Genomic DNA, 108,337 nt, shown 5'->3' with positions numbered 1-108,337 from the left:
GAACGCGCATCCACAGTCGGAGTCTGCTGCAGGTCACAGGAAAGCAGAGTAAATTTTGTCATGTTGGAATAAATATTTTGAAACGATAAATGCCTTTCCTTTACCATTTCAGCATAAACAAGCTATTACTTTTCTTACCTCCTTACGTGCTAAATGAATAATGACAATGAATGTGGTATAACACTTTTTGTTTTATTTTTTTTAAAAACGAACAAGAGAGACCTAAGAGAAATACTTTTTTACACAAGTATCTGTACTTTCGCTGCTTTTGATTGTCATAAACAATCTGTATTTACATATAATAAATAAGAAATAAATATATATAAGAAAAGGAGTGTCCAGGGATGGCTGACAGGTCAGGCTTTGCATGAGGCGTCGTCTGCTGTGGTGATCTACTCCTTTGGCAGTGATTTACCTTTAGGAAGAATATCACAATTACACATCTGACAATAATTACTGCATCTCAAAGACACACAAAGAATGACAACAAAACTTTGTTTCCATTTCACACAGTAACAAACATTTCTTCTCGTAGCTAACAAAACACATATGCCACATCACCACAGTTGTCCCGTTTATAAGCAATATTAACGTCATTTTATCACAATTATAATGCAGACACTTGCGACTATGGCTGTGCAATATGTTCAAAATGGCATGTCCTAAAAGTCAGATAAGCAGACCTGTAACGCAACTGGCTTACACCGACAGAGAAGCTAATGTTAGCATTGCTAGTTAGCACTAGCTACAAAAGTAGCTACGTGGCCTAACGTAACATATATCATGGAAATAACAAATCCCCCCGAAGCAAAACAAATTACCTGTTCAGCAGAAAGAACGCAACCTCGGCATCGCTTTTCATCACTTTTGCTCCCTCAGTTGTCTTCACCATTCAAATGCTGCAATGTTGACGCAAGTTTGTTCTCTGGCTTTATCCAGTGCCTGTTTCGTTGCAGCCTTTTCTGCCTCCGATTTTCTTTTTTTAGGCTTTTTATCAGGTCTAGCAGTTACCAGCAAAGCTGGCATTGGTAGATTTTGCTGCATTTTCTCTTCCATTGTGCCGCAAACTCCTGCTTACTCGGTGTAGTGAGCTGAATGTTTCCGAGAACGGTGACATGTGATGAGTGCACGCAGGGCAGCGCACGCAGTGGGGCTCGGGCACGAGACATGAAGGCATCTGATTGGTTCTTTACACTCGGACCGAGTGGCAGTGATTGGTCAGAGTTTTTACTGTCCTGCAGCTGCTACAGAGGTCTGTTTTTTTTTCATTCCTTTTTCTGAACACATAATGTATTGACTACTCTCAGGATGGAAGGACCATTTCACCCAGTATAAAAAAAAGTGTTTCTGAACAGGATTACCTACCCTAGTGAGTGAACTTCCATTTTTGGCCATGCAATATAGCCAGTGTTTACTTGGCTGCGTGTTAAACGGCCACTTGTGACATCACAATCGAGTAGCTGCCACTTTCTGTACAGTAGAAAACACATTTTCTTGTGTGTTCCAATGGTGCGATTGTTGATGTAAAATGTGTAATGGATTTGTGTTTATTGTACATTGTGCCTATCTTTAACATTGTATAAACTTAAATTAAAAATCCTTAAATCACAATTACAAAAGTAGCCATTTGTACACTGCATACTCAAATCTATTTTAAGTAGATCAACAAAAGTATGTTTTCTTTAAATACACAAAAACTTAAAAGGACTTGTAGTGTACTTTTTAGAAATATGTTAAAAGTGTGCTTGTTTTTAGCATATTTCTTAAAAGTGTAATTAAGCATATATTTATTACCAATGTACTTATAGTGCACTTGTTAGAAATATATTGAAAGTATGCTTGATTTTAGCATATTTCTTAAAAATGTAATTAAGCATATATTTATTACCAATGTACTTATAGTGCACTTGTTAGAAATATATTAAAAGTATGCTTGTTTTTAGCATATTTCTTAAAAGTGTAATTAAGCATATATTTATTACCAATGTACTTATAGTGCACTTGTTAGAAATATGTTAAAAGTATGCTTGTTTTTAGCATATTTCTTAAAAGTGTAATTAAGCATATATTTATTACCAATGTACTTATAGTGCACTTGTTAGAAATATATTGAAAGTATGCTTGATTTTAGCATATTTCTTAAAAATGTAATTAAGCATATATTTATTACCAATGTACTTATAGTGCACTTGTTAGAAATATATTAAAAGTATGCTTGTTTTTAGCATATTTCTTAAAAGTGTAATTAAGCATATATTTATTACCAATGTACTTATAGTGCACTTGTTAGAAATATGTTAAAAGTATGCTTGTTTTTAGCATATTTCTTAAAAGTGTAATTAAGCATATATTTATTACCAATGTACTTATAGTGCACTTGTTAGAAATATGTTAAAAGTATGCTTGCTTTTAAATATATTTTTAGAAAATATACTAAAGTACTATTATTTTAAAGTGTATTAAAAGTTGTATTATAAAAATAGATAAAAAGCATGATGCTAATATACTTTTAAGATATTTAAAGATAGTATATTTTTTTTAATATATTTGCAATGTACTATTGAAAAAAGGAATATATTTCAAATATAATAAAGTATACTTTTTTTCACCAGGGTAGAAGACATGTTTGTCGTAAGTTTTATTGTAAAAATATAGGATATCAACATAATGATGTAGTTGTTTATATTTTTAACTTCATTGCAAGTGTATGACATTTGGTATAGAAATAAACAATTAAGTGCTTTTCCTAAAAATGAGAAAGAAAATACAGGGTATTAAAACAGTATGAACTACAAATAAAGTCAGTATGTGAGGCTAAATAGATGTGTTTTAGTCTGAATTAGGAAGAAGATGTGTGCTTCCATTTCAGTTTCAGCAATCCCTTCACTCGATTGGGATGTTCTCTTTTGTTCTGGGCGGCAAGTGCCGTAACTGTAACATCGGGCATATTTTGTATTATTAAACACATATTTATACCGACTTCATCAGGCTCCGAAAATTCTTCACAAAGAACACAAAGAATGGCCTTCTCAGCTCCCATAGTTGCAACTCTTGCGTCATCAGAACAGTGTGTTCAACGCATCACCGTTTCTGTTTAAAAAACGCTGTGCAACGTTTTGTCAGGGCTGAACGCACTCAACGCAGCCCTGATGCGATAAAGTCACTCCACCTGTTTCTACTCCAAATTAAAGGTCACTTTTTTATAGACAAAATTGTCTGGCTTTTAGTAGCCTGATGCTTATATAACTTTTAGAATAATAATTTTGTATGATATAGATATTATTTATGTAATTATTATACCCTTAATCGATCACACATGTACAATTTTAGTTTATCAATTATTATTACGCACAGTTTAAATAAATACATATAAAGGTAATATAAATACACTTTAGAAACAATAGATAAAGCTATAAAATGACTACATGTGAACTTAAAAGTTAAATTATCTCAATACCTTTCTCAACTGTATAAATTAACTTTTACTTGCACTGATATAGCAAAACTTTTTCTTTTAGTTGTCCTCTTTCATAGACAGCTATTTTCTGCTTGCTGTGTAAATTTGATTGATTAAATTCTTAATATTTTTCAATCTCGTAATATTCTGCAGAAGCGAGAAGTGAATCGCGCTGCTTCTCTCTCGAGAAATAAATCGCAGTTTCACTTTTTCTCAGCATGTCATTGGCTGTTCGCTACTGATGTCACACCTAAACTCAGGATCAAAGCCTGAGTAGACAGAGAAAGTTGATGATCAGCATCACGGCACCAACAAAGCCTGGTTGGATTGGTTTGATTTGTTAACTCGAAACTAATCCTGTAACTCTGAGTTTATTCAACTACAATCATGGTACAGGCTAGCCTGGCAAGCCAGACCTACATTAAGATGTTAGGTCTAGCAACTCACCATTGGCACGGCTCAATCCGAGGGGCGGGATAAACGGTTGTCATTCAAATTCCCTTTGCACGCAATAGGACAGCGCTTCAACCAACCAGAGAGCGTTTTCCCACCAGCGGAGCTAGTAGATTAATCTTTTGCCGTATCTGGTCTGCAAAACTACGAACACATCTTTTTAAGAATGACTTAAGTGCCGTTCTTTGTTCTTTTCTCAAAGAAAGCTTAACTCCAAGTCCTCCAGAGTCGCGGCCAAAGCCGATTCGAAAGACCGCTGTTTGCCAGCAGCAGCCATTCTTTGTTTTCAAGTAGCAGGGAGCCGTCGCAACTCTGTCATCATTATGTTAAGCCCGCCCACCGACTCTGTACACGATTTGATTGGCCTGACTAGAGTTTGGTTTTTCCAGCTCGAAAGTCAATGGAGAGTTGCCAGACTACACTGGCTGCAAAATAAATTTTGCTGCCGCTAGGGTGTGTCTAGGCTAGGCCCCAGGTCCCCTCTTTCAGCAGCCCTTTTCGTCCCATTAGTTTGGGATCTTTTGTTTGGTTCATTTTCATCTGTATTTTCTACAAGCATAATTAAGTAGCCTATAATGGAAATTCTTGGACTCAAAATGGCGTTTTAAAATGCGACACTCAAGTTAAAATAAGTTCAACTTTTAAAAAACGCGTCTCGAGACCATGAGTTTTATTTCCATTCCACTGCCCGCGTCTCATGTTTTACAAAGCAAAAACGCTTTCTGTGTGAACCAGCCTGTAGAACATAGTGCTCTGTAGCTTTAAATCCAAGCAGACTCAAGTTGTTAAAGCTTGCTTCTACGCATGTGCAAGTAAATGTCTGGTCTGAATAGAAAACATGAATATGAGTACAGTATATGACATTAAAATATACAAGACAAAGAATAAATGGATCAATACAATAATAATATTAAAAGGATTTATCATAGAAATAATCATAAAATACACATTTTTTCTTCTTATACAGCACGTTGAACAAGGTTTCATCTTAAACATGAATGAATAATTACTACTTTTATACATTAGGTTGCATTTGTTTGGTTCTTTGTCCAATCTCAAACAATTTATTTTTATTTTTAAATATATAAAAACTAAATATAAATGTGTTACAAAATGAAAACTAATTTAAGAATGCAAAACAATAATAACCTTGGCTGGTACTCCACTAGCAATAATATAGCCATCATTTGACTGTCTCGGTTAACCATAGACCCGATACATGCGTAACCCACTTCTAGCCAAAATAACCTTGAATTTGGTTACATGTTGTTTTTGCCACTGTATGATATTCCATCATGTAAGCTGTAATGAAAGATCCACTGAAGGCAAGTTTGGATAACCCAAATGCAGTTTATTCAAATAATCAGCAGGCATGTCATTCTAAATTTCAACATAAGCAGTAAACTCACCAAACAGTGCTTTACAGGTAACAATACTTGACCAAGACACATGGCAAACATGAGGGCTTGAGACTTGACAAGACAAGGGACACCTGTGCACAATCAAGACAATAATGATAACGAGGGGAGCACATGGCAGGATCACATGACTTACAAAGGAAATGAAACATGAACATTGCACAAAACAAAAACTATACCCGTGACATAAGCAAAGTCAACAGGGATTACAAGGTGTTTGGTTTCATTTCTTTGACATGTTCTATGTGTAGCCTGTGTCTATTCTTGGGCAATGGTTAGACGTCTATTAAATTTTCACTGACAGCACAAATTTGACCTTGTTTTAGCCTATAGACATCAGGGCTGTGTTTGGACGGCTTTTTGAAGTCTTTTAAACGCAAAATTGCTTGCTGGGAAACTTTAGTATTCATAATTAAAATCTGCTCCACACACAAAGCTACTGAATGGCTAGAAGATTTGGATTATTATGCTACACAATAAGTAGCACAATTAATGTTCACTGAAATTAAAAGTTATGTAATGTAATGTCTAATAAATAAGTCATATGAACCACATTTAAAGAATTTTGATGGTGCTTTTGTGTCCTTTTTGAAGCTTTAAAACTTCATCCATTCATTCACTTATTCAACTTTAGTGTTTCTTGAAAGAATGTGGATGAGAAAATTATGACAGAATTTTGAGTTTTGAGTTCCTTTCTTTTTAGAGGACAAGCAGACCATCTGCATGTGGTGAAAACTGTGAGAAAGGACCACATAGATTCCCGAACTCCGTGAACTTCACATCCCCCACATATTCATCACAGTTCACACACAGACCTGTTGTTTGGATCACGTGTCTCAGAAATGCTGATGAGAAACAACCAGGCCACTGAGAGGTGTTTTAACACCTCACACTTATCTCAGGGTCGTCGCCCTCACAGAAGTGGGCCGTGTCTTAACTTGTACAGCAGTTCTAGTCACATCTCCAGAACCATGTGATCTTTTTGAATTCCCAACTCGAGAGATGTGCATTAGCGATGCAAGTGATGGTAGTTTTAAAATACATTCTCATTCTCCATGATGCTTATTCATCAGAGGACCTTGAATAGAGTCTTTAGACATTATCTGTCATCATGTTTAAAATAGTAATAACAAGCTGGGCTCTTTGAAATGTATCAGCGGTGAATCCAATTTTGTGTTCTATAGTTCTTTTGAAACAGTCACCCTCGGGCCAAACCTCCAGCGTTGACTCATCGTCTGAGAGGAAGCTGCTGTTTTATCATTGGTAACAGCCCTGTTAGCTCAGGTCTAGGCACAGGATGACTATAATGCTGGTGACGTGTGGGTTTTCACATTTCGGAGCTGTTTTTAGAGGTCTAGGTAATTGGTGACGCACAGCAGGAGATTAATCCCTCTCTGCCCACCTTCGCACCAAAACATCAGTGCATATAAATAGCAAGCTTGTGCTATTATTACCTGCGACCTCTTCCCAGAGCTGGAAATGTGGGTTGATCCAGCTGTCTCCCCCTGAGAAGCAATAGGAGGGCTGCAAGAGGTCAGACGACTCTTTTTAATTGCATACTGCTCAGGTTAGATACTGATGTAAGTGATCAGTTTAAACGGAATGTAGATCTTATTTGTTGTCATAGAAGTTTTACATTTCTGCATTATTGTACATATATTTGCCTAGTTATCAAGAAATATTTAGCAAGAATGGATTTTTTGATGTCATTTAAAGAAGTCTCATATGCACACCAAGGCTGCATTTATTTGATCAAAAATGTAATTTAAAATGTAAAATAACTTTTCAATGAAAATGTAATGTATTCCTGTGATGGCAAAGCTGAATTTTCAGCATCATTACTCCAGTCTTCAGTCACATGATCCTTCAGAAATCATTCTAATAAACTGATTTGCTGCTCAAGAAACATTTCTTTTTATCAATGCTGAAAACAATATTGTGCTGCTTAATATTTTGGTGGAAACTATGAAACGTTTTGCTTTTACATTTTTGGTGAATGGAAAGTTCAAAAGAGCAGTATTTATTTGAAATAGAAACCTTGTTTTGTGACTTTACTGTCACTTTTGATCAGTTTAATGTATCCTTCCTGTAAAACGTATTAATTTTAAAACAAGAAAGAAAGAAGTGAACCTTCTTATTATCTTGTGTTTAATTTGGATAATTTGTGTCATAAGCTAATCATATATTTTGAGAGATATAGATAAATAGAAGATTAACATAATTAACAGAACTTTCTAACAGTACTCATGCAAAAATGACAATGGTAGAACATCAATTACAAAGAGCTATTTATCTTTACAGTACACTGTAAAAATAAAAGGTGCCTGGAGGAACCTTTTGGGGTTCTTCACTTCGCCACACCGGCGGAACCGTCTGTAGATCCTCTAGGCACCCTTTAAAAAGGGGCAGTTCTCTGAGGAACCACACAGGTTTCCTGAGGAACTCTTATATTAGGCACTGTGTGGAACCACTTTGGGTGCCTCCAGGAACCAAATTTCATTTTTTTTTTTAAATATTTAATTTCATGTTGTTACTATGGTTACCTTTGACTTCTATTATAATAAACAAATTGAACCAAATACAAAATAATAATTGTTTATTACATATTTGATATTCATTTTTATACATACACTTCCATGCACATGGGGAAAAAAGCTAACTACAGATTAATATCAATGACTACACAAAAAAATAGTATAATAAGCAACATGAATAATCAACCATGTATATACAATAGATAAACAAGAAAAGACATCTCAACAAAATGCATGGAAACACATATGTTCCACTAAATAAATCAATGTAAAAAAATTACATTTGAACTAATTAAAAATGTCCACATACTTAACTTTAAAACATTTGTGTTTCAGTCCGATGGTTAGTCTGACATCACTGTTTCCAAGTCCAAAAGCTCTATCAGATGCCAAAAACAAACAACAGTGCTTATATACACTAATTGTGCTGTAACCTTTATCTCTATACTGAAATCTCTGATGGTTAGTTATTCAGCTATTTTGAATCATAAAATGTTTAAGTCTGGGATGCCGTTAGACTGGAGACTGTAATGTACACTATGGCTTTTGAAAAGCTTAAATGTGTGACTTGAATAAACAGTGTTCATAAATGGTTGTTGAGTATTCTCATGAAACAAGATAGAGGAAGTAGAAGTAGAGGCTTCGACCCGAAACAGAGTTAAGGTGCAGTAAAATTATCTGTTGTTCTGTGAATGTTCACTGGTGAATTCAGTCATTTCAATATGAATTCACATGATCAGCAATTTCGTTTGTGGTCAAAAATGTCACTATGGGACCAAGTTGGTGTGAGGTACTTAAAGAGTTAGAAAAGTGAAAAGGTACAGCATCGTTTTACGTTTGTTTTTCCTCTTTTCTGGTGGATGGTCCAGGCACTTCGATGATTTTCAGGTCTACAGGAGGATTTTTATTCTTGATCAAACTTGTATTTCAGCTTACCGAGATCCCTGCAAAGTACAAAATTTACTGTTAGTAAGGTTATTAAACTGATAGTTGTGAAATTTAAATAATTTCCTCAGCCTTGTGACGTTCCAAACCTGTTTGACTGTCTATCTGTGGAACCCAAAAGCAGATCTCAGGCATAATGCAACCCCAGTCACCATTCACTTTCACTGCATGAAACACAAGCAGAAAACAATTGTGTAAATCATTCATGAAACCATTCTTATGCACACTTGTCTAGTTCAATTCAATGCAACAATTTATGTAAAAATGGTTAAGCTCCAAAAATTTCCCAGAAAAGATCCTAAAAATAATCAATGAGTTCACAACTCATGTGTTATGGGTTGTGTTGCAAGTCTTCTGAAGCCTAATTGCTTTTTCCTATTTATTTATTTTTTTTGTCGAAAAAGACTAAACTTGAAGTTATAATTCAGTTAAAATGTCTATAGCATTTTTTGTGAATCAAACCTGTGATATTATTTTTCTGAGTAACATGAATGAGATTTGAGATCATGAGAAAAGATTTTCAGAGAGTATCTGATTAAAAAACACAAGTACACAGTCAAACAATACAATTTCACACAGAGAAAGTTCATAGTAATAAAGTACTTGCATGTGGTGCAGGTAACTTACTGTAATTCAATGTTGCCACTGAAATGTTCAGATTATTTTAGAAATGTAATGGTTGTTCTGGGGAAACAAAAGAACAAAGCTGATTATTCACAACATAATATTTATTGACCAGTAAATGGCTTTAAAATGGTATTTGAGAGAATGAGGGCACCTGTAGTAAAGTTAGGCTAAACAAAAACAGACCAAACTATAACCTGTTTTTGTTATTCATAACAAACGCCAAGAATCAGAGAATTTTCTAAATTAGTTAGGCAATATCAGCAATTTGAATACACAGTTGTACAAAATATGTTGAATTGAATGACTAAATCAATCTAAGACAATAAGTCAATCATTTCCATTTGTTCATTAGATCAACGTAGTTAGCATCGCGGCTAAAACCTTCATACCAGATACTGTGCAATAAACGAGTGGTAAACACTGTAAAAACGTAGTAATGTATAATAAATTTAGTTTATATATATGTGTGTTTAAATATATAGTGAGTAGACTCTGTATTTATATTTATTTGGCGAGTTTACAAACCTTGTAATGGAGAGCCGAATAAACGGCGGAAGCTTTGATGAGAGGAGCCGTTACTTTCCTGATGACGATCAGCTGAGCTTTGTTGCGCGCGAGCAGCGCGAGGATCACTGAAGCGACGACAGCGGAGGAATAGCAGCAGTTTCGTGACAGAATAAACTCTTTATCCTCCTGGTTCTTCTTCTTCATATAATATTATTATTATTTAGTGTTGTTGTTTAAGGTTTAAATGACTTAATAAAATAGGCCTATACTAAATATATGTAAGCTACCCAAGTGAAAAAGACTATAGTTACTGTTAAATGTATTAAAAATGCATTAAAGTATATTTGTATTGTAGGTCTACTAAAAACACACTCAAGTACATTTTTAATACATTTAATAGTACGTCTTTTTCACCTGGGTATGTATACTGAATCAAAATTAAGTAGCCTATAATAATAATAATAATAATAGGATAATAATAATAATAGAATAATAATCTAATTCGGGCCTCACTGAACCATTGGGTTCCTCCAGATGCTGGCTTTAACATAAGAGATCTTCCAGGAACCACTTAAATGTTAAAAGATCTTCCAATAACCCTTTTATCGCATTTAAGTTCCTCTATTTTCCCCCAAAGCACTTCGAGGTCTCATGGTAATGAAAAGGTGACTCCAGAACATCTGAAGTAAATACAAAGTGCTTAAAGGATCCCATAAGTTCCAGCAAGAACCTCAAAGATTGTCAATGCTCCTCCAGTAACCCTACTATAGGAAAAAGAGCTTTGAGGCACCAAAATTACATTTTGAAGTTCCTTGAGTATCCAACAGGATACTTGAGGCTCCTTTAGTTTTTACAGTGTATATGAACTGCAGTACATTATGATGCTCTGAACCTTTCTAAACAAGTGTAATCATAATATCATACAGTATCATATCTGAAAGTTATTACTCAGAATTTAAATTATTGATCTGTGATTAATACACTGTGATTCGCTCTCTGCTTCCTTCGAGGCTTCACCCACAATAACCTTGGTTGGTTTATGTACACAATTCCACAGTTCCAATTTCTCACATCAAATCCACATTTCATACCAAACCCAAGTGGCTGCTGTGTTTCAAAGTCAGATGTTCTGTGCTGAATTTATTTCACCAAATGTAATCAGTTAAATTCTAAATATAATTATTCAATTTATCTTTTTCATTACTGGCATCTATCCATACACCCAATAAACAATTTTCTTAAACACACACACATATATATATACACTCACCTAAAGGATTATTAGGAACACCATACTAATACTGTGTTTGACCCCCTCTCGCCTTCAGAACTGCCTTAATTCTACGTGGCATTGATTCAACAAGGTGCTGAAAGCATTCTTTCGAAATGTTGGCCCATATTGATAGGATAGCATCTTGCAGTTGATGGAGATTTGTGGGATGCACATCCAGGGCACGAAGCTCCTGTTCCACCACATCCCAAAGATGCTCTATTGGGTTGAGATCTGGTGACTGTGGGGGCCATTTTAGTACAGTGAACTCATTGTCATGTTCAAGAAACCAATTTGAAATGATTCGATCTTTGTGACATGGTGCATTATCCTGCTGGAAGTAGCCATCAGAGGATGGGTACATGGTGGTCATAAAGGGATGGACATGGTCAGAAACAATGCTCAGGTAGGCCGTGGCATTTAAACGATGCCCAGTTGGCACTAAGGGGCCTAAAGTGTGCCAAGAAAACATCCCCCACACCATTACACCACCACCACCAGCCTGCACAGTGGTAACAAGGCATGATGGATCCATGTTCTCATTCTGTTTATGCCAAATTCTGACTCTACCATCTGAATGTCTCAACAGAAATTGAGACTCATCAGACCAGGCAACATTTTTCCAGTCTTCAACTGTCCAATTTTGGTGAGCTTGTGCAAATTGTAGCCTCTTTTTCCTATTTGTAGTGGAGATGAGTGGTACCCGGTGGGGTCTTCTGCAGTTGTAGCCCATCCGCCTCATGGTTGTGCGTGTTGTGGCTTCACAAATGCTTTGCTGCATACCTCGGTTGTAACGAGTGGTTATTTCAGTCAAAGTTGCTCTTCTATCAGCTTGAAACAGTCGGCCCATTCTCCTCTGACCTCTAGCATCAACAAGGCATTTTCACCCACAGGACTGCCGCATACTGGATGTTTTTCCCTTTTCACACCATTTCATCGCTCTCTTCATCTAGATTCTGAGACTTTATGTAACTTCAATTCTAGACACAACCAATCAGGTCAGAATTGTTTGGCAGAATTGTTACTGTCAGAGCCAGTTCCCTTGGAGGAAAAGGGGAGGATGGGGAAAGATCCATAAGGAAAACTCAATTTAGCTCCTCATTTTTACTTTTCTCCACCCTCTGTGCCACCTGTACGTCAGAAGGGGGCCCAGTGCTGTCATTTACCCAAGCCTGTCTGCTGTGATCCCTCCATGGGCCACTTTAATTACTCGTCACCTCCTCCTCTGTCCCTGTGCTGCCTTTTCCTCGTGATATGGGTCACACAGCAGGTGCAGGTGCTGGTAATTACTCATCCAGAATCCTTCAGTGTGTCCAACAGCATGTCTTGGCCCTTTTTTCATCTAGAGCAGGGCCTGTCAGGACCCAGATCACCTGCTTGTTTAACAAGGCTGAAATATCCTTCACATTATAAGCTAGAACTTTTATTGGATTTATGTAAATTATGAAGCACAAACCAAGAACATAAGAGTGAGACATTTACATCCACATTTGAATAAATAGCATTTCCCTTGAATAAATTGCACTTCCTTAGAATGGCTAGAGATTTTCAAATAGGAGATTTAAAAACAAGGAGTACAGTAAGATATACATCATTTCTGGGGGATAATTTTAGCAGATGGATAATGAATTTACAGCAACAAAAAAAAAAAAAAAAAACCTTTGTTCGGGTCTATATTTATATTTGAACATAATTGACCATTGAACTGTAAACAAAACTTTAATTCAGTTTCTAAAACAGTTACACCCACAATGTAAAAGAAGTTGCTCCTGGTATAAATTAAGAATAACAAAAATTGTGTTCTCGCTGGTAAAAAAAAAGAGAGAGAAAAAAAGAATTTACCTGGTTGATCTTGACATCCCCTGTCAAAATGGTGCTGGGATAAAGATGTTTGGACACTGAAAAGAAAAATAGTACAATGCTAAAAAAAATACAATGCTAAACTCAATAGATTGCATATTTCCCAGATGTTATTTTACTCATATTTATACTGTATGAGTAAAATTTATAGCTACTCATTTTTCACAATATAAGTAGGACTTTACATGAAAATATATATCTGCCTTGAAAGGGGTCCTTCGCAAGGGGATCATCATATTTGGGGGTCCTAAGCATCATAAATGATCTGTTCTAAACAAATCTGGTTGAAAATGTTTTACATAGAGGCAGCATATTAATGCAAACTAGTTGATCACACTGTTTTGTGTTTCCTAAATACATATTCAAGGCAACCGAGGAGCCTGGAAAAAGTAATCTTAGTAATTACACCCTGTGATTTCTGCTACTAAATAAAATGTATTGCTCATGATAGTGAAATATAAAAATGTTGCATAAAGTTAATTTATGGACTTGTTGAAAGGAAGAACACCCTTATTTAATGATAAAGATGTAATACACAACAAATCAAAAGGAAAGCATAATTGCATAAGACAGTCTCTCTCTCTTTTTTAAAAAAAAAAAGACATCATGATACTACTCTAGTTTACAATGCCAGAAAATGAACTTTGTAATGAATTTACCTTTTTCACTATGATCATGTCAAAAATCAATAAATTTCAATTTCCTTTTTTTCTGAATCACTTGATCCATTGATCCTGCATGGGCAATGCATGCCGTCTTTATGCGAGGAACTCAGGAGACCAATTGACCCTGATGCAGGCGTATGGCATTCAGCAGAGGCTGGAGATGATCCAATTTTATCTGGGCACTGACCGAATTACCTGCTCATGCTTGTATAATTTAAAAAAAAAGTATAGGATGCGGAAGGAAGCTTATGTGACTGATCAGATACTGAAGAGGCACCATGAAATGCCCTTGGCTGTATGCAATTAACTAAGTTAATATTTTTGTGTCCCGTTTATTCTTTTTATACAAGTGCAGTTCAGTTCGTATTGGTCTGAGAGCCAAAATGTCATGCCTCTTTTTCCACATTCCCAAGCATTTAAGCATTTCCTCCTCATTTGGGTAAATCGTCACATCTGTTGTTGATCTGGTTCATGTCACGCTTGTGGAATATATTTGATCTGTATCATGACCTGGTTTTCTCTAAGTGTACCTACTTGAGGGTGAACTATATCACCACCCTAAAGGATTTCAGTCATGTTGCATGCACTCAATTCACAGCCAAAGACTGTGTTCAGTTGACTAGACCCATCTTTTGCTGGAATTGTGCCAAATTGAAACCCCTTCACAATTCTATTTAATCAGTATAAATTAAGCAAACTTAAAAATTTCAAACTGTTTTTTCTTTTTCTTTTTACTAATCTGGAAATAACCCCCAGTTTCTTTCTTTTCCCGCTCTGGTGTTTTTTCTCTAATCATTTTTATGTCATTGTCTTTTTCTTGGATTGGTGGACATCAACTATCCATTGAGTCCACGGGAGAGGATTTATGAATGGCAGTGAAGTGACGCAACTGACGCTGGTAGGTCACGTGACAGTAACAACATGGCGGATGTGATGATGATTGATAATTGGCATGCATCTGTCATGAATGACAATGCTTGGGTAGTTCACATTAATCCATGTTGATTGACTTCAACCGTCTTTCCCTCAACTTTTGAAGGTTGTTGGCGTGGTCTAGTTGTCTTCCTTTGTGAAATTGAGCCCTCCATTGATCCCGATTCCTTGATGCTATGGTCCAGGATTCAGGTTGTATGCCAAAGTCTACAAGATCTTGTTTGAGTACATCTGATCTACCAGTGTGATGAATTCCCTCTTCCAGAACGCCATGGAGGATAGAGTGAGGGATGCGGGATGGTGGCATTCTGTTTACATGTCCTGCCCATCTGAGACGAATTAGTTATCTTAAAGAGTTCCTTGTTTGTCATCTTGTCTTCCCAGGTTTTTCCTATGATGAACCATAGTTTTCGTAGGAGTCTACTTTCTTGTAGACTGTAGGTTGGCCAGCTTTCTGCTCCGTAGAGGAAAATGCTCAGAAATACGTCCGAATTTCATAGTCATACTACCCATATTCATACTCAATAGAGTGTACTTTTTCAACGGTTGTGAAGTAAATTCATATTCAAATGTAGGTGTGTAACAGAATTGAAGAGAACTTATACCTCTCAGCTTTTTTAAATGTTCAAACTTAACATGTTAACTTAAAAACAGCATGGAACTGAAGTTGTAATCGTCTTTTCTTCTCTATTGTGAAGTATATTTGAGTAAAATGGCTTCTCAAACCAAAACAAATAGGGGGGGGGGACTTGATTTTGACAGTGGAATTGATTGAAACGTTGGATGGTTTGGTTTGCTATTGCTGTGATCTCATGTGAGTGACAGGTTGTAAACACATCAGAGAAGAGAAGAGATGTCGCTGCAAGATGGGGGATGGGGGGGGGGGGGTATTTTGATTAAAGATAATGAGGGCACATGAATTTAAAAAAGAATGAAATGCACAGATAAGACATTTATAATAAATACTGCAGTATAGAAAAATTGTCCATTGTAACTTTTAAATCACTGTGATCGGTGCGAGATGCTGAAAAGAGAACGTTCAGTTCCACGTCTTATTTATGGGATTTCATGTTCTCTACAGCTCTTCAAAAATAGTACTTGGTTTGAGGATGTAAGCCACAAATCTTTTCTACTAACAAACAGGGAATGTGTGCAACAGATTTATTTGCCTTTCAACGCCCCACACTTTTGTTGCCAGACAGCTCGCAGTAAAGATTCTTCTCTCGTCTCATTGGCTGCAGTTCGGCTGTTCTTGTGCCAACTCCAACTCTTCTTTCTAAAGCTTCAGCCCTTCAGTCCACACACATATCTCTGAGACCTCATACAGCCTTCCTGCACTGTTTAATAATCCTCTTAAAAGGGATATAAACCATCGCCCTGAACCATACCAAAACGATGTCTTTAGAGGCATTATTTAAAATGTCCCATTATAACTAAGCCCATGACTTCTCACTTCAGCATAACTGCTGAACCGTTATTCTCCCTTTTAAAAGGCTTTTGTGGTCTGGCCAGGGTCTCGTATCTGATTAGATGATGACTTTAAGTGGAGCTCTGGGCTGTGACTTTGAATATGTTGCCAGCAGGTTGTTAATCTTGAAGATAGCTGGAGGTGAAAGGGACAAAGGAAGGAGAGGCGCTTCAATACTAATCAGCTCAAAAGTCAATCAAACCTGAAGACTCAGCCACGGGGCAAATTTCACAGTGATGTGAGGCAGATTTTAGAGGATGTGTCCTCGGGCCAATAAAGAACCAGCCTCTCATGCCAAACAGAAACATTAAAGAACCACTGCATCTACATCAATGGGGACCCTTACAAAAAAGTTGATTCAAGTGTGCTATTAGTATATTTCTTGTAAACTAAAAATAAGAAAATACACTTTCAGTCTGCATTTTATGTACTTCTCAGAAATATACTTAAAATTACACTTACTTGACTTAAACTGACAGATAAATGTAATAATTTTTAATTCAGGAATGAACCATCACTACTTTGTGTTGGTCATTTGTTTGGAACTATTTTTGTTTGTAAGCAAAAATAGACAAAAAATTATTCAGCCCCCATTGCAAATCATGTTTACTTTCAGCTGTTTGCAATGAACAAATCAAACAAAAGTAATTGAAATAGCTCAACGCAACAAATGTTTCAAGTGGTTTCCCCAAATTCAACTGAAAATGCAAGAAAGAAAGAAAGAAAGAAAGAAACAGCTGAATCATTGGATATGAGTCATTAGAAAAAGTCAAACGTGGTGTGGTCAAGAGAGAGGCTTCTAGTTTAATTTAAGTGCAGATGATCTCACACTCTGAGGTAAGTATTTAGGATTTTCTCTGCCTTTGTGATCTTGATATCCATACTTTTCTGCTTGTTGGAGTTCTTGTCCAATGTCCTGAAAATCAACTCATCCTGACTGGACTGTCTGTGGTGCTGAATTTTGTTTGTGGTGCTGAATTTTGAATAAATAAAAAAAAGGCCTGCAATTATTTTGTTTTGATATTCTTTATCTGATTCTTATGCTTTTCATTGTCATCATGACATTTTAGCTTTTTCAGGTTCTTCAGTCCCACTGCTTTACAAAAACACTTTGAAATGATTTTCATTCCACACATTCCTCACAAAAAAAGAGACTGATTGAGCTAGAGCACATTTTCTTAATGGTGTTATGCAACGATCTCTTGTATAAGCATTTAGATTTTTGTACTGTAATTCTATGAACAAATTATACAAGTAAAATGAACAAGAACACTGAGGATTTAAAAAACTGTGCATCTAATTTTCACAAAGTTTTCCCTATTAAAAAGGTCATACACGGTCAAGATGTCATAATCATTTATTATTTTGACCTTTTAGTATTTGATTACATACTGTTTTAATAGGTATAAAATTAGTCACATGTTTGTGTGACTATTTGTCATATTGGATAATTGTTACACAGTACATAATAATAAGAAATAATTTATATTAATATAAATTAGCTGCATTATAAAAATTTGAATGCAACCAATTACTTATTCATATTAATTACATATGTATTCATACATTTTTATAAATTATTGTATCTATACTGACTTGACCAAAACCATTAATTTTGATATTACCACGTGAAGCACATTTGTAGGTTACCAAATTAAATTGTTCTTACAGTGTGGATAAAATTTCAGCTGTTTCTTAGATATCTAAACTCCTAGCCTACTGCAGGTTTCACAATTTGTCCTTGTACAGTGTACTAGTACTTTGGACAGTTTTCTTGGCATTAGGTTTGAAACACTCCATTTTTTTGCTGATGTAACTGTACAGTATAGTCAGCTGCATATTTTTGCATGTGCAAGAAAAACAACATCATCAGCATACATTTGACAGACATCAGAGATGTCATTAACATACAGTATATGCTGAACAGCAATATAGAGACCCAAGATTGACTCTTTGTGGGACATCATAATCTAAATATCATGTAAAGTTCTCACACTGTACTTGCTTCTTAAATAGAATTTTATGGTGACATCCGATGAAAAGTTAGTGTGTTTGTTTACTCTACAACAAGTAAATCCACTTCACCAGCTGATTACTCTTCGACAGGGATGCCATAAAAACCGAAGTTCAAACAAAATTCTAAAGATGGCTGCGCGCTTGTTTCTCTGGCGCGTAAGGTAGGCTATATAATGCAATTATGGAACATGTGTAATATCGAAACAATGGCAACAAACATCCGTGCGTCTATCGAATTGTCCTTGGAGGCTGCACGAAAATCTAACACACAATGCTGTGTATGTCAGGGTCCCGCCGTGACAGTCTTGTCTGTTTTGTCACTGTTTAATGTTCCCTGGTTTGTCTTGTGCTTGAGCACATGGCGCTGTCTTTGTTTGTGTTGGCCATGTGCTCCTCTTGTCCCGCCTCCTTGTTTCCCATTACCACGCCCTTTTTTAGTCCACGTCTAATCCTCCTTTCACTAATTGTGCTCACCTGATCCTCATGTGCTCTGGTCCCTTTATATTGTGCCTCTTTCCCTCATGTCTTTGCTGGTTCGTTTTGTGTTGTGTTGATGATTGCTTACCTGTGTCTGCAGTTTATCTTTTGGTCAAGTGTTTGATTAGTTTTAGTGTATCCTTGTTGCTATTTTGTTTTGTTTTTGTCTTTTGACAGTATCTAGTTGCCTGCAAGTTTGTTCTTTTTGTTAAATTTTTTTGTTTGTAAGTTCCAGTTGTTTCTAGGTTTCTTTTTTTTTATCTAGCCATAGTTACTTATATCAGGTTTTAGCTTGCCTCTTGTTTCATTTATTATCTTCTCTCTTGTCTTGCTCTGCTATCTTGTTGTCTTGTCTTGTTCATTGTGAGTCTTTGTGTTTGTCTCTGCCCTGCATCCTGAGATTTCCTGACCACTGACATTCACTGCCTGGCAGCTAGACCGGTGCTACAGCTAAGAGATTATCAAGCCTCTGGTTCCTTGTGTTCCTGCCTGGTCATCCTCACCATCATTCCACCTGGTGCTGCCTCTTCTTCTGCAGTCCTCAAGCCCGTTGTCACCCAGGACTGGTTTCAGTGGTCATCCTCTTTGCTTGTCAACAGTAGTCAGCCCTACTGTTCGAACTGTTTCACACCTCACTCTCCTTGTGCCCTGTCTAGTCTTGTTAATAAATACCCCCTTCACAGCTATTCTGCGCCTGGGTCCTCTTTCAGATCCTTGACAGTTTATGACAGTGTTGTCCAATTCACAAACAAATTACTCTTGAGTCGGTTCTTTAGTGAGCAGTATACACTAATCCTGAAACGAATGTCTCATCAGTCGATTCTTTTAATGAAGAGTTTAAAAAAAAGTCTGAAACACCACCAGCATTTTCGTTCATTTGTGAGAAAAAAATGGAAATAACTGAAATATACTAAGGCCTAAGTGAATTGCAATCAAATCTGCATTGATATCTACACCAAGGAAAATGGCTCATTTTTGTTTTCTGAGAGGTGTTGCTGCTTTCTTCACATTGGATTTCCTGATGTTGTACTGTAGTATACCACACATCAAACACAGTCTTTCTATACAGGTTACCAGCCATGCACAGAAAGGCCATTTATGTGGCTGAAAGCCAAGAAAACTAGAAGCAATGATGTGAAGATGAAAGGATACTCAAAGCAATCTAATCAAATTTGCCAATCTCCAGTGGGCCAATTGTGATCTCCAATACATACAGTAGTGGCTGTCTTTTAAGATGCATAAATCACACAGATCTCAATCTTCAGACCTAGAGGATTGCGAGTCAGAAAAAGAGCAGATATCCACCTGTCTTATAATATATATTTATTATCCAAAGCAAAACCTTAATCATTTTATTGCTGCAGGGGAGTGAGTCTGAGTGGTGATTATCCAGAGACAAAAATCATTTGCTTAGAGGCAGGATTTATAATGCTTGTTTGAAGCCAGGCCTTGGGTTGCAATGATCATTAATCAATATACACTCACCTAAAGGATTATTAGGAACACCATACTAATACTGTGTTTGACCCCCTTTCGCCTTCAGAACTGCCTTAATTCTACATGGCATTGATTCAACAAGGTGCTGAAAGAATTCTTTAGAAATGTTGGCCCATATTGATAGGATAGCATTCTATATAGCATACTATAGCAAATAGATTTGTGGGATGCACATCCAGGGCACGAAGCTCCCGTTCCACCACATCCCAAAGATGCTCTATTGGGTTGAGATCTGGTGACTGTGGGGGCCATTTTAGTACAGTGAACTCATTGTCATGTTCAAGAAACCAATTTGAAATGATTCGAGCTTTGTGACATGGTGCATTATCCTGCTGGAAGTAGGCATCAGAGGATGGGTACATGGTGGTCATAAAGGGATGGACATGGTCAGAAACAATGCTCAGGTAGGCCGTGGCATTTAAACAATGCCCAGTTGGCACTAAGGGGCCTAAAGTGTGCCAAGAAAACATCCCCCACACCATTACACCACCACCACCAGCCTGCACAGTGGTAACAAGGCATGATGGATCCATGTTCTCATTCTGTTTACGCCAAATTCTGACTCTACCATCTGAATGTCTCAACAGAAATCGAGACTCATCAGACCAGGCAACATTTTTCCAGTCTTCAACTGTCCAATTTTGGTAAGCTCGTGCAAATTGTAGCCTCTTTTTCCTATTTGTAGTGGAGATGAGTGGTACCCGGTGGGGTCTTCTGCTGTTGTAGCCCATCCGCCTCAAGGTTGTGCGTGTTGTGGCTTCACAAATGCTTTGCTGCATACCACGGTTGTAACAAGTGGTTATTTCAGTCAAAGTTGCTCTTCTATCAGCTTGAAGCAGTCGGCCCATTCTCCTCTGACCTCTAGCATCAACAAGGCATTTTCGCCCACAGGACTGCCGCATACTGGATGTTTTTCCCTTTTCACACCATTCTTTGTAAACCCTAGAAATGGTTGTGCGTGAAAATCCCAGTAACTGAGCAGATTGTGAAATACTCAGACCGGCCCGTCTGGCACCAACAACCATGCCACGCTCAAAATTGCTTAAATCACCTTTCTTTCCCATTCTGACATTCAGTTTGGAGTTCAGGAGATTGTCTTGACCAGGACCACACCCCTAAATGCATTGAAGCAACTGCCATGTGATTGGTTGATTAGATAATTGCATTAATGAGAAATTGAACAGGTGTTCCTAATAATCCTTTAGGTGAGTGTATATGTTACCAGCAAAGTGTGTAATCCGGCATTCTATAGAATGCCTGGGTAATGTATAGAATTAGGTAATGTATTTTTGCCAAAAACCATCAGGCATTCTATACATTGCCTAGGCATTCTATACAATACCGGGATTTCACACTTTGCCGGTAACATATATACTATTTGTTTTACCTACACCTTCATCCATATAATCAGCATAGATGTAAATGTCACAGGTCAATATGAGTTATGCAACTAACAGCCTGCATAACCCTGTATTATTAATTTCATATTCAGTCATCAGTATTTCCCAACTTTCACTCTCTCTGCCAGTGTTTCCATAGCAGCCACCCAGACAAAAGAGTTTCCATAGAAGGTGAGATCTACGTCATTCTGGCTTCTCAGAGTCAACATAATCACCCCCCATTGAGAGAGCCACAGCCGCTGGAAGGCCTTAAGACGGCATTTATATTCCAGACTGAATTTAGTCTGCATAATTGCGTAGCATAATTAAGAAATTATGCAAATTTTGGGGTCCACTTGACTTTTTAAAAGAAAGAAATTAACATGTTTATTTGGCATGGATACACTAGATTGCGCCCCCCCCCCCCAAATAAATAAAAAAAGACGTGTTAGAGAATATTCTAAATGCTGTCTCCACAAAATGTCCAACATTGATAATAGTAAGGAAAGTTTATTGAGCAGCATATTAGCATAGAATGATTTCTGAAGGATCATGTGATACTGAAGACTGGAGTAATGATGCAGAAAATTCAGCTTTGCCATTATAGAAATAAATAACATTTTAAAATATATGAACAAAGAAAAGGGTATTTTTTAAACTGTAATAATATTTCACAATATTGCTGTTTTACTAGCCTGGGAAAACCCAGACAACTTCCGGCAAATTTAGATTTGCTCTGAAAGTAAGTCTGGCAAAGAGCTCATTCAAGTCCATTTCCCCATGCCGAGAAATCAAGGCACCAATCAGAAACGTTGAGGCGGGCTTTACACATGACGATCGCTCTGATTGGTTTTAGGTCTAGCCTATCCAGAGGCATTTGAGCGATGTCCACTCCGACGTCCGTTGGTGAGGCACACCAACTTTTAAATGCATTATTATATTCAAATTCCAAACACATGAGGACAGTCTCCATGAAAGACCCAATGGCAGATGAACGTGCTACTACATTTCTCTCTGAAACGGTAGGAAATTAAATTCGATTTAAAGTCCCCATGAAATCAAAATTGACCCTATTTACTTTGCTAGCGCATATTACTAGTCTTGTGGTGAACAATTAATCCGTGCAAGAAAATATTTAAAAAAAAAATTTTTTACCATGGTAATCTTTAATCAAAATCTGAAAATGCCCCTCCCCTCTGCATTGGAGGACCTTCTCTGATGACGTAGGTTTGAGGAATTGGTTTGGGCAACGCGTAACCACTCCCCTCAAACCGTTAGTCTGCTATGAGCAGAGATGGAGAGGAGGAGCGCTAGAGTAAAACCCTGCCCTCTGTTCAATATTCCTTTTCACTGGGAAATACGTCATAACACTGGAGAAAAGTCGTTTGCAACTTCCGGTTCACGGGGACTTTAATAGAGGATTTTAACTGTGACAAGATGATTGACAGGGCAGTTAACATGACGGGATGTACGCGACAGATCCGTCTGATAAAGATGACGAAGTAGTATGTCCCAAAGTTGCCTACTTTTTTGCTACACATTCAAAAGTAAATACATTTTCTTCACAAAAAGAGTACATATGGCGTAGTGTAACCATAGACTGTAAAAAATAGAGTGTAACAGGAGAATTGGGACGCAGCATATGGCTTTACACATGACTATCTCTGATTGGTTTTAGGAGTTTTAGGTCTATCCAATTGTGCCCAGAGGCATTTGAGCGACGTCCGTTGGTGACGCCCCTTTGGAAATGAGTTATTAAAGGAGCTTTATGGGGCGCCGTTTGTAAAGCGGCTCACGCTGAAAATAACAGCAACATTTTGTCACATTTAGCTTCAAACAATGTTTAAAAAACTGGTATGAATTTTTGACGTCACTTTTTACCACATTTACAACAATATTTGTCAACTTAGAGATATTTTAAATAGTTAAATCTAAATATTAAATGTTACACCTAAATGTTAAATATTAAATCTAAATGCTAAATCTAAATCTAAATGTTAAATCTAAATCTAAATGTTAAATCTAAATGTTAAATCTAAATATAAATCTAAATGTTAAATCTAAATATTAAATCTAAATCTAAATGTTAAATCTAAATGTTAAATGTTAAATATAAATATAAATCTAAATCTAAATGTTAAATCTAAATCTAAATGTTAAATCTAAATCTAAATCTAAATGTTGAATCTAAATGTTTCGGGTGAAACTAAATATTTAACTAATATGCAAATTCAAAATGCCGGTAAGCGGAAGTGCCAAAATAAAAGCTCGAGGTGGTCAGTGTGTGTTTATAGCATGGTTTATAGTGTCAAATAACGAATAAAAACCATCTCATAATAACTATAATATAACGATAATAACTACCTAAAATAATAAACACGTTTGGAGAAACTGTAGAGTTTCGTGATGAGAGTAATGACATGACATTCAGTCAAAGTGAGACCCCTAGTGGCTGGCTATTATGGCTACAGGTCATAAGTCCCGCACTTTTCATAAAAGTGACACTAGCCTACTCTTCAAATAAAGTTTCTCCAAACGTGTTTATTATTTTAGGTAGTTATTATCACGATAATCCATGTCCAAGAGTCCATTTCCTCGGATGAGATGTTTTTTATTCGTTATTTGACACTATAAACCATGCTATAAACACACACTGACCACCTCGAGCTTTTATTTTGGCACTTCCTGTTACCGGCATTTTGAATTTGCATATTAGTTAAATATTTAGTTTCACCCGAAACATTTAGATTCAACATTTAGATTTAGATTTAGATTTAACATTTAGATTTAAATTCAACATTTAGATTTAGATTTAACATTTAGATTTAGATTTAACATTTAGATTTAACATTTAGATTTAACATTTAGATTTAGATTTAACATTTAGATTTAGATTTAATATTTAGATTTAACATTTAGATTTAGATTTATATTTAACATTTAGATTTAACATTTATATTTATATTTAGATTTAACATTTATATTTATATTTAGCATTTAGATTTAACATTTAACATTTAGGTGTAACAGTTAATATTTAGATTTAACTATTTAAAATATCTCTAAGTTGACAAATATTGTTGTAAATGTGGTAAAAAGTGACGTCAAAAATTCATACCAGTTTTTTGAACATTGTTTGAAGCTAAATGTGACAAAATGTTGCTGTTATTTTCAGCGTGAGTCGCTTTACAAACGGCGCCCCATAGAGCTTTGCCAGACCATAACTCAGTTACTACTGAGAATGGTCTGGTTTTAACCAGGCTACTGTTTTACTGTATTTTTGATCAAATAAATCTTGGGGAGCATAACAGACTTCTTTCAAACATATTTAAAAACCTACTGCCCCCAATTTTTTTGAACAGTAATGTAGATAGCTTGCAAAAAAATGCTTTAATAAAAAACTGATTATGCTTGACTATAAATAAAGTGTCTACACCATATGTAGAGAATCCAATAATTAACATTACTAGAGACAAACTGTGAAGATGATCCGTGAACATTCCACTAGCATCAACATACAGTATACATCACAGCATGGCAGCAAGCAACTTATAATGGATGACAGGGAAAGCAGAGCAGTAAATGGCCTCCATCTCCCAGCAATGACGTCACCCATTAGGTCCCAGACCAGCCGCGAGACACGAGTGTGCTGGAACTGGGAAAGGGACTTTGGCTGTTTGGTTTGAAGATTTAGAAACTAGATCAGATTTTCTTAGATGCACATCCAAAAAGCCATAACAGCAGACTCAGATCTTCAAAATCTTAACATTTACAATTTTTCACTGATATCTTAACATGTTCTAATGGATTTGTTTGCAATATCATACTGCCATGCAACATTTGTGGCAGTGTATAGTATGAAATTCTGTAAACATTTGCCAAAATGAGCAGTACATGTTGGGGAATTTCATCTGTCTCATGCTGTCTCTTGCAAAAGTATATGTGCTGTACTGCCAAGCAGAAACTAGGTCACAGTGTTTGTAAGGATGGAAAAGTACCCAAAAGCTCTGTCCATATATCTTACGGGAAGGTGGACATGGTGAAAGTCACAAGAAGGTACTAAAGAACATGTCATATGAGAAGTTTTCAGAAAAGTATATGTAATATGAGATGGGTTTTTTTTTGTTTTTTTTTAAGGCGTATGGTCAGAGATTCTCCGCCAATAGAAAGAAGGCCTCGGGGAAGATGTTTCTAACGGTGGCGATATCTCAAGGAGGAGCAAAAAGAAAAATATAGCTGTACGGATGCTCATTGGATACCTAGCGATAAGAAAAAAGTGTAAGACCTGAAGGCTGACCATTGTCAGTCAAACAACTTTGTTGTTTATTCAATAAAGTTAATTATTCTGAGACCTGGAACTTCAACTCTGAAAAGATTTCTTTGAGACCTGAACCAGAGACTCTAAATCTGCCACAACATACACAACGGAGGTTTTGCTGAAGTACTGTATCACTTAGTGCAATGCACTTGACCTTCCATGTCCAGTGTGAGTGATGAATCATAAGTGAAATCAGCTAAGAGGTTTTTAGCATTTGATTGGACTGCCAAAGGTTAAGACATTCAATTCAAATAACCCTTCTAATTTTAGTTTTATTGTAATCTGATATTTCATAACATGTGCCAACTAATCACATAAACAGAAGAGGGCATTTTAGTTATTTTTCCTAAATGAATCCCTTGAATTGTTGCCATTGCCAATGCAGTTTGATGGAAGCATCATCAGCAAGCATGATTTGCTAATAAAAAAATATATTGAAATTGGTATAGCTCTGCTTATTTAATTTAGTCTAAGTTCAGCTCTGGTTCCATGATGATGTAATTCAGTCCTCCTGTCTGATGCAGTGCTGGGTCCAGGGAGCAAGAGAACAGCCGGAGGATATATCTGATTAATGCCACTGGGAAAAAAAAACTATCTCACCTGTTTAAAGATTTCACACCTGATGCTGTCTGATGTTGTCACTAGATAGAGCAAAGTGTGGCTAAGACAGCTAAGAGGATATATGCTCTCAGTATCAGTTTATTTTTTATTTTATTTAGACCATGAAGTTAAGGTTTGGATGGTCAGCCCCTGCTGGTTGATGCTATAACTACACCTGCCACTAAACCTGTAGTTGAGACGAGCATACGAGTCTATAAATAGATTTTTATATATATATATATATATAATTTCTTTATAACACTAAAAATAAAATTAGGTGTGGAATCTTTATACAGGCGAGATATTTTTTTTTCAATGACATTAATCAGATGTATCCTCCGGCTGTTCTCTTGCTCCCTGGACCCAGCACTGCATCAGACAGGAGGACTGAATTACATCATCAGGTTTTATATATATATATATTAAATTGAACTATTTAATTTATACAGCTTAACCTGGTAAGCAGGTAAATCAGTTCCTTGGCACTAACTTTGATGATAAGTGAATCAGCCTGTATGTGACCAGAGCGCCCCCCAGTGTCTGAGCAGTGGAACAGATGAGATATATGGAAGATATATGCTTTAGAAATAAGTTAATTTCATGTTCCTTGGAATGCTTCCTCATCTGCTTCACTGTTGGAATCTGAATCAGAAATCACACTATGAAATAAATGTTTTTCTCCAAAACACATTGGCCATAATTATTGGCACCCTTTTATTAAATACTTTTTGCAACCTCCTTTTGCCAAGATAACAGCTCAGAGTCTTCTATAATGCCTGATGAGTTTGGAGAACACCTGCCAAGAGATCAGAGACCATTGGCACTTCTTCTCTTCAGTTCACCCCACTTATTTTTAACAGGGTTCAGGTCAGTGGACTGGATGGCAGTGGCAGAAGCTTCATTTTGTGCTCAGTGACACATTTTTGTGTTGATTTTGATGTTTGTTTTGGAACGTTGTCCTGAAGGAAGATCCAACCACGGCCGTCAGGTTTTGATTTTTTATCTGTTGGTATTTGCTAGAATCCATGATGCCATGTGTCTGAACAAGATGTTCAGGACCTCCAGCAAAAAAATAGGCCGACATCATTAAAGATCCAGCGGTATATTTAACTGTGGGCATGTGGTACTTTTTATAAGCTCTTTTTTTAGTATCATCTGACTATAGAATCCCGTCCCTTTTGAAATTCCAGTCGTGTCTGACAATTGAATATACTGGAGTTTGTTTTTGGATGAGCGAGGAGGATTTTTATTGAAACCCTCCCAAACAACATGTGGTGATGTAGGGGTTGTTTGAATTTTTTTCGGCTTTTGTTTGTTTGAGGCTTTCCAACCCCTAGACTAAACTAATCTCTGCAATTCTCCATCTGTGATCCTTGGAGAGTTTTGGGCCACTCGAATCTCCTCCTCGCCGTGCATTAGGACGATATAAACACGTGTCCTCTTCCAGGCAAATTCATAACATCTTTAGTTTAATGGAACTCCTTAATTGTTGCCCTGAAGGTGGAAATGGGAATTTTCAATGCTTTAGCTATTTATCTAATATTTAGCTATATCTAATAATATTTTATTTCAACTTTATATCAAAACAATTTCTGATAGATTTAGTTAACAATGACAGAACTGGTTCAGAGCATCTACATGCAGAGTTATTCATGGAAAACAGATTGTGCTGTCAATAATGTATTTTTTGTGGCAGGTTTTATAACAATAGATTGTTTTTTATTTTGTATTTTTTTCTAGTTGCTTTGAACAGATTAATTTAAATGTATAAGTTCTTCTGCTTGTTAAGAGTGCATTTAAGCAAGCAGAAAATGATTCTTATTTAACTTTTTTTGTGAAATCAACTAGACAAAGCTTGAGATCTTTTCTCAAAGACTGAACACAACAGGTTCCAGCAGCAATAATTGGTTTGCTGCCACCCAGTGGTGAAACACAAAACACTTTGACAGGGTTAGAGGTGTTTTGAAATTGTAATAAAATCATTGGTCACAAACAAAACATTCTACTATTATATCAAGTTCTTAATATATATTATGTTCCTCTTATAAATAAATCAATTTCATAACAGTTAGAGTCTCAGTCAGCATTGAGGCACAGACACACTCCCTGTAGTACCCAGTGAGAAATGTGCTTGGTGGTGAAAAGATCCGCCTCAAACACCAGTCCAACACCCATAGCATTCCTCCTCATTGAGGTGGTGTAGACTGGAGTCTTCAGGGTGTTCTACAAAATAAGCCAAAGATACACTTTACTTACAGATTACACAGATTTCCAGACAGATATTCTGAGATGTCATGAACTGAACACCTGATAAAAAAAAAAAAAAAAGAGTCGGTCTTACCTGGAGTTTAAGGCGGTGTGCTTCAATGGGAATGATTTTGAGAATGGGAAGTTGAGACACTAGAACTCTGGGTTTGCTGCGCACCAGACAGCTCTGTTCAATGTCCCAGTCTGCCCCCTCCAGATACAGTCCTGATACATAACATCCTGACAGAAAACAAAGAAGAACATTTGTTTGAGTGTCAATGTCCTCATGTTCATTTTTTTTATGTGCAGGATGTTGTGTGCTCTCACCCTGTCCTGGCCTCTCTTTGACCTCGTCCTCAGTCCTGTAGTGTGTAACCTGTGTGTAGAGAGTGGAGTGATCCAGAGGCCAGCCGTTCTTCCTGCAGGTGGCCTGGACCAGTGCTGTCAGGTACGATTCTGGGATATGCAAGCCTGACAACCACATCACGTAGGGCTCTCCCTCATCCACCTACATAAATGAAAAACAATATGAGATCAAATGTATTTATTTTTTAATTTAGTAGCACATTTGATAAATTCAATTAGAAGTTGATTTACAGGAGCTGAGATAGTAGACATAATGAACATACAGCGGGGTTCAAACAAGTCCACACTGAAAATTTGGCATTTAAAAATGTATTTAAACCAGGGCACAGGAAGTTTGAAAAAACATGACATTAAATGAATAAGAAATACTTAAAGTTCTGAAAATATATTTAAAATGTACAAAAATGGTTTTAGAGGTAACACCTCTGCTATTCATCCATTGCAAATTAATATTTTTTCCAGCAAGGATGCATTAAATTCATCGAAAGTGACTATATAGACTTTTACATTGTTACCAAAAAAATTATATTTCAAATAAATGCTGTTCTTTAGAACTTTCTATTCATCAAAGAACCCTGAAAAAAAATTATCACGGTATTAATATAAATATATATATATACATATATATATATATATATAAAAAAATATTTAAATTTTTTTACTGTTTATATTGTATTTTTGATCAAATAAAGGTAGCCTTGGTGAGCATGAGACTTATGTTTGTATATAGTGTGATATTTGATTCTCACCCATGAGCTGTACTGTTCATGTCGTCTCTTGAAGTGGATCATCCAGTTCCCTAGAGATTTTAGAGTATCTGGTGCCAGTTTCCTCCAGATAACAGGAATATGCCCATTAAAAAGAGCTCTCGCCACCTCATCTAACTCGCTGCTCATTCCCACCTCACCAGCCAGGGCCTTTAGACAGAAAGCACATATGTTCTACTGAGAAACCTATCTTTTTTTTCTTTTTTCTTCTTCTTTTTTTATGAACAACTAAAGTATATCATAAACAGTTGTATTAATTGTTAGCTGTAATAGTTTTTGATTCTTTTCTTTCTCCCTGTCTTCATGTCACTCACTCGCTGTAGTTCAGCCAGAGAACGTCTCATCCTGATCGTAAGTTTGTTGAAGCGCTCCAGCTCTTGTAGTAGTACTACAGTTGTGGGGGAGATCTCCAGCCCCAAATTCTTGCGGATCACGTCCAGGTCAAACGCGTCGGGCAGTTTGCTCTGAATGTCCCGTGCCACCTGGCTGATGTACTCATCTCTACTAATGCCACCGCCAGTCTCACCTTAAAGTGTAAGTTGCAGGTAAAAATTTTCACAAAGAAAATGCAATAAACATAAAGATAAGAACCGCCCACCACTGTTTTGTATGTTTTTCATACCAAAATGCTGAATATAATATGAAAAGTTGGTACTTTTTAGTGGATTTAAGCACTCCCTCTCCCTTCCACTAGGCTGGGCGTGACGTCATAAGAGGAACTCCAAGCCTAGAGTTACTGTAGTCTAATGGCAAGTAGGCTAGCAGTTATACTGAAATAACTCAATTGTAAACATAATCGTGTGTGCTGGCTTCAAGAGGACCGTGATCCCGCCTGAAATGAGAGTAAGCTATTCGCAAAACAAACAGGTTCAGGCAGCATGCACGCAAAGTTAAACCGAACTTTTATTTTGACGGGTTGCCGTGAAGACCTTTGAGTTTCTGTGTGTGTATGATATGACGATAGTTTTTCTCAAATGAAACGGTAAAATGACTCAGAGTGGCTCTGGAGATGAATTTCATCATGTCATCATATCGTGACTGGCAGCAGCTAGACTGAAAACAGCGCGCGCATCACTCGTGCTTCAGTGTGTGTGTGTGTGTGTGTGTGTGTGTGTGTGTGTGCGTGTGAGGTAAATGACACCGCGCGTCTGCGCCATTCATTCACACAGAGACAAAGAACATGCAATGTTAATATTTAAATAGTATTTCTGCAGTTTAATATACACAGACAGTCGTCGTATATATCGGCTACAGTGCTCACCATAGTAATAAAAGTTAGTCTGGAGCCCCGTGCTTAGATAAACATGGAAGTGACTTAAAGGGACTGTGTGTAGGAATTTCTCCCATCTAGTGGTGAAATTGTATTTTGCATTCAAACTAATAATGCTCTCCAGCGCCTCACTTTTTCAAATGCGCATTGCATCTACGGTAGCCGTTATGTACCAAAAAGCTATGACAGGATGTCTTATAATAGCACTTCGAGTTTTTCTTCGGGTGAACAGGTTTGTTATTTAAAACAAACTGAAACTTGAAACAACGAAAAAAAGAATGTTACAGTTATCAATTACTGACTGAGAAAAACATTAACTATGGTAATTAGTAGTAATGCCTTCTTTACTCATTATTTTTTTTGAAGTATGTGCATTGTTAGATATCATCATCATCATCATCAGAGCCTTCTCTAAAGTTACTTTACTCAATAGCTGCTATTCATCAAAGAGCCTGTTTAACTTTAAACTATAAATGTTCTACTGTCTATATAATAAAATACACAACCAAGCAATGAAAAAAAAGCTTGTAATTAAGACCGTAACATTGACTAACCTGTCGAGAAGAAAGCAGGAAACTTCAGCGTCTCTTATGAAAGCTTTCTCCTGCATTAGCTATCCCGACATTAACCCTTGTTTTTTGTAATCTCCGGTCACGTTTCCTTTTACGATCTATTTTGGACTTTTTCGACGACGAGGACTCCTTATCCTGTGACTCAGCATATGTATGGTCCTCCGTTATAAATAACCGTGCAGTGCATCCTTTTAAACTTGCCGGGGCAGTGACAAGCGCCTCTCACTGCTCTGCGCCTCCGCTTCTGCTGGGTTCAGTCACGTGACGCTGGTTCTGAACGAAAACGCGTTGTGGAAACGCGTTGGCCTAGTGCTTTTTGTCCCTCTCTGCTATTATAGTTTTTCAAGATGGTGGAACTACATGGAAGCCTCCGTGGACCTACCCGTCCCATGTATATAAAGATAATAAATTCTTCGTTTACGAGGATTAGTCTGATCATTGGCATAGGTATTTGTACACCATTGAGGGCATATTTATTAATAAAAATATTGATTTTAGATAATAAAATACCTAAAAAGCTACACATAGTCCCTTTAACGCAGCTGCCTATTACTGGGTACCGAATATACCCGGTACTACAGAAATGCTGGTAACGTCACATTTTCAGTACCGAAGTACCGGTACTTTGACAACGCTAGTTTCCCACCTCCTCAGTCTCCCAGTCGTTCTCCATAATCAAGCCACAAACACTAGGAGTCTAGCGGAGTATGGTTGCAACTTCCTTCTATGACGTCATCACCCAGTTGCTGTAAAAACGCGCTACCTTGAAGAAACCCCAATAAATGTTATTTTAACGCATTTTAAGACAGAAATGTTTACATATATACATATTGAGCACTTAATTTACACATTAATTGGTTGTGGTGGTTAACCTGCAACTTACACTTTAAGATCATACATGAAAGTAATTGTATTTAAAGGCAGCAAGCATTTTAAAATAAAGCAAAACAACAGAGGATTAATATGCTAAATATATATACTGTATATATATATATATATATATATATACACACACACACACAATATATTTTGCATATTATTATTGGTATCTTCTGTAGCTTCTGAAGGGCAGTGCAAAATGAAAAAATGTGATCTATAAAGTGACTCTATTATGTTTTTTTGAATATTCCCTTTCATGCAGTGTGTAATATAGCTGTTTGTGAATGTATACGTTGCAAAGTTGTAAAGTCGAAAGTGCGCGATAAATAGTTATTGTCTCAAAAAAGAAAGAATCGACTCTGAACCGCTTTTACGAGTCGTTTGTATTTCGAATCCGACTGCGTTACGGTTCTACGTCACTAGAAATACATTTGCATAATGCTCGCCTATGCTGTACGTTGTCCGCACGCAAACAACTTGACCAGCCTTCAACACGTACATTTACTGACGACTGCTTCTCAAATCTCTGAGTTCAACACGGGATTCGCAAAACGCTTGCTCTTGAAAGATAGGTCAGTGCACAGTTTATTTGGACCAACTTGCTCCTCCTTGCTAATTACTGATGGATATATTTTCTAGCGGTGTTCAAAATACTTCGTTTTGTGTTTTATATTGTGTAGGTCTCCGGCTAACCAGCAAACTCACGTTATTACTGTCTTAGCTGTCTTTGACCAACAGCTGCTTAGCAGAAATATTTCAGTATTACCTAAAACTGTCTATAAATGCAGATTGTCTGTCGTTCCTACATAGTTTCGAGTGATTTCTTACTGAAGTGCGCATCAAATATGCTAAACACGGAAGCTCGAATATGAGTGTGTCTGTGTGTGACGTGCTAGAATGGTTCTCTCGCATACACATTTGAGCAACTTATTTTCCTTTTAATGCCAGCAAACCCACTTGAAGGTGCATACCGCCACCTACTGCATGACACCTGCATGACAGCTGATGTAAAATAAAGGATCAGGCTGAGGATTGCAGATACCGACCAGTTGAAAAAATGCTTAATCTGCCCCGATATCGATCCTTGAGATCGACTCAGGCCATCCCTATATTTCAGTAATATAAAGTACTATAAATCAGGTACCTGTCTGTGGTTGTAGCTCAATAAGATGAGTCCACATGTCTCGGGCAGCCTGTGTGTAGTATCCGATCTCAGCATTAGGGTGCAAACCAAACACCTCTGCCGTGTTAGCAAGAGGCAGCGACTCTATCTCATCTGCAAAAAAAATGGAGAGTTTGAGTGCCTCATTCAAACCAGAGTATTTCTGATGCTGGATTTTAAGCTGCAACATACCAACATAAACCTGCTTGGGTCCGTGTGGTGGGATCTTGTAGTCCACTTCTTTATTGTGAAAGAAGTGGAAAGGCTGGAAGGTGTCAAAGATGAAATCACCCAGATACTCATCCATGTAAACTGTGAGGATCCTACGATCAAAGCTGTCAATAGCCCTGCCACCATACATCACCTGCAAGATGCATTTAAAATTATATATATACATATACACACTGTATACATATTATGTTTTTTAAAATAAGTCTCTTATGCTCATCCAGTAATATTGTGAAATATTTTTACAATTTAAAATAACTTTTCTATTTTCATATATTTTAAAAAGTGATTTATTCCTGTGATGGCAAAGCTGAATTTCCAGCAGCCATTTCTCCAGTCTTCACTGTCACATGATCCTTCAGAAATCATTGTAATATGCTTATTGGTGCTCAAGAAACTTCTTATTTTTATGGCATTGAAAACAGTTATGTTGCTCTTTTTGTGGAAACTATGTTAATTTTTTTTCAGGAGTCCTTGAATAAAAAGTTCAAAAGAACAGCATATTTTCAATAAAAATCTTGTGTAACTTTATAAATGTCTTCACTGTTACTTTTGATCATTTTCTGCAGTCAGCCTATAAAAAGACAAGATTAACTTAATGTGATATTTACCTCTCCGATTAGGTATTTGAGACTTCCCCATGGTATTGCGGCATCTCCTTGAGTTTGGGCTTTGGTCAGGTAGGTGTCCAAGATTTCCATACAAACCTGAGAGACAATGAAACTACATAACCAAAATGCAATGTAAAGTGTCTCAGACTTGACAATACTATCTGAGCACTACCTTTAAGGACCTTTAGATTAGAGCAGGGGTCGGGAACCTTTTTTGACCAAAGAGCCATTTTTTTCATTTTTGGATAATGCATTTTTCCAAAAGAGCCACAGTAGGAAAAAAAATTGCCTATATATATATATATATTATTAAAGTTAATATTAAAGACGTGCTTTTTTCAATAAAAAATTCAACCGTAGTAATTATTATTAATATTATTTAATTATTAATATTATTAACAAATATTCAGCAAACAATAAATAAGTTGGAATATGGAATTAATTCTGCAGGGATTTCACTGTGAGGTTGAGTACCAAGTGATGAGCATATACCATTTTGTGTGCGTGTGAGAGAGAATGAATGCACACAGTACTATCTGCTGTGTTTACGTGAATACTGGACTTAGCATTTTGATATATTTCTGTGTTTATTTGGCCGTTTAGGCGCGCAACCGAAGACAAAGGCTGCTTGTCCGTGTTGCGCTCGGAGCGCGCGCACAGTATCCTGTCAGTTCTCTTTCGCGACTTATCGCGCTTTTAATATTTCTTTTCAATATAAAGCACATCCTGTTCTTTTCTTTCTCATTCATTCATGTTTTGTTTTTAATAACTTTAAACAGAATCGTCAACTGAAATCTGCGCGGATTATCAAAAATACGACACATTTATAGGACATAAAGGGTCTCTGCGGCAAAAGTGAAAGTAGCCTACCAGCAGGTGAAATGTCTCTATGCGCAGCAAAGCACCCGTTTCAATAAAATGTTATATTAAAGTTTATAAAGTCTACTTTTACATTTTTGCTGCTGTTCTAGAATGGTTTTCGCCAGCTTGAATCCCAGTGCAGGAGCTGTAGGTTACCACAGAAACGTAAGCGGTTAGTTGATTGCTGTGGTGACTCGTGACACTCGCGAACAGCACTGAACACGCACTTTTGCCGGTACAACTTTAATATTATTATTATCATAAACTTTTCATTAACTTCAGTAGGCTGTACTACAACAAGGGAATTGTAATTGGTTGCTTTTTCTGCAGAGAGCCGATCTCTGTTGATGTGTTTTAATTGTTTTTCATCGATGGTTTGTTGGTAAAGGGTTAGAGACCTCGCGAGCCACATGATTTTTGCCAAAGAGCCAGATGTGGCTCGCGAGCCATAGGTTCCCGACCTCTGGATTAGAGCAAACTTACCAGGAAGTCGGACTCATTGAAATCATAAGGGACATTCCAGCCGATCTTGCCATACTTCCGTCTTTCCTGTACCACAGCATGGAAGAAGGCCAGCACATAAACCAGACTGCGAAAGGCAGGGTGAACACAGCCCATGAGCTTATCATGAGGGATCTTAAAATATGTCGCCCTCATGTTCAGCTTCAGCCCATTTGGAGGTTCTGTTACAACCTGCGGGTGAACATGAGAAAAACAATAGTTAACATGGAAATGAATATTCACACATTAAAATATTCACGCATTACATGTGTCCTGACCTTGAGGGATTTCTGCAGGATGCCGATGGGGAAGTCTTTGATGGGATCTGTAGTGAGCCACAAGCGGAAGTCTGGGTGGGGTTTAGTGATTCTTTCCAGTGCTTTCTCTAGATCCTTCAACCATTTCACTAACAGGTGACAGTTTTGTAGCATCAGCCACTGGCCTCGTGCCACTGCGGTTTCCAACAGCTGCAATGCAACCTGAAATAGAAATGTCATATTTGTACCTTTTTACAGACTGTCTTGTAGAGTTCAAGGGTAGATTTCCCAAATATGTCCGTTATGATATTGGTGGTGGTCAAGATGCAATGCACCACCGCAGTGCACTGCAGTGGTGTCAAATATGAGAACTGTAGCATATATACTCTAGACTCTACCTTCTCCTGTCCCTGCCCCATGGCAAGAAATTTGAGTCTGTTGGTCCCAAAGCCAGAGCGTTTGGCTAATTTCATCAGATCATTGGCTGGTTCTGAGCCCGGACTCAGAATAAACACAATGGGAGAGTTTGGGGAGCTCTGGTCAAAGATGGCTTCAAAACTGATCACTGGGGGCTGTACGTATCTGAGTGACAGAGTGAAGAAGTGACAAAGAGAAAGTTAGAACTTCACCCTCTCGACAAATGCCATTGTTTCTGATTGTCTGACATTGAAAAGCTTGGACTTTTATTATATGAACATTCAGGGCGGAATATGCTACACGACATTTGCACACATTTCTGTCCCGTTTTACAGTGTAGAGGAGTCAGTGATAGTTGCTGAAAGTCGGAGCCAGTGTATAGATTTTGGGAAGTTTGAGTTGGATGGACACAGATTATGATTCAATCCAGTCAGAGGATAAAAAAACATCTTTGATATTTTGAATCGTTTTTAGAACACATATGGACAGATTTGCTAAACAGGGCAAATTAGCTTGAGAGCGCAATTCCAAAAAAAGCGCAGATGGGAGTGGAAAGTTCAGCACATGATCTTCTGACGATGCGCAAATAAAAGAACACAGACGCAGCCGGATCATTTCCATAATGACCAACGCAATCTACCATTTAGTGTCTGGTTTAACCCCCTGAGGTCGGCTATCGCGCCGGCGCGATAGGCTCGTTTTTTTCCGTATGAGTGCAAAAAAATAATAAAATAAAAATATTAATTTTTATCTTATATGCTTGTGTTATACATCAATCTATCCTGTTAAGTGTGTATTATTTTTTTGTACACTCACAATAAAAACAAAGTGTTGTGCTTTTTGCCAAATAAAGAAAAATAAACACGAAGCGAGTTCTGCCTTCTCTCTGTCCGTGTAGTCCATTCTGAAACGCGTCCGAAAATGAATCATAACTCAGCGAATACTTCTCACACAGGCACGTGAGATATGTCTTTATGAAGCTTGAAATCTCCTCTTTTAAATGAAGTAATTTATATAAAAAACAAATGTTTTCAACTCATGTAATCCGTTTGAAAGCAAGGAGAGGTACCGTTTTTCCTTTCTGCCTCATTATCTCTATAATCAGCTGCGGCCGCCCCGCCCCCGGCGCGATTCACATGTAAATCGTTAGATGATCTAGTATGCAGCGCACCCGCCCCCTGATCAATGCCATAAAAAGTTTCTTCATCAGACTTACTGATAGTTCATCGTGTTTTGAGTATGACACGCTTCTCCGGTAATAAAGACTCCCTTCAGATGATTCTGGACGGCGAGGAAGAATGCACCTTTTCCTCAGAGGAAGATTGTAACTCAGACGACGAACGGCAGCATATTGAAGAGCGAAGTAAGTTTTACTTAAAAGTCTTTTGTCTTTTATTTTTCGTGTTCGCATTTATGAGGAAAAAACAATATTACGTGACAGTTCTCCATTATGGACGCGAGCGCTCTAAAAAAATCACTAAAAGACTTTCAAACTTTCACAGAGACCTCAAAACAGAAAGTACAAATCCTTTCTTTAAAACGAATTTCGTTTTGTATCAATTGTATCTTACTTTTAATATTTTTTTCATTAACAAATTTCCTGGATTTAAACTGCAAATTAACATTTATATTTCTTATAATAAAAATGAAAGACCTATGTTACAGACATATGAAAGACAACATTTCGTTGATTAGTTTTGGATAAATTATACATTTTTAATGTAAAATATCTGCCACCTCAAATAAGCTTTTGTTTGCCAATATTTGCTTATGTTAAATATAATATGTTTTGTCAAAAATAAAGTTATCAAATAATCAATCAAATCCTTAACTTTGAAATATGTATGATAAAATGTATACTTTAGTTTTTACAAAGAAAGATTACACTTGAATTGTTGTTGTAATTGTAACCTTTTTAATAAAAAAATATATTTACAAGGTAGATGTAAACAAACTATTAAAAGGTAAATATAAGCCTTTTCTTTAAATAACTTTTATTGTGTTTTATTATTGACAAATTTGGGGAGCACATAAATATTCCAAAACTGAAAATACAGTATGAGAATTAACTGCACAATTACTAGACATGTTTTCCTTGGATATTATAGGCCAAATTGCAAGCACAATATGAAGAAAAATAAAAAACAATTGAGATGCTTCCAACTGTTGCGCTTGCATTCTTGTGGCTCAGTGACTCACCTGAATGAATGGCTAATTAAGTATGCAGGCCCCATTGTCTCCTCAGGTGTGAACCACTACATATACATGACCGTTGACGCCCACTCCGCATATGGCCTTTCCAAACAGAAAGTGCTTTGCAAAATTCAAATCAATGTATTGTGTTATGTGAATGATAAGACAGGGTGATTTTCACTTCATTTTGAAGAAAAAACACTAGGCGATGACATCTTTTAGACAAAAGTCTTATTGGCACATATTTAGAATGTGTTTTATGGCCTTATTTCAGAAACTTTAGTTTTTAGTTTTTTCAATAACCACGCATAAACATTATTCTCTCAAAAATGCAGACATGTACATTCTTGTTGCTCACATTTCATGGTAGCCCTGTTTGTGCTAAATAGTGTGTAATTTTTTTTTGCCATTAATATGTTTATAAGCAACTGAAAAAAGCAAAAATGTCAGGGCATGTCAGAACATCTCAAGGACCCCAAAAACACCTTAGACCCCAGAGGGTTAAGAAGTGCTTTTTTTGGGTGGAAAATAATGTCGCAAACACCAGTAAATGGACGAGCGCAAACCTTAGTAAATTACCTTGCATGATTCATTTAAATACTCTCCTCCCAAAAAAATTCGCATCTAAAAGGAAAACTCCTACAAATGCATATGCAATAAGGTCAGCCAAAAAATAACTGTCCAAGCCTTTTAACCACTTATTTTTCACACTGGCTCATGGTGTTTTCATGGCACGTTTCTGCAAGAGTTTGTTGTTTGAAATAATTTTTAAGTGTGGTTGTGTGAAATCCTCCGTAGTTTAGTGTATGATGCCCAGTTTTTCAAGTGTACGATGCCTATTGTTTTAAAATTTTTTTGGATTTTAAAAGTTGTGTAGTGTATTCCAGCCATCATTTTCCCTCGGTAGTACTTGGGTGTACATTTGCATAATGCAATTTTCTGACAAATATGAATCAAATATAATTATTATAATAAACCCTAAGGTTTTATGTGTTCATGTCTTATCCAAAATATAATTCTTAATCCACGTTATTATTTCAATAGTAAAAATCCACCAAATCAAGTTTACCTAGCTAACTTAAATTTGTATGCATAGCATATTTTTTATAATAATTAATTAAAAATGTACACTCCTGTGATTACATGATCTGTTTGCAATATGCTGCTATTTTATAAAATCCATAATTGATTTTCAGTTTCCTCTTACTTCTCTCCCATGGTAAGCGTGACGTAATCACTGACGGCACGATAGACTCTGTCCAGCCTGAAGCAGCGGATCAGCAGAAGCTTCTGGAAGGGAGTGAGGCTTTCCTTGTACTTCATTGGAAAGGAAGCCTGCTCTGGAGCATCCAAGTCATACCACTGTGTCAGAAACAGAAAGTCAGATTCCATAAGTGATATATAGAATCTCACCGTAGGTTCATCTGGTGTGTGTTTGATGAATTCTGCCACTCACTTCCTTCCATTCCTCAGGATTCATCTCTATATCATCAGCTAAAGTGGCAAATTTATTAGGAAAGAGCTCCATAAGGCGCACTATATCCTCCCAGCCCTGATCAGGCAGCCAATCGCACAGCTTCTTACGTTTGCTCTTCTCCAAAGAGAGGTTACCTGGAGAGAGGAAGAAGATTGTGTGCGTTTGTGCATTGCTATACATGTTTATATTGCAAAAGAAAGAAAGAGTAGGAGACAAGTATTCCTGAAGCTCCTACCTTTCAGGAAGAACTCAAGTTCATCCTGGGGTGCTCGGCCATCTGCCTGCTCAATCTTTATAGTCAAGTTGAAGGAGAAGAGAAGTTTGTGTCTTTCAAACAGACCTAAACAACAAAGCAAAAAGAAGTTTAGTTTGAATCTGTTGAAGAAACAACAGTGATTTCATCTAAACTTTTTCCTCTCATCACTAGCTGCTAATGTTCATGGATTAGAAAATGTCTTAATCTGTTGGCATGAAGTTTAGCAAAATTGTATATTAAAATTCCCATGATCGGAAACCATTAGATTTTAAAAGTTTAGCAGGCTCACCAGTACAGCCATAGTTATAGACATTCTGTGTAAGTGTGTCCATGATATTCTTCAATCTGTTGGGCAGGACTGTGCTGGGTAGAGACTTGGACAGTGAGAGGTCAAACACCTCTAAAAAGGAAGCAAGTGAATACTGATACATGCTATTGACCAGAGCCATCTCAGCCAGCACAAAGAACAGGACAGCTCCCCGCTTGGCAGCCGGACGGTAGCCGTCTCTCAGTGAGTCAATATCAATGGACGTCTTTTCTGCCAGCTTCAGTTTCTCGAACACCTGTTGGAGTCAAATAATGAATGTAAAATTGTAAACTGCTCATATCCTGTTAAGTTTCATCAACCAGTATGTACACTGCCTATCAAAAGTTTGTGTTTAAAAAAAAAAGACTACTTTTATTCAGTGGCAGTAAAGCCTTTTACATTGTAACAAAAAAATGTATTTCAAAAACATCCTGTTCTTTTGAACGTTCTATTCATCGAAGAATCCTGAAAAAAAATTATAACCACACAAATATTAAGCAGCACAACTGTTTTCAACATTGATAATAATAATAAATGTTTCTTGAGCACCAAACCAGCATACTGGAGTAATGGCTGTTAAAATTCAGCTTTTCCATCTCAGGAATACACTACATTTAAATATATATTCAAATATGAAATATGAATGTTATTTTAAATTGTAATCATATTTGGCAGTATTATAATTTTTACTGTATGTTTGATCAAATAATGCTGCCATGGTGAGCATAAGAGACTTCTTTCAAAAACATCTTACCAACCCTGAACTTTTAAATGGTAGTGAGTTTCTATGATAAATATTTATGAAATAATTAGTAAGCCATTATACTGTACATGTGTGTAGTGTGCAATGAACTGACCTCGCTGGCTTTGGACTTTGTTTCCTCCAGAGTTTGTATTAGCTCTACATTGTCCAGCATGTTTCCAGTGGAGGTGGCCAACTCTCTCAACAGCGAATCCTCCAGGTCTTTCAGCAAACGTTTGTTCTCACTAGTCTCTTGAATAAGCCGTTCTCTCTGCTCTTCCAGCTCCTTCCGCTCAAATCCCACGATAACACTCAGCAGCTGGTCTTCCAGGCCCTTCAGGGTTACTGAAAAACAGTTTTAACAGAGAGAGTAAATGATAATCTGTAAAATCTCAAATTAAATGCATACTCACACCAAAGTGTTATTTGAGTCTTAAGAATTGTCACTGTTTTTTTATTCAAACATTAGACAATTTTTTTTAAATGTTGTAATACAGAGAATGTTAAAAAAATTGCCATAGGACTCAGTGTGTGCATCTCAATTTGCATCGAGACCTGTTATGAATTGACATAAACTGGTGTGTATCGCACACAGTTTGCTCTCTCACCTGTGTAATTGATTACCATGGCTTTCCCAAATACAGCAGGAGAGAACTTGGGGTTTGCAAGTTTGGTATTGAGGTAAAGTTTGAAGTTGGGATCATAGTCAACTTCCTTATCTCCAAGTACGACAACCTGACGCCCCTCTGGCCCTTTTACATTCTTCTCAAGGACATTGTCAATAACTGGATCAATATATTCATCCACATCTTGGAACAGGAAGGGGAAGCCATACTTAATGGCCAACTCCAGCCCCTTTAAGAAGTCTGGGTCATTGAATGACGAGATCTGCAAATCAAAAGATTTACTATAAAAATTGATTACAGAAAACTTTGTGCAGACTAAAGTGATGGAATGAAGTGAAACCTTTAGATTGTTCTTCTCCTCTTTCTTTTTGACCCAGTTGAGGGCTTGCTGCTGGGGGTCAATGCACAAGGGGAAGCGGCTGGATCTGGTGGTCAGGATGCCATTCTGCACTGAAAGTTCATCGGGAGGAAGACCTTCAGATCCCCATCTAAGAGAATGGAGAGTTTTTTTTCCACATAAACATATAATATACATATAATATTCATTCCTCTACACATGCTTTGATGACTTACCTGCTTATCTCCACCTCATCAGTGAGCATGTTTTCTATTCGGAAAGGCTGGCTCAGAGGAATACCTCTCTCCAGGACATCTGCCTGCCACACCTCATAAACCATATCATTGCGGAAGTCCCAGCTGAATGCTCCCTCGTAGCAGAGGAAGGCAGCGCAGATCAGACAGTCTCCCAGAAGACGTACTCGCCGCTGCTTCAGCTCCTCCAGGTCCTCCATCCAGCTACACGTAAATTGACATACAGTACATTAAAATATTACTAAAATGCCTTTTATCTTGGTGATCTTTGATCAGTCATTCATGTTCAAGCGAAGTTTTTAATGAGTAAGCTGACCGCTCATTCTCTGATCCCAGGCCTGAGATGAGTTTGTCTGCAGCAATGAGTCTTCTCTCCATAACCTCGGCCTCCTCCTGCAGAAGTTGCTTTTCTGTCATGGCAGCCTCATATTTGTTTCCAAGAGCTCCAAGCTCTTTCTGGATGGCACTGAGCTCATTCTGGATTCGCTCCAGCTCACGTTTGCTTTGGAAGAAATTCCTCTCCAGACGAGCTACCTTTAAATGTAATTTTGTGATTTAATTTCAGCTCATCTTCTTAAATGAGATCAAATAAAGTAAATAAATGTATGCATTTAAAGTCTCTATTATGTAAGCATATCATACCTTCTCTCGCTTAGGTTTAATGTCTCTGGCCACGTCACAGTAGCCCATGACTGCCTCCACAAACCTTAGCATGCCAGAACCAGCTTTACTGATGGCTTGCATTTCCTCCAAAGTGGTGTTGAGGTTCCTTAGGTAGGCTGGGTATACAATATGATAAGGTGGAGGCATAAGGAATTTCTATGAGAAGGTTTACGTTGAGGAGCTAGATACTTCATAAGTTGTTTTAAGGCACTGGGATCACAGAGGCCTTGTTTACACTGCAGGTCTTGATGCCCAATTCTAATTTGTTGCCTATATCAGATATTTTTGACTGTCTGTTTACACATTCTTTAAATTGTGACCCATATCCGATTCATGTGTTTACACTTGCCCCTGTCCACATTCCTCTCCTACGATGACACGAACGTTTCGTCGGGCCATCCGTCCCTTTGCAGATGTGCGTCGGGGTTTCTCTCGTCGTTAAACCGCGGAGATGTTGCTAATGCCTCAGAAAATCCGATCTGCCTGTTTACATGACAGTCGCACCGGCACATATCCGATTTATTTCCACATATGAATGAGGCCTGAAACCGATCTCGAAATATCCGAATGCATGCGTTTTTTTCCTGTTTACACTGTCATAGAACACATCCGATCTGTGTCACATATGAGCAAAAAATCGGAATTGGGTCACAGTTCACTGACAGTGTAAACGAGGCCAGAGAAGCATCAAGAAGATGAGTATATGGATGTTGGCTTACCCTTGACAGTCTTGACTTGACTGGCATTGATTGAGTCACAGTCCATCTCCATAAGCGAGCGCAGGAAGTTCCCCTCTGACATCATGCCCTTGGCTGACTTCCAGTTGATCTCTTTATGGCCCCGTATCACTAGGATGCACTCGCACACAACCTGCACCTGTTTGGGTGGCTTGGCGAAGGATCTACAATACCGCAAACAAGAGGGTGGAGGAGCGTCAATACTGTTCTTACACTGTTTGTCTTACATGAAGCTAGTGGCCTTCATGTACCAAAAGAGAGGCACTTTTTTGTGTTGTGTCCAGTGAAAATGATCCATAGCAAGTAAAAATTATTTTTGCAAATACATTTTACTTGCTGTGAACCAATTTCACTGGCACCACCACAAAAAATGTGAAAAACCTGTCACTTTCCTTATTTATATACATATTTTTCTAATTTTAATATCATAATTATTACATTTTTGAAAAAAAAAAAAAATTATTTATAATGCTATGTCCTCTGTAGTGGACACCAGGAATCAAGGTATAGGCAAAAACAATGGGATTTTTTTTCATTCATTTCGTGCATTGTTTTATAACATAAAGTCATATTTTGATTAGAAACTCCATAATATTCTCCTGAGATGTTGATTTATAAAATACAATTTGAAAATTAGTCAGATTTAAATCCAGGGTTTCCCCAGGTTTTATCACCCCAAATTTAAGACTTTTTTAAGACCTTTTTAAGACCACTTTAATGAAAATTAAGACCTAGGCCTACATCGCACCCATTATGCAGTCGTAAAACACCAGATCAAATCCCAATGACTATTACTAACAAATGTTTTAATTAAAAATACATTTATTATAAAAAAAAACTCATTCAACAACACACTGCAAAGTGATGTTTTTGGTAAATATCAAACATTCATAACAATAAACAGATAAACTAACTTTTCAAATAAAGGTATATTTTTAGTTCAGATTAACATTTGAGGGCAGCAATTGTATTCATAATGTCAAAATAAAACCGACGTAATGTTACTTGAAAGCATTATTGCCTACTATTCCTGCCAAACTTCCATGGTTGCAGTAAGTGTTACCACAGTAAATCCATGGTGAATGTTGCTGATCTGTGGACTTTGGCACAATGTCCATGGCACAATGTTTCTTCCTGGCTTCCACGTCAGCGCTGTTTGATCCGTTAATAACGGAGAAATGTGAATGTTTCTCACTAGATCTCACAGCGATGTTATTACTTCAGTGGCGAATTCAAAAGATTTATTTACTGGATCTCTTATTAGCGCTGTGTAACAGTGTCGCTTGATCAAGATCGCTCGCGCTGCACTGGTCCAAACTGATAAACGGTCCTTCAACCACACAATAACGAGTAGCCCAGTTTCGTTCCGCTTACATTACGTTTGCACATTTGATGTTGGACAATGTTGTGGTCGCGCCGGCGTCTCTTACATTATGAGCGCGCTTGCCACGCGCAACGCGCCTACATTTGAAATAATTAAATTTTGGTCGGCAGGAAAAATGGTCCAACGAACCGTTCGGTTTGAAAATGCATACACCAAACCGAACGACACTTCCCCATGATGTCTCTCCTCTCGACTGATTGATTAGAATGTTGATCCATTGCCGCCGGCGCGAAAACACAAACTACTGTTTGTGCATACTAGAAATTAGACGATCTCTGACGTTGTCACGGTGTGGGTTTTGTGTCTTGTTCCTTGTTAGTGTCTGTCATATTATTCCCTGCTTGTCATGTGATCCTGCCATGTGTCTTGTCATGCTCAGTTGTTCCCCGTTATGTTGATTAGTCTTCACAGGTGTTTCAGTTTACCACGCCCCCCTTGTTATCTTGTTAAGCTTGTATTCCCTGTGTATATATACCCTGTCTGTTTTAGTATGTGTCACGGAGTCCTTGTAAGATATCACACCACTTCTGTATTCTGTTCCTGCCTGTTCCTGTCTTTGTGTCTCATTGTTTGGATTGCTTGTTTGGATTATGACCCCTGCCTGGACTGGATTTTGAGTACGGATTTCCCCATTAAAATTCACTTACTGCATTTGGATCTACCTGTCTTCTGTTCGGTGTGGTTCGTGACAGAAGGACTCCGTCTCACACATAGATCCAGCGGTATGAGTTTTCATGACTATTCCTCAAACACTAAGAGGAAGAGGAGGCAGCTGAATGGGAATTCTCGAGCTGAAGAGGAGGAGCCGCGCATGACTTTATATGAATGTTTTGCGTTGGTTGCTCGTATCAGGGAGGAGAGCGCTGCCATCCCGGTTAATTCCGGGGAGAGAACAGCACCCAGTCACTCGCGGACACGAAGGAGGAAGACTTCCTCCATGCCAGTTCCGGGGGTCCTGAGTCCGGTGGTCCCTGTTCCGGTGGTCCCAGTTCCGGTGCCGGTGGTCCCAGTGCCGGTGGTCCCAGCGCCGGTGGTCCCAGTGGTCCCAGTGCCGGTGGTCCAGAGTCCGGTGGCTCCAAAACGCAGGAGGAGGAGAAAGGCTCCCTCCGTAACTGTTCACGTCACGTCTGCCCAGCCAGAGACTGTTCACGTCACGTCTGCCCAGCCAGAGACTGTTCACGTCACGTCTGCCCAGCCGGAGACTGTTCTCGTCGTGGCTGCCCAGCCAGAAACTGTTCACGTCATGCCTGCAGACCCTGTGTCCCTGGACAAGATGGCCGTACAACCGGTGCCTGTGTCTGAGCCGGTGATGTCTGTTCCTGAGCCCTCAGTGACCGCGACACTGGCCATTATGGCCACAGCCATGTGGTGTGTGTGGGCTACGCACACACTTGAGCCGGTGGTGTCTGTTCCTGAGCCGGAGCCAGTGTCTGTTCCTGAGCCGGAGCCAGTGTCTGTTCCTGAGCCGGAGCCAGTGTCTGTTCCTGAGCCGGAGCCAGTGTCTGTTCCTGAGCCGGAGCCAGTGTCTGTTCCTGAGCCGGAGCCAGTGTCTGTTCCTGAGCCGGAGCCAGTGTCTGTTCCTGAGCCGGAGCCAGTGTCTGTTCCTGAGCCGGAGCCAGTGTCTGTTCCTGAGCCGGAGCCAGTGCTTGTGTCTGTTTCTGTGTCTGTTTCTGAGCCGGGGGAGTCTGTTCCTGAGCCCTCAGTGACCGCGACACTGGCCATTATGGCCACAGCCATGTGGTGTGTGTGGGCTACGCACACACTTGGACCGGTGGTGTCTGTTCCTGAGCCGGAGCCGGAGCCAGTGTCTGTGTCTGTTCCAGTTCCTGAGCCGGAGCCAGTGTCTGTGTCTGTTCCAGTTCCTGAGCCGGAGTCTGTGTCTGTTCCTGAACCTGAGTCGGTGGGGCCAGTTCCAGTGCCAGTTCCGGTGGGGTCAGTTCCAGTGCCAGTTCCGGTGGTGCCAGTTCCAGTGCTTGAGCCGGTGGTGCCAGTTCCGGTGGTGCCAGTTCCGGTGGTGCCAGTTCCGGTGGTGCCAGTTCCGGTGGTGCCAGTTCCGGTGGTGCCAGTTCCAGTGGTGCCAGTTCCAGTGATGCCAGTTCCAGTGCCAGTTCCGGTGGTGCCAGTGCCAGTTCCGGTGGTGCCAGTGCCAGTGCCTGAGTCGATGGTGCCAGTTCCTGTTTCTGAGTCGGTGGTGCCAGTTCCAGTTCCTGAGCCGGTGGTGTCTGTTCCGGTGCCATGGCCCTGGCCGCCCGAGGGGTCGTCTCCGCCCTGGCCGCCCGAGGGGTCGTCTCCGCCCTGGCCGCCCGAGGGGTCGTCTCCGCCCTGGCCGCCCGAGGGGAAGTCTCCGCCCTGGCCGCCCGAGAGAAAGTCTCCGCCCTGGCCGCCCGATGGACAGTCTGCTCCGCCCTGGCCGCCCGAGGGGTCTTCACCGCCGTGGCCGCCCGAGGGAAAGTCTCCGCCCTGGCCGCCCGAGGGAAAGTCTCCGCCCTGGCCGCCCGAGGGAAAGTCTCCGCCCTGGCCGCCCGAGGGAAAGTCTCCACCCTGGCCGCCCGATGGACTGTCGTCCCCGTCCTGGCCGCCAGATGAGTTGTCACTCCCTGTCCCCGTTTCCCTCCATGGACCTGGCCCTCCATCCCTCCCCCTGATCCTCCACCACTCCACCTCCCGCCTGGATTTTTGTTTGGTCTGTCACGTCTTGTAGCGTCTGGTAGCCGCTCCGTAGAGGGGAGGTTATGTCACGGTGTGGGTTTTGTGTCTTGTTCCTTGTTAGTGTCTGTCATATTATTCCCTGCTTGTCATGTGATCCTGCCATGTGTCTTGTCATGCTCAGTTGTTCCCCGTTATGTTGATTAGTCTTCACAGGTGTTTCAGTTTACCACGCCCCCCTTGTTATCTTGTTAAGCTTGTATTCCCTGTGTATATATACCCTGTCTGTTTTAGTATGTGTCACGGAGTCCTTGTAAGATATCACACCACTTCTGTATTCGTTCCTGCCTGTTCCTGTTTTTGTGTCTCATTGTTTGGATTGCTTGTTTGGATTATGACCCCTGCCTGGACTGGATTGAGTACGGATTTCCCCATTAAAATTCACTTACTGCATTTGGATCTACCTGTCTTCTGTTCGGTGTGGTTCGTGACAGACGTACGCTAAACCCTGTTGAATTTTCACGTTGTTTTTTCCCCCATTTCACCATGCGTTTGCAGCCAGGTTGACTTTGAATAAATAGGCTAGTATAATGAAATTTAAGACCTTCATTTAAAAAATTAAGACTTGGACAACGGAATTTAAGACTTTTTAAGGCCTTAATTTAGGAACATGCCATTTAAGACCTTTTTAAGACTTTTAAGACCCCGCGGCTACCCTGAAATCTGATCATGTTTAAATATGATCATATTTCCATAAGAGTGCTACATTTGATCACTAAATTAATGTCAGTAATTTTTAAAGACAAAGGACAAAAGTCTATTCCTGGGTCCCAGAAGGATATAATAATTATAATATTTCATATACAAATGTTATATATATATATATATATATATATATATATTTTTTTTTTTTTTTTAAATCTGCCCAGCAACAGAAAAAAATATTTATTGAGTCCTGCATATGATTCACAAGAGTCAAAATGTAATGTTTTTGCATTGATTTTGTCTAGAAGCACAGTGGTCGTCACCTGATTTCTGTGACATCAGATTTGTCCAGGTCTTGCAGGGCCATTCGAGCGGCTTCTAAAGCAGGAAGAGCCTCAGCTAGAGAGCTCTCAGCATCCTTCTTCTCCACCACTATCACTTTATTCTGCTCCTCTATCTCTGTAGCCTTCTCCTCCGCCAGGGCTTTCTTCTCCTCCGCTGAAAGAGAGAGTTTACAATCTATTTCGATCCTATCCATGTGGAACATCCTTTCTTTTCACACTTTTTACATTACCGTATTTGAATAAATATGTGACATATCAACACATCTGTAACATGTAAACCAACTTGATGTATATTACCCTTAGTTTTACTGCAGAAATGTTTGTATGTGATGTTGTACTAACCAACAGCAGTATTAGAGCAGATCTCTTCAAGAAGGATCTCACAGGCTGCAGTCTTCTCTGCCAGCACCACTTTCTGCTCAGCTAGTTTGGTGTTGAGCTCTGCTAGTTGCCCACTCGCCTCCTTCAGCTTATCCAAACCCCCTTCTAGACGTTTATATTGTGCTGGAAAATGCATACAGATCACTGTTATTCTAGGATTACATAAATACTATTATATTTTTATTCATATTTTGAATTAGCATTTATTTTTTTGTATTTACAGTTTTCATTTTAGTTTTTTAGATCTACAAATGTTCCCAAACAGCTCAAGAGAAATTTGCTCTTACCCAGTATGTATTTATTTTGGTCCTCCAGTAGGTTGGAGTAGGTGCTAATAAAGTCCAGGTAGTTTTTAGGGGTGACGTAGTTACTGCGGCGTAGTGTCTGCAGGAACAGTTTACTATACTCGCCTACAGAACCATGCACCATACACACATGAGCAATCACCGCCTCTGAATGACACTCTGGGATCATTGGACTCTCGCCTGAAATGAGACACGATACATAAACCAGCATGAATGGGTGTGCATTATTTCAATATATGCATGCACAGGGTTAGTAAACAATAATTTATAAACTGCGCTGAAATCTCTAGTTAACGCATACCTAAGAAGGACTTGGCCACTGCGTGTAGAGCTTGAAGAGGCCATGGGGAGAACCAGTCGATGTTTGTATTATTAACCAATCCTAATGCACAAAAACACACACATAAAGAAATCAAGGAAGCAGGAGTAAGATCAAATAAATACATTTCTGATGCATTGCTCAAAGACCTGGGAAATTCCTGCAACGTGTTCTGAGGGTGTCACCAACAGGCGACATGGCCAGCACTATGTGCAAGTTGTTGGCACTCTTGTTGACAAAGTATTGCCACACGCTCTCTTTCGACGGACCAGAGCCCGTTTTCATAGCTTCGTCTCGCAGCTGGTTTAGGACTGATTCCTTTTCGTCATCAGGGAACAGTGCTGGAACCATCCCTGACAACACAAAAAAACTGCTGCTAGCATCTCTTTTTAATACAGTCCATAAAACTGACATAATTTGTTCATGTTTACATGTCATACAAGGAATTTAAACTAAATAGATTAATTTAAAAAAGTGTGTTACCTTATTAGACTTCATTAAGTCAGTTGTTTTAAATACCTGATGTAAGCATGTTGTTGATGAGCTCCAGAAAACCTTCCTCAGCCACATGGGCATCAGTGAACAGGAAGACCATTTTCTTGTTCTCTATACCCAATTTAAGGTACAGAGTTTTCAGATCCTCACGAAAGTTAGTCTCTGAGTACCCTCTACTAAGCACAATTTCAAACACCTACAAACAAACAGCATAAATTCATTCTTACTATTACTAAATTGCTAATTTAGAAAGTAAATGAAGGGGATATATAAAATATATAAAAGTAGAAAAAATACAGGAAATATTACATATAGAATATGAAAAACAATGAATTACCTCATAACCTGCGGTGAAGGCAGCCAGCTTTGTAAGAGATTGTTTCCCTGAACCACCTACGCCAACCAGCAATGCATGACTACGGTCCATTCTGATGATGCGATGAATGACAGTCAGGTGTTCAAGAGCATCATCAAACAGCACCAAGTTCATTCTGGTCTTATTTTCATTATACTCCTCCAGGATCTCCTATAGGTGTAAAAGAAAAGAAAAAACGAGTAAAATAATAAAAGCTTCACACTGCCAAGCTTGTTCGTTTTCAGATATACCGATGGATTTCTGCTTTGGAAAAGGCATTTCCAGGTAATGCATGAATTGGAAAAAAATGTATAGCTCGAGTGCAATGCATGCTTTGGATAAAATCATCTGCCAAGCACATGGGTGTAAATGTAAATGGAACATTAAGACATCTATGTACCTGAAACAGAGCTTTGGATGCATCATAGTCCAGTATATCCTCGTAAACTCTTGGCTCAGACTTTAGAGCTGTTCTGTAATCTCCAAACAGAATGGGGTCTCTCATGGCTGAATCGAGGTCTGATTTGAAGTGCTCTTCAATCAGATTCTTTACATGCCCCTGGACCTGTAGAGAGCGAAGCCAGAGCATGGGACAACAAGCGTGTAGTTTAAAATGTAGACAATTGCGGGTGTTTGTAACTTGGAAGCAAGCATACCATGATTTTGTCAGTTTCATTGATAAGTCTGTCATGGAAGACCCTTAAGCATTCATTCCTCCATACACGTACAAACTGGGTGACTGTACAGAACCTGGAGTTAAATGAGAGCAAAACACACACTTATTATTAAAATAAACATTAGTGGAGGATAGTGGTATAGAGTACTGCATATGGCATAGAGTGGTGGTTCTCAACCTTTTTGATTATATCACAATATAATATAGCCCTCTTTATAATATAATATGAACAGAAATTCAACTATATCTATTAACTATAATATATTATGAACAGAAATTAGGAATGTCAATAGGTCAATTATTAAACCACAATTCATTTTGTAATTCCAGATACTTGAAGAACTGTGTGTTGAAAAAAGATTTTTATTTTTATTTTTAAGTTAGATTGTTTCAATATATTAATAATATGTTAATTTAAATGATTTTAAGTCATCCTGCAGACCCCTTGGAAGTTTGCTAAAACCCCTAGTGGGCCCAGGCCTCCTGGTTCAGAACCACTGGTACAGAGTTCTTGAGTATTGCAAACATCAAACTAAAAATAATTTTCTATTCTTTCTAATTCATCTGAAAGATGAAACTCCTAACCTTTCAGGATTGGTCATTGTCAAGCCATTGTAGACTCTGGAGAGATCTCGCAAGTTAAAGATGTAGTGGAACTTGGAAGGTGTTGGCGGTAGATCCTTAATTATGGTTTTGTACAACTCCAGAGTACAAAAGGTCAACTTGTCACAGATGTTTTGAATGCATTCCTCAAAGGGCTTTAAAATACAAGAGCAATCATTCTGATTAATGTCAATCATTCATTTCATGAATAAACTAGGGCTGGCAAAAATACTAGGTAACACTTTATTTCAAAGTGATGTAGTTACACATTACTACATTTACTTACTATAGTAATAACAGTAAATTAGGCATAATTACAACTAACCCTAAACCAAACCCTAACCCTAATCGTAACTCTATAGTAAGTACTTGTAGTTAATACATATTTCTCAGTACTTATTTGAGTAAGTAAAATGTAACTATGTCACCTTAAAATAAAGTGTAACCAAATACTAATACAATGATCCAAAGTGTCAACAAAATACGAGTGAAAAAATAATCGCAATATATTGATATATGATTGTGTCATCACAGGCCTAAAATAGAGAATTTAATATGAAAACACGAAAGCAAATGGCATTTGTTCTGATATGGGCAGTTGAATTATTTCTCGCACCTTGGTGTGTCCTTTAAGTATGGAAGAGTAGATGAGGTGCAGGGACTCTTCCTCCGGGAAGGGGATGTTGAACACACTGAAAAGAGAGATGAATCGAGGGTCCACCTCATTCCTACCGCCCCCTGCCTTCCCCATGGCTGCAATGAAGCCCAAGTCCTTTATGAGTTTATAGTTAAGTTCCTTTCCTCTGTCATACATGCCACCCCTGTCCAACAGAAGCTTTAGAAGAGCTATAGGCTGCTGGGTGCCATATTCATCCACCTGAGATCAAACAAATGACAATCCATGAAGAGCCGTGAGGTGAAGGTTCAGTCTCGGATATGACCTATAAATCCATTCTTACCCTTGGCATGTTGAGGTCATCCATAAAGACAAGGAGCCTTTTGCCCATTGGAGGACCATACGTGTCTTTGGTTCTCTTTTCAACACTTGCCTCCAGAGTCCTCTGCAGGTCCATAGATGTTGTTCTCGACGAGAAATTGATGGTCATCATTATCTGGGTAAAAGGTGCATATTGTTATCCTGTGTGTGAAGTCCAACTGGACTGCATTCATTTATAGGTTTAAATTTACAGAAGCAGCTTCACCAATATTCACAGCGATGGACTTACAGTTGTATCTGTTTTGAGATTACTCAGGAAGTTCTGTATGGTGGCTGTTTTAGAGGTGCCAGACTCTCCAACCAGCACCACTGGCCTTTTCACCTTCACCATCTGTTCCAACAGCCAGTTAGCACGAGTGGTGTCCACTGTCGGGACTGATGGAGAGCAACGGATAAAATAAGCTTTTATTGAAGCATACCGTACTGAATAAAAACAACAAGATTAGTAGAGGAAAGGAAACGGTTGGAGAGGAAGAAACAGCAATACAAAGAAGGAGCAAAGAGAAGAAATAAGCTGCTTTACCAAGGATGTCGATGAATTTCATATCAGGGCTATGAATGTATTTTGATACCATGGAGCTCCAGGGAACCCACTTCTTTCGGGTTCCATCAAAATGAAAATCATAGAGAGTTGGCAAGTAAACTGCAAAATTAAACAAACAAATAAAATATAAAATAATTAAAAAAAATTGACAATGACGAAGGATTTTGATTAATAATAATTTAATTTAATAAAAAAGATATACTTTTATGAGAACAAAATCATAATATATCTTGTTTTTGTGACAGTTGCCCTTTCATAGAAAAATATGAACCATAGGAACCATATGAACCATATGGCTGATCTTGTATATGGAGTTACACAATATATATGTTGTTTGTCGTTTTGATAAAAAATAATGTACAGTATACCGTTTCATGAGCACTTTGAAATAGTTATATTTTCTTCATTCACTGCCAATACCAGGTATTGCAATAAGTTAATTTTGGACGCTGCTTCCACCTCACCTGGAATTTGTCCAGGGCCAGCAAGCACTTTTTCATCATGAACATTGTTCAGAGAGGACAACTTTTTGATAAAATCGTCAAACTTCTGTCTGCCATTTTCCAGGAGACAAGCCCCCAGCGAACAGTAGAGTGCCTCCAGAAAATAACACTCCAGCTCCTCAGTAATAAAGTCCTCGTTCTCCAGCAGCGAATCTAGCACCACAGTCAACTGCGTCACCTACAGGAAAAAAGAAGTTTGTGCTACATGCTACAGAGATTATTTGCACTCTAGTGTTGTTCAGGTCTCTACTGACTCACTCACCATGTTTAAATCCGTCTGTGGGATCACAGTCTTCAGTTTCTCAGTCAGTTTACCATCAACCATACCATCCACTATCATATCAATGGCACTTGGTACATATTTTTCAAACAGTTTGTGGAGTTCTGTCTTTTCCTGTTGACAGAGCAAAGGCATGTTGAAAATATAATCTTATCAGTGTCAGAACAAGATGATTTTTTTTATTTTTTTTTGCTATTATCAGTAGCGTTTTGTTAGAGAATTTGTCAGGCTGATGTGTAAAATAAAACTGATCTGCTTACAGTGTAAAAATAAATAAAATTTTGTTCAAATGTATGCTCCCACACACAGATCTTATTCTAATATCTTAAAACTGCTTTAAAAATAAATAACGATAATATATTTTTCCAATATATTTAATTTAATTTAAATTAATTTGGCCACAAATAATGCTTGTTATGGCTGTCGACTTCCTTTGACATGTAAAAAAAAAAAAGGAAGTTTGCTTGATGAACCGAAAATTTTTAGGATAAGTTAACCACAAAGTAGAAATACACTTACTTTGGAAGCTCTGCTGTTGACCCATTTTTCCCAGAAGGGAGCGTAGCGAAGGTTTTTGGGGTCCACAAACACCATTCCACAGCGCGAAACGGTAGCAGGGGAGGCATACTGCAGATCTCCAACCTAAAATACATCACTTTTGTTTGCAAGTCTACAACAGTTACACTGAATTCCAGTCCTTTGACAAAATGAAGGGGTTGCATGATACCTCAAAGAGCAGAGCACAGTGGTTTTGTAGACGAATTCTCTCTCCATTAGCCAGCGTGAGAAGCCTGTTATCATCCATAACTGAATTCATGTTCTCCACCCATAGAGCGTCTACATCTCCATCGAAGAGGATGTACCTGTAAAGCAAACACAAATTCATTCTGTTCAGTTTCATGCCTTTGATATAAAATAGATGTAGAAGAATTTTTACGCCATGATTTCACCTCCTTTCTTTTTTGTCTGTAGGTTTATTGATGTCACGGAATATGTTAGACAGAATCCCATCAGTCCAATCTCGTGTGACCGGGTCCAGGATCCCATATAGCTCAATCACACTCATCGCTTTAGGGTTCAGGCTGTACATTTTGGTCAGCAGGCCCAACCTACAAGATACAATTTAACACTTATGTGTATTTGCCTGCGAGAACAATTTGTTTTATGAACATGTAGCAGAATTTCTAGACATTCTGTATAAACAAATTGTTGTGATGCAGTTACGAGCCATTGTATGAATATACTGTCATTTATGAGTAGACAAAGACCTGGTCTGTGATTGGCAGAGTGTGTTGATCACCACAGATTTCCCTCCTCCTGTTGGTCCAACCACCATAGTTGTGTGTCTTGTCATCATGGTCTCATACATTTGCACCACTTTGTCCACCTGCATTCACAAATTAGTCATGAATCATTATGCCTAATAATTACAATCCTTTTAAAATGAGTTATGAAGGGAAGAATCACCTGGCTGGACAGTATAATATACTTATTCTCCTGCAGGGTGCCCTCTACAGCGTCATTAAAGCTGGGGTAACGTACACGTGGGCAGTCGAGCCCCGGGAACAGATCTGAGATGAGGCCCAAAAACAGAGGAACATCCTCAAATACAAACTTGGGGAGGTTCATGTCTCTCAGAGCCCTCATCAAAACCACATCCTAATAGGGGTAAAGAAATGAGAAAGAGAAAAAAAAAAAGAAAAGAAAATATGAGTACATTTGTAATGGCAGCTCATTAAGGTGTGTTTGAAGATGATGCAGAGAGATCAATACCTCACTGAGATCAGGTGAACCTCTCTTCAGCTCCCCTGCCATTACTAACACAGACTTCAGTGCTCTAAGCCCAAAGTCATAGTGTGACTGTTTAGACAGCTGCTCCCGTGCTAGTTTGTACAGCACTGTCATCTTCTTTGCCAAAACCTGCGAGCAAACAATTTATGCAATTTTTGATTTGTATTTTGTTTGCCTATTCACACAAGGCTCTCTGAGGATTATTGTTTAATGTTCATGTGAAACTTTTCGATTAAAAACAATTAAATTGTATAATTTATTCTCTTTTTAGTCTGATCCATTTAATCTACCTACAGCCCAGTCCTTATTTTCCCCACCTTAGCCAAAAGGAAGCCTTCAGAGAAGAGCATGATCTCACAGATCTGCTGCAGGTCAGGCACGATGACCACCACTGGTCTGAATAAAGTTTTCACTGACTCAGGAAGTTCTGTGCGGCCAGCATAACCAGGGTTCATCGTGATGAAGATCCCAATGCGGTTATCTAGACTGATTTCTTGACCTTCAAACTAAACAACACAAAAAACAAAAGACACTCAGAGCCTAAAATATTTACAACAACCATCTTTCAGTATTTGACTATCAGAGTGACTCTGGAATAAAATTACAGTTACAAACTCACTTGAAACCTCTTGAGGTCCAGCATGAGAGCGTTTCGGATTGTTTGGATCTGGGATGAGATGACAGACAGCACTGAGGCGTCAATGCGGTTGAACTCGTCAAAACAGCCCCAGGCACCACACTGAGCTAAACCAGAAAGGATTTTACCCACAGCCTAAAGGACAGGAAAAACAAAATCTAAATTAATAACATACACTTATACATATACAAAATTTGAGGCTTTTTTAAAAAAAGATTTAAAAAACAGGGATGTGTTAAATTGACCAAAAGTGACGTGAAGACATCTATAATATTACAACAGATTTCACATTTCAAATAAAAGCTGTTCTTCATAGTTTTTTTTTTTTTTACCTACACATTCTTTGGTTTCCACAAAAATATTAAAACTTTTCTTTTTTAACTGTAATAATACTTAATGCATATTAAAATGATTTCATGTGACACTGAAACAACATTTTGAACAGTAGTGTTTATCATATTGAAATACATCATCTTAATAATTTTGTTGAACTAAACATGTCACCATGCAAACCAATAATCTTTCAGTAGAGTTTTAAGTCTGCAGTCTCTTACCATGAAGTCCATGCCCTCTCCACAGTTGGTGACCACACACAAAAGCCCCAAAGCTTTTGCCAGATCTTTAGTGGATTCAGTTTTCCCGGTACCCGCAGGCCCGGCTGGTGCTCCACCCAGGAACATAGACAAGGCCTGAGAGCATCATACAATATATTAATAAGACGTGTACAAACAAAACAGGCCATTTTGGCAAGGACAGCTGGGTAAATCGAATACCTGGGTAAGTGTGAGATAGATGCGGTCAGTCAGGGGAGTAATGACCAGCCGGCCGTTCAACCCCATGTACTCGTAGCCGTAAGAGAACTGAGCACTGCACTGCCGCACAAACAGCTCATCGGGCTCTTTAACCCAGTAGAATCTCAATTGACTCTCCCATTCAAACTCACGGGCATCTGTAATACTGCCCACAGAAAAAGTGCGCGTTAGGACGGAAAATTCAACCAATTCTCAACGTTTCGACCTCTTTTGAGGTGACAGTTTTCATATCTTACCTATCTCTGACAAAAGCATCCACAATGTCCCTAGCATGGACATCAATGATGAGGACAGTATTGATTTTCCGTCTGTCATTCTTATTTAAAGGTTGAGTGATGCGCCTCACCAAGTCATTGATCTGCTGGTGCATTTTCTTTGCATACTGTTTCAACGCCTGCTTTTCGCCTTGATACATCCTTTTGAAGACGTCTTCCACCTCCCAGGTCCACCACACTTGGTTTGCTGCCAGCACCACCATGCCCTGGTAGTCAAGCATCCAGTCCACCCTAATGGAAATGCAGACAACCATATTATTAAATTCTCATAAATTCTAATTGGACAGAAAAGTTCAATGAGATTCTAGTAGATGAGATGGGAGTCTAGTAATGTCCTCACCTAGTCTTTTGGTGACCGTAGAAGTAAATAGCCTCTTTGGTGATAAGTCTGTTGGTTCTCCTCATCTCCAGCAGCACTTCAGTCATCCAGTCCTCCACACGGCCCTCTGCAGGGACAGGTTGTTTGAGCTCCATCACCTCCCCCTCGGCAGACACCAGTGCCCTTGCCACCATCTCTCCATTCATTCCCGTATCAAAACGCAAAGCTGCAATGTTGTCATACATCTGTCGATGAGGAAAAACAAGATGATTAATTCATTTATGGTCTGTTGTGCACCTGTTATTTTTGAACCAGAATTCAGTTCATTTGAATGATTTTAATATAAGGGTGAGGAAAGCTTATACAGTAAAGCAGAGGTTTTCAAACTGAGATTCAGGGAGGGACCCCCACAAGGAAGTGGTAGCGGGTCCGTGGAAAAGTTTCAAGAAAAGCAATGTAAAAAATATAAACATAAACAAATAATACAAAAAGATTAAACAAATAACTAAATAAACAAATACATTTGCAAATAAAATAAACGTATTAAATACATTTTGATTTATAAAATTAAATAACTAACTAAATAAAAACATTTCATTAAAATAAATAACATTTTGATTTAAATAATACATATAACAGTACAGTACTACAGAGAATAGAAAACACATTAATAATATTAATTCTTCCACAGAATACTTCCTTTATACTTAAAAAAGGAAATATATAACAGCCTTTTAAATTTTAGGATGGAGCAGAGTACGAGTAGCCTAATAAAAGCAGGTTTTATTGCACATGAAACTTGTTAAGCTCATTTGACTAGCCAAATTCTACTTGTTCTATCCATATGGTTTATAAAATGTAAACATGCATGTGAATCATTCACAATAAGATCAATAACATGCATTTAGAAAACAGAATTCAGAAAACAAAAAACTTTAATTTCATCCTTTTTTCAGCACGCAAAATTACCTTGATCATGTGCTCCTGCACACAAGTAGGCTCACTGCTCCCCAAAATACTGAGCAGCTCATCGTCAGAAATGAAAAAAAAGCGTGGGAAAGCATTTCGCTTGGAATCGAGGTAATCATTCAGACTCTTTTGACACCTCTCTAAACCATCGCTTAGGTTCTGCAGGTCAGCCAGACGATTTGGAACCAGACAGCATCTCTTAATTCCAGGGTCCTTCTCTGTGTCGGTCATTATCTGGTGATATCCATCAGAGGATAAGGGATTTACATTCTTCACAAAAAACACATTTTCAAATTAGTTGTTGGTGCAGAACTCACCTTTCTGAACATTTTGTCAATATTTTCGAATTTTTTGGCTTCCTCGGGTAGCTGTGAGCTAATGTCACCTCCAATGAAGATGCTTTCCAGGTACATCCATTTTTGCTGCACTAACATCCATACCTACACATTAGAGAATAATAGCAAAAAAATGTGAACATGAGCCAGTGTGGTTTTCAAGTCGTTGATTGTTGATATTGTTGGTTTCCAATGACCTCAATAATCTCACTAATGAGTGATAGATTCTTCTCCCACTGCTGCACGGTGGCCAGGAAGGGACCTACAAAGTGGCTGCCTGCCATACTCTGCAGGTTCATGGCATCATCATCCAAGTGCTGGAGAATCTCATCCACAACACCAAGAATGAAACCATGCTCCTGTGTGCCTTTTAAGAACCGCTGCACACTGAACTTCATATTTTCCCATGTTTCCTCCACTTCTTTTACTCCCTGCAAAAATGCACACAAACACACTCTGTAATCTAATATCACAATCATTTAAGGAAACTTACGAATCTCAATAAACAGTTCAAATCAGTTTTCTTGGGATTTTTCATCATCAACATCATTTACTCATGCTCTTCAAAATCTGTATGCATTTCTTTCTTCTGTGAAACATAGAAGACATTTTGTAGAATGTTGGCAACCAAACAGTTTAAGTTTTCATTGACTATTATAGTATGGACAAAAATACAATGGAAGCCAATGTGAACCGAAACTGTTTGGTTACCAACATTCTTCTTTCTATACTACTTTGTGTTCCACAGAAGTCAGAAAGGCGTGCAGGTTTGGAAAGACATAAGTAATTGATTGCAGGATGTTCATTTTTGGGTGAACTTTCCCTTTAACTCTAATGCTGGATTTCAAACCATTACTATTATAAGAAGTGTAGTTGAATTTCATTTTTGGTGAGATTTCTAACCGTCTCGATGCCAAGCTCCTTTACAGCTGAGGTGACGATATCACTGATGACGTTCCCATACTTGTGCAGTTCCATGGAGAACATGTTCTCCAGAGTGAAGGTGTTTGGGTTCATCTCAAAGATAGAGCCTGTCCTCTCCATTAGGCCCTTCCAGTGCCTGCAGCCAACCAAGTGAGCACTTGAGTCTCATGTTGCATAAAGTATATCCAAATAGCTAGTGACCTTAGATTAAGCTACCTTTTTGAAGATCACACTATTTAGCCCTTAATCATATTTGCTAGCTGTGTCTAAAGGCAGAGATATATTACTTTAAGTTAAAACATTATAAAACAAAATCTTAAAAGCATTTACCTGTCTCTGAGGGCCTTATTTTTTAGGTCCAAAAGGAGAGGGAGTGACTCTTTGAATTCTTTCATGCGGCCCTCCAGGAAGAAAGATACAGGAAGAGCTCTCACATCCTTCGGCAGCTTCCGCAAACTCTTGATAAGTGCTTCTATACCGTCCTGAAGGACCTTTATGTCCAGATTTACCCAAAGGGTCTGTGACCACTCTGTCTTAGCTACCTGAGGAATATACACACACCTGTGTCACAACTGTTCAGAAAATGTGACCAACATAATAATAAGTAAAGGTATATGTAAGAATTGACATTCTAACTTTCTGGCTCTTATAAATCTCATAGATCTGTCTCAGGCCCCTCATCTCCTTCTGTACATTGAGAAGCTCTGGGTACATAGTGATTGGCAGGTTGAACAATTTCTCAGCTTTAGCCAGTTCCTGACGTCTTGCCTCTACCCTAGCCAACTCCGTTTCATAGGTATCCATGATCTCTAAACCTATAGGAGTACACATAAACAATGGTGATATAATACCAGGTGGGTAAGATAAAAAAAAATCAGGATAGAGTCCTAGTGCTCTTGCCTTTCTCTAGATCATCTCCCACTGCTCCAGGACCATGCATGTTGAAGCTCTCTGCAAATATGGAGATCTCCTGTTTATACTCCTCAATCTGATTCAGAGTGATCTGAGAGAGAGAGAGAGAGAGAGAGAGAGAGAGAGAGAGAGAGAGAGAGAGAGAGAGAGAGAGAGAGAGAGAGAGAGAGAGAGAGAGAGAGAGAGAGAGAGAGAGAGAGAGAGAGAGAGAATTGAAAGTGAATTCAGTGAATTAAAACATTAAGAAATCATAGATCAGGGGCCAGTTGCATAAACATAGTTGCTAAGTTAAGACTTTTAAAATTTTTCGAATTCAAATTTGACCAATCTATCCTTTTATGTTACTGACTTAAAAATGTTATGACCAGTCTTGTAAGACTAGTCTAAGCAGTGTGTGCAACTGGCACGCAACAAGCAAATTAAGCCTTACTGGTAAATGATTGGTACTACCTCTGCAAAAGTCTTCTTTACTTTTCTCAAACCGCAGTCAACCCGTCTAGACTCTTTAAAAAGTTCACTCCATAGATTGGAGATGTTTGCAGACAGTTGCACCTCCTCCTCTGAAGTCTTCAGAACAAGAGTTGTAAAGCAGATAATAATCAAAGGAATGACCACAAAACGTTTTAGTGCATATTCAATATTTGACATGTACACTAACAATAGTTCAGGTTAAGTACACATTTTATCATCTTTCATTATAACAAATTGGTTTAGAGTAATTGGTTTAAACAAGTACTGTTGCTCTACTGTCTGATACACTCAGGTCTACTCACCTCCACATTGTACATGCTCAGAGTTCTGTATCTCTCTTGAACATCATTGATTCTCATCTCCACTAAGAGAGACATATCTCTAATGTCTGTGATGGTGCCCAGAACAAATTTCAGGTCCTCCAAGGTATTGGGGTTCCTCTTCAAATTATCTGACAATTTCTGTTCACAGTAAACGCATTCTATAAGTACAGACTGTCTCAAAATCTCAACATTTCACTTACATGATTCTTAGATGAAGATAACATTTAGAACAGTGCAACATTTGTCCTCCTCACCAACAGCTCATTGCGCAGGTTGAAAAGCTCCTCTCGGGTCGAGTCATTGAGTAGCCTGCCCAGAGAAGTGACCCACGCTTGTGCGTTCTCCTGGATGGCACGGGCTAGCGGCTCCAGGTTCAGCCTGATTATGTGCTCATGCTTCATCAAGGGCTGCTTTGCCACCTCATTGCTGACTTTGACATAGAACTGAAACTTCTCATCATACATCACACATGAGGGCTTCTTGGCTGCAAACTTCTCCATGACAATTGCCTTGTCGAGTTTCCAGAGAGAGCGGTAGCTCATCCAGGTTTTGAGGTAGACGCTGGTTCCATTAAGGAGGCGCTGCATTGACTGGGAGACGGCAGTGGCTTGCTCATTTATCTGTGGAAGCTGGCAAACTTCATTGTAAAAAGTGAAGATGAATGGTTTGTCTTCACCATCCACATACTGTGGAGGGCATTGGATGCAGCTGCCTTGCATCCAGCGAACAAACCGCTAAAAAGATAGAAACAGAGGAAAAGGTGACCTGAGTGACCAAATATCTACTTTACACTAAAACCGTTCTAAATCTGTGAAAGTATTTGCTTTCTAATTTCTATCATTATTTTCAGTATTTTCATTTGTCAGAGAAGCAATTGGTCAATGGTGACGGCGGTAGTATGTACTGGTTTCTGTTGTTTAGATTAATATTTGCTGCTCGGAAGGAGTAATTTATTTACTTTTATTTGTATTTTCTATAGGAATTTGTATTTTGACTGCATTTATTTGTAATTAGACTAGATTGTTATCAATAAAAAAATTATTTGTATTGCTTGTTACATCTATTGTGCTTAAGTGCTGAACTGTCCCGCAGTAGTTTCAATTTGAGCCATTCGTTTCCTCGGGCACTTAAAGGTGCAGTAACACGATGTTGAAAATTTAAATACACACCTAAACAAAAAATTGTGTTTGTACATAGTACTGGCTGTGTAAATAGGAGAAAAAACAAAATGAATAGTACCGATCCATGGAGCACCAGAACACTCTTGTAGCCATGTCAGCAATGGAAAAAACACAATTTACCACTTTATTAACAAAATATTAATCTCCAACGCACATTCATGAGAGCACCAAGATGCATGTGTGTGGTGTCGATGCGAGAGCAGACGATGTTACGTAAACCAATTTTGGAGGGACAGAAAGCTCTCAGATTTCATAAAAAAGATCTTTGTATTTCAAAGGTAAACAAAAAACTTTTGGGTTTGGAATGATATGGGGGTGAGTGATTAATGACAGAATTTTCATTCTTTGGTGAACCAACTCTTTAATCCCTCCCTGTTCTATCTTGTTGTATATTCTGAACGATATATCCTGTATTCTGCCTCTTTAAGATGAACCACTTGTTGTATTCCTCATTTGAATAAATTTAAATGATTTGCTATCTAAATTCATCAAATTCAAATTCAAATTTTGCAACGTCGACAGTTATTGAACTGAAATAAATCAACATTGAACTGACTTGAGCTAAACATTACACTACTGTAGTGCAGTTTATAGCTGGATTGAACTTGTTTGATAATTGATTAACTTTACACAGTTATTGAACTGAACTGAATCAACACTGAACTGACTTGAGCTGAATAATGACAGCTCTTTTTAGAGTTGATTTACAGCAGAATTAGAATTATTTTCATATTTGAAAAAGTTTGTATCATTGATTGCCATTTTCCTGTGTATAACAGTGAAGTTGCTTTGAAATAATCTATATTGTTTATAACTTGCTAAATAAAGGTGACTTGTCTTGAATTATGTAGCCTGCAACATACCTTGGTGCTCTCCACACAGTCAGCGACACACTGTCTAATAAGCTTGTACACCTCACTGTTCTTAGGAAGCAAAGCAATCTCAGGAGCAGCTAGAATGGTGTCGATTTGGAAGAGTGGAGTAGTGCCCATCAGTGTGTTGTTAAAAGCTTGAATATTCCTGAAAGGCAATTGTAATGGTAAGCATAAAAGAGCATTAGACCTATGAGATTTATGTAAATGCATCTGAGAAACAATCAAATAAACCTACTGAAGCACCATCTTGGTAAGTGAATTATAGATCTTGTGCTCCCAATAAGCGTAGAACTGAGCCATGCGCTTGGCTTTGCCAGTGCTGGTCCCCATGATCAGACTTTCAATCTTGGTGAGGAGAGGACTGATAGCTGCATACTTATTCACCAGCAGGTTCACCACTTTTGCCCTCTCACTCTCAATGAAATCACAGAACTCTTTTATTCCTGGAACAACAGGCAGAAAACACCTTAACACATTGCCACTTTGTACCTGATGTGTTTGCTTATTGTGAGTTATTAAGAGTAATCTAGTCATTGCAAATACAGCCAATAACATTCTTAACCTGGCAGGTGTCCGGCTTTATCTGCCATTGGGAACTTGAAAAGGTTTGCAGATTCAATGGATTTAAGTTTATCGTCAATGTCTTGTTCATTCTTCTGAATTTGGTTCATCAATGACTCAAATTTGGAAGTGGCCTGATTTCCACGTTGGATGAATTGTGGTATACCTGTTAAATGAAGTTTAATTCAAGAAATTACATTAAGAACTTTTAGAAGACAAAATAGTGGGGCAGCAACTACTCATTTTTACGGGGTACCCATTTCAATGGTTTAGAATCAGCATAAATATGTTAATTGTGAAAACAATGAAATGTATTCAGTAAGAACATGGATAAAATATGTCTAGCTGTGGAACAAGCAATATTCAGTTAGTTAAAATGAATGAGAGTGAAACAAATTTGACTGATTGATGATAAACATATAAACTAGATAATTGTGTATTTAAAATAAATTCAGTTTATTGTAACTATTACGAAAATCTTACCAGTTTATTTCCTTATTCATTTATGTTTGACTGACAAATATGCATCACTTTAAGTTTACTAGTTTATTTTAAAACTGTAATCTAAATGGATGGAAATTTTAGGTTAAACTTTAGTAACCTTGTTTCAGTGTAATTATACATTTAAGTTCTGAGTAACATGAATTAACTACATGAAGGTTAGGGTTAGATTAGTGTAATAATCATGTAATTATTAATAATTTATAGTTATTACTATAGTACCTACATGTAACATGTGTAACAAGGTAAAAGTAAAATAAAGTTGATATTTTTAGTTTTATATGCACTTTAAATACATAAATATTAAATTTGTGTGCAACTTACCCAAACAATTCCAGTTGAGTCTTTTGCACCCAAAGCTTAGCACTCGCCTCAGTTCCTGCACCGAATCAGCCATTAGTGAGAACTCGGCATCATTTAGATTATCCATCAGAGAATGGTAATGGTTTACTAACTTCTTCAGTTCAATTTTGTACCTGTATGCGTAACAGTAAATAGTAACAAAAGTGTCAAAAAACACTTCAAGAGACATTTTAAGGAAGTCTTTTTAGGTCAAATGTCATGAAGGTTCAGTAAATTAATTGTAGGAATTAATTATAGGCAGATTACCTGAGAAACCTGTCTTCCTGCAGAGCCACATTTTGTGCCTCATCTGGTAATAAGATGCCCAAGTGATCCAGAAATTTGGTCTCAGATATGATCTCTTGCAGTTCAGGGGCAAAATTCACAGAATAGCGCACATCCTTTTCCACATCCCTCTCTGAGCCCTGAGCAGTCTGCAATCACAGTCATATTCATACATAATAACATTAATGTTATTTCAAAGCACTGGTTTAAGTACATAATGGCTATGGAGTAGAGAGAAACTGAGATCATTAAAATGACTTATCCACATATTTCCATGATATAAGGACCATTATTAGTCTGGCTATCACCAGACCAAGCTCAATCTTTTAAGACTGAACATTAGTCTGGTGAGTCTGCTCTGTATTTTCTACTGCACAAGAGGCGTGATCAACGGGCATAGTTCAAATGACTCTGTACGCAATTGGATAGTCCTCCAACCAATCAGACCAACGATTCGATTCGATTCGAAAACTCCAGACAGGAAACGTGTTGGTTTGTAGCATCGATCAGTGGTTTGCATCAAGCGATTTTTGCAGGTTGCGCAAAAAAAAATCATGAAAGTGAGTGGTATTTACACCCACTCGAGCGATTTGTTTGCTAAACTAAAGAAGCCATTGAGCACATTCTCTTGTCAATCGTCATCATGTTAAACACGCCAATAGCGCGCCAGGTGGATAAGCCAGTTTGTGATTGGTCCCCGCAGATTTGTAAAAGAAGCAGGATAGAGAAATGTACAGGTTTCCAGCCCGAACTGCAGGGCGAAATCAAATCACAGGCAGATCAGGCTGGGTTTATTATCAATTTTGACCATCTTTTCCTCACAGCTAACAGACAGGTTTCCCTGTCACTGCAACATACGGCATTTGGCTGTATGAAGTCTTCATAGACAGTCCCATCACTGTTGACTTTTATCAGCACACTTCTCTTCATGAGAAGGGGCAGAGTCTGAGTAGTCTCTGCTTTCCAATCGTTATAGAGATCCTCCTCATAGCCCCTCATACGCAAAACCACCTCTAAGTATTTGGATTCCACCTGCAGAGGGAAAAAATAAAAGACAGTCAGGATATTTGTATTCATATAAATGCAAATATGGGAGAGCATAAGCATTTGCAAAGAATACCTAAGTTGAAGTTTGTGAACTCTGATAGGTGTAGCAAATAGAGTATAGGGATGTGCAAAACTACACATTTTCAAAATTGGGTTGCCTGAATGACTAGTCACCCTGAATAGAATAATTGCAATGGTTTTGGGTTCACCTGACCCTAATCAGACTGTTTTTAGTAGGGGTGTGAATCGTCACTGGTCTCACGATTCAATTCGATTACGATTATCATGTCATAGCTGCATTCTCACTTTTCAATATTACTGCACATGCCTACATTTTCGTCAATGAATACAAGCAATCAGATATACAGTATGAACTCCCTTTTTATTTGATCTGCTCCAAGAAAGTACACAATGTAGCAAACATCACACAACTTAAGTCTGAACACAGCAGACAGGACCATTTAGAACAAACACTAGTAAATACTACAAGCGCATGAAACTGTCAAGTGTACTTAAGTTACAATAACGCACGCACACTCGCACGCACACGCATGCAGCCTCGCACACACACATACACACTTGTACGCACACGCTCGCAGCCTTACGATTATGGTCTATTAATGCAAGGATTAATTTCAACACCCCTAGTTTTTAGGGGACATTTACTTAAAGACTACACTGTTCCTACAGTGTCCTTGTGTTCAAAAACTGTCAAATTTTGTAAAACAGAATGAAACAGAATGCAGGGGTCTCGAACTTGAACTGTTTTATTTAACACACCATCTTAAAAATTATGAACATTAGTGGGACACTCAAAAAACAATATAATGACATCCATCTGAATGTATATTGATGCATGGGTGCTGAAATATCATAACATAATATGATTTTAAATTTTAACATTTTAATTATTTATATAGATGCATTTGTATATAATTATGATGAATTTTTATCATGTATTATTCATTAATATACAGGGTGGGCCATTTATATGGATACACCGTAATAACATGGGAATGGTTGGTGATATTAAAGTCCTGTTTGTGGACTTCTAAATGGCCACCATGGTCACCACCCATCTTGAGGAGTTTGCCCCCTCACATATACTAATGTGCCACAAACAGGACTTTAATATCACCAACCATTCCCATGTTATTACGGTGTATCCATATAAATGGCCCACCCTGTAGATTACGTCTTATGTCTATATAGTCTGTCTTTTTGTAATTATCCCTTTTGATTGTCAACACCAGTCCCAATCCCACTGAGATTGTATATCCCCTTTTTTATATTAATGTTGAATGCCTACAAGGTTTGACACTCAGCTCATCATACTAGTAACAAAAAGTTTTACTTAGTGACAATGTGGGAAGACTTACTACTTTGCCCTCTACGCTGCACATCAGCTCACGTGCCTCCTTGAAGCGTTTAATGGGGTACCTAATGCGGTCTTGCAGGAAACGCTCCCAAACAATGGCTCCTGCCACAGGAGGATGATTCTTATTCAGAGGTGGATTATCCTTTAGTTTCATAAATATGTCATTTAGAAGGTCCATCTAGGCAACAACAACACCAAAGAAGACACTTAAAAACAGCAAGAAATGCAATCTTTGTATCACCACGACAACATGTACTAGGTTTTTTAGTAAGCAGGTCATGAGGCACCTCTTTGCAGTACTGAGCAAGAATATCATTAAACTTCTTCATCAACTGATTGTTGATGGCATCTCTAGAGCGGATGTGCTTGAATTTCAGCAGCAGGTCAAAGGCTGCAGATGAAGAACGCAGCGTCTTGAAGGAGTGATCAATGAAATTGATAGCTTCTCTTTCAATGGCCTTAATAAAAAGAGAGCATTTAATACACCAAAAATATCAAAAGAGGAAAACAAATGAACACCGACAATATAGTTGCAGCCAGATTTTTACCTGGACGTCAGTTTTAAATTTTTGTATGGTCATTTTCCAACTGCTCAGTTTGCGGATGTCAAAGGGGTCAAAGGTAAGTTCCTCAATGGGTTCGGCGAGGCAGTTTACACGGTGTAAAACATCATCTATTCGCTTCGGATCACCCGTCACTGCTTTTAACTCCGGTCCAAAGATAATGTAGAACTCGTCCAGAGTCTATCAGTGAAAATTAATTTGTGAGAAGGTTACTGTCTGTGAGGAAAAATTTCTTCATGTACAATTGAAAGTAAATTAAATATGCTTAATCTAATTTGGCAAACCTGCAAAGTGTTATACAAGTCCTGACAGACTGAAGCCATATAGTCTGTCTTTTCAAACAGCTTTTTGCGATTGAATTCCCAGCGGGGATCACGGTCTGATTTCTCAATCAGTGCACGGACCTCAAAATAACTGGCCTTCCACAGTTCCAAGACTTGCTTTCCATCCTGAGCTTTGGCTTTGGCCACCACTCTCTTGTCTCTGCATTATATCAATTAATGTGGGAATTACAATCATTATAAATGAACATTGTGTGTTTTAAGGTAACATTATATGGAACTTCTAAATTGATGAAACATTTAATAAAAAGTATAAGCCTTATTGAATTTTTTTCCACATCAAACAAGTCACAATTTTTTTTTCTTTTTGTGCTGGCTTGTGGTTTGACTTTTACAGATTTAGCTTACTCACTTAAATAGAACACGGACATTTATGACTCTCGCAACCCGTTCCGATAGTTCCCAGGCAATGCGTTCCATCAAAGATTCCAAACGCTCATCTGTGTTGTAATGCCTGGATAATATCCAGATCAAACGCAGCCCGCTCATCAGTTGAGGAATAGTGTCCAAGACCACTTTGAAATCCAGTCCTGTGACAAGGTTCTGTAAATTGGTTTGGAACGATATAGTTTACTAAATAATGATTTTGTTATTGGGATGCTTTGTTGTACTTGTAGTTGTACACTGATTCCCAAAACTGAATTTTTAAGACACTCACGCTATGTGGGGCAACAACATAGGAATGGTTACTTCTCACCCTGAATTGTCTCTCCATTGTGGTGAGGTATTGTACATTACTGGCAGACTCCTCATGGTATTTTCTAAGCTCAGATGTCGTCTTTTCCAGCTCCTGCATTATGAATGAGTCAGCATGGGTCATCACATCCAGAATCTTCTTCACTACTGGCAGGTTCAGCTGCTCACTCAAACTACTCAAGACAGCCAAACGTTCACGCCAGAACTCAATCTCTGCCAAAGGACCAGGTCCCTTCAGTAGTGAAAAAACAGTCAGTCAGTTAATCCTTTAAATAATCTGTTTAGAATAATCTGTTTAGGTTAGAGTAGAAAACTTAACAACAAGAATTCCATCTTGATTAATTCATTTGAAATTTTACAAACCTGTGGTTGCTTTGTTTTCTGCTCTTCGATGACAATTGTGATTTGTGTGTGCCAATTCATCACACACTGCTCAAGTTTATCCACCATCCCTGGATTAGACATGAGCGTCTCCACTTCTCCCTCCAAATCAAGATCTGGAATGTGAAATTTAAACTCACCTATAACACAGAGATCAAAATGTTAAGCAATGTTTTCCACATTGATAATAATAAGAACTGTTTCTTGAGCACCAAATCAACATATTAGAATGGTTTCTGAAGGAAAACACTGAAGACTGGAGTAATGGCTGCTGAAAATTCAGCTTTGCCATCACATGATTAAATGACATATTATATAATATAATAATATTATTTTTAATTGTAATCATATTTCACAATTTTACTGTTTTTGATGATTTTTGATGAAGTAAATTAAGCTTTGGTGAGCAAAAAAATTGAAAAACTAGCATACCTTCAAGCTGCAGTAAGGTTTGGTCTATGACCTGCAAGAATTTATGTGTGCTGTGGAGAAGATCATCTCGGACCTCAAAAGCTCCACGGGATTCCGAAGACTGCTGTTTTTCTTGAGAGTCTTGAGAGCCAGCAACACCATAATAGCCACCATCAGTGATGCTGAGTTGGTTCACTGAGAGAAAAGGAACATACACCTGCAAGGAAAGAGCTCAGTGTAGATAGATCCATGGTATAATTAAAGATAATTTTTAATGGGAGTAAGAGGTTTAGTCACACACATGGTTGAGAAACCCTCTAAGCATCATCAAGGGGTTGTCATTCATTATGCCAAACTCAATAAGTTTGGGCATCAAATGATTAGCCTCATGCATGTCAACAGGTTCAATGATGGTTTCTGGATAGGATAAAACACCAGACATATTAGTTAAATGTGAAAATTTTGGGAGGCACATTTTGAGGGTACTCCCCCTACCTTTGGTGTTCCTCAGGAAGTAGACGAAATTGTATTTCTCGAACCTCTCCGGGATATTGTTCACGTCCACATGAAGCTCTACATGATACACAATCTGAACCTCAGTCTTGTGATGGGGAAAAAATGTCAAAGCATCATAAAACAAAAATAATAATAATAATAAATAATAATATCAATTATATATATATATATATATATATATATATATATATATATCAAATAAGATCTCATTCACATCTTGATTAATAATAAACATATTTAGTCATTTAATCATTTGATAAAATAAATAAAACGTATTAGGCTAAACGTATTTGCAAAGGTCTATTTCCTGTCCTAAAACAGAATATATATATATATATAAATATATAAATATATAAATATATATATATATATATATATATATATATATATATATATATATAAATTGAGAATTACATTGGGAGGTGGTTTATCCACATTTGTTGCCTCTGACAGGCCCTCGACTGCAAGATGCGGACTCTGAGAGTCTTCTGGGTTTGAGGACTCTTCAGTCATGTGTGAGCAATGGAAAAAAGACAAGAACAACTTGTTACTTTGATGAAGGTCTTTCTGATCATATTAATGAGGACTGAGGAAGCAGACTCACTGTCGGCAGGGGTTTTCTCTCTATCTGTGAGTTGTGTCCCTTCAGACGAAACAGATGGACTTCTCTCTGAGTCATTCTCCGTACTTTCTACCGGATTTTGGTGTGTATGGACTGGGAAATTATTTATTATTAAACACGTAAATGAATTGATACCATTTTTATTTTTTTGATAACAGACATTTCCTTAAGACTTCTTATCAGCTTAGTGAACAAAATTATTACTGATTTTTAAACTTCATATTTCAAGCATTGCACGCGCTTGGAGAAAGTCGTTAGTAAACAGATAAGTTTAGGCCTAACGTTAGTTGCGTTGAAATATAAACGTACCAACAGGAATTTCCACTTCAACCTCTTCTTCGCGTATATTCTTGAAGAAAAAAAGCGTTGATGGCGCATCTTCCTCTGTGACTATGTTTAAAAAGCTTATGATTTTCTGCTCTTCCTCTCCATCGCCGCGACTGAGTAATTCCTCAAAACAGCCTGAATCAGGCAAATCAAACAGCACACACACTGCGTTTTTAATCCACTCCACTCGAGGGTCATAATGAGCCATTCGTGTAGTTGTTTGGGTGAGTATAACTATGTAATAAAGTTTGTGATTTGCATGAGAAAACTGTTAAGACTGTAATTTTCGCACCCGAAAATGCGCTCTGGTTTTAGTTGACGTTGCTATAACAACGAGCCTCAAGCGGGCACTGCTGGTGTTGTTGCCAGATCACAATTTAGCGCCCTACAAATTAGATTAGTTCACCACAAAAATGGAAATTTTGTCATAATTTACTCACCCGTAGGTAATTTCAAACCTGTATGAATTTATTTATTCTGCTGATCACAAAAGAAGATATGTCGGACGGTAATGGTAAGTTAACCAGCCATTGACTTCCATAGTATTTTTTTTTTCTTCCATAATATGGAAATCAATAAGTCCCATCAACTGTTTTGTTACCCATACTCTTCAAATTATATTCTTTTGTGTTCTTCAGAAGAAATACATTTATACAGGTTTGGAACTTGAGGGTGAGTAAATGATGACAGAATTTTCAATTTTGGGTGAACTGTCCCTTTAAAGTCGGCATGAAATCAAATTTGACAAATCTTCTTTTTATATGTAATATTGTAGTGTTTATTATAAATGATTTGTCTGTGCACTTCATTATTTTTTTTAAATTCATGTACCCTTATAATCTTTAATCAAATACATTACCCTTCCCTCCCCCCTCGAAACGACCTCTCTTCTCTTTCGGTCACGTGCCATGGCGAAAGGGTGCGGCCAGAGCCGATGAGGGTGCGGCTATAATCGAGATGCTCTCGAGGGTGAACTTGACTGATAACAGAGAATGTCTAATAAGGCTGATAACTTGACTTGACTCATCTTGGTTCGCGGGAATAATAAAATAAAATAAAAAATCCTTCATGGGAGGGTAACGGTGGGGAGTCCGGTGGAGAGAAATCCTCCACAACTGAATGTAAACTGGCATTCAAATCTGCCTCCATTTTGTTTGCAACGCCCAACCTCCAACGATCCAATCAATTCCCGAAGGACGAAATCAAGCCCCGCCCTACATTTTTTTCTAATTTCAGAAGCCGTTTCACTCGGATATACGTCACAACAAGGAAAAAATTACAATCTCAACTTCCGTTTCATGCCGACTTTAAGTAATTTCGCATTGCTTTTTAGATACAGAGAAAAGAATGAAACGTAGCTGTGTATGTATGTTCTTTTGTGAACGTTTACATGTTTCTCATAATTCATATTAAGGCCAGAAATGTTACTATAATTGTGCACATTTAATAGTGCAAACGTTGGTCGTGTAACCCCGTCACTTTTACATGTCTATTGCTTTTGATACCTTGATGATGCGTCCAATCTGCTCTTTTTACGTCAGTGCTTCAACCTTAAAATTTCCACCAGGTGGCGTTTTACCTTCTCGGTTTACGAGCTCCACATTTTTGTTACACTGGACATGGTTAAAATGGTTAAAAAAATCATTGTCATTTTAATTTCAGTTTCCTATTTTGACTGCATGATGACACACGACACCTGTCAAATGTGAACTCATTCAAGTCATTATAAAAGCTCTACGAGCATTATAAAAGAAAACAAATATAATACAGAAATAAATATGACACATTGAGGAAATAAAAAAAAGACAGATATGGTATATTTACATAAGAAACATTTATTTATTTATTTATTTACACATTTTGTATGTTTCCACAATCAAACATATCCGATTAAACTCAACAGCTTGTTTGTAGAGACTATCAAGACTTGAAATGGGTCAGATAAGAATTAAGAAAAGTTTGTTTTGAAGAACAAAAATGCTCTACTCCCTGACGAAGTCTAAACAATCTAACATGCTTTCCCATGCTACATTTTAACCCTCTTTTGGCTCTGATTTATCCAATTTGTGGTTAACATATGGCTTGTCCAACAAGAATCCATGTAAACGGTTAAAATTAATGCAGCATACTCTATGTGTGTTACCATTGAATAATGAAAGTGAAAGCAGAAAAGATGGTGACACCATGGTACCATTTTTGTATCACCCACCACATTTATTTTTAGCATACTCTGGATAGTAAATTACATCAAAGACTTAACTTGTGCATTCAGTGATTTATGAAACTTCACTCTAATTTAGGCTACTTTAACAAAAGTACTAGAAACAAGACTTTCCAGGTGATATTCTGAGGCATTTTAAACACAACTTCACTCATCTTCTTGTCAGCTGGCCCATCTTCTAGCCATCATGGTCGTGTGGCTGGGGGTGTGTTTTGACTGTCCTCTCTGCTAAAACTCACTGACACAGCCACAATTATGCCAAGAACCACTGCAGCTACAACTGCAGCTATTATCACTTTGTACTTAATATTCTCCCAGCGCTTCTTCTGTTTCACTTTAGTCGCGGTCTTTGAGAATCCTTTGCTCTGAAAAGAAATAATACAACTATTTAAATAATTTAATATTACAAAAAATATATATTTAATTATGACATATATATATATATATATATATATATATGGTGTGTGTTATTTTTCATTCATTCATTATTCTATTTCGGAATGAAAGATGAAATTTAAAAAAGGGTGCAGCTTGGTTTTTTGAAAAAGAAAAAAAAAAGCAGAAATGGCTGTATGTTTTCCAAATGTATTGTTGTCATCAAATAATAGTATTATTAAATTGGACAACATTTCCTATCGTTTTTTAATTTGTAATATTTGTTTGTACGTTTATTGTATTTCATTTGACTGATCCTATCTTTACCCGGAAGTAAATTACACCGTCGTTTGAAGTCATAGATATATACACTAGATGTCGCCTTGGCTATGGAAGTTTGGAACGTTGCATTCATATTCTGGGCTCATCTGATTTTTTGTACATAGCATAGCCTACTTTGTTATGATTTTAGTATCATAATGATTAAATGCATGCACAATTATCTGTGAACTTGATTTGAACATGCCTTTCAAAATGCCTTTCAACTTGTGTGTGCAAAATTCAGAATTAAATGAATGTGCAGCAATTTGTACAAATAGAGAGTCTGTAGGCCTACTATACTTGTTGTAGCCATTAAAAAAGCGCATTTAGTTTCATATTTGTTAAAATATTATAATGCTTTCAAATTCAACATTTATTAAAATGTTTTCAAATAAATTCAACATTTATGTTGATTATGAAAAGTGAACAGCACAAGTAAGATAGTGCTGTAAAGTTTTTCTTTCTTCAAAGCAGAGACCAGGAGACAGTTGGGATCGCGTTCAATGGAAGTTATTCTTTATTGAGAACTCCGCTGTACGTGGCTGCAAGAATCCAACATAATCTAAAGTATATACATTTATATGGTGTCTTATAGGCATTTTAGGAGGAGGGACTTTTGAAGGTGGAGACAAATTCAAACAAAGCATGTAAATGAGTATACAGGTTAAGGAACCCGCCCCAGACCGGCAGTCTCAATTTAATCAGCATAAGGCTCCAAGAGCCATTTAGGTCCGAAAGCCATTTGCAGAACAAAAGGTGAGATTCTCAGTGGATCATTCGTGTGCTAATCCCATCAGTCTGAGTGAAACTGGGACTCCAAGAGCCATTTACAGACAATAAGGAGAAAACAGGAAAGGCAACTTTGCTGAGCAGAATCATTATCTTACCCTAAAACACTAAATACAATATTCTTTACCGTGATGTTATGTAAGGAAGCATATTTGAAATAGATTCTTAAATTTGAATCCTTCAATAGGATGCGCAATATATCGACATGGAGTGGGTCAGACATGATTTTGACCACTTCATTAAGTTTTGTTTTGTAGAAAGCCTTTCTTTAAAGTGGATTTCGTTTTGTATAAATTGTATCTTAATTTTAATCAATTTTTCATCAAACAATTGCCTGGATTTAATAAATAAGAAGCAAATAGCAGACAATATAATCATGGAGGCACCCACTCGGTCACTTGCATTGCACGTTAACTGGAGCGCATCTCATCCTAACTTAGCCGAACTCATATGCCTCACAGACATGAGAAATACATCAAATGCACAAAGTTTGAAATGTCTTTAAACAAAATAATTCAAAACGAAAAGAAATAGACTACTCTCTGATTATGTAATCCATTATGTGCATTTCTCTCTATAGGCGCGTTCACTACGAATATGGCAATCGTCAACTTCATCTTTGCAGCCGACACTGACACAGAAAACACTAGTTTATTACTAAAAATCAATGCACGTTAGCCTGGCAAGCCAGACCTACATCAAGATGTTGGGTCTGGCAACTCACCATAGAGCTGGTAAGTCCCGCCCCTTCCGTAAAACCCCACTGGACCTCAAAGTTGAAAAACCGTCAATGCAAGTAAATGGGAGAAAATAATTATTTTCTGATCCCGTTTGAATTGTGCCATGAATTGAACATATGTTGTCTGTGAATTTTTTATATAACTCTCCATGTTACGAGTTTGACAGTATATGGTATGATTCATCAGCTAGCAGTTGTGGAAAAGACATAACGAGAAAGACTACATGTCGCCTATGTGACGTCACCCCATAAAGTTGACTTACCCGTGGTTTTCACCAACTTCAACGATTTTGTCCTCTCCCTGCAAGAAGGCGGTGAAGTGCACTATTTTCTCCCATTCACTTGCATTGACGGTTTTTCAACTTTGAGGTCCAGTGGGGTTTTGCGGAAGGGGCGGGACTTACCAGCTCTATAGACACGGCTCAATCCGAGGGGTGGGATAAACGGCTGTCTTTCAAATTCCCTCTGCACACAATAGGACAGCGCTTCAACCAACCAGAGCGTTTTCCCAACAGCGGAGCTAGTTGACAGATTAAACTTTTGCCATATCTGGCCGGCAAAACTACAAACACATCTTCCTTTTTTTAAGAATGACTTAAGTGCCGTTCTATGCTCTTTTCTCAAAGAAAAACCTAACTCCAAGTCCTCCAGAGTCGCGGACAAAGCCGATTCGAAAGATGTTCGCCAGCAGCAGCCATTATTCTTTGTTTTCAAGTGGCAGGTAACCGTCGCAACTCTGTCATCATTATGTTAAGCCCGCCCCGCCTACTCTATACACGACGTGATTGGCCTGACCCAATTTAGGTTTTTGCAGCTCGAAATTCAATGGAGAGTTGCTAGACTGCCCTGGCTGCAAAATACATTTTGCTACCGCTAGGGTGCGTCTAGATTTCTAGGCTAAATGCATGCATCACCGGATTTACACATCTTGCTTGTTGCACGCACACATATGTCGAAATAACGAGATATTATGTTGAAATAACATTATTATTAATAATACATCTTTTAGAATATTTGATTGAATGCTGAATGTTGCGCTTGTTCAATTTAATAAAATTAAAACTTTAATTGTGATCATTAAAATAATTGAATATTAAATATTTAGTGGCCAAGTTTTGCTCATTTATATATATATATATTATAGTAGTAGCGATAGTTCATTCTAAGTTTACTCAAGTGGAAGAATGTGACTAATAAACTTAGGCCTACTAGCACTATGCATTATATTTTGAAAAAGAAGTAGATTATCTTAATATCAAAACATTAAATTTTCTCTGGACTCAATGATAAATACATGTCTGACCGTTGGAACGAACCAAAAAAACTAGAAAATCGCATTCATGACGATTTATGGTGATTTTAGTTCCGTTAGACCTTTGCCTACATTGACGCTGATGCATTAAAGAGGAGGGGCTCCCCTGTTCCAAAATGGCGGCTCTATTGACGCATTCGTTCCAATGAACTGCCGTAGCCAAGGCGACATCTGTAGATATCCATGACTTTGCACAACGGTGTAATTTACTTCCGGGTAAAGATAGGATCAGTCAAATGAAATACAATAAACGTACAAATAAATATTACAAATGAAAAAACGATTGGAAATGTCGTCTAATTTTCTAATACTATTATTTGATGACAACAACACATTTGGAAAACAAAATACAGCCATTTCTGCTTTTTTTCTTTTAATCACTGCACCCTTTTTCAAATTTCATCTTTTATTCCGAAATAGAATAATGAATGAACGAAAAAGAACACGGACCATATATATATATATATATTTATCAGAACTGACTTCAACATTTTGAAAACAATACAGGACTGTTACAGAGACTTGTTTTTCATATAAAAAACAAGGAAAGGAAAAATGGGTAATGGGCACGAACTGTTTTTTTTTTTTTTTTGTTATAATTAACTTTAATTATAATCTTTGTTTGAACCAGTAACACCAACATCACAATGTGCTCATTCCACATTCTTGCATGAAACCGAAGTGAACTTGTTGCCTTACCACATGGCACATCCTGCATAAACAGCCTGCCATACTATTACACAAGTTTTTGTTCATTTCGTAACAAAAGGAAATAGCTTTCTAAAATTAACATGGTAAACTAAAGTCAGGATGCAAATTGTACACTCTTTTTTCCGTACACCCCACCTAGACACTATTAATAGACTCCAATATGACATGCCTTTGCTTTCCCTATAAACACTTGAAATTCCGGAAACCCAGTTTATGGTCCTCAATGAGCCATAAAACATGTTCATGGGACCATAGAATGAGTAAATAAGTAGGCATGTGCATGAATGAAATTATAGTTTATGTTGTTATTATTTAATAAATATCACACAAATTAAGGGCCCACCTGTTCCAGCAGTTGTTCCGCTCTGTTGTCCAGCTCCCCGAGTTTAACTGTTCGCTCTTCAGACTTGTTTAGGTTATCCAGCATGATAAGTTTAACTTCCTCCACATTCTCCTGGGCCTGACGGAGACGGCTTTGCCCATTCTCCTAGGGACAGATGAAATGGTTTATTAAGAAAGGCAAACACCCTCTACAAATCATACATTAGCATCCATACATCTAGAGGTACTAGATGATATTGAATGTCCCACTAGATATTTAACACAAGAGAAATGCAATCAATGAACTAATAAAAGTAAAAAGTGGCAATGAAGACTTTCTAGACGCCTCTCATCATAATGGCCTAAGAGTTCTGTTTACTCCAAGCACTGGGAAAGGAATTCTGGAACAGTGCCTCTGCTCTCTCACAGTTTAACAAGGAACAGCACAGGGGGGAGACAGACAAACTGTGCATTTCTAGAAGCCATTGCATCAAAACTCACAATGAGGCCTTTGTGAAAACAACATGGCTGAGTGCTATGAAATAGGGCATTTATAGATTGTGACCTTCCTGACATTGACATTCTCTACAGCATCAGACATATCATTTGTATATCAGCTGATTCAGACTGTTGATTCCTCTCTTTGTGCTCAGAAGGATGCAAGTAACTTGAGGTCAAGGTTTAGTTGATGAGTGGCCCATCGTAGACGGGAAACTGTCAAGCAAAGATCAATGAAATGATTCATTTTACAGGAAACACCACTTATTTTTCATGCTATCTCACAAAAGAACCATGGACAATGGAACAGTGATTCTCAAACGGTGTGTCACGGCCCAAAAACAGTGATAGACTTACGGATGGATGTAAACAACCTCAGCAAATAAGATTTTAGTAAAATATCACCATAATATGGGCCACACACAGACGGACGGACGGACGGACGGACGGACGGACGGACGGACAGACAGACAGACAGACAGATAGATCTACACCTTTGAAATGAACAGTTATGAATAATCAGTTTATCATCACTCATGAACAGAAGACTACAGGATACACATCTCTTTTTACATCCTTTCTTTGCCTTTTTCCTTCCTCTTTCATTGTGACTGTTATAATGAATATGGAATTTCCTTGAGACAAGGCAAAAATCCCCTCTTGCTTTCAAATAAACACTTGTGATGTTGTCATTTCAAGCCACCTGAGATGAACCAACAATAAGGGTTAAAGACCTTCTGGATGACATTCAAATGACACGTAACATGAAAAAATAAAATAAAAAATAGTTAGGCCTATGTTTCAAATTCAAACAGCTCATAAAGAACTAAATGAAACTGTAAGCCACAACCCGATGTAAAAAGTTGTGGTATCACTGTATCATATAACGTTACCTAAAATAAAGTGAATTGAGAGCTGCTAACTTATAACGTTAGCCTGTCAAAATCGCTCAGTCATCAAAATTAAAGTTAATTTATAACATCACTTGCACAATTTACAGTGGCATACACATAATGAACCAAACTAAACGTGTTTGGACCACACCATTAAAATAAAAGGAACCGTTTGCGCCGTTTACATCGAGTTATCTGTATTTATAAAACTTAAGTTGCCGTTTGTTTATAAGTTGTGTATAACAATTTGCTTTTAAAAGTTCTTGAGCCTTTACCTTGCCATGCTTTCACTTTAATATCTAATATAATAAATCTAATGACAGCGTAAGTACGAAAACGAAACAAAAAGACACAACTTACTGTCATTGTATTATTCTGTCGCTTTACCACACCAGAAACTGTCACCGAATATACTGCATCTGAAATATACACCAGCAGCTGAGGAGAAAAAACAATACAAGCTCGATATCTATAAAAATGAATGCGGGTGTTATAGCAACTCCTCCAATCCAAGGATTTAAAGTTCTCCCTTGCTGCAGTAAAGAAGAACGCCTCGCCTGTCTTTATCTACACTGGGCGGGTATATCACACTGCGCAGGCGCATGGCAGTATGTGAACACCCAAGTCCTGACTTGCTAGTTGCTACTCTGCCTGCCAGTAACTTGTGAGATGTTCCAAATGTGCCCTTTAAAATAAATGCACGCCAGTACTTGTATTGCAATGTATTCACAAAAAGTTCACAAAAGCAAGCTGTCACAAAAAGACGGTGTCCGTTTCGAAAACATCAATCGATTCTTTTTAAAGAATCAGTTAAACTGATTCACAAATCAATCATAATAGAAAACTTAGAAATCTGATTCCTGAGGGAAAAGTGAGCTGCAGCTGGTGTAAGAAAAACAAGATAAAAAAATCACAGCTGGGGAAAAAAAAAACTTGGCTTGGATGTAGGCTACTTGCTCTTTTTAACCATTTTTTAATGTAGAGTTAGAGCGTATAGAATACAATCCATTATTTACCTCTGGCTATGCCCATCACTTACATCACATCACATACATCACTTAGTCCTTGGCAATTGCAATATCTAAAACTTGCATTTTGTCCCTCTCTTAGAGATGTACTGCATGCCAGATGGTGGACATGGGAAACTAAACACAAACTGAACAGTATTTGATAATTGTGTGCCATTAGTCTATGTACATTTCAAATGAGAGGATTAAAAACATGTCATATCCATCATTAGTTTTATTGAGATCATATTTATTTACAAAAAATTGCATTTCCAGGCTGTTTACACTAATAAGATTCATATCCAAGGCACTTGATTGAGGTTTTAAAATGATCATTTGTAGATGACAAAAACTTAAATCGATTCAACCTTTTTGATTACAAATTTTAAGTTTAAACATATGTCTTCGATTAAAAGGTTTGGGGGAGAATAATACATACAGTATGATGTTAATGGAAGCTACAGGAGATACAGCATAAGGCTTTACAAACATTCAAGTCATTCGGACTACATACAGATAAACAGACATACAGTGCATTGACCTCTATAAAGCAAAAGTGCATAAAGCTACTCAGCAGATTATAAGACCAGCCAACAAAAACTATTGCAATCTGAAAATGACACCACAGACTCTAAAATATTCCTCCTTGCTCGGTTTTCTACACAGTAAAAAGTTACGCTTTAGGTTTCAGAAAGCTCCCACATGCGATAACAAATTATGATTACAGTACTGACTGCATGTGGTACAGTGCAAGTGTTACACTGCATATCAAATTCAATACAGTGATTTACGAACAAAATTGTGCTTTCTATTGTCAATCTAAATGGCCTTGTTCAGGTGCTCTTGTTTCATAAAAATCTTTCATTCAATCTATAAGAAGAAAATCTGTATCTCTGTTTTGAAGCTTGGGGAATTGCAATTTTCATATAATTACTTAATGAAACGGTGTGTTTTGGATAATGCAACAGTTTTAAGAACACATTCTGGTTTGACCTTTTACATACATGTGGAGACGACAAAAGCACAGAGTACAAAATAGAGACACTTGGAGATCTAAAAGTATTCCATAATTACACATAATATATTATGTAATTTAATCTAACAGTCTTAAATATACATCATAGCTCAATAGAGAGAACTTTCACCCATTACCTTTTCTGATTCAATGCCAATATATGATTATTTCAAGCATACCTTCAGTATGAACAATATTGCAGTAATTGAAGTAATTAATTACAGTTGTGGCATTTTATCAGGCTTAACAGAATCATAGAGGCAACCGAAGAGGCCATTAGGATGAAGTTTTAGGAGGTGAGAAGTATGTAAGAAAATAGACAGCATTATTTCTATAGACTACTTAAAATCCTTCATTTCAATGTTTCAAAGCTGTCATAATGGAAGCTCCTCGTAATAAGTGATACCATGAGATATGAAGGTATATGAGGGTATATGAGCAAAATGTGCAAAGAACGAGTATGTGTGTGTGTGTGTGTGTGTGTGTGTGTGTGTGTGTGTGTGTGTGTGTGTGTGTGTGTGTGTGTGTGTGTGTGTGTGTGTGTGTGTTATTATGTGAGAATTCTTGAAATTTTGACTGTTGGTATGTGGACATGGTTTCATATTTATGTATATGTGTGTGTGTGTGTGTGTGTGTGTGTGTGTGTGTGTGTGTGTGTGTGTGTGTGTGTGTGTGTGTGTGTGTGTGTGTGTGTGTGTGTGTGTGTGTGTTATTATGTGAGAATTCTTGAAATTTTGACTGTTGGTATGTGGACATGGTTTCATATTTATGTATATGTGTGTGTGTGTGTGTGTGTGTGTGTGTGTGTGTGTGTGTGTGTGTTTGTAACTGACAGAAATCCTAGGGTGGTGTCGTGGGAGGTTTGGTTGCGGGTGTACCGGTTGGGATCACACCAGTGGCAAGGAATATGATAATCAGCACAATGACAAGGACTATCACAACAATGAGCACAATCAGCTTCACGTTCTTCCACCAGTAAGCGCGAGCAACCTTCTGAGAGGTGTGCTTGAAGTTCTGGGCCTGAAACGCAGAAAACAAAGACCGGTACAATGTCAACAAGTGGGGGACTACAGCCGCATACAGTAGCCTAATAGTTTGTTATGTTAGATTGATTTCTGAAGGATCATATGACACTGAAGACTGCTGAAATTTCAGCTTTGCCATCACAGAATTAAAAAACATTTTAAAATATATTCAAATAGAAAACGGTTATTTTAAATTGTAAGATTATTTCACAATATTACTGTTTTTACTGTATTTTCTATCAAATAAATGCAGCCTTGGTGAGCGTAAGGGACATTAGAAAATCTTTCTGAACCCAAACGGTTGAATGGTTGTGTGCAGTGTGCGTAGTAAAAACAGTGTGCCAGGCTTAGAGCTGTAATATGTGATAAGAAACAAAGTTTTTAGACTCACCCCAGCTTGCAGGTCTTCAGATTTGCCCATCAGATCATCCAGTCTTTCTCCACGGGCCAGGATCCGATCGACATTCTGGGTCATAATGTCCTTGACCCCGTCCACTTGAGACTGTAGAGATTTAACTGGATCCACCTTCTGTGAAGACTCTCCTTCTCTCGGCTCCTGCACTCAGAAGAATTAAAAACCAAAACATGATCAAAATGGCATAAGCACACAGTTATGCAAAATAACTCATACTGTTGTCAAAAAGAGAAATGGAAGGCAACAAAAATCTATACAATTATATAGAATATGGAAGTAAAATAATGACAAAAGTTTTTGAAACAAAAAAGCTTGTTGAATTGCACTACTCGAAAAAAATATGCATTGCATTAACCCTGCTTGCAGTTTAATGCATTGTATTTTCAGGGCTTGCATTTTTATTCAACAGTTGTATTGTTGTAAACAATTGTATTGTACAGTTGTAAAAGTTGCATTTAAGCTGTGAATATTTCAATTCAAAACATTTCACACACGTTTTCATTATTAAAAATTCAATAATCCATATTCACCCTTCAGAAATGCTTGGCGTGAAACTTTGCGCGTTACGTTCATATTCTGGTCCATCTGCTTACCTGTAGCCTATTAATATAGCCTAGCCTACATTCCAAATAAAGTGGGAGTTTGGTCTTTTATATCACTGTATTTTGTCCATTGAGTTACTTTGAGTGTCCTGAGACCGCAGGGGAATCCTGGAGAGTGACATATTGAGGGAATCCCCAGTTATGCAGCACAGTCGCAATATAAAGTCAAGAAAACTAAACAACCGAGAGAAATATGTCTACTACCTCAGATTTAACGTTTGATCTGTACATCAGAATCGGGGAATAACATAATCTCGGTCACTGTGCAAAACTTACATGTACGAACGACTAATAGCTATGGAGATCATCAATCGGCAATCTACTGATATTCCTGCCGTTCCCGGATGTCAAATGTTGAATTTTCTGTCGAATTTGAACCACTGAATTTGTGGAAGCGAAATAAAATGAACCGAAAATTGCCGGCCGAATATTAAAGGTAGTATTTTTAAACAGAATGAACATTTTGGAAGTGAAATCTGAAAGGTGAATATGGATTATTGAATTTTTAATAATGAAAACGTGTGTGAAATGTTTTGAATTGAAATATTCACAGCTTAAATATACAACCATGTTTAATTGCAGCCCATAAAAATGCAAGCCCTGAAAATACAATGCTTTAAAATGCAAGCAGGGTTAATGCAATACACATTTTTTCAAGAAGTGCAATTCAACAAGCTTTTTTGTTTCAAAAACATTTGTCATTATTTAACTTCCATAATAGAAACTCATCATGATACAGCAGTTTGAAGAGAGACTGGAACTTTTGTAAAGAGTACTGTTACTGTATTTTGGTGTTTATACGCGTATAGCATTAAATCTAGCCCATAAATATAAATTATAGCATGTAAGGTTTTATAATTATGCAGCAAAAACTAAAATACATCTGCAGGCATCCGTTATCAAGGTTCAAGCTGTTAAGTGCAAGCGAAAAAAAAAAGATATTATGTATTATTTAGCAAGCCTGTAAGCACCTAAATCAGAGTGGATTACAGAACTTTACAAAAATAAGTTTAAAAAAAAAATACTTCAGATAGCATAATTTACCATAAAAATAGTGTCTTAACTGTTGTAGTGCCACCTATCGTCCTATCTCCATAAAAGTTTACAGGTTTTTTTTTTTTTTTTAGAGTTATGTGTCGCATGTTGTTACCAAGTTTTTTTAAAGTTCTGAGGATTCGGTTTAGGAATTAGATATTAGTTTACTGGAATTAGAAGATATTTTTGGGGCACATTTCATCACCCATATTTTTAATGACCAAGTTGTAGTCATTCAAATACTATGTTTTTGATAATTATTAATCCAGACAGTCCAAAGATTTAGTACTACAGTGAGTTTGTTGAGGATGATCAAAAAACCTACAGCTTCACAAAAGTTTTTTTTTTAAATAATCTCAAAGATGTAATCAATGATTAAATTGATAACAGTGTTTGATTAGTATGAGGAGATCTAACATATGATATGAAGAATCATATCAGCCCACCACTGGAAGAATGGAAGAATGTGTTAAAAAATGCATAATATGTAATCATTTATGTAAAATGTGCGATAATGTAAAAACCCTACATTTACAATAGGAGTTCAGCACTTCATACTTGACCCAAACATAATAGTGTCTTTATGACTTTTATGTATGTGTCTTGAATATATGGAGACAGCTGCATTTCATTATTCAGATTTAAGGGAATTCATGATTTAAGCAATTAAAAACATACAGTAATTGCTACAATACAGTACTGTCTATCTCTATATTTAAAAAAAGACTTAACAATAAAAATAACTATAAGACATCATTTATTTCATACCATGACCAGACAGCTATTATAAAAAACTGCTCAGTAATGCCTTTAGATGCTAATGATTAGGCGTGACACCTTAAGTGTGATATTGACAATGGCAATATAAAAAGATAGCTTTACCACATTCACACATCTAAACACCAACTGTCAAATGCAGTGCAAGAACCTCAATAGCCGTCTTTTGCACTCTTCTCTGTGTCATTTGGGCATGTTTAGTCATGCTAAACACCTTTAAGCCCTCTTGCACTACTGATACTTCATAAACAAAAGGTGTTACCAGGAAACCAAAAGCAAAGCTGCGTCACTACCTGTCCAACCCTTTCCATTCAAGTCAATGGGAGTTGGTGTCACAAGGCCTGCAGAATGGCAGAAAGCTATTAGGTGACATCATTGTGGAGAAATGGTTCCATGTGATATCTATCTATGTGATATGGCAACAACATAATAAAAAGTAAAAATGTATGAACCTGGTTATTACCAGTGTGCATTTGTTTTGAAAGTCTTTAGATAAGCTTTCTAAACTGCTTTACTATTAAGACTGGAACAAATGTCCATCATTATAAGAACGACAGTCTTAAACTCGATCTTTCTTACTCTTTGTACAAAACCAAGGCACAACAATACCAGTCTCCAAATGTTTTCAAGAACACGCCAACTTATAATTGAATACAAGTCAAGTTCAGTAATTCAGAATACTGTCAACGAACCACAGTGAACCATAACGTATACAAACAGGATGTCGAAATTATATTCGGTACTGTTGAAATTGTAAAACAAAACAAAGCAAATGGTTGGCATGAGGATCTCACACTTCTGGTTCACTTCAACAGTCAACAGGGCACGTGTGAAGTGATCAGCACATTTGCTAACTGTAGTTTAAACATATCTAAACCAAGTAACGTTAACCATGCAAAAAGTGTTGAGATCAACTGTCGGTTTTGTAAACCAGTTATGCTTCACAGCTCAAGGTAAATTCAATCCATCTATGTAAACAAATCTGTACAACAAAGTTGCAATACAAACTGGATAAAGCTTAAGCATCAAAGTATTATTTAAACAGCACATTTGTTTTAGTAATCAAAGCAAATTGTCGACGTTAACGGACAACAGGAAGGTAGAAACTAACGAAGTATAACTTGAAAAACAAGCTTCGCCCTGTTTTGAGTATGTCAACTTAAGTTACATCAACCGGTAAAAAAATTCAACAACAAAAAAATATAAATTTGTTCTAGTGGAAACTTTTGCAGCACTAAAAAAAAGAGATATTTACACGGATAACGATAGTAACTGAGTTCACACAGTTAAGTTAGTCAGTCTACTTTTGAAGTCAACAAGCACCTGCTGACTATCGTTCTGGTCACAACTTACCATACTATCTGGATCACCCATCCCCATGATTTCAATTTGATGTTTTTATTTACTCCACGAAAGAAACAATTACAATATCCTTTGGAGTTCAAATGTTGGTAACTGTTTCTTCGAATGACCAACAGATGAACACCGTGTCAACACTTCCTGGTCTCTAATTCATTCTCTTCCTCCAGCCGCGATGATTTGGCTTTGGCCCACCTCTGTAGGGCCACTCCCCATAGCATCCTCCAGAGGGCGCCGCTGGGTTCATGACGCATGTAAACACCTGTAAGGTGAGACTATCAAGCCATCAACATTTCAGGTATGAGAAGATTGTTCTGGTAAGGCCAGACAGGCTTGTGACTTTTTCTAAAATTACTGATTAAACTCAGTGTACTTTAATAAATGTTTGTTTTTAAGTAGTTTTTTAACATGCTTGACATTAGTAGGGCAAAACAATTAAGACTCCTAGGCATGAAACGGTAAACTCTTTTCTTCCACCAAGGCAACAATTGGGTCCACCTAAATGCTTCTGGCATTACATGTATTCATGCAAAACATTATACCATTCCGAAATGACATCATACTAGACACAAAACAATATATACAAACAGATAATAAAGAATTACCCAACAATACTTTAATAACTTTTATTTTTCAAAATCAGATGTAGAATATACATCTAAAAGAAATATCATAGTTATAAAATGAATTTCACAATTTAAATAAAACATCTTTAAAAAAAGTGACATTGACAGCAGTAACTTCACATTTACTTTTAATGAGGCTGCTAAAGAGATCTTAAAAGCAATCATATTATACATGCACTGCACACTGCTGTTTTTTTTTCCCTAGTTCATGCTTTTGACATTTTTCAGTTTCACTCAAATAATTCTGTGGTAGTTTCTGTACAACGTTTTTAACATGATCCAGACATCATCTTTCTCTCGACTATATTGTTTTGGCCCCACATGGGTATTTTACAAACTGGATTTACATTTTGGTTAAAAACAACAACAACAAAAAAAACTATTTTTTTACAAAAAAGATTTGTATCAGTTTTCAGTGTCCTTGTTTAATGATGATATCAGTCATGCAGTCAATCTTGTGCAGCTCCAAGTTCTGTTGATGAAAGAACAGCTTTTAGATTTACAGCAACCAAATGTTCTGATGCATCATGAGATCACAATTAATTATGCATGCAAGTTACAGAATATTCAGTGCATACTAATGCAAGACAAGTAGATCTTTAAACAACATGCTAATACATAATTTTAAACAAACGTCCATCTACAGTAGATTTTGAAATCATTATTTATAGCAGAAAGTAGAACTCACTTTCTCATTAGCCAAGTGCAGAAGGGCCACAAAAGCCAATGGTACTGATAGATTGGTAGCCATGGTGGAGGGAAGCCTGGTGGGGCAGGAAAGAGAAATTAATGTACAGTATATGCATGAAAAAATTGTCAATCCTAATTAGATACTATTAGATACATAGCACCAGGCCTTAAAAAAGCAATACCTTTGTACAAGATTCCTGACAGACTGGCTGAATGATTTTTCTCCAGGTACTTCTGTTGTCTCCTCACATTCCACCTGCTGTAAATGGTAAAAGAAGTCATTAAAAGGTTTTTTTTTTTTTTTATCAAATGACCACAAGAAATGCTGAACAAAAGAACAAAGTAAAAAAAAAAATGGGTGTGGTTTGTGACAGTATTTAAAAATGTGGCAAAATGAGTTTTATCCAACAAAGAATGATCTCTAAGATTAAAGGTCGGTTCACACCAACAACTATAAAGATAGTGATAAAAATATAGTTCTAAAAATCTTTCAAAATATAAAAGAATAGCAGAGTCCGTACCATAATAATGATACAGAGGAACGATATCGTTGGCATCATTTTCAGAACCTTAAGCCTTTTTTAGCCCGTAAGGATTCAGAAAAGGTTATTCATATTCGTAATATTCACTCGATTAGACTACTACAACTCGCTTTATCAAAAACTATTTTTGGACAGATTACAGATGGTTGACAGGTACTCGTAAATGACACTGCACTCTGGTTAACCGTTGCACTAGTTAACGGTTAATTTCAAGATTTTTCACTGTTTGTTTTTAAATCTTTGATACAGCCCCTCCCGTATATTGCTAGTCTGATTCATGTTCACAAGTCAAAGACATTAATATCATGAATTTTTAATGGGATCCCTACCCGGATTAACTCAGAAGGCCTTGGATTCAGTGGCGGATTGGGGACAGGAATTTTCATTGGCAATAAACAGAGGTAAGACAGTGGACATGGTCATTAGCGCCAGGAAAGATGAAAACATTCCCTGCCCTTCCTCTCCCGGGATGCCCACATTAAGTACATGATTTCGAAGGTGCGTCCTAGAATACACTATCTCTGTGTTGCTAAAAACGCGAGTCTCCCTTGTGATGTTTTAATGAAAGTATATCTAACATTTATACGGCCAGTCCTTGAGTACGCTAGCCCAGTACGGGGTGGACTACCTAAAGGTCTCTCTGATGAGCTAGAGAGGGTCCAAAAACGTTGCTGTCGGATAATAGGTGTTCCAACTTCTACTGTCCCATCACTGAGTGATGCCACTATACGTACTTTTACAAAACTACTCAAGGACAGTTCATCACCACTGCATTGTTTCCTGTCTGTGGCTCCAAGACCTACTTACCTACTAGGGCAGCATAGGGAGTTTGTTGTGCCCAGGAGTAAATCAAAAAGACATAAACTTTCTTTTATTCCACGTGCTCTTAAACTGTTATAAATAATTTACAGTTTGTTTGTTTTTTGTATGATGCCTGATGTATTCCAGGATTTGTTGTTTTACTCTACCTGGTTGGTTTATTTATTATAATTTTTTTATTTAATTTATTTCAATTAGGTATATAAGGTTGTTTTGAGTATGTGGTCTGTTATGATGGTCTGATACATTTCAGGGTTTTGTCCTTTAATATCCTGCCTTGTCAAACTTTAAATAAAACTAACTAACTAACTAATCACATACGCAAAAACTTCTACATGTTCTTAGGTTTAAACCAGAGGTGAGCTTACTTTTGCGGTAGCCGCCCCAAGGCTATTGAACAGTATATTAGACAATCATCAACTATGAGTACATTTAAGAGACATTTAAAAACATTTTTACATTAGCTTTTGATCATGTATGAGTGACAAGGCATTGTTGCCACAAGTACTCAGCGTCTTAAGTTTTTTCTTGAATTTTTCTTGAATGCTTTTTTGCAGATGTTTCTAAATTTGTTGTTTATTTTATTATTTCAGTATATTATACAGCACTGTGGTCAACACTGTTGTTTTATTATGTGCTTTATAAATGAATTGGATTATTGAAAACACTAATTATCGGCCCTACCTTCAGTGATCTGAATGACAAATTAATAGAGGAAAAGAAAACAGTTTTGTGAGAAAAGAGGATTACTGTTTAATGACTAAAATGTGATTACTCTTTCAGTTCTATGTTCTAGTTACTAGTTCAGTATGCAAACGGTAACTTCTAACCTTACCCATAAAGATGCTGAAAAAGGTCAATAAAAGAGCTTCACTAAGGTCAGAAAGATACATTTACAAACCTTGTCTGGTTTTTCAGGACTTTCTGTTAGGAGACCCCACATAGTGGTCTTCAGCTTCTTCATGTCCATCTTCTTGGCCATTTTGGCATAGTTTATCTCAATAGTGTTTACCTAGATAAGCAAACAATTAATGAGTTATCTATACAAAACTACTGAAATAAAAACTAATAATAACTGACAAATAACAAAGAAAATCTCACTACATGATCAGTGTGTAGCATAGTAGCCCAATGTCTGTCCTCTCATCTTACCTTGTAAGGCTCAGGGACAAGACAGTCTTCTCCGTATGTAGAGATGTCATCTGTGTCCAGAGAGAAAGGGGTCGGTCGGTCTGCTTGGGAGTCATCAGATCCTCCAAAGCCTTCAGCATCCTCACTGTCCCCTTCCTATTCACAGAAACCACTAACAGTTAACAGACCGTCTCCATGCCAAGCTATGACACGTAACAGTAGTGTTTAGTGTACCTGAAGACCAGGACAGAAGTTGGCTGTGTCATTGGCGTTGTTGTAATCGTACTCTCCTATGTCCCCACCCAGCTCGCCCGATAATCTCTTCTTTCCTTCTGCACTGAACTAAAGTGGGAAAATAAATTTGTCAAATTTGTAAGATGAACAAAATCCAATCCAGCAGTCAATCTCTTATACAGCATTATCCTAATGATGTTAAAGATTTGCCACAACCAAAATGCTGAAGTGCACATAGTAATGCAGACAGGAATATTAAACATTCCCGCTCTTACTGTGTTGGTGGGTTTGAGGCTGAGCTGTGACAGGTTACTGGGTGGATACTGGAAGTCTGCTGGAAGTGTGGTTTTCTTATTGCTGCTGTTCAAAGCCGATTTACTGATAGTGGTTGCTGCCTGGAAATAACAAGTATTTATAATAATAATTTATAATAAGTATTTATTTGTCAAATTGTCACCGATTAATCTGCTGCTGACTTCTACAAGGTTTGAACGTTTTTGGTAGAGGGATTAAAAAACATTGTATGAATTGCTGTTATGAAGCGTTTGTCCATTATGGAAGTCATGAAAATTAGTAAGTAAACAGGAACTTACTCTAGTTGTTCGAAAGTAATTGTGAAAGTTGATATCTCCTTTAAAGTCAATAACGAGAGGATTTTTTGGTGCTCGTTTCCGAGGTTCTTTGTCTGGTTTGTGATCCTCTACAAAGGATAAATTAGAAATTTAATGGGACAATCTCTAACAACAATAGAGAATGCAATATTAAAAATTAAATTAAGAAAGCAATAAAAAAAAAAAAAATGTTTTATAGTTAAACACTCCTAGGCTAGTCGATGACTTACGCTTATGTCCAGGTTTGAAGAGCCAGTAGCCGGGTCCGACCCAAGTGGCCATGGTCCTGGGACTGAAGTATGAGTACTCTCTGGGCTGATCAGACAACTGCAGACACATGGTGGTAATATCCACCTCGCCAATAGGAATAACACCTCTGTTAATAATGCAAATACACCTCACAGTGAATGGACATACAAAAAGAGCAAAGAATTTTTTTTATTCCGAGACATAAAATACAACACAAAATATTGTAGCTAGCTAAGGTCGAGCTTAGGTCTTTGGGATGAAAATGCACAATATCAAACCACCGCAACTATTCACCTATTGTGAAGCAGAGCCTGTTTGTAACTCAAAAATTAGCAAACACTTTGGTGCAATACATTTCGCAAGTACTAACCGTCCTTTCTGGGGGCTCTTTGAACATGCTTCTCTGTGTTCCTTAAACTCCTCACTGTCTTCTGGCCTGCCCTCATCTACGTCTGCATCAAAATTATCCCCAAAATCTGGACTGTCATCATCATTTGGCTCGATGTCTGCATTGACGTCGAATGCGTGCTCTCCCTGCTTCATCTTCTCAAGCAGCTGATTAAGGTTTGTGGTCTATATTGACAACATGAAAGATGATCACATCAATATAAAACACACTTAATATTGCACTCATGCTACTGTTGAAAGGGGGTTAATATGTTTTCTTTTTTTAAAGAAATTAATTTTATTATTTAATTCAGCAAGAATGCATGAAATTTATCAAAAGTGACAGTAAAGAATTATAATGTTAAAAATATTTTTGTTTCAAATAAATGTTCTTTTGATTTTCAATTCATCAAAGAATCCTTAAAAATGATTATTACAGTTTCCAGAAAAATAAGTAGCAAAACTGTTTTCAACATTGATAAGAAATGTAATGGCTACTGAAAATTCAACTTTGCCATTACAGGAATTAATTAAAATAAAATAAGTTATTTTTAATTCTAATAATATTTCACAATATTACTGTTTTTGTTTTGTTTTTGATAAAATATCTAAATAAATGCAGACATGGGGAGTATAACAGACTTCCTTCAAACATTTAAAAATCTTACTGACCCCAAATTTTTGAATTGCAGTGTATATGGACATCATATTGAGGCTTTAAATAGTCATCAAAACAGTCTCACCTGCTCAGGAGTCCATCTAGTAAAAGAGAAATCCTCTAAGGATGGACAAATTGGCCTGTCCTCTAATGTCTTCAAATGACCTGGAAGAATCAAAAAGGTATGATTCAATAGACTCACATTGCCAAACGACTATAACTCACAACACATCCAGAAACATTTAGGGTGTATTCACACCAGGAAAGTCCGATAGTTCACTTGCTTTGGTCCGGACCAAATAGAATGTTGATTTTTTTTGTTTGGTACGGTTCGCTTTCACACTGCTCTTTTTGCAAGTGAACCAAAATGTGTAAACAAAACCACACGTGTGCTAAGGTCGTCCATTCATTGGACAGGAATTCTCAAGCAAGGAAAAGCAGGAAGTGCACAAACAGGCTCAGCATGGAGATATTTCGTAATGTAATATTTGTTATTTTACTGATTTGGTGTTATTCTCTACAAACGCAATATGAAGAAACTATATGGTATAGATAAAAGCCCGGCCGCACTGACAATTGATTGCTTGGGTCGTTACATGCGCTTCGTGAGGCACACTAGCGCACACACACACACACACACACACACACACACACACACACACACACACACACAAGGTCTCTCGCTCCCTCTCTCTGCCGTGCGCGCGCTCTAGCTCGCTCGCTTTAGACACCATTATGCCAAAATGTCCGTTTTGTTAAGTATCCTCATAAGAGCAGTCAAATAAAAAGGCGCAGTTTTCTGCAATTGGGTCGGTTCATGTTCACACCGTAAACGAACCGTACCAGAGTTCGTTTGGAACCGTACCGAGACCACCTCTTCAGCTGGGTCTCGGTTCGATTGTTTGGTCCGCACCCGAGTTCGATTGCTGTATTCACACCTGCCCAAAAGGTCCGCACCAAGGGGGGAAACGAACTAGAGTTCGATTCAATCGAACCAAACGAGGCAGGTGTGAATACACCCTTAGATTATGAATACTGAATATTGCTCAGTGAACCGTCCTGTAACTTGGAACAGAGTGTGATGTGCAAAGCCGGTTTACCTGTAAATGGTGAGGCAGGAACGTTCTGATGGGGCACCTGCACAGGAGGTGGCTGTGTCTTCAGCAAGGTCATATGTGAAGGAAAGCGCAGCTCACAGCGACTGTCCTCACTGAAGAGCACAGAGAGGAACACTCCTGCTGTACTGTTCTCATCAAAGGAAGCAGCCATGCGCTGGAACATGGGGTCCACCTGCACAAAGAATGCTTTAGGACAGGTCTTCCTGTAGGTTCTTACGCCACATGCTTTATGGGGTCCTCACAACATAAATCAACTTGTTTAAAACATTAAAGAAACAGTTTTCAGTATAGGTACTATCTAGAAAATCTCAACTTCTTGATTGGTATTGTGAAAATTTTTAAACTATATTATCAACCAGCGATATATTCAGTTAATCGTACATCCTATATTACCTGGATTCATAGCATTCAAAATGTAACTATATTATCACTCAACTCTTTATATAAAGTTGAATAAATAAGTATGTATGTTCAACTTTATCCACATACATACAATATACTCACGTAGGGCGATATATATACTAGCCTATACAGGGAGGGCTGTACAGTGCGACATATGTAGAGTGAAATAGAATGAATGAAATAGATATTACATTGCACGTGTACTCACTAATGCTCTCAACACATTATTTTGGGTTAAAAAACAGGAAGGAAATCATTTTTTCTCTGGTTTAGAGAAGTGTACAGTAGGGTTTTTTTTCTCTCTCTCGGTGGATGCATAAGATTTCCAGTCAAAAATTAATTAATAAATGTTATATTTTACATTAGACCTTTCTAATGATTTTCTGTAAAATATAATGATCATAATAATTGTTATGCAAACAAGCATGTTGATCATTATTTGTGCAGACTGACCAAGTAGGGTATAAGTTAACCTCATGGAAACTTTTAAATGTGAAAGTAAGAAATTGATCGATGGAAAGAACTTAAAAATGAAAGTGACATGTTTGCTAAAGAAACAAACCAATTAAAATCTATTTGTGTGGTGTGGCTTTTGTTTTCATCGTTAATTGCTAATCTAATTTGCATTTCCTCTGAAAAACAAGCGTTCTAGCGCGAAAATGTTGCCTATAAATAGTGTTGCGCACCTTCTTATCAAATTCACATTCTTATCAACCTCTCCTCTATTTTGCTTGGGAACTAATGTGGTCGGAAACAAAGTTTACTTGACTGCGTTCTCTGAGAACTTTTTTTTTTTTTTTTGGTTGCCGCCGAACTGCGTCAAAGCCATAGACTGTAAAAATTGGTCATAGCTCATTACCATAAAGTTGACATGACTTCACCGTTCAAGACGCACTGGGCCGCCCTCGCCAGAGCTCACCGCCGGCTCACATTGAAAATGAATGACTTCCGGACAGTTTGACGCTGTCACACGGTGGTGTGAACCCACAGTAATTGTGTGGCCTTTGCTACAAAACTTTCAACCTCTGTAGTACCAGTGCTATGTGCAAAAAAAGTTAACGTACAGCCCTGCTATATAGCAAATCTCAACTGCTTGATTGATTGTATCATCACAAAAGGTAAACTATATTATTATCGCCCAGCTCAATTCCGCTAAAAGCAACTATAAGGCATAAGGATATTACCAACATTAAAGCTGATTTAAAACAATGTGTATTGTGAAAAGTGCTATACAATTTTTTTTTACTTGACTCAATCACACTCGGATATTATTCACCTCACACTTCATCTCTGATTCAGAGAGATTGATGTTATTGAGGTTCTGCTCCACTGTCTTCTTCTGAGGTCTTTTCTTAGTCTGTTTTGCAGCCACCTGCTCTCCCTGACCGCCCTCGGCTACTGCCTCCTCGATACCATCTTGACCTGAAATGAGATGGGATTTCAGTAAAACTGTGCAGGGTCCTGAGAGGGAATGATACCACCAGTACATCATGAAGACAATGATCGCATGACACTCTCTGACCAATCTGATCTACAGCACAAGCCATCTTTGTTTTTTGTAACATGTCAGCAGATCCATAACTTGAATATCTACTTACTCTCTTTTGGTTTGGTCTCAGAGCCCAAGCCTCCCAGAACTCTGTAAGCATCAGCGTGGACCGCATCCACCCTCACTGCATAGATTTTTGTGCTGGCGTCCAGGGTGCCCGCTGCCACCTAGATCAACACACAAACAAACAGTTACAATATCATAATTTCCAATAATGCATGTCATCTTTGTCAAAGTGGAGGTAAATACAAGGGGCAGGTTCGGCAGGTTTCTACCTTGAAGTTGAGCTCTGAGTCCTTCTGCTTGAGAATGTCTGCCATGTAATCAATAAGGTGCAGACCAAATGCATTTTTTGTGGTAATTTTCTGCAAAAGGAAGGTGACAAGTAACAGCCCTGTTGCATTTTCAGGAAAATGCTGACAATAAAGTCTGCATACATCGATTTTAACTCACATTTTCAGTGGACAGCTTGATGCAGGTTGAATAATGCTCAGATATCTGTGCTGATGACAGCTTAGGGACAGCAGCGGGTGTAGAACTATGGAGAAAAAAACAAGATTGTACATTGTGCCGTCTTACTTTTGTTTTTGTATTTTAATGGAGCTGAGAACGGGGTTTCAACCAACCTGTGGCTACCGGCCTCGTTGACAGAGGAGTCGGTCACTCCGATGACTTTGGATCTGCGTCTTTGACGTCTCTCCTGTTCATCGTCGTTTCCCTGAATGTTATCCAGCAGAGGTGTGCTGGTGGCTGACAGAGCGGCTTTGTGTCCTATTGCCGGGGACGACCACTGCCGTGGCCGGGAGTTCGGGGTACTGAATGCGCTCATTACGAAACTATGGGCCAATATTGATCTGTCATATATCCATACACCACTAATATGCAGCTATTTCCATTAAGTGCAGTCTGCTAAATAGTGCATTTGTTAAAACGTTAACTTACTTCAACACAAGTAAATCCAGAGATATTGCCATGTAAACAAAGTCAAGTAACGTTTATTTAGCTGCTTAAAATGAGCAAACGAATAGCTAACAAACATGTCAACAATAAACGTTATATAAGAACAGAGGTTTATATCCCCAGAGCTAATTTCCAAAAGCGAAATTCATACATGCAAACACTTCAGTTTAGCCTTTTATGAACGCATGTTAGCTAGCGCTAAACACACTTCTGAAAACATAACAGATCAAATTATACACTGTGGCTTTGAAACCGTATCTCAGATGAAGTACAAACAACGGAAGGTCAAATTACCTGCGATGAACTGATGATTTATAAGCAGTAAGTTATAAGTTAAATGATCCAAACTTTCTTTATTCCGCCTGTTCAGACGACCATTTGAAAATTAGCGCCCAACGGTTACACGCGTCATCAATGATGTCATACGTGCAAACGTAAAAGCAGAGCCCGTCTACGGAGAGCCTTGGCACTTCCTATTAGCCCCATTGTATCCATCTTGGTTGCAGTTCCATTAGAATTCCACTGGAGGTGATCGCGGGCGAGTGCAGACTGAATGGGAGTCTATGGGGCTAGACGGCTAAATGTGTCTCTTTCACCCGATTGCCGTTGAGAAATCTCAGATTTTATTGTAGGTTTTGCAAGTTCAACATGGGTTATAGGTCGAAAGTTGAATGAACGAGTACTTATTTCTTTTCGATTTCTTACAGGTTGAGTTGTTGTTGCCCATAACTCGCTAGCATTCTGCTAATGACGTCAACATTCTGACGTCATTGACATTTTAAAAGACTTTTTAAACCAAATAAGTGACTCAAAAAAATCTAACACCCAGCAATGTGTAATTTCTTTGCATCTCCTTTCGAATACAACATTCAAATTACTAGACAAAAAAAGTATATCCTGAGAAAAGTGGATTTTGAGGGTTTTACGCCATAGACCTCCATTCATTCTGCACTCGCCTTTGAGCGCCCCCGCATGGACAGAGACGTGTTACTGCAGCCAGTCCAGAAACCGGAAGTAAGCAGAGAGTGCCAATTCCTTCCTATTAGACATTCTCTGGTAAAAGTCAGATTGTGCGTTTTATCAAATAAATGTACGTTTTATAATTGTATTCCCAAAATAACTTATTATGGATTAAAATAATCAATAAAGGTCAGTAATATGTGTTTTTATGACATTTAATTGATAATATATTATATTTGTTTTCTTAAATTGGTCAAATTCATTAAGTTAAACCTGAATTATAAAATATACCTAAAGTAATGTTATTGAACAAAGAATTTTATTTAATTTCTACGTACTTCAAAAAGGTAATACTGGAATTCGACATTAAATGACCTGCGTAGACCTAGACCATAGATACGCATACGTAGTTTTCTCATTCGACCGCTCCAGACACGTAGGAGCGCCCGCCATCTTGCAACGGTCAGCGTGTCGTCACTCACAGTAGAAGAATCAAATCAATTTTTATATTTATTAGGCCTAACTCAATGCATGTTTTTTTTTTACTATGTAACTTGCTTCAATGTGGCGGCCGAAAACGGCCACTAATGAGGTATCTATGAGTATATATCTATGGACATAGACTTAAAAAAAAACTAACGTATTTCTTGTTATCCACTAGATGGCAGTAAAGTCGCAGAAAATGTTATGCATTGCCGTTGACTAATGCAAAGTCGGACAACCAGTTTCCAAGCCTGATTATGTCTGTTAGCAGTCTGGTCCTGAAGGTTATTACTTTGCTGGAAAAATTGCTTGCTGCCTAAGATCATATACATTTTAGTCTCAATCTTGTAAAAAAGATCGTGTAAATTTGACCTGTATAGCATAAATAAATGAACGATGGCTATTGATGTGGTAGACACCTAAGTGAAGTGACATGGGTTTAATTTAAAAAGACAGTTGTGTCGGTGAGGAAATGGAATTTCCATCTTAATCTTTTTTATTGGATTGGACTGGAGTCGTGGATGAAAGCACAACTGCTCAGTTTACGTCTATTTAACAGCACTGTAGATAAAAGAGTTTTATCTAGCCTAATATATTGCACCTTGAAGTCTGAATAACCTGGCTGGATAAGAGGCAAATACCTGTGTGGTTACTGTGACAGGCCTATATTTTAAACGGACTGCTAGAGGAATCGAATCAAGAGAATATCTTCCTCCAAAACTGGAAAACCAAACAGGCTGGAGAGGGAGATTGCACATAGCCCATGTAGCCTTTATCATTAACTATGGCATTTGCACAAGCACATATACATTAAATGTCAGTAGCCTAGACAGAGACGGCTATTCGGCTGATCTGAATGAATTTGCTGATAATGCAGCTGAGCGCAGGCCTATATCCACATAAAGAGATACACTTTGTGAGTTAATAGCATATACGTTTAGTGTTCTTTCCTTATAGGCTTTCTTCACATTCACTTTCCTGTAAGCTATTGGATCAGAGCTAAGTCACCATGTAATCAAAATGGGCAATTCTTGTTATTTATGGAACATTGTAGTAGGCAATTTATTATAAATTATTTATCAGTGCACATCATTATTTTTTTTTTCTTAAATTCATGTGCTCTCGTAATCTTTAATCAAACGCATTACCCACTTGCAGCATCTCTTCTCTTCTCTGATGATGTGTTTAAAACCTGAAATCACAGCTATAGCAAACCACAACCATCCAACGTTCCAATCAATTCCTGATGGACAAAATCAAATCCTGCATTACATTTTTTCTTGTTCGACAAGCATTTCACTTGAACATTAGGATAGAAAAGTCTATTGCGACTTCTGTTTCATGCTGACTTTATAAACTATATATTACCCTTCATGAAAGGGACCCAACTCCTGCAGTCTAGGCCTACTGATTTTATTTGTACTATGAATATCTTGAGGAGGGAAGGTGCCTCAAGGTCTTTCCTTTGTGAGTTGACCGGTGGCAAGAGGTGACCTCAGCCTTGTGATTGACATAAGCATTCATTATACTGCCTATAGCAATAGCAAATCTCCAAGGATGCATACTGCTAATATATTAGGCTAATGCAGGAGCAGATAATGAGACCACAAAAGATTTGCAGGGTGAATCGAGGCTGGCAAACATTTTCACAATGTTGAAATGTTGTCGCTTCAAAGTGACAGAAACAAACTTGAAGGCAGTCACAGCAGGTATAGGAGAAGATGAAGGCCTTGAAGTAGCAGCAGGCAGGATTTTTTTTTTTTTTACACCATTCTAGTGGAGAAAGCCTGTGGTTAAAGGTGAGAACAGCATGGAAAATATTTCAGAAGTGTTTATGATGGGCATTGTCTTCCTCTGACATGGCCTTCAATTAGTCCAGGATAATAGGCCTTGAATCTGGTATTTGATGTATTTTTGTATTTGAAGTCTTAATCACATGAAATATCTCTATATCCAGTGCTTAACCTTAGACACTATGCAAATGATTTAAAAACAATGACACACTGTTCTGTTTATGTAGACTTGTGGCCAAAAAGTTAGAAAACATGGAACATCCTAAAATTCGCTGCAAACCTCAAGTTAATTACATAATACTTGTAAATATTGTTGTTTCTTTATTCTGGCTTCAGTCATTTCCTAAACAATAATTTCCTGCTCTAGCTCTTTCTCTCTCTTTTTTTTTTGCTGAAACGTTTCTGAAAAAGGGATATTAATTATTTTGAATAATTTAGGATACAGTACAGTTGTTTTATTGAATGACCTTTATATACCTAAATAAAAAAAGAGTGGTAGACATACTTTATTTGTTTCAATCAAACATTTATACTGCTATTTTAGGTAACACTTTCTATGAAGACCATGCTTATAATGAATTATAGATTCATTTATTTATAAGTATTACTATTCTATGAATATATTTATAAATACCTGTGTTCTTATAAATACTTATTGTGATAGATACAGTTACTACCCTCTATAAATGCATCACTGATGGCTTTAATGTGAAAACACAGGATGCAATTTTCCTTAAGCAAATGTTAAGAAATCATGAAGATGTGCTCATTATACATTTTAAGTTGTTTACTTGTAAGTGTATAACTAATGAGCAATAATTCCTGTTAAAAAATAATGGGGGGAAAAAACCCACAGAAGTCACTGATAACAATGGTTTATTTTAAGTGTCTCTGGATATTTAATATTTAATATATTTTTATATTATAAATCAGTGTATAATGGATTATGAGCATGCACATTGAAAAAGCAAATGCATGACTTATAAGTAGGCTAATTAAAAAATAATTTAAAAATAAATCTTATAAAGCAGTATAGGTCTGAATGAGTCTTTATAAATATAGTAATATTAATAGTAATAAGTATAAATAATATTTATAAATAAATATTAATTGGGCTATAATTCATTAAGCATGGTCTTCATAGAAAATGTAACCCTATTTTATTCCTTATTCATTATAGTTTCATAGTTAACCAGATTTCCTCTTCAAGGATGTTAATTCTGATCTGCACGACTTTGTCAGTCTTTCCGGAGAGATAAAGAATAAAGAATCCAATAGCCTATTAGGCTTCTCACCAGTGATTTTCTTCTCAGGTGAAGGGTTACATCTTGATTTCAACAGGTTCCTCTGCTGTGTGCAGAGTTAATTAAGGGAGAGTCTGTAAGAAAGAAAAGTCATCATGCTTCTTGTGTCCCCACCAACCAGCAACTCCATTTTTATCAGACAAATTGATCTCCTCCAACCTGATATTATTGGACCATGCTGAGCTGAATCTGAGCTCGGGTTTTCGGCATTGAAACAGACATGATACGACTTTTTATTCAGCAAAAAGTTTTGCATGTTTTGTCTACCAGTTTCTAATATTTATTTGAAAAAGGATTGCTCGAGTCTAAAACATGTAGGCTACATAACTTAAGTAAACTTAAGCATTGAATAAATAAGTCGTTGAAAACACCTATACTCAAACCAATCATCTTCCGAATTGAGTAAACCTTGCACATTTTTTATTCCTAATATTTACACTTTTTCCTCCCACAATAATGTCTTCCTCAGAACTGAGCACTTGAGATCACTAGCCCGCATCTAATTCTGAACGCTCTTTCTGTTTGCTTTTGTAAGTTGCTTGTACTAAATGGCCTAAAAGTTTACTTTCACAATACATTTTACATTAGATGTTTAATCAACCTAAAAAGAGAGTTTGTTTTTAAAGTGCCGGAAAACATTTTCTTTTTCAATGTTTTGACATTTAATAGCTTTACTTACTGATAGATTTTTTATTTTTACTTTTAAGTAGGCTATAACGTTTTTGAATAAATGTGATTAGGGGAGAGTGGGGTGAGTTGTGCCAGTTTTTACTCAAAGTGACTTTAAATTGAGGCCATGACAGTAATGCCTTCAACTTAAGGATGTACATGTATTTCAGGATGTTGTGCATCCCTGAGAATAATAACTTTGGATCTGAAATAAATAGTTTCATAAATATAGCTTTTGGGAAAAAAGTGGTCTCATGGCACAACTTGCCCCTGGTGCGGGGTAAGTTGTGCCTTTTGGGGAAATTGGGGTATTTTGTGCCAGTGCTTTCTGAAGTAAAACAGAACATTTTACTGTTATGAACCGTATGCTATATGAAAGCAAGACAAATTCAAAACAAAATGACTAATTTAAGGTTTATTTAGATATTGTCACCCTGGAATACCATAGCATGCGTTTTTCCTACTATGGTCAATTGCATAGGGATTTTGTATTGAACACAACTCTGGATCACAGTGTCATAGAGACAAGGGGGCGGGCTCATTTTACTCAGACGACCAATCAGTCTCTCAGGATCATTGTGAAGCTATCAAGCTACGCCCTAGCAACCATTTAGAGCACCAATATATGATATTTGTGAATCATTTCAGGCAAAAAAGGCTTTGGCAATAGATGCCTGTTGACAGAACGCTGTCTGTCAATTATGTAACATAAGAATAAAGTTACTAGGCTAATTTCTAAACATCCTATTGTGACTTAGGCCACTTAAAAACTTTATTAACATAGTGCAAACTCAAAACTGAAATCAGTGTTGGCTAAATTAAACAAATAGCAGGTAGGCCTAAGTCAAACACTGATGAGGCATGCCCATCTCCTCACTTCTCAAGATTATCCCCTGTGAGTATGTAGGTCTAGGTGGTCTGGATCTGGCACAACTTACCCCATGCCCTTTGGCACAAATCACCCCAGACCCACAAGTTTGAATAATTAGCATGATCCAGCAGTTAAGAGCTAACATCATGCTAACTGTATAGACTCATTGTGTAGCCTACTAAAGCACTAAAACATGTGTGAAATGTTTTCAAACTTGTCTATAATTGTTCAGACACTACAATCAAAAAACCTTAATCATAGAAAATTTACTTTACAGTTTTTTGCACTAAAATGTGCTTAACTCTCATGCCATCTCTTCTTTGGAGGATGAGTAAAATTGATTGCTTTTCAAAATTATGTGGTCACATGACCAAATTATTCTATGGTTTTCCAGAACAAGGGGTGGAACTACTTCCCCCCTGGCACAAATCACCCTACTCTCCCCTACTGTAGTAAAAAAAAAAAAAAAAAAAAAAAAAAAAAAAAAAAAAGAAGGAAAAAAAACCCCTCTGAAACATCTTGGAAATACTTTACCATAACTGTTGGTTATTTCAGTCCGCCTTTGTAAATTTTGGATGGCCAGCAATTCAGTTTCATTCAGCTGTCATCTTGCCCTCATTTCTACTTTATTCCGAGGAAATTGCATTCAGTTTTAGCTAATGGAAATCCAGTTTGAGCAAGGATCTCTTCGCACAATGTCTTCCTCTTTGAAGGGGTAGGTTGAGGAGATGGGTTGTGCTTTTTGGGATGAAATGACGTTCAGATATACATATGCACATGTGCACTGTCTATTTCTCACTCTTTCCACCTTTTTCCATTTGTATTTCATGTATTATGCATACTAAAAGTTGGTCTACAAGATTGTTCTTTTATGTCCAGACAAACTTTTAATCTCCTGTTCTCATTTCCCCTTTGCTACCTATCTATCTACTTATGGATTTATAATGTAGGGCCGGTTTTTAATGTGAGAATATTGCAGCCAAATTTGAGACATTTAGGCCTCCTCTACATGAATGCAATCGCTCAATCTGCTGTCATCCGCCCCCTCTCCTGCGCTCAGTCCCCACACCACTGCCATTCTCCTCTTCGTCTCTATGTATTTCCTTCACTTTTCAACAGTCTTTTTAGACTTTATATACAATATAAATAATAATAATCAACATATGATCACCAATACGAACATATTAGCAATACATTATTTTAAATTAGATTCATTTTAGAGTATAGGTTTCCTGAATGCTTAAGGTTATGCATTTTACATCATTTAGCACTATTTTAAGCCTTAAAAACCCTTGAAAACTCTGTCATTTTTTTCACCTAAGTTGTTCCAAACAATGAGTTTCTTTCATCTGTTTAACCAAAAAGAAGATATTTTAAAGAATGTCGTTAACCAAACAGTTGACGGCCATAGTATTTTTTTTTCCCATACTATGGAAGTCAATGGCTACCATGTCTGGTTACCAACATTCTTCAAAATATCTTCTTTTGTGCTAAACAGATAAAAAGAAACTCATTCAGTTTTGGAACAACTTAAGGGCAAGTAAATTCATTTTTGGGTGAACTATCCCTTTAGGTCTGATCTTTGTCCTGCTGTAATTTGATATCTGCTGTGGGTTTACTTGTGTTTTTGCATGCTGTTTTATTCTATGAGGCTCAGTAAAAAAAAAGAAAAAGAAAAGTCCATTATCATGCAATCACATTATTAAATGTAAATTTCTTCTGTTAAGCTTTTCTTTTCCTTAAAGGTTTAAAGATTTTATAAATAATGTAACTTTTACACCTATGCAAATAACTGGTACAGTTAACAAATAAAAAGGAAAAGGATGTGAAAGGATTTGAAATGGTCTCTGAACATTAAACCCAACAAAAGTGTGCCTAGTGTTTTTATTTATTTTATATTTTTAATGTTTTATAATGTTTATGGATGTGTGTAGATTTTGCACGCTCACACACACACACACACAAACACACACACACACACACACACACACACACACACAAATCAGTATCCTTTAGTTTCTTATGAGGCCTTCATTACTTCAATTTCCTCTCACTTGGAGTCTTTTTCTCAGTCTTTTCAAATGTTTAGTAATTAATGTCCTCATGGTGAGAGCAATTCTATAATTCCTGTAACTATATCTAAGGGTTAGAGAGGAATACATTTCTGGAGACTCACTGCCGAATGCACTAAATCAGAGGTGTAGGGGTCACCCTGTCCTGCTCCTGGCTTTACTGATAGCCCAGAGCACATGAATACTGATGGATGGCAGGGACGCTGCCTGTGAGGAGACACCACAACGCTTTTTGCGAATCACAGCCGCTGACACCTTATATCTGCCAAACACTGACAAAATTCAAATGCAAGTTCCCAGAAATCACCTTGGCAACAGGACCGTACTGAAATTCGGATTTGGAGTCTGTTTGATAAACTCCAGTAAGAGCTTCTCTGTTGCACTTAAATACGCATGCTTCTTGTTTTAGCTTAGGTTTGGATGCGATCGATCCACTCCTTCATGTTAAGGAGCCTTTGAAAGTGTTTATTGCATCCCATCATCCACCAAAACCTGCTCGCCAAAGTCAAATCTAAACAGATCAGTCTATTGATTAATGCAACATGTGAAGGTGGATCTGGGGTTTCTCATGACTTTTAGTGCTATCTTTTAAATGCAGGTAAATATGAAAAGCCAAATAAACAGACTTTGGTTTTCGATCTTCTACAAACATTAATGTAAATTGGAACATTACTCTGCAGATGTCAGATGTCTGCAGACTGCAGATGTCAATCAAAACCTACACGGCAAAAACTTTTAAGATAAACATGAACATTTATGACTTGTTTTTAGAGAAACATTGGGTTGCTATGATTCCTTGTTTAATTTCATGATTCTCTTTCTCTCTTTGTTTTCCAGCCTCATGGAAGTCATCACAGTTAAAACAAAAGGTTTGTGAAACTGTTTCTTTAAACACTGCAATGTTTTCAGCATGATATGTCGTTGCTGTATCTTTAATATTTTATCAATATAAACAAAGGATACTGGCAAGTATCTCAATAGATTAGTAAGTAACTGCCTTGAGCTGTATTGAACAGTGCTGTTTTTTTTTTTTGGATGTTTTCGAATAGCTTTGACTTTGGGCTTTTTTTTTATGTCATTCTGGATGACATGAATTAATTTTGTTCAGTCTGTGTTATCTCATAATCTTTAATTCAGGTATAATAGCAAGTTATCTTTGTGTGTGCATAGAGGAAGAACTTCATATTCAAGACTTTTGATAGGCTACTTTTTCATTTCCGTTCCACTCAGAAAATCGTTGAGCACGGTAATAATGTGTCTCATTCACTAATAATTTCATACAATTTGCGTGTTTATGTGTGCATAAGCAAGACGCCCATGATAATTTGGACATGATGACATTGACTGAAAGGCCCCCAGAGAGGAGCTGATTAATTTCCATAAAGATAATTCTGTGTGCAAAACAGTGGAGGCAGGTAAATGTAACCTCAGTGACAATGGTGTTAAGGAATGATGCAAACTTTTAAAAGGACTTGAGCCCTGTTGGCAAAGAAGAAAAGGAAAGATTGTTCATCTCTACTTTTTTGAGCAATGTTTTTATTGAATAATATGCCTTTCCATGTTTTTATTTTAAAATTCTTATCTCATTTTACAGCTTTTCCCAAGTGGGTTCAGTTTCAAAGGAGGTTCAATTAACTAACAGCTTTGCTAACTCATTACTAATACATATTATTCCTCTTCTTCCTTGGCCCCAAGATCCTAATTAGCTATGGAAGGTCTGCCGTATCCAGCCTACCTGACCCCGGACCACCTGCTCTGCACGCTTGCTCTCTGCTCATCTGTTTGTATCCCACCAAGCCTGTCATCATCATACGTACGTAGACTCCCCATGACAGACTCTTGTTGACCTCAATTGTCATCACATCACACTGTGCTGAAAAAGCTACTCTGAAACTGTAACTTTCCAAGCAAGCTGCTCATAACAGTTCAACTATGGGCTAGGGCTACTAAACTTTGAAAACTAAGTACAAAAAATGGTGAAGGATTTTGAAGGAATTTTTGATGACAGCATTAAAACTGACAAGATAATTACTTGCTTGAGAAGATAGTTTAGCAGAATTACTCTAATTACTACAACAAAAAGGAGAGAATACACTCTGAGTCAAAAACATGGTAAAAAACAGCAGCCTTTAACTAAATATTTCACATTAAATATGATCTAAAATGCTCAAATAGATGATGAAAACCAATTTTATTTTTAATTGACTTAAAGGCACAGTATAAGTTATGTTTCTAGAGGTCGCTTATTCAAAACAACAACAAAGGTGTAGCTTGATGCCGGGCGTGAATGTGTGGAATCATGGGAGTT

The 108,337-nt window shown here is 37.6% G+C and overlaps 4 protein-coding genes and 1 long non-coding RNA gene across 5 annotated transcripts; all 5 read right to left on the bottom strand.

The window, feature by feature from the left end:
• Positions 1-8,717: 8,717 nt before the first annotated feature.
• LOC308690204 lies at positions 8,718-9,457 on the bottom strand. Its single transcript, XR_014030128.1, has 3 exons — positions 9,435-9,457; positions 8,897-8,971; positions 8,718-8,806 (listed from the first exon to the last, which is right to left on the bottom strand). It is a non-coding gene; the product is annotated as an uncharacterized lncRNA (long non-coding RNA).
• An 18,918-nt stretch (positions 9,458-28,375) lies between these two features.
• dnah10 (dynein axonemal heavy chain 10) lies at positions 28,376-73,353 on the bottom strand. Its single transcript, XM_081364743.1, has 79 exons — positions 72,469-73,353; positions 72,142-72,252; positions 71,952-72,040; positions 71,517-71,622; positions 71,323-71,438; positions 71,043-71,238; positions 70,593-70,750; positions 70,231-70,461; positions 69,886-70,076; positions 69,477-69,675; positions 69,178-69,372; positions 68,917-69,087; positions 68,631-68,807; positions 67,063-67,236; positions 66,187-66,344; positions 65,902-66,053; positions 65,078-65,242; positions 64,751-64,958; positions 64,504-64,660; positions 62,714-63,193; positions 62,439-62,597; positions 62,116-62,232; positions 61,654-61,756; positions 61,390-61,568; positions 61,084-61,295; positions 60,733-60,889; positions 60,027-60,260; positions 59,812-59,934; positions 59,495-59,728; positions 58,547-58,770; positions 58,168-58,437; positions 57,893-58,076; positions 57,674-57,808; positions 57,102-57,254; positions 56,800-56,988; positions 56,465-56,611; positions 56,159-56,350; positions 55,960-56,078; positions 55,642-55,800; positions 55,419-55,554; positions 55,211-55,333; positions 54,674-54,805; positions 54,373-54,589; positions 53,888-54,007; positions 53,594-53,739; positions 53,327-53,479; positions 52,984-53,244; positions 52,350-52,522; positions 51,745-51,838; positions 51,489-51,653; positions 51,071-51,259; positions 50,758-50,929; positions 50,388-50,591; positions 50,221-50,301; positions 49,902-50,099; positions 49,576-49,737; positions 49,213-49,387; positions 44,137-44,318; positions 43,397-43,533; positions 43,071-43,288; positions 42,737-42,958; positions 42,504-42,651; positions 42,146-42,425; positions 41,653-41,882; positions 40,778-41,051; positions 40,468-40,572; positions 40,212-40,366; positions 39,963-40,117; positions 36,544-36,727; positions 36,167-36,367; positions 35,871-36,080; positions 34,527-34,622; positions 33,880-34,051; positions 33,670-33,801; positions 30,119-30,330; positions 29,787-29,954; positions 28,999-29,179; positions 28,766-28,911; positions 28,376-28,647 (listed from the first exon to the last, which is right to left on the bottom strand). The coding sequence occupies exons 1-79, from the start codon at positions 72,692-72,694 to the stop codon at positions 28,501-28,503; spliced, it is 13,806 nt and encodes a 4,601-aa protein (XP_081220869.1). The 5' UTR covers positions 72,695-73,353; the 3' UTR covers positions 28,376-28,500.
• A 948-nt stretch (positions 73,354-74,301) lies between these two features.
• Positions 74,302-81,250, bottom strand: vamp5 (vesicle-associated membrane protein 5). The gene is made up of 3 exons (XM_081366904.1): positions 81,027-81,250; positions 79,298-79,441; positions 74,302-75,072 (listed from the first exon to the last, which is right to left on the bottom strand). Exons 1-3 carry the CDS (start codon positions 81,030-81,032, stop codon positions 74,893-74,895), a joined length of 330 nt encoding a protein of 109 aa, XP_081223030.1. The 5' UTR covers positions 81,033-81,250; the 3' UTR covers positions 74,302-74,892.
• A 640-nt stretch (positions 81,251-81,890) lies between these two features.
• vamp8 (vesicle-associated membrane protein 8 (endobrevin)) lies at positions 81,891-88,078 on the bottom strand. The gene is made up of 3 exons (XM_081366903.1): positions 87,896-88,078; positions 84,105-84,269; positions 81,891-83,708 (listed from the first exon to the last, which is right to left on the bottom strand). The coding sequence occupies exons 1-3, from the start codon at positions 87,920-87,922 to the stop codon at positions 83,529-83,531; spliced, it is 372 nt and encodes a 123-aa protein (XP_081223029.1). The 5' UTR covers positions 87,923-88,078; the 3' UTR covers positions 81,891-83,528.
• A 434-nt stretch (positions 88,079-88,512) lies between these two features.
• On the bottom strand, positions 88,513-98,359 carry ncaph (non-SMC condensin I complex, subunit H). The gene is made up of 18 exons (XM_081364700.1): positions 98,172-98,359; positions 97,544-97,753; positions 97,371-97,455; positions 97,193-97,282; positions 96,967-97,084; positions 96,645-96,790; positions 94,949-95,138; positions 93,934-94,013; positions 93,174-93,376; positions 92,785-92,930; positions 92,537-92,643; positions 92,219-92,338; positions 91,944-92,051; positions 91,731-91,865; positions 91,480-91,590; positions 89,400-89,476; positions 89,216-89,291; positions 88,513-88,999 (listed from the first exon to the last, which is right to left on the bottom strand). The coding sequence occupies exons 2-18, from the start codon at positions 97,744-97,746 to the stop codon at positions 88,940-88,942; spliced, it is 2,055 nt and encodes a 684-aa protein (XP_081220826.1). The 5' UTR covers positions 97,747-97,753; positions 98,172-98,359; the 3' UTR covers positions 88,513-88,939.
• Positions 98,360-108,337: the final 9,978 nt, after the last annotated feature.

This window comes from Scardinius erythrophthalmus, assembly GCF_964197995.2.
Source record: "Scardinius erythrophthalmus genome assembly, chromosome: 5".
NCBI classification, from domain to species: Eukaryota; Metazoa; Chordata; class Actinopteri; order Cypriniformes; family Leuciscidae; genus Scardinius; species Scardinius erythrophthalmus.
The sequence above is the reverse complement of the archived record's forward strand: the minus strand, read 5'-3'. Positions and strand labels throughout refer to the sequence as shown.

Excerpts from the sequence above, each read along its gene's own strand:
- dnah10 (XM_081364743.1), bottom strand. The coding sequence starts at position 72,694 with ATGGCTCATTATGACCCTCGAGTGGAGTGGATTAAAAACGCAGTGTGT. Across the intron at positions 60,890-61,083 it reads AATAAGGCCCTCAGAGACAG|GCACTGGAAGGGCCTAATGG; the intron begins GTAAATGCTTTT and ends GGTTGGCTGCAG. Across the intron at positions 40,367-40,467 it reads ACTTGAGTTCTTCCTGAAAG|GTAACCTCTCTTTGGAGAAG; the intron begins GTAGGAGCTTCA and ends TCCTCTCTCCAG.
- vamp5 (XM_081366904.1), bottom strand. Across the intron at positions 75,073-79,297 it reads CGGAACAACTGCTGGAACAG|AGCAAAGGATTCTCAAAGAC; the intron begins GTGGGCCCTTAA and ends ATTTCTTTTCAG.
- vamp8 (XM_081366903.1), bottom strand. The coding sequence starts at position 87,922 with ATGGGGATGGGTGATCCAGATAGTATG. Across the intron at positions 84,270-87,895 it reads TGGGTGATCCAGATAGTATG|GAGCCGAGAGAAGGAGAGTC; the intron begins GTAAGTTGTGAC and ends TTCTGAGTGCAG. Across the intron at positions 83,709-84,104 it reads CTGAAGACCTGCAAGCTGGG|GCCCAGAACTTCAAGCACAC; the intron begins GTGAGTCTAAAA and ends TCTGCGTTTCAG.
- ncaph (XM_081364700.1), bottom strand. The coding sequence starts at position 97,746 with ATGAGCGCATTCAGTACCCCGAACTCCCGGCCACGGCAGTGGTCGTCC. Across the intron at positions 97,085-97,192 it reads ACTCAGAGCTCAACTTCAAG|GTGGCAGCGGGCACCCTGGA; the intron begins GTAGAAACCTGC and ends GTGTTGATCTAG. Across the intron at positions 92,052-92,218 it reads GCCTCAAACCCACCAACACA|TTCAGTGCAGAAGGAAAGAA; the intron begins GTAAGAGCGGGA and ends TTCCCACTTTAG.